This window comes from Apodemus sylvaticus, chromosome 5, assembly GCF_947179515.1.
Source record: "Apodemus sylvaticus chromosome 5, mApoSyl1.1, whole genome shotgun sequence".
Taxonomy (NCBI): domain Eukaryota; kingdom Metazoa; phylum Chordata; class Mammalia; order Rodentia; family Muridae; genus Apodemus; species Apodemus sylvaticus.
Genome location: NC_067476.1, coordinates 160,324,925 through 160,466,905, shown reverse-complemented (window position 1 = coordinate 160,466,905; position 141,981 = coordinate 160,324,925). Strand labels below are relative to the sequence as shown.

Genomic DNA, 141,981 nt, shown 5'->3' with positions numbered 1-141,981 from the left:
GAGCCCAAACCATCCAACAGGAAAGCGTTGATAGTCATGCAAGCATGAAGCTCTCAAAGTCGTTAGCCGTTGTTTCTGATCTCACCCAAGGACGTCAAACTCGAAGCAATGAAAATTAACCGAGGATTGCGGTTGGAGGAGAATCACTGGTCTGAGAAGGACAGGCAGGCAAAGGCGGCAGGAGATAATCTGTTCCCAAGCTTGGCAGCCAAAATCAGACAGGAAAGGATTCAGCTACACAGCTGATATACCTGCAAAAAAGCCCAGTCCAGAGCTGACTTGGAAGCAGAGATGGATTATTGACTCCCAGACATACTTTATTTTTTTAAGGGTAGACTTTGATCCTCTAAGGTATGTTGAGAATACATAAGTTGATTTTCCAGCGTGGAACCTGACTTTGGAAAAAGAGAAACTGGTTTGTTTTGTTTTGTTGTTTTGTTTTTATTATTGACTGATTTGTACCGCAAGTGCTCTGGAAATTGATGACAGCTACTTACAGGTACGTGATATGTAGATGTCCCCAGTTGCCACACAACCCCATATGGGAATCACAGTTATCTCATTGTGGAGAACTGATATAGCACCCTCTCTCTCGAGAGCTCCAGGCAGTATCCAAATTATATTTAAACACCAAATTAAAAATTTAACTGTAAAAAATAAGGGCATAAACGAGAGAGAATTCTATTACAATATTATATTAGTTTAGAAAAAAACATGTCTGGGAGAAGAAGGAAGTGGATTTTCCATATTGTCATTTTGCAAAATATAACATTCTTTCTATTAGAGCCTCGAGAAGCATATGGTCACTTAGTGCCATCTCCATTGGTGCCCCGTGGCTTGCAAACATCTACTACGGACTTCAAGACACCAGTTCTTTCCAAGTGTGGTCACTAGAGATGAGGGTCATACAAGTTTTCCTACCAGTGACTAATACACACTCTAGTTTCTTACTTTCCAAAAGATATTTTCAATGAGCAGAGGAAAGGGAACCTGGCCACCCTGAGAACAGGCTCACCATTGAGTTAGCTCGTTGCATTCATCCAGATGTTTTGGCTCATGAGACCTAAGCCTTGTTGGACAGTTGTACTGGGCAGGAGTTTCTTTTCCACTCTCTGGGACCTCTGCTCCTCCTCAGAGGCAGAGACCACAGAACTGTTTCAAGCCTTTGAAGCCATGTTGGAACTGCCTGAAGGACGCATTTAAGGAAGAATTTGGAGTCAGGGATGATTTATGTAAAATAATAAATGGTGCCACTTGGCTGTTTATAGAGGTAGAGATAAAATTAGATTCCAGACAGTCCCTCCTTGTGCACAGGGCCCAGCTCTGACGGATCGCTGCCTTCGTGGGACATAGGATCACATCGTGTACGGACATTTACAAGGCCCTCCTTGAAAGCACACTTCCGGCCACATTCAGCCAGTCTTCGGATGGGTAGTTCAGGTTCCAAGAATGATTGAAATTAAATCTGGGACTAAGACCTGGGAAGAGTTGTGTGATGAGAGGCGCCATGAGAATGAAGACTTTAAAACATTGGGCTCTGATTTCTAGCTACCACACTCCCACCCGACCACCCATTTGAACAACAAGTAGGGAACAGTCCCCGGGGGAAAGTCTTAGAAAGATGAATGCTTTATCCACTGGACACACAGTGAAGGGTTTATATTTTAGAAAGAATTGCTGTTGCCTTGGGAGGCTCCCCCTTTTTATGAGCTGTTTGAAGTCAGACAGAACTGCCTGTCAGGATCTGCCTGGGTGTCAGTCTCTCCAGGACCCCAGGTAAGCCATTCTAGGGCAGCAGGCAGCTGGGTGGCCTTGGCTGTTTTATGAAACACAACCTTTAAGACAGCTTGTAAATGGTGCAAGCTAGTGCTGGAGCTTCCAATGGGTCACAGGAACAGCAGGGCTTGGAGCGGCCTATAAAACATGGCACTGTGATCTCTGAGGAAGACATAGAGGAAGACAGTAGTAGGGGGTGGGGAGCTCAGCTCAGGCCTAGAGGAAGAGCAGGCCACCAAGAAGACTCCTGGTCTGTAGAGTAGGGAGGACTGCTGAAGAAGTTAAGTGTAAAAGTGAAGTTTCTAGACTGTGAGGTGGAGAAGAAGACGGGGTGAGCAAGACAGAGAATCAAGGAGTTAATAGGGTGTCTTTCCCCCAATCACCTAGAGAAGCCTAGCAATGTGACAACGTCCCCACATGTACAAGCTGGAGAAAAACACCCACTACCGTGCAGAAGTAGGATCAAAGTGACTCCGACTGGGAACAGAGCAGAGTCCCTCCAGACTGCTGGGTCGAGGTAGACCATAGTCCAGACCAGAGGGGAGGCAACTGGCGAGGTTCTAGACAGGATTAAGAGTAGAATCCCACAGCTTGGATAGGAGAGGCCTGGTCTTGAGAGATGGTGGGTGTTCTAGGCCAGCACCGAAGTTTCTCCACCGTAACAGATGAGTTTAAAAACATACAAGTTTTTAAACTGTGCAGAAGAGTGCACAGCTAGTCAAGGGCTCTCTACCTTTACCCTTCTAGTGCGCCTTGTCCCTGAGGACAAATGACAAACAGACAGAACGGCAACTGAGGTCACAGGTACCTCGTCAGGCATAGCTGGAGCCCTAGAAGCCACCACCCCACTGACACCGTGCATCATGTTGAGAGAAATGCTGGAGGTCAAAGGGCACGGCCTCCATCTGAGGGCAGCATAGTTGAAGAAAGCTCTCCTTGGGAGAAGGTGGTAGACATGGCCATGTCTAAGTCCACAGTCTGTGGCCTTGGAGGGAGATCTCATGGGGACGTGACAGTTACTCTGTGTATCCTCGGGTCTCATCCTCAAACCTCCTTCACCTCTTTGCTTCTTCCAGAAACTGGTTGGACCTCTATAGCCTGGCAGTTGAAGTTCCTGGCCTTTGTTTCTGAGACCAGGCCAAAAGGCCTTCACCACAAACGGAATTTGTTACTTTAAGTTTGTTCTTAAAAATATAATCTAAGGGCGAGTCAATCTCATTGAGCCAGCTCATTATACTCACTATATTCTATATACCATTTAAATTATTAACACAAATTCTTTATATGCATATTAGACTGTAAGAAGCTGGTGCATCGCTTACACTAAAACATGCCTTGTGAACTAATGATACACAAAGTGCACAGTAGCAGCAGTGTGGCTGGGACATACCAGACAGAACCGCTCTAGGCTGCCGGGCACCAGTGTTCATTGTGTCCTATGTGTGACTGTAGCTAATCCACCCTGAGCACTGCTTGTCCACCCCCAACCCAGATGAGCACCTTGGGTGCTGTCAGATAGGCTGTGACCCAGCTGCTGAGTGGACACATCGCCTCCAGTGCTGACTGAACTGTTGAATACATTGTGTCCGGTGGCTATTCACCTCTGGGAGTGGTCACATAACTAACTGGAGAATTGTATACAGAGTATCAAAAGAGCAGGCCTGGGCAAACGCTCTATGGATTCTTACTTTCTCTTACTGTTTCATAAAAATGGAGGTGGGGTGGACCTGGAGAGATCAGAGATCAACATAGAATGTCTTCCTCAATTGCTCCCCAGCTCTATTTTTGAGGTAAGACTCTTGCTGAACATGTCTTCCCAGTAGGCTAGTCAGCATGGCCACTGAGCCCGTGGATCAGGTGTTCCCACAATCCCAGAAATAGCGTCATGACTTGCACCACCAGGCTTGGCTTTTCATGTGAGTGTCGGGACCCCTCATGCTTGTGTGACTTTACCCACTAAGCCAGTTTCTTCGGAGGACAGTGTGTCTACTGCATTTCCAATCTCTACTTCCAGATGACTCCGTCAGGTGGAAATCAAAACAGTCTTCTGAGAGGCACAGGGAAGCAATCCCCAGGAAGCGAGGAGCTCAAGACTCTGGCTTCATCCAAAGCCTGTGTTGACTTTGGAGCTCCGAATCACTCTATGCACATCATCTGCCTTTCCAACCAAGGATCAAACACCCCGAGCGTGGCAGAGTTCAGCATCTGGCCAAGAGCACCTGTCTAGAATCCAAGGCACTGCGGGAATAGAGTGGGAAATGCAGCAAGTGGCCCTGCACTCGTGTCTACACTTTACAATGAAAGGAAGGCACCAGAACTCAGAGGAGGGGAAGGACCAGATAGAGGGGTGGATGAAAGATGAAATTTTCCTCCGACTGCTGTGTCCTCATGCCCTGCCCTCTGTGGTCTCTCGTCCGCAGCTGGTCCATGAGCAGGTCTCATAATCTTAGGGTTGACAACTGTATTAGCCTTTTATTTGGAGATCATTTGGACTTACACAAAAGCTAAAAGAATATTGCAGAGTCTTCAGTACCCTTTTACATAAATGCACCGATCACATGAATTTTACCACACTTGTTTTTATCCCAAACGCTCTCTGCCTGAGCCATTTGAGAGCGAATTTAGTACATCACGTCCTTTTATTCCTAAATACCTCCATATCCATCTCCTAGGGAAAGAAGGCTGTCTTTGATGTAATCACAATACACTTATCAAATTCAAGAGCTTTTGCATTGATATAAGCCTCCTACCTACGTGAGAACCAGGGAAAGAATAAGAGGATGGAAGGCTGTGAGAACAATGTGGGTGGAGTCCTCTCCAGTCGCTACCTCTGCCAAATGGGCCCCAGTGTCCTTGAACACAATGCTTTCCTACCTAGGATCCAACCCAGTACTTGAGTTTAATTTGTCCAAAACTATTGAATCTCTCCTTTATCAACCTGAACATTTGGGGCTTCAGCACTAAGTACTACCTTACCTTGAAAAAAGAAAACACAATGAATGTAAATCCTAAGAGGCAGATAAATGAACTGTAAAGAGGGGGACGGGGCTCAGCTGGTAGAGTGCTCACCTGGCAGATGGAAGACCTGTGTTCAATCCTCCTTGTCGCCACATAAACACACTGTGGCATCGCCTGCTAGAAGGTGGAGCACTAGGAGGTGGAGGCAGAAGAGTCAAAAGTTCAAGGTCATTGGTGGCTTCTCTGCATAGGCAAGACCAGTCTGGACTATATGAAGACACTATGTCAAATATATAAATAATAAATAAGTAAATAAACAAACAAAATGACAGACAGGACTGAAGATATTTCTGTCAGTTGAATGCTTGATTAACGTATAGAAAGCCCTGGGTTCTGTTACCAGCAACCCACAAATGCAGCCTGGCGGTGCACACTTATAATCCCAGTACTCCAGAGTATGAGCAAGAAGATCAGAATTTCAATATTACCCTTGGCTTCAGAGAAAGTTCAGGACAAGTCTGGCCTATACGATATCCAGTGTAAAAATTAAAATAAAATGAGAGCGAGAGAGAGGGAGAGAGACAGACAGAGACAGAGAGACAGAGAGAGACAGAGAGAGACAGAGAGAGAGTTGAGAGCACACAGACACCTGACGACCTTGTGTTTCCAAACCATCCTGATCTTGAGTGCGGAAACTGATGCACCTGGATCGTTGGACACACATGACGAGTGACCCCTTCTGTTTAGACATCACAGGGACATTATGGAAACAAGGACGTGAAGATTGGACAAGGCTCTGAGGCCATGTCTAGTGCAGACAACAAACACACCGACACATTGTGTCAATGTTGTGAGGTAAACCCTGAGAGCTGTGAGCCTGTGACTCACAGCAATCTGCCAACCTGTTCTCTTCCCCACACTCAGACGGAGGGGTGTTTGGCCGGAGCCTAGAGGTATCATTTCCATGGGTTATTTTGCCAATACAGATCGCCATTCTCATCATAGGACTTAGAGGGCAACCTGCTGCCAGCAACCCAGTGTGTGTCCTAGTAACCATGTACCAACTCCTTCTGCAGGCCTTTGCTATGGTTTGAGACTATCCCCTGGTTTTATGTGCTCAAGGGTCCCAGAGAGGTGCGGTCGCTGAGTGGCTGGTTCACGGACTCCATCTGTGAGACAGTGAGTTAATACAGAAAGAGCGTTGGATGAGCTGTGCTCTGGCAGTCACGTGACATCCCCCACTATGGTCTGACACAGCATAAGGCCCTCACCGGAACCAGGAAGGGCTGATCTCCTCAGGCCCTAGACTTGTAAGCCAAGACAAACTTCTTTTGTTTGTAATTGACCCAGTTTTAAATATTGGGTCACAAAAGCAAAATACAGATTGTATAGGTTTTACAGATTTAAGTCCTGTATTTGCTCAACCCTCCTCACGTAAAGGGTCCAAATATTGGTTGAAGCCCGGAGACAGGGGAGTCACAGGAAGCAAAACAACCCCTTGGAAGGGTACTTCTGAGGTAAGGGCAGGCATCCACAAGCAGATGGGTCACTAGAGGAGGCAGTCACGTGTATACGTTTGTTTCTTTTAAATAATAACAATAATAATAATAATGATAATAACTTCCTTTGTTCTTGAGAGATCAAGAGATAAACCAGTAGTCCTATTTTCTCTTGCTTTTAGAGAACAAAGAGCCTTGTTAAATTAATATTTCAGCCCATATCTGTCATTTATTTATTTGTTTGTTTGTTTGCTCTCTGTATGTGTGTATGTGTGCATGTCTGTGTGTGTGTGGTATGTGTGTATGTGTGTGTGGTATGTGTGTATGTGTGTGCCTGACTGTGTTCCTGTGTGTGTGTGCGTGTATGTATGTGTGTATGGTGTGCATATGGGTGGGTGTTGGGGTATGTATGCATGTGTGCTGGTGTGTGTGTGTGTGTGTGTGTGTGTGTGTGTGTGTGTGTAGGTCAGAGAACCACTAACAGAGAATCAGTTCTCTCCTCTGTTTTCATCACATGGGACCCAGGAATGAAATCCAGGCCCTCAGGTTGGCGGCACCTTTAGCCTCAGGTTGGCGGCACCTTTAGCCTCTGAGTCACATCATCAGCTTGACATTCTCTCCGTCTCTCCTTAAACTGCTTGCAGGAGACCGGAAGTGGAAAATTTGGTGCACTGCGGTCGCCTCTGCAGAGCTACCAGCCCAGGACTGCCTGACATTCCCCAGTCTTCCTGCAGGGACAGCAGAGTCCACGTCTGAAGCAAGCTCACCTTCACAGCTGAATCTGGGAAGGAGAAATTGCTAACAGAAAATATTGACAATGCAGGCTGAGCGGCTTCTGCGCCCACGATAGAAATCCCTTCCCCCAACTCTCAGTGCTCAGCTGGTGCAGAGTAGTTATTACTTTACAATAAAACTGTACTGTGATGGCCACCCTGGACATACAATAGGCACTGAGAAAACCAGAATGCTCTCGGGTTGAGGAGGATGCCTGACTGTTTAGTACACACAAGATTCTCAGTTCAGTCCTCAGCCCTGTGTGTGTGCCTTCCGAGCTGTTGGTATGGTGGCATGCCTTTGCTGAGGGTCACAGCAGTGCCCTCAGAGGAGACAACCTTGTTAGGCAGTTACATGCACTTCCGTGAGCCTGACTTCTGCTAAAGGACAAAGGTGACTAGAATGAGGAGGTCGCAGAAGGAGGTGGTAAACGGTGTAAACTGTGTCTGAAGGGGCAGAGTCTCCTGAATACACAATAAACTGTTATAATTCAACAGCAGAAAGGACTGCTTCAAAACAGGCACAAACCAGCATGTTTGGAAAGTTGAACATAGAACTGTGTTGTGATGGAACATCCAAGGCCTCTGCGCTCTAATAATTGAAAACAGGTTTTTAAGCAAAATGTCCTCTTCGCAATAGCTGCAAGGTAGAAGCATGCCAAAGTCCTTCAACTTCGGTGAGCAAACAAACAGTGATGTGCACGGTGAGATAGCCTCAGCCCATGAACAGTGATGTGTGCGCACAGTGAGATAGCCTCAGCCCATAAACAGGAACCAAGTTCTGGCAGGTGCTTGGTGGACACTGGGCTCAGAAAAGAGGGCAGGACTTGCCGTGTGATATCCCACTCTGTGGATGTGACCCATGCTCAGAAGGACAATCCAGACGCACTGAGGGTGGATGGGCAGGGACAACCTGGAGATCTGATGGGCCAAGTAGCACACTCTGTAAGGAAAATGTAGATCCAGGTGGGAGTGGAGGTCACAGCAGGCGGTGACTACAGGACATCTCGATACGCAGAATGCCAGCTGATTGTTCACTTTATGATGATTACTTTTATGTTCTGTTGGGGTTATTCCAACAATAAAGCTATTGCTTCGCCCTTATGCATGTGTGGGAGAGAATACCTATACCATGGAGGGAAACCACTGTGCAAGTGTGAGGACCAGAGGAGGTGCTGAGCGCTGTGTCACTCCCAACTAAGTCCCTTGAGATGGGGTTTCTCATTGAACCTGGAACTGAGGTGGAAGTCAGTAAGCTCAGTGATCTGTGTCTCTCAGCACCTCCACCATTAGGACTTGGGGGTTGCCAGGGGCCACACCCAGCTCTTTATGTACTTGCTGGAGACTTAAGTCAAGGTTCTCCTACTTGCACTGCAAGAGCTCACACACACAGAGGCACCTCTCGGCACCATAAAACTTTATTTTATATATTTATGTTTCCTTACTTAACTGTATGTGAGTATAGATAAGTGTGTGTGGGGGGGGGGGCGGGTATTACTGCTTGTCCCTGAGCATTAACAGAAATATGGAGAGGGCATTGTACCCCTCAGAGATGGAGTTATAGATGTTCTGGGGTCACCTAGCTTGTCCTGTAGTGCTGGGATCCAAACTGCTGTCCTTCTGATCCCACAGCAAGCAAAACAATTTTACAGCCCCCAGTAAAGTTGGTTTTTAAAGGTGGGAAATGAAGGTGTTGATAGAGTCTTTACAAAATGCGAGATGCACACAATACTGCTCCCAACTCCCTCTCCTGTAGAGTTGGGTCAGTGCCACATGAAATGACACACACAGAGACACAGAGGATCTCTTGGAACCCAACGGGAGAGCCAGAGGCCTTGAGAAGAGTAGACTCCAGAGGCAGAGTCACAAAGACCCTATGACATCACCAATAACAACTGAAGTCATGGCCTTAGTACGCCAAGGGTCTGGGGACCTGGGGAAATTAGAGTCCCTCGAGACAGTGCTTAATCAACATATCACCATCAACCAAGAGGGGTGCACCTGTGACACCCTCAACCCCATGGGGACCTGAGTATCAAATGAGATAAAAATCTAAGACATGGCTTACACGAGGCTAAGAACACAGCCTCAACTTTTCAAGGAATCCATCAAGACTCTCAGGTCTTTGAAGTCCATCAGACTTCAAAATGAAGGCATGACAGCAGCTCCATAGATACATGAAGTACCAGACCCTGAACAGGCGCTCCCTCAGCTGTTCTTCCTAACAGCCCCTCAAATGGAACGCCTAGGAACTCTGATGGCCACAGACATGAGGCACTTATCCCAAAGCGACTTGTTGGTTCAAGGTGACTTGTTATCAGTGAATGCCAAGGGGGTCCCAGTCCCCAGAACTTGAAACTATATCTCCACAAATCGATCTTTCTAGGGCAAATCTAGCTCCAAGCTAGACTCAATCTGACTAGGCTGCAAAGAAGTTATGGATTGAAGGCCATGTGAATTAAAATCCAAGCTCCCCAATATAGGAGACATAGACATTCTACTGTGTGCTATGGATCCATTGGGCCAAGGAGTCTCGGAGTCCGGTCAATCCATCCCAGTCTCTGGGAAGAGTTTCAGGTACCTTAAAAATACTAGGACCAACCACTAGGGAAATCTTAGAATCAAGATGCCCCCTGGTGATGTTCTTGATGAGGGTCTGATGCCCATTTCAGAATATTCTGCCAACCTAGAGATGTGTTTCTATAAGAAATTTAATCCCACTTATCAGTGAGTGCATACCATGTGTGTTATTTTATGATTGGGTCACCTCACTCAGGATGACATTCTCTAGTTCCACCCATTTGCCTAAGAAATTCATGTATTAGTTGTTTTTAATAGCTGAGCAGTATTCCATAGTGTAAATATTAGCCCAGAAGCTTGGAATATGCAGGAAACAATTCACATAGCAAATGATGCCCAAGAAGAAGGAAGGAGAGGCCCCTGGTCCTGGAAAAGCTCAGTGCAGCAGTGTAGGAGAATACCAGGATAGGGAAGCAGGAAGGGGTTGATTGGGGAACAGGAGGAGGGAAGATGGCTTATGGGACTTTCGGGGAGGGGGGATCCTGGAAAGGAAAAATCATTTGAAATGTAAATAAAGAATGTATCGAATAAAAAATAAATTTAATCCCTATTTTTAAAGGTGACCCATGCCTTGCATTCCAGCACTCCAGAGGCAGAGGCAGGTCGATCCCGATGAATTCAAAACCAGCCTGGTCTACGTAGCAAGTTCCAGACCAACCAAGGCTTCAGAGTGAGAATCTTGTCTTAAACAAAACAAAAAATTATGCTTGGGGGCAGGGTGATGACTCAGTGGGTGAAGTTCTTGTTGAACAAGCTTGATGGCTTACCTGAGTTCGAATCCCAGCACCCACATAAAAGTCAGTCATGTCTTTAACCTCAGAACTGGGAGGCGGGGAGAGGTGGAGCCCAGAGTCTTGCAGGCAGGCAGTCCAGTGGACTCCTGGTTCAGTGAATAAGGTGTGTAGTGCTAGAGGAGGGCACTGAGCATTCATCTCTGGCTTCCACGAGCATCCACACAGGAAAACATGCACATGACACTTTGATTACTGGATTTCTTTTTGTCAACCTTGCCCTTGCCACCAAGGGCAAACAGTGGATGAATGCAGGCTTTCCTCCTACTGATTGAATAGTCTTCCTTTTTTTCCTTCCCCTTTTTTAAATTTTATTTTCTATATTCTTTGTTTACATTCCAAATGATTTTCCCTTTTCTGGTCCCCCCCCCCATAAGCCCTCCTTCTTCTCTGTCCTGGTACTCCCCTACAATGTTGGATCAACCCTTTCCAGAACCAGGGACCCCTCTTTCCTTCTTCATGGGAATCATTTGATATGCGAATTTTGTCTTGGGTATTCAGAGCTTTTGGGCTAATATTCACTTATCAGTGACTGCATTCCATGTGTGTTCTTTTGTGATTGGGTTACCTCACTTAGGATAATATTTTCCAGTTCCAACCATTTGCCTAATAACATGAATTCATTGTTTTTAATTTCTGGGTAGTATTTGATTGTGTAAATATACCACATTTTCTGTACCCATTCCTCCACTGAGGGACATCTGGGTTCTTTCCAGCTTCTGGCTATTATAAATAAGGCTGCTATGAACATAGTGGAGCATGTGTCCTTATTGCATGCAGGGGAATCCTCTGGATATATGTCCAGGAGTGGTATAGCAGGGTCCTCCAGAAGTGTCATGTCCAGTTTCTGAGGAACCACCAGAATGATTTCCAGAGTGATTGTACCAACTTGCATTCCCACCAGCAGTGAAGGAGTGTTCCTCTTTCTCCACATCCTCGCCAACATCTGGTGTCTCCTGAGTTTTTAATCTTAGCCATTCTGACTGGTGTGAGGTAAAACCTCAGGGTTGTTTTGATTTGCATTTCCACTGGATGATTTTAGCTCCTTTGTCAAAGATCAAGTGACCATAGGTGTGTGGGTTCATTTCTGGTTCTTCAATTCTATTCCATTGATCTACCTGCCTGTCACTGTACCAATACCATGCAGTTTTTAACACTATTGCTCTGTAGTACTGCTTGAGGTCTGGGATACTGATTCCCCCTGAAGTTCCTTTGCTGTTGAGAATAGTTTTAGCTATCCTGGGTTTTTTGTTATTCCAGATGAATTTGAAAATTGCTCTTTCTAACTCTATGAAGAACTGAGTTGGGATTTTGATGGGGATTGCATTGAATCTGTATATTGCTTTAGGCAAGATGGCCATTTTTACTATATTAATGCTGCCAATCCACAAGCATGGAAGATTTTTCTATTTTCTGAGGTCTTCTTTGATTCCCTTCTTCAGAGACCTGAAGTTCTTGTCATACAGATCTTTCACTTTTTTGGTTAGAGTCACACCAAGATACTTTATATTGTTTGTGGCTATTGTGAAAGGTGTCATTTAGCTAATTTCTTTCTCAGCCTGTTTATCCTTTGAGTATAGGAAAGCTACTGATTTGCTTGAGTTGATTTTATACCTGGCCACTTTGCTAAAGTTGTTTATCAGCTGTAGGAGTTCTCTGGTGGAGTTTTTTGGGGGTCGCTTAAGTATACTACCATATCATCTGCAAATAGTGATAGTTTGATTTCTTCCTTTCCAATTTGTAACCCTTTGATCTCCTTATCTTGTCTAATTGATCTAGATAAAACTTCAAGTACTATATTGAAAAGATATGTAAAGAGGGGCAGCCTTGTCTAGTTCCTGATTTTGGTTGGATTGCTTCAAGTTTCTCTCCAGTTAGTTTGATGTTGGCTACCAGTTTGCTGTATATTCCTTTTACTATGTTTGGGTATGGGCCTTGAATTCCTGTTCTTTCCAAAACTTTTAGCATGAAAGGATGCTGAATTTTGTCGAATGCTTTGTTAGCATCTAATGAAGTGGCCATGTGTTTTTTTCTTTGATTTGTTTATGTAGTGGATTGCACTGATGGATTTCCATATATTGAAACATCCCTGCATTCCTGGGATAAAGCCTACTTGATCATGGTGAATGGTCATTTTGATGTGTTCTTGGATTCGATTGGCAAGAATTTTATTGAGTATTTTTGCATCAATATTCATAAGGGATATTGGCCTGTAGTTCTCCTTCTTTGTCGGATCTTTGTATGGTTTTGGTATCAGCATAATTGTGGCTTCGTAGAATGAGTTTGGAGGCTGAACAACACTCTACTCAATGACACCTTGGCCAAAGAAGAAAGAAAGAAAGAAATCAAAGACTTTTTAGAATTTAGTGAAAATGAAGGCACAACATACCCAAATCTATGGGATACAATGAAAGCAGTGCTAAGAGGAAAACTCATAGCCCTGAGTGCCTCTAAAAAGAAACTGGAGAGAGCATACACTAGCAGCTTAATGACAAACCTGAAAGCCCTGGAACAAAAAGAAGCTAATTCACCCAGGAGGAGTAGAAGACAGGAAATCATCAAACTCAGGGCTGAAATCAACCAAGCAGAAACAAAGAGAACCGTACAAAGAATCAACGAATCCAGGAGCTGGTTCTTTGAGAAAATCAACAAGATAGATAAACCCTTAGCCAGACTGACCAAAGGGCACAGAGACCGTATCCAAATTAACAAAATTAAAAATGAAAAGGGAGATAAACAACTGAATCTGAGGAAATTAAAAAAAATAATCAGATCCTACTACAAAAGCCTATACACAACACAACTGGAAAATCTGGAGGAAATGGACAATTTTCTAGACAGATACCAAATACCAAAATTAAATCAGGATCAAATAGATCATCTAAACAGTCCCCTAACCTCTAAAGAAATAGAAGGGGTCATAGAAAGTCTTCCAACAAAAAAAAAGCACAGGACCAGATGGTGTTAGTGCAGAATTCTATCAGACCTTCAAAGAAGACCTAACACCAATACTCTTCAAATTCTTCCACACACTGAATGTTCTTCCTAGAGCCCTGGCCCCCTGATGAAACATCTGCAGAAGCAGGGAGAGAGGGTTGGGGTTTGAGTGAAGGCACTTCTTCCTGTGACTATCGCTCACCTAGCACCCTGAGGGCAGTCAGTCTTTAGCTCTGAATTGGTATCTCATTATTTATACAGATGGTACGTTGTGTTTAACCCTCTGCCTCGATTTTTTCAGAAAACAAACCTTGCAGCATATTTAGTTCTGGATGCTGACTTGGCTTTTTTTTCCTTAGCATTGACGAGCCATGAATTCTAGAACATATACATAATTCATTCGGGCAATACAGAAGCAAACAGGGCAAAACGGGTTGTCAGCCGACACACGCACCCACAGAGCATTGCTGTTTGGGATGAAAGTAGAAGGCAGGAGTCAGTGCACTTTCTAGTCGATGTCCAGAGAGGAAATCTCTTAGACTTTTCAACAACCAAATGGGTTCTGCGACCATGGCTGTCCTTGCCTCTGAAGCACAAAATCAGATACAGGCCTTATGTCTGTTGGCTAGTGTAGTCTGGTGCCAATAAAACTTTATTAATAAAACCTGCTTACAGGTCACACCTTTAGTTGAACAGCCTTTCTCCAACAGCATCTTCGATATTGGAGAACACTCCAGAAATATGCATGTTAAAAGTATAGCCACAGCCAGATCCAGGCATGTGTAACTGTAGTCCCAACAGGGAAGTAGAAACAGAAGTGTCAGGACTTCAAAGCCAACCTTGGCTACATAGTGAGTTCAAGGCCAGCCTGGACTACAGGCGGTCTCATCTCAAAAAAAAAAAAGACTATAGTGATATGAGTTTTATAATTTTATTTTTACTGTGCTAGCATTTGTTTTTCTTGATTATTTACTAACAAATATAATAAATTAAATATTTTAATTGTATTTGATCACTTTTGAATAAGGCACAAAGTTGCATCTTTTCTTATGGTCCATAAATCGCCCTTACAATTGAGTGTAAAACTTTTATCAGCTCATTTGTTTAAATGGCCACTTAGCTCACTCTAACACACACACACACTACACACACACACATACCACACACACATACACACATGCACATACACACACACACAAACATATACACACCACACACACACACACACACACACACACACACACACACACACACACGCCACATGGGAGCAAGCTAATACAGCCTTCACCCCTTGCTAGAGTTGCACTCCCTCTCAGGCAAGCAGTCTCCTTGTTCTTTCAAAGTTCAAAACAGGTACACATTTGTTATATTTCTAACCTACTATCTGTCTTGTTCTATGTAAAACCTTCTAAAGGAGTGCAGATTTCATCTGAAGCTGTACGAACTTTCTAGCTGATTTGTGTTTTCATTGTTTGCATGCAGTTAAATTAGAGGTCTGAAGGAAGTACTATGAATCCAGCCCGCATAATCATTGTTTCCTGTCTGTTTAGAGGAACCAAGAATCAAAATATATATCTTTGAAACTAGAGTGTACAGCAGCTGGGTTCTGCATTTTAAAAATCAGCCAAAGGGGCTGAGGAGATGGCGCCGAAGATGACGTGCCTGTCATCCAAATGTAAGGACCTGGGCGTGGATCCCAAACCCACAGAAAAGCCAGGCATAGAAGTATACTGACATAATCCCAGCACTAGGGAGACGGAGACAGATGAATCTGGAGAACTCGCTGGCCATTTAGCCACATAAGTGAGCTCCAAGGTCAGTAAGAGCCCCCATCTCAGAGACAGAGAGAGAGAGAGAGAGAGAGAGAGAGAGAGAGAGAGAGAGAGAGAGAGAGAGAGAGAGAGAATGCATGTAGAGACCAAAGGTTAATGTCACTTGTCATTCCTCAGGTACCATCCACCTAAGCTTCTTTTGTTGATGTTTCTTTGTTCTTTCTTTTGAAACAGTGTCTCTCTTTGGTTTACTACTTTCCAAACAGGCTAGGCTGACTGCCTGGCAAGCCCCTGGAATCTCGCTGCCTCTGCCTCTCCAGCTGTGGGTATATGGACACATATTTCTATGCCTGGTGTTTTTACACGGATCCAAACGCAATTTTCATGTTTGCTCAGTAAATGTTTAGTCAGTCGACTATGAGTTACTGTCTCTCTCTCTCTCTTTCCAGGAGCCCCTGAAGTATGGGTAACCTTTCTACTTACAAAACAGCAGCATGTAGCCATAAGGGATGGCAGGAGTTTCAGGCAGCCCAGATGTTTATTCCCACTAAGCTCTCTACCAAAGCCAACTGAAACCCAACATGGTCAATTGACTCTCAGGGTCAGAGTGGACTTTGTGGTCCCACCAAGACCATTTTTAGCACAAGGAGTAAATAACTCAGTGAGGCTCTATATGCTGTATATGAATAGACACACCTATATTTCATACATGTACATAGTACCCTTTGGCCTCTTCCCCATGCACACCTGACTTCCACCTTCTCTCCTGTCCCCCTCACACTGGCCTCTTTGCTCAAGAGTCTCACTGTCTACAAAGTGCCTGGTTCCTGGCGCAGTGGGCTGTGTACCACTTGAGCACATAAGATACTCAGTGTCCTACCCAGACCTCTAATGACATTCTAAATAATCATCTGCAGGAGGCACTATCCAGTCCACATGTACAGCCCTTGGTCCTGGAAGACAATCAAATACGTGTCCAGTCCCACTGAGATTCCAACTGCTAAGACCAGTGTTCAGTTCACATTGATCTACTATAGACACAGATAGCTCTGCCCATGACCCGACATGGTGCCTGGGACACCTTACCTAGAACACCATGGGCACACTCAAATTCTCAGACCAGGAATAGCCACCAGGCACAGGAACAGGAGAGCAGAGACTCTTCACAGTAAGGCCCAAACACATACCTAGGGACAAGACAGAGTCTGAAAAGGTCAGTCTTAGGATCTTTCCTGTTTTCTAAGTTTTTGGTCTGATCCGTTTTCCCCATGACAGGAAAATACCTGCATCTTTCACTTGGGGAGCTGCCTCTGAACAGCAATCTGTGTGAGGAACTAATAAATCGCATGTGCTATTTTACTTCATCCCGGTTGAATTCATCATATTTTTGATTGACTCGGTGCATAAAAGATTGAGATTGTATTAACGATTTTAAGCAAATTACAGTTCATTAAAGGAGTATTTAAATGCACTATGTGGGTTTATTTTCTTGACATGATATTTCTTATAAGTATATTTGAGTGCATTTGAAAGTCATGTAACTTAATTGTGCGACTGTAATTGCCTCCGTATTATTTGAAATAAGAGGTTTAAGTCTTTGAGCAGAAGCTCCGTGGAGCCTCTTTGGAGAGACGGCTTGTTTGTTCAGCGTGATACATCCTGCTCTTCACCTTGTGAGAAACATGGGACTCTGCTAAAAGCTGCCCCTGGGAATCCTGATGCTGTGGCTCTCTGTGAATTGAGAGACATAATCCCCACTTTATATTCCTATTTTTATTGGATCACTTATGCAACTTCTTAGTACAAAACATTCTATGCTCACCATGAGATATTCAAACTTAGATGAAGAGAGAGTTAAGTCCTTCTTAAGAATAAGAATAATCCCAACCAGGCAGCAGACACCAGCTGAGATGAGGCCCCCAACACACATACAGCAGAGGACTGCCAGGTCTGGTTCTGTCAGAGATGATGCACCTAGCCCTCAAGAGACTGGAGACCCCAGGAAGTTTAGAGGTCTGGTAGAGTGGGAGATGGGGGACATCCCCGTGGAGGCAGGGGTGCAGAGAGGAGGTATGGGATGTGGAACAGTGGTCAGAGAGTGGACCTGGAGGGGAATAAAATCTGGAGAGTAAAAAAGTAAAAGATTAAATGAAAAGAAGGAATTAAAAAAAGAAGAATCCCATCACAAAATCATCTTTCTCAGGATGATCTCTGATAGATTTTTATTGTTGTTGTTTAAAAAGCAATTGTAATAAGCCAGGCAATGGTGGCGCACGCCTGTAATCCCAGCACTTGGGAGGCAGAGGCAGGCACATTTCTGAGTTCGAGGCCCACCTGGCCTACAGAGTGAGTTCCAGGACAGCCAAGGCTATACAAAGAAACCCTGTCTCAAAACAAAACAAAACAAAACAAAACAAAACAAAACAAAAATAATAATTGTAATAAAGCCTGGGAGCAGTGGTTTAAGAGTTAAGAGCACTTGTCTATTCTGGAAGACCAGAGTTTGGATCACATTTGGAGGTTCACAACCTCCAAAGTTCCAATGTTCTCCTCCATGGGTACCATGAGGATGAGTGCATGTGCACCTGTATGTGTGTGCATGTGTATACACACACACACAGGCTCAAGCATGCATGTTCACACACATGAATATACATGCACACATGCACACATGCATATACATGCACACACACACATACTCACATGCACACACACGTACACATGCACATGCACACACATGCACACACATGCACACATGCACACATACACTCACACACATGCACACATACCCACATGCAGTCAAACTTTTAAATTTTATGAAGCCTGCTATTTAATCTATAATTGATCCACACATACAAGTACAGTGATGATTTCCTAGGCTCAGTTTTATTTGCTTGTCCTTCCATTTTCCTGCACCAAATATTCACCAAACATCAACATCTACCCTTATGACATATTCTTCTCCATTCTCCTTTACAGAGCTTTGTGAGTCCTGTAGATCAGACTGCAGTGGATAGGCATGGTGGCAAGTGCGTTTACCCTGAGCCCACTGTCAACCCTGACTTCATTCTTTGTAATTGCCCAAATTACTATGTTCTTAACAAGGGTTAAAGTCCAGTATGATTGTGGTCACCTGACAAGAGGCATATAGATTCTGCCCTTGCCCTGAGGAACAGCCATGGTCATTTTTCAAGAGCCTGTCTGATCCTACAAGTAGGTAGTCCAGTTTGGAATTTATTTATTTATTTATTTATTTATTTATTTATTTATGCGCCTCGAACTCCTGGTCCTCCTGCCTCCACCGACCAAAGGCAGGCATCTTAGGTGTGCGTTCTCTGAGATAATTCTAAGGTATGATCTTAGTTGGGTGACTGAGGCTGACGTCTCCTGGAGTATATGCCAAACATGTACAAGGCACTGGCTCCAAGAAAGATAGCAGGATCTGGGGAAGGGGGAATTAGAGAGAGTATCAGCTCTATGGTAAAAATCCACAGCCGGCAGAGATTTGCATAAATGTACCTTATAAACTTATTCATTTGTCTATTTAGTTAGTTGTCTGTTAGTGTGTAGACACTCGTGTGCACAAGTGCAGGTTAGAGAGCAGTTTGTGAGAGTTAGTTCTTTCTTTCTCTGTACATCCTGAGACTCGAACCCAGACTGTCCAGCTTGGCTGTAAGCGCCTTCACCCACTGAGCCCTCTCTCCAACCCTTCCAGAAGGGCTTAAAGTTGGTGGAGACTTTTGCTATAGATTTGGGAGTGGAGGAGAATCAGTGAGTTAGAAAAAGAAGATCAAGTGTATAGGGAAGGCAAGTGTTGGGGTACACAGGGGTCACTCAGAAGTGGTATGCTTACCTGGTATGTGAGAGGCCCTGGGTTTGACCCTCCATACTGAAAAATACAAAAAAACCAACAAAACAAAACCCCAAATCTAACCAAATGAGAACCAGGGAAATGGGTCAGCTAGTCGTAGTTTACCTTGTCACAACAAGTCAACTTCCGGGGCACATTGTCATCCTTGCTCAGAGCTAGTGGGGTGTTAGCCTCCAAGACACTTCCTTTTGTAGGTGCCAAACTCTATGACTGTCAAGTACTTTACCCATAGTTCCACTTTGTATAGACAGGGGAATGTACTCCTGTAGGTTTAAAAAAAACCAACAATCCAAATAGCTTACTCTTTTTTTTTAATGACACAGTTTTACAGCACAAACCAGTTAAATATTGGAAAATGACTACCCTACCCCCAAATCCCCGCATGATATGACACAATGATCATTTATTGAGTGTCTTTAATATGCACTTAAATTCATATAAGGAACTATCATTACCTTTGTTTACACATCAGAAACCAAGGCAAGGATTTTAGCTCAAGAAATACAGCTGATCAAATATAACACCCGGTGCCAGAGTCCAGGCAGCACAAATCCTGGGCATCACCTCTTAACTGATACCTTCTGGCTTAAGTAATTCTACTCAATAGGAACTATTATGTATACACACACAGGTACATACGGAAGTAGATTTGCTTGTTGAGGCCTTGCTCATCATCACAAACCCAAGGCCCTGTGGGCTGTGGTGGGGATGATAACTCTTCCCTTATATAAGTTCTAAGTCCCACAAAACCTGGATCTAACTAGATCTCCCCTTGGCAATTGAAAGCAACGTAAATGTTCATCCCTCCCATAAACCTGAAGCAGGTGGCTTGAGATACTTGTTGGAACACAGAGACTATGCAGAGAGCTGTGTGAATTTAGTCAGGGACAATGGGAGCCAAGAGCCCAGACATGCCGAGGACACATGCATTTCCCTCCAAGCCTCCCCAGTCTGCGGCTGGTTGAGCTGTGCCTGCATAGCCCGTGGAGTTTCAGAATGCTCTCACCTGAAGGCTGAGTGCAAATGAAAAACAAAATATCAAATGGATATAAGGATTATGAGAAGAGATTCAGCACAGCACTGCAAAGAGAGGCAAATATTACTTACTTAGCTGTTCACAATCAGAATAGTCAGCCTTCGAATGATGCATCCCCAGAGACATACTAGGTTGGCATTAAGAAGGAAGCTGGAGGAAACATGCATGTTAAAAAAAAAACATGGTGGGGGATGGGAAGATGGTTCAATGGATAAAACACTGGTTGTGCAAGCATGAAGACCTGAGTTCAGATCCCAAGCACCCACATAAATGATGGGTGGGTATTAGCAGCCTGCCTGGGACAGGGAGGAGGAGATGGGATCCCCAAAATAAGATGACTAGTTAGACTAGTGATATCAGTGTGCTCTGGATTCCATTGAGATACTCTTATCTCAATGGATAAGGCAGAAAGAGTGATTGAGGGAGACTCCTGGTGCCACCATTAGGTTCTACATACTACATAACATGTGAACACAGTTGTGAACATGTATACCCACCATCATGCATGCTACACACATACACATGCAAAAATTTACCAAAAAATAAAACAAATAACCCACATTGATATATCATTAAACACACTGGAGGTGGGTCACCATACAAAAAGCCAAAAAGTAGAAATTTTGTTGAAAAGTGGAGAAAGAGAACTCTTACATGTTGTCAGTGGAAATTCAAAATAATTCAGAAGCATTGTCAATTCCTTAATAATCAAACATAAAATGAACCCACAGCTCTCTGCTCTACTCCAGGGATCCAATTAAACCCAGAGACCAGAATGAATGGTCAGAGCAGCTGTGCTCCTGGAAGCCAAAAAGGGAAGTGAGTGAAGCCCTGTGGGGTGTGTGCACTGCAGAGGGCTGTGTACTGTGCACTGTGGAGTGTGTGCACTGCTGGGTGCTGTGTACTGTGCACTGTGGGGTGTGTGCACTGCAGGGCACTGTGTACTGTGCACTGTGGGGTGTGTGCACTGGAGGGTGCTGTGTACTGTGCACTGAGGGGTGTGTGCACTGCAGGGCGCTGTGTACTGTGCACTGAGGGGTGTGTGCACTGCAGGGCGCTGTGTACTGTGCACTGTGGGGTGTGTGCACTGGAGGGTGCTGTGTACTGTGCACTGTGGAGTGTGTGCACTGCTGGGTGCTGTGTACTGTGCACTGTGGGGTGTGTGCGCTGCAGGGTGCTGTGTACTGTTCACTGTGGGGTGTGTGCACTGCAGGGCGCTGTGTACTGTGCACTGTGGGGTGTGTGCACTGGAGGGTGCTGTGTGCTGTGCACTGTGGGGTGTGTGCACTGCAGGGTGCTGTGTACTGTGCACTGTGGGGTGTGTGCACTGCAGGGGGCTGTGTATTGTGCACTGTGGGGTGTGTGCGCTGCAGGGCGCTGTGTGCTGTGCACTGTGGGGTGTGTGCATGATGCACTAGAACATTCTTCAGTTAAAAAGCTGTGAAACTCAGACACATTCTGCAATGAGGATGAATAGGAAAACACAAAGCTAAGTGAAAGAGGCCAGGAAAAGGGGTCATGTCTGATGACCCTGCCTGAACCACATATTCAAACAAAGTCACCTTCATAGGGACATAAACTGATTGACATTTCCACAGTGTAGTGGTTTGAAAGAAAATGGCCCCATAGGGAGTGCCCTTTTAGGAAATGTGACCTTGTTGGAGAAATATGTCACTGTGAGGTGAGTTTTGAGGTCTCATATGCTTAAGTAACGCCCACTGTGGCACTCTCAGCTCCTTCTCCAGTACCATATCTTCCTGTACTCTGCCATGCTTCCTGTCATAACTAATAGACGAAGCCTCTGAAACTGTGAGCCAACCCCATTTAAATGATTTTCTTTATAGGAATTGCCATAGTCACAGTGTTTCTTCACAGGTATGAAAGAAACCCTAATACATACAGAAAGTTGAGAATGGAGAAGAATACTTTATAAGGGAAAACACTGTTGTAAACCAAATATTTGGTGAAGAAAAATGGAAGAGCAAGCAAATAGTAGTGAGTCAAGGAAACATCACTGTACTTGTATGTGTGGAACAATTATAGAATAAATAGCAGATGCTTTCATAAAACTTAGTACAGTTAAAAAATCTAGCCGGGTGTGGTGGCGCACGCCTGTAATCCCAGCACTTGGGAGGCAGAGGCAGGTGGATTTCTGAGTTCGAGGCCAGCCTGGTCTACAGAGTGAGTTACAGGACAGCCAGGGCTACACAGAGAAACCCTGTCTCAAAAACAAACAAACAAAAAATCTAAAAGTGTGTGTGCGAGTGTGTGCATGAGAGACATACTCTCTCTCTCTCTCTCTCTCTCTCTCTCTCTCACACACACACACACACACACACACACACACACACAGAGAGAGAGAGAGAGAGAGAGAGAGAGAGAGAGAGAGAGAGAGAGAGAGAGAGGTGGGTACACAGGTGGCATTCTTGAATGACTGGTTCCCTTCTTCCAACATGCGGATCCCAAGCATCAAATTCAGGCCAGCAGACATGGTGACACCTTGACCTGCTGAGCCATCTTGTTGGTCCCAAGCCTTTACCTTTAAAATAAAGGGTTATTTATTTATTTACACCCAACCAAGAAATACATAATTGTCTGGTCCATCTGGAAGCATCCAAGTGGCTGACTCTCAGGAGGCTGAATCTACAAGGTTATAAGTTTGTAGCCAGCTTCAGCCACTTAGGAAGGCTCTGTCTCAAAATAAAATATTTCGAAAAGGACATGAGTGTGTCTCAGTGATGCATGGTTTACTGCTTGTCAAGGCCCTGGGTTCAAACCTTAGCAGCACAAAAAATGAAATAAAATTAATATCTTTTGAAAACTACAAGAAAAATGGGAAATATTTCAGGAGAAACGTCCAGCTAGATGCATCATTTAGACAAGCGTCGTAGCAAGAATAGAGAAATCATGGCTGTCTGCTGACTTGGATTAGGCAAACAAGGAGTTTTTGAATTCCCACTTTTGGGTGTGATCATACATGGAGGCAAGATTTCCTCCGGGCAGAGCTAGTCTCGATCTTAGGATGTGCAGGGTGGAGACACCATCTAGAAATGGTGCAACAATAAAACTGACATCATCTGCCTCAGTCAAAGGGGGCCTAGCTAATCATAGTCTGTTAATAGCTAATTTCCTGTCCTGATTCTGAAACAGTCTCATCACTATTAAAGGAAAGAACACTTTCGTCCTTGCATGTGAGGGTTTTGTAGTGTTTGAAGTTTCTAGTATTTTGTGTTGTGTTTCATGCAGTTTTCCATTTGCTTGCATAACTACTTAAGATGCTATCATTCATATAAAGCCGATAGGTTTCAAGCTTTATGAACAGCCAAAATGTGAACATGACATTCCACAAGCTCCACAGGCAGGGCTGACCCACCGCCACCTCTTCAAACCATGATTCCCTCAGCCCCAACACATCTTTCCTCCGGTAAATTGCTCCTGGCAGGTTTTCTGTCACAAAGAAACAAAGTAACTAATGCAGGCTCCAAGGGAAAAGATGCACTGAAACATTGTTCACCACAATGACAAGAGAGGCAGGAGTCCGTATGCTAACAGCAGGTGCACAGACAGGCAGGAGCCCCGGTGATGGACCCAGCTCTACACTGGGGTCCACGTTTTCTGTTCCTGCAGCCTTTGCCCACTTCAAAGGACAGTATTGGAACACTTTTGGTGGGTCTGTGACTGGTTGGTTCCTGTTTCAGTTCATCAGATCTCCTTTCTGTTGTCAATTTGCTTAACTCTCAATTGACAGGTATATACCTTGGCTTAAAGTTGAAATATAAAATTATCAGTCTGTGGCTGACTGTGTCTACTGATGGAGAATAAATTTGAAATTTAGATTTAGCAAACATTTGGGACTGCTGCTTAAAACTAAGTTACCATGAAGCTCTAAGACAGGCTGTTGGAGTTAACTTGTCTCCCGTGGACCACAGTTCAGTGAAGACAAGCTCAGGGGAAGCCAAGCTCAGAGGAAGGCCTCGGAGGCACGACTCACATCTGACACCACCACTGACCTGTGGAAACGATACTCTGACTGAACAGAACAAACTCTGTGGGCAAAATGTGCCTTGAGTGGCCATACTACCCTAGACTGCTAGTCTAGGAGAGTGATCTGCTGAGAGCTACATCCTTTGAGTGTTGGGAGAGCCATTCAGAAGCTGGAGTGGTAAGTCAGTTAGTAACCTACCTCCCACATAAGCAGGAGAGCCTCAGCTCCATCCCAAACCCACAGAGCAAAGCCAGGCCTGCTGGTAGGAGCTCAGTTGCTGAATTTGCCCTGTCAGTGCTGAGCAGGCAGAGGCCTCTGGAGCTAGCTGGTGAGCCAGCCTATCTCAATCACGAGTTCCTGGCCAATGAGGTAGACATTGTTTCAAAAAACAAACAGCTAGGAGTGGGAGCTTTGCCTGAGAAGCAAGGCTGGAAGCTGTCTTCCACGTTCGCACATGCGCATTTACATTCAAGAACACACAAGAATAAATGAGGGGCTTGGCCCCAACTTCCTGATCTTACTCAGAAGTCCCTAGGAACACCCAATGGCCCTCACTGTCCCACCCCACTGCTTCTCCTAGAAGCCCTAGCTCCAAGTTCCAGATTTCATTTAAAATAAATAAATGTGGCTGTTGTGGCGGCCCATGCCTGCCATCCCAGCAGCAAGAGAGGCTGAGGCAGGAGGATAACAAGCGTGAGCTACCCACAGTCAATCTCTTCAGGAAGGATAATAGCATTCAACAACAGCAGACCGTCCACAGGGCTCTGTGGGTACCACTCTTCACATTCACAGTGACTCTGGGATATCCATTCAGCATTTGCCCTCACTTGGGGCTTAAAGAGCAACAGGACACATTGAGACTGCCTTTGACATTTAGCATAGCTGAGAAAATCAGACATCTAATTAAAGAGAAAGCAGGGAGACGCGCCCTCTTTCCCTCCACTTGTGACCCCCCCGCCGTTCGCTCTAGCTCAGTGTAGGTGTTGTGTGGAAGCTCTGTGTAAATGTTCAAGTTGTATACTGCCCCCCCTAAAAGAGTGACATTCACATTATAAACTAACTTACAGAACACACAAGCAACAAAAAGATTTGAGGCCTCCCAGAGTAGTTCTGGGTACCCCGCGCCTGTGAACACAGCCTCTCAATATGCTCAGGATAACATGTTATGCACACACTCTGAGACACACAGTAGTCTTTTCGTCATCACTGCCTTGAGTTCATATCTTCACCAGACTCTGAACCCAACTTCATCCCCCAACTTCAGGAGAAGGGAACATAGGGGGCTAGTAGAGGCACATAGACAATATTTTCTGCCTCTGTAGATGCCAGTCGTTCCTTCTCCTGAGAGATTCTTGCTGCTCAACACAGGTGAGATCCCTCCTCCCTTTACATCCTCAGCAGATGGACCACCTAGGTAAGAATACCACTGTGCTCAGTGCATACCTCCCTCTCTCCCTCTCCCTCTCCCTCCCCTTCTCCCTCTCCCTCCCCCTCCTCTTTCCCCTCTCCTACTCCCTCTCCCCCCTCCCTCCACCTCTCTCCCATTCAGTCTAGCCAGGGCTTTAAGGATAAAGACTCTGCCTTTCCTACTGGAAGAAGCTCACAGGGCCGCATGCCATTTTTCACCATGTTCAGTAATCTTGTAGCACACAGTAGGGACTCAGGATGTACCAGTCAAGAGAACAGAGGGTTGGTTATATAAGAACCCTCAGTGGCTCTAAAACAGCCTGTTCAGAGGAGACTCTTGCTTCCTTCTGGAAATTTCCTGATCCCTGAACTGACATTTTCTCAGAGAAAACCTGTCTGTGAGTACAACGGATACATCAGCGTCTCTCTTTTTCTTTAATGTCTCCCTTTGAAGTTCTTTGGCCAAAAACAGCATCCACCTTCCAGGTCAGAATAGGACATAGAAATAAACCCACAAGGTCTGACTTTCTCCAAGGTGTCACAAGTTAGCAAGTAGAATATTGTTGCAAGTTGGTAAGTGTGAATCAGCCTTAATTATTTAGGACTCTATTTTTCTGTTGGTTGAATAGATAGACAAGTAGAAGCTCATTGTGTGGTCTCCCAGGCTCTGAAGGGACAGGAAATGAAACGAATAGAGGAATCTGGGCTTTTCAGCGCGAGACCTTCACCTTCTGCGCCTCCGGCAGATTTAAAAAACATGGTATCTTAAGCCATCCAAAATGCTGAACATGTTCTCAGAACTGAAATGAAGCCATTTCCAAAATTACAGATGAAAAAAGATCCCCACTTTTTCATTAGGACTTGACAATAGCTGCTGCATTTAAAACCATCTTAAAGGAAGGCAGAGTGCTCCATTATCACCATGGGGGTGTGGTGGGGGGGCACGAAGTACATCATCTGGTAACACTGTTGCTTATTTCAATGCTGCATAGCCAAGCCTGGCATGTGATGGTCAAGATAACTCGGGTCAAGTCTTGTTAGAATAAGAAAGTCTTGAAGCCTCAGCTTGGCGGGTGAGTCAGCCAGGTTGGAGTTTTTAGCTCAACAAGTACCATGAGTCACTGGAAATTATGTATCACACTCACAAGCACAAAACTTCTGAAATTCTGTTGTATCCCACCTACCTGTGACATTTTGAATCTCTATAGAGTGGGGAAAAAACAGTATACATTGTAATTTGGTGTCTATTTTTCAGGTAATTGACTTAATAAGTTGAAATTAGATCATGTGCCACCCAGTTTGCATAAGAGATGGAAGTGCTGAGCAGAAACTTTCTGGAACATTGGGGAAGCTCACTGTGGTTATTCTGAAAACTGGCTTTGTTGCTTCTTTTTTTTTTTTCTTTTCTTCTTTCTTTTTTTTCTCCCCCCCCCCCCTTGGTACAGAACAGGTTGTTGGGAAACTTGCGGTTTTTCTCTGAAACACCACTCAGCTGCTCAGGATAACTTATATATCATACATAATTTGGAATTTTAATAAAACTATAATGCCGTGCGATTCAGCTTCAACAAGATGAATATGGAATATGGTATGGGTGCTTCTGTGGAACAATGGGGAAAATGGTGTTGTGTGTGTGTGTGTGTGTGTGTGAGAGAGAGAGAGAGAGAGAGAGAGAGAGAGAGCTTGTTCAGGTGGGGGGGTGGGGGGCATGTGTAGGCTTTTGCTTGTGCAGGCCAGAGGTCAGTATTCGGAGTCTTTGTCTTTGAAAACTCTTGACCTTTATATTTCAAGACAGAGCCTTCCCTCATTGAGCTTGAAGTCACCCATTAGGCTAGCCTGCCCAGCAACAAGCCCCAAGGATGCTCCATCGCCACCTCTCAGAGCCAGGCTTACAAAAGTTTCTCACTTTGTCCAGTTTGGGGTTCCAAAATCAGGTCGTGATGCTTGAGCAACAAACATTTTATTTTACCCTTTGAGGCACCGCCCAACCCTAGCCCCACGCCAAACACACAAAGACTCTAGCTCTACAAACTTCCCAACCCAACTTGTTGCCCTGCTATTGCACTAAGACCTGGCTGGGTTCTATTCTTGTTTTTAAAGGAATTTGCAAGAGTAATTTAGGATTCCAGGATAAACACTAAGAGATGCAAGGGACTATTCAGCAGAGCTAGTGGGGCAAGAATCTGTCTCCTTTGGTGACATGAGGCAGGCCTGATCTCAGTTGCTCTTCCTCTGTGAAGGGAGTAGGACTCAGGTCAGACTGCACTTCATCCCGGCTGCCTGGCGCCCACTGAGTCCACCCGCTGTGAGTCCACCCACTGCCCACATCTGAGATGTCCCTACTGTCCTCTGGGCATCTTGAGCTCAGCTCCCCAAGCCTTGTCTCTCCCTCTCACCTCCCTCCAATAAAAGGTTGATAAACCCACGGCAACCTCATGCACTGCGAAATGGCTGTGAAATACAGTCTCTGCCTTCCTTTCCTCAGAGGGAGCAACACCGTGAAGAGAAGCAGACAGCAAGCCTACATTGACTGAGGAACTGGTCCCAAGGTGTTTAGTTTGCAAGAAGCCACTAAACTACTCTCCACTCAGTCCAAGGACAGCCGTGAAGGAACACTGCACGAAAACTGAGTGAAGCCACACAGACCTGACAGCATTGGGCCCAGGCTTGTCTATGACAGGTGCTGTCCACTAACCTGAGTCTTTTTTGTTCAAAGGGCTGCAGATGGCTTCTGAGCATGGAACAGCCTCCTCCCGGCTGGCAGAGCTGGGCTAGTAGGACCCATATTTCTTAAGATTTGTTTATATGAGTACACTGTAGCTGTCTTCAGACACACACCAGAAGAATGCATCGGACCCCATTACAGATAGTTGTGAGCCGCCATGTGGTTGTTGGGAATTGAACTCAGGACCTCTGGAAGAGCAGTCAGTGCTCTTAACCACTAAGCCATCTCTCCAACCCAACCCATATCTCTTGTGATGACTTTGGGCTTTGCCAGGCTCTCACTACTTTGTGAGATTTTCTTCCTTCTCTCTCTCTCTTCCTGAGAGAATAAGGGGAGTGTTCCCACAGTGTGTGCTCTTAAAGGTTCTCACCAGGACCATTTTTAAGAATCTTGATCTGTGGCCTCACATCATAAGTCCTTGCAGGGCTAGAGAGATGGTTTAGTGGTTAAGAACACTGACTGTTCTTTCAGAGGTCCTGAGTTCAATTCCCAGCAACCACATGGTAGCTCATAACCATATGTAATGAAATCCGATGTCCTCTTCTGGTATGGCTGAAGACAGTTTCAGTATATTCATGTAAATACTTTATTTTAAGTGTTTGCTGTGGTAGTGCTGGGCCTCCTGCCTTCTGGGTCATCACAGGTATCTAACTTACCTCAACAAGCTTCTAGACTTAGCCCTCCACAGGAAGCTGGTTGCTTGTTACAGAAATGTTTTCTATAAGAAGTGAATTCTGACTTCAGAATCTCCATTGGTGGCTGTGTCTCCTCTAGCATTGATTCAACCAGCTAGCAGTAGGGGGTCCCATCCAAGGTGTCAGAAACAAAACAAGAAGGGGAAGCCTCTCCACAGCTAGGAACTTGAGAGTTGGCATTCCCAGTATTGTAGGCTCTGGGCACCCACATGGGAACCCCGAAAACCTTTGTTTGCCCCCTCTTATCTCTCCCTTCAAGGTACATCCCAGTCCGTGTGCCACTGTAGTTTCCTGACACTGAAGTCTGCTCAGCGTATTAATCGTAGTTCCTGGTTTCCATCCTGAGAGCCTTTAACTATAAATTTTTCTTTCTTTCTTTCTTTCTTTTTTTTTTTTTTTTTTTTTTTTTTTTTTTTTTTTTTTTTTTTGGTTTTTCGAGACAGGGTTTCTCTGTGTTGACTTGGCTGTCCTGTAGCTCACTCTGGAGACCAGGCTGGCCTCAAACTCAGATATCTGCCTGCCTCTGCCTCCCAAGAGCTGGGATTAAAGGTGTGCGCCACCACTGCCTGGTTCCCTGTAAGTTTTTCTAATCTTCACCAGCAGGGTGAGAACGGACTCCACAAACACGCTAATGTCGGAGTGCATGTCTCTACGACTCATTTGGTCTCATAGCACCAGTGTTGGAACTGGGCATCACAGTAAATCTCTGTAATTAATAGAGGGTTTGTTTACTGTAATAAGTATATTCTAGAATAGTTTATGAACACCAGACATTTATTATAAACCCAGTTATTCACAAAAGAGTCTCAAAGCCCTCTCATTAATATGAATAATCACACCTTATATTATGTCTTAGAAACCTCCAGGCTTTCGTGTTGGAACGACTTTGTCAAGTGAGTTGGCCTATTTAGGGGCTGTAAATGATTAGTGACTTTGTTTGTAACAGTGGTAATTTCCTTTCACTAATATTGTTAAGTAAAATCAGTGCGCAGCGGCTCAAGCCTGCAATGCCAGGATCGGGCACTCTGGCCCTTCAGTCTCCACTGCACGGCAAGTCTGGGGCCAACCTGGGCTATATACATTAAACTGAGTCCTGTTCTGAAAGTATGTTTGGTTGCTCCAAAGGTCTACAGGTTCTTCCAAGGACCCAGGCCGCTTCCTTTCCTCTGGGAATCTTAAAATGGGAAGCTGAAAGCTCCTCTCAGCCTGGGCCTTACACTGGGCACAGCGATGGCGTGTGGTTTTTTGAAAACAGCGGTAGAGAAAGAGCCAGATGCACCTACCCTTGTCTTACCCTTCACAAAGAGCCTCTCCAAGAAGATGGCTCAGGTGGGAGTTGAACTGACAGCTTTTGATTCGTTTGTTACTGAGGAAAACAAGGCGCTCATCACTTGGGAGTTCCACAATGTTCCGAGGGAGTACAGCCTCCCCTCAAGCACCCACCTGGGCACCTCCCAGTGGCTTTTCCACCGTGGTGACAAAAAGACATTGAGGAAGTGTCTGTGTTCGTTGTTGGCATCAGATCTTCTTAAGGCCCAGTGAGCCGTGAGGGGTTTGGATGCTACTCCTAGAATGGGTGTCATGGTACAGATATGGGCGAGAACCTCGGTTTGCTTAGTTTCCATAACAAGGTGCCACAGTTGGACATAAATGGTTCATGCTTAGCACCTCACAGGACTGCTTCAGGTGCCATGGGGCTGCTTCCTTCAGGGGCAAGGAAGGAAGCGCCATCCCAGCCTTCTAGTAGCTTCTGCGGTTATATGTTATTTGTGAGTCTAAACTTCCCTTTTGTATAAAAGCATAATGGTAGCAGCCCCCTATATTTTTTGATATGGGTTTGATCCTTCAAGTCCAGCTCTCAAGTATCCCAGGTTGACCTTGAACTCACAATCAAACCAAAGATGACCTTGACCCTCTGATCCCCCAGGGGTTAGGGAGCTGCAGATGACAGTGTGGCCACTTCCTGTTCAGGCAGTGCTGAGGATACAGTGCAGGGCCTCATGCATGTCAGGAACTCACTCTTCAGACAGAGTCCCTTTCCCAGCCTGGGTTAGGACTTCAGTGATGTCACCTCAGCTGCATCTGCAAAGTCCTTCTCCCAACGTGGTCAAATCTGCAGTGACTAGATGGTTAGAACAACACCATCTTTGAGAAGAGACAGATTAATCTGTAATGGTGAACAAATTAGGGCCTGCAGGCCCAAAGGTCACCAGAGAAAGTGACTGCAGGCCCAAAGGTCACCTCTCCATGGTGGGGCAGAAGCCACCACAGTCAGCATGGGTGAGTGTGAATATTCAACATTGCCCTGACTATTTGTGAAATGTGAGCGCTATGTGCATTTTCATATCACAAAGCAGGATTCAGAAGTTATCGGAAGCATCCTTAGCTCATAGGCCAGGCAATGCCCAGATACAGCCCTGACGATATCAGCCCCTCTGGAGCCTCAGAGCACACCCATTCCTCCCCAGGTTTGTGTACATGCAGGAAGCCAGGCAGAGTCAGAATCATGTCTACCATGAGTTCACAAGACAACTTGTAAGAAGCCTATAGACCCCTGAAAATCTCCTTCCAGAGACCCAAGCAGTGGTATTTGTTGAGCCTCCAAAGATGGTATAAAAAAAAAAAAGGAAAAGAAAAGAAAAGAGAAAAAATTATACATCTGGCTCCAAATGAAAAATTAAGCATTAAGCTTCACTGCACGGAGCTGAATATGTTTGCTGAGACACGCATGGCCTCTTCCATTTGAGAACTGCTCCCCGACAGCAGGGTCTGGAAAGAACTGGAAATTGAAATGAGCGAATTGGACATCAAAAACCTCTGATGTGGAAAAAAAAAAAAAAAGAAATGTTTTGGTGCATTTGATAGACTGTGTTAGAGTCTCTACTGAGAACCGTAAATGGAGAACCGCACTGCTTCTCAGCTACCAGGGTGAGAGAACAGGGCATGGCCCTGTCTGGGTTTGGAGACATGTTTACCACCTTCTTCCCAGCTGAGGCGGATGGAGAGAGGCAGGGAGGGAGTCAAGCCCTGGCAGCCGACACCCTCAGCTCCCCATTTTCCATCATAGCTTCTGAGCAATGTCTGACAGACATAAATCCCAGACACTCGGCAGGGAACCATCTAGGAAGCTGGCTAATATCTAACCTCCATCAATTCTGGCGTCATGGCCAGCCCAGACATCCCTGCTCAAACTGAAGAATAACAATAGTCCAGTTAAGCTATATTGACTGCAATAGTTTATCAGTTTTGACATCCTCAAAGAACTGTATTCTTGCCTTCTTTCATATTATTATCATTTTATGTTGTTTTACATATATGGGTGCTTTGCCTATGTGTGTTTCTGTGCACCACTTGTGTGTCTGGTACCTGCAGAGGCCAGAAAGGGTCTTTGGATGCCGTGGAACCTGAGTTACAAATGATAGTAAAACCACCATGTAGGTGTTGGGAATGGAACCCAGAGCCTCTGCAGAAACAACAGTTCCCTTAACTGCTGGGCCATCACCCCAGCCCCTCAGTTTTCTTTGTAGCTGATGTCCATAGTAATTTAAGGAGCCCATCAAAATCCTGAAACTGCATTTCTTGGTAGCTGATAGGCGATTGCAATGGAACACTTTACTAATATTCAAACTAAAAGACAGAACTATTCAACCTGCAAATAAAACATTTCCTGAGGTTTTTCATACATGTTTAAAATTAAAATATAATTACATCATTTCTCCTTCCCTTTCATCCCGTCAACCTCTCCCATGTTCCCTCTCTAGCTCAGATTGGTAGATGGCCTTTTATTCTCATGCACGCAAGAGAGAGAGGAGAGAGAGAGAGAGAGAGAGAGAGAGAGAGAGAGAGAGAGAGAGAGTGTCGTGTTCACCCCTTATCAAAGAAGCCTCTCTTTGTAGTAGACAAAGACATAGAGCCATAGCTAGTCACAATGCAAAGAACACTAGGTCCTTGTGGAAACCCAACTCAAAACAGTATCTAAGTTTGCTTGATTGATTGTCTGGTAGATAGTAAAAGGATCTTACAAGCTAGTAAAGTTTTGTAACCCTTGGCACTCAGGAGGCTAAAGCAGGAGGATCACAAGCTTAAAGCCTGTCTGGACCACAGAGAATTCAAGGCTAGTCTAGGAAATTTAACAATACCCTATTTCAAAATGAGAGTTAGAAAAAGGCTGAGAATATACTTCAGTGATAGAATAGTTTCCACAGACACACACGCACACATGCACAATGGACAGATGTGAAAACTACAGTTACAAGAAACCATTCAGAATATCATCCCTGAAGCTATCAGCAAACCATGATGACCACCTATTCTCAGTGTATTAGAGATCATTACCAGAAGTATGAGATATTTGTTATCTTCTAACAAATGTGTTAGAAGATTTGAACACATTTGAACAAATATGTTCAAATACTCCATACTGTTGGTTTGGGGGATGACTCAGTTGGTAAAGTGCTTGCCACCCGAGCATGATGACCTGAATGTGGACCCCCAGCACCCATAAAAGCTTAAGAGGAATTGCAAGCACCTTTAGCCCCAGGAGGATCCTTGGGACTCACTGGCCAGGCAAGCAAGGCCAATCAGGGAGATCCAAGTTCAGAGAGAGTCTGTTCCAAAACCTGAGGTGGAAGAAGACACCCGACCAACCTCTGGCCCCAGATGTGCATGCTCTAAAGTTCTTTCCTGCTAACTCCTGTTTCTGCAAATTCTATCAGCTTCTACTGATTCTGGTCTTCCTGATTATGGTTCATAATTCTTTCTTATTATGCCAGGTACTTTTTTTTTATTTTATGCCAGACATTGTGGATAATACATTGAGTTCCTGAGTTCTATTCTTTATAAAATGCGCTTTTAAAAATACTTCCTATTAATATTTTATAACCACAAAGGTAAGAGTATTACAGACTAGATGCTTTTTATTTCTTTTGAGCCAAAGTGACATCTTTAGCAATGAGAAAGGCTGAAAGATTTCATCTGACACATAGACTCCATTGTTCAGAAGAACTTCACAAAGATTCAAGGCTGCTCTAAGATGATTCCCTTCCTTAGACCATTCTAAATTGTCAAAACCCCAAATTGCTTCTATCCAATCGCCACCTCTTTGTCATAAATTTGTTCTGTGCTTCCGCAGGTTCCAGAAGAAAAGGGCACTGCCTGTCTCTCCCAGCGCGTGACACAGAACGTGGCTTACCCCCACAGGAATCACGAGTCTTCTCTTGAAGAGACAATTATCCCCCCCCCATCCTGCTGCTCCTGCAGATATTAACTCGATGGTAATTAGAGAATTAAAATCATAGCTTCTAGTTACCCAGTTGGATTCTCTACTTTTCCTGATATTCCCCATAATTTTCTTTAAAATGTTTAACGAAACCTGAAGTGTTTTGTTTTCCATTTCTCTGGTCCTGCAAAATCCCTTCTTGCCTCCCCTTCCTGCACCATAAAGCTGCCTCCTCTCCCAGGCAACAGTGTTACTGTGACTTTTGATGCAACCTCTCAGGATGAGCTATCCATGCTGCAAGCCCTCCTTTGAAGACATTGAAAGGGAGATTGACACAAGCTTGCCTTCTTCCCGTGCTGTTTGGGATTTAGTTCTACAATGTCAGATACTATGTCAGAGAACCAAACACACTTGAAATGGAGCTAGGGACATGATTTGTGGAGATGGCTCACTGGGTAAAGGAGTTGCTGCCAAACCTGGGTGCTGAGTTGATCCCCAGGGTGTACAGACTGGAAGGAGAAAACCCCACAAATTGCCCTCTGACCCTCACTCAGGCACAGTAGTATGTGAGCACAATGAAAACATATGCAATACATAAATAAATGAATATCTCAAAACCAAGGCCATCTTAAAATCTGCAATAATTGCTTAATGCATTATATATGTGTGTGGATAATACATACATAGGTATGAATATGAACAAAACAGAAGATAAAATTTAAAATCCCAGCCTCCTAGGGTTTTTTTTTATTTATAATAATGGAAAATAGAGCTAATTAATTTGAAAAGACCAAAATTTTAAGCCAACCTTTAAAGAAGCTGCCATGTTTGATTACTGGCTTTGTGAGGCTTTTATAAATAGAAAATTTTGGTTCTGCAGGTAAATCCTATCTTGACATTTATCGCCATCGACTTGTGAATCACTAGATGACGCAGACGCCCCATTCCCACAGGTGATTGTTTTTAAAGTGCAAAATTGATTTTGCACTTAAAACTACAGATGTGCGCCAACTACTTATTTGGTATTTATTAAATGTCAGCCATGTGTCCAGCTTTGGGGACTGTTTAAATATTATTTTTGTGATTAGATGCTTGCGTGGGTTTAACTCGCTGGAGAACTTAACCATTTCCTGCACAGAATGCACTCACAAAGACTTTCTTGTCAGAGGGGGAGAGATATTTTAGAAGCGTTAACTAATATCTATTTTCCATCAAGAGAAGAAAACCAATTAAATTAATTAAAGTAGCTACTGCTGAAGTCAAGCCAAATATGCCTTGCTGGACTCTCGTGGGTAAACAGCCCAGCTCTGGAAGCTGAGTGTGGCATGCCAGCCACAGAGCACACAGACCCTCCCTCTTCTTGTTGGGGTTAGTGGGAACAGCTTCCATGGTGAATGCTGTTTTCCATACATTCTGATGTGTGGCCGTAGATTATTCCCAGAAGGGCCCCACAAGAGGCAGAGGATGCTGTACCAAGGCAGAAGCCAGCCCCACCTGCCAAGGTGGCTGCAGTGCCGTGGAAGGAGCTGAGGGTCACATGCTGTGCATTGGCCTCTAGAACTTTCCTTAGGTTTCTGTAAGTTAGGTGGCAAGTCCATTCCAAGTGCTTTGTGGAGTTTCTGAACACTTAAAGTGCTTCCGAATCTAGTTTGACTGGTAACTTTGACCGCCTTGAGGTCAAGTATAAATTACTTTTTCTTCTGCAGAGCAATATAACCTCCTGCCATCGATTCTGTTTTCTCCCCGTGGGGTCATCTTGATTCATGGATGAGTCTTCACTATTTTTAAAGACCGGCTTCGGGCTGACGTCAAGATGCCCGACCTGCGTCTGTCTCCTGAGGTGCCAGAGCCCTTGTCATCTGCACCCTCCTCCACAATGTCCCCTAAATTGTGGTGAGTCACTGTGCTGTCCTGTGCATTCATCCCACGCCCACGCAGATGTGGGGCCTTGCTCGGTCCGGCGTGAAGTTCTGTGCCTGTCTCCAGTCTCTGGAGAGGCAAGACCCGCCAAAGCAATTTAACAGGTCACAGAGAGAGAGAAAGATAAGACAGCTGAACCACACTCCAGATAAATTACCAGCCGCAAAGAAAACAGGGAAATTATACAAGGCGTCAGTGTTTGGGGCTTGGGATTTAGAGAGGCCGTGAGAGGAATGAACAAATACATATTCACATTTTGGAAGAAAATGAAGCAAACAATATGTGCAGGCGAGGATGGGTGATTAGAAGAGCAGACCTCCTGATTCTCAGGGGCTTCTGAAACATTCCTGCCTATCTTGACTTCAACAAGACCCAGGCCCCATAAGATTTTCCCATGAGACTTCATTTCTCTTTACCAAGGAAAGCTGAGATTGTGGACATGATGTTGGAGCATCAGACTCGTAGTTCCATCTGGTATATGCAGCCATTCCAAAGTAGTCTTTCTCCGGTTGCACCTTTTAGTAGGGGGAGGAGGGGACCTGCAGACTTTGTGAGCCTGGGGTGGGGGGAGTGGGGAATCTGTCAACTTCTGAACACCACTTAAAAGCAGCTCTCTGTAGCTTTCTACCCCCAAACATTTCACCGCATCTGAAGCTGCACAGCTGTATCTTTTGGAAACTAACACTGTTTGCTAATTGGATGTCAGTTTCCACAGTAGCTACCCAAGCCACTCTCACTAGTTCAAATTAGGCAATTTTTTTTATCTTTTACAAATTTGTCTGTATGGGTATTCATATTTCAATTTCTCGCTCTTGTCCACCCTCATACTGTGTGTGTGTGTGTGTGTGTGTGTGTGTGTGTGTGTGTGTGTGTGTATGAGAGAGAGAGAGACAGAGACAGAGACAGAGACAGAGACAGACAGAGGGGGGAGTGCAGTTGCCTTTGGAAGCCAGAAGAAGACACAGAATCCCCTGGAACTGGAGCTACGGGTGATTGGGAGCCTCCTGAAAGGGGTGCTGGGAACCTAACTCAGGTCTTCTGCAAAAGCAGTCTATGCTCTTAACTGCTAAGCAGTTTCTCCAGTCTTAAAGTGGGCATGTTTTTAAGGTCTTGCCTCTGGACCTTAACCTAGGTGTGGGTTATGCAGGTGTGCACTGCCTCTGACAGGATCGAGTAAGGGCACAGCAGTCTGTATGTGTAATGAAACAGCATTGCCCATTTTCCTCCCTGCATAACAGCCATTGGTAGCTATGACCCAGCACTAACACCGTGTCTCCAAGCAGTTACAGGGACTGTTAGAATTCACCCAGCATCCCTTGCCTGTAATAGAAGTACTTGTGTGCACTGTTTAGGATTCTGCCTTTGTTCCCAGCAAAATGTCATATCAGATATTTGTCTGTTTGACATGTTCTCCTAATTTCCCATCATCATGGCTGTGAGCTCGCTTGTCTGCGGAATGATTGGAGAGTCATTTACCCCCTCACTCTTCCTGTATTGGACACTCAGGTGACCAGATTCTTCATTAAAACAAATTACCCTCTCGTAAACATTTATGCAAGCATTCATTAATGCATCCGTGGGAGGGAATATTAATTCGAGCCTGTGTTCTATAGAAGGATGTTTCATAAAATGGATGCAGATGTAGGGTCTCCTTTGAGGAGCTCTGGGTGGGCTCAGGACGGCATGGTCAAAACACCAGCTAATTAGCGTACTTTATGTCTGCGGAGGCCTGAGGCATGGCTCCATATGCCAGGCTGTCCCTGGGCTCCAAGCTTCCGGCTGCCTGAATTTGCCTTGCTTGTACAGAGCAGGCCAACTCCCAGATCCGTGCCCATGATTATTACGACCACAACATGAATAAAGAATGTTTGTCTTTAAATATCCCAAAAGGCCCAGGAGACTAGAACTGCTGTCCTGTGTAACAGATGAATGTCAACCGAGACCCAGTCCGGTCCAAACCCAAATGTCACTTCAGGCCCTCAGCTGAGCCCCGTGAGGGAGGTCCGGCAACCTCAGCTTTAGGCAAGAGGGTGCCAGACACGGTTGAAAGCAGTCTCCCTAACATAGCAGAATTGGAATCAGAATCTAGAATGCCCACCCCCAAGCTCCGAGCTCCCTACAGGGCCCCATTTCTCCTCAGACATAGGATTGTGGTGCAGGAAGCAGAAATGCTTTTGCGATCCCGTTTTTTACATTGCTAACATAATTTATTACTTTTTGTAGGGAGGAAGGGATTATTTTAGGGTTCCATTGTGGGAAAGCCATGGTGACTGGAGTGTGAGGCGGTTTTCCCCACATGCACCCACAGTTAGGAAACACAGAGAGATGAATGCTGGTACCCAGGTGGTTTCTCATTTGTTTTTTTCCTTTTTATTTAGCTGGAGACTGAAGGCCATGGAAAGGTGAGGTGCTACCTGTAACCAGGGTGCATCTTCTCTCCTCAATAAAATTCTCTGAGAACACATAGATATGAGCCTTTTGTTTCTGTTTGGAAGAGCATCACCCGTGCGAGGTGTGTGCCAGAGGCAGACTAGCAAAAGCAATCTTTTCTTTCGTGTTTTGAGACAGGGTACCATATAACGCAGGCTGGCCTCCAACCTATATAATCAGGGATAGCTTTCAACTTCTAATTCTCCTGCCTCCATCTCCTGAAGGCTGAGCTCGTAGGTTTGTGCCACCACCTTTGTTTTATGTAGTCCTGGTGATGAATGCCAGCCTTTGTACTTACTAGGCAAGCACTGTACCAACGGAGTCCCAGGACCCATTGATAGATTTGGCAGGGTGGGGTGGGGTGGGGCAGGGCGGGGACGGGGTGGGAAGGTGTCTCACTGTATAGGCCTGGCTGGTTTAGAACTCTTTTCATAGACTGGGTTATCATCTCAAAGGTCTGCCACAGAGAATTGCCTGCCTCTGCTTTTCAGGAGTGCCAGGATTCAGCCCTGGTAGGTGTCTTTCTAAGTGTTTCGCGCCTGTCCATAGTTTCTGCCCAATGTCCCAGTGCTTATGTGTACTGGCCTCTGCATACCTGCTACGTATTGAGAAGGTTCCCTAAAATGCCAACCCTTTGCCATATCAGAGTCCTTTAAGGTTTTCATTTTATAAAGAACGGCAGACATGGAGATAGCTCATCCAGTAGAATCATTGCCACCAAGATTAGCAGATTGACTTTGGTCCCAGGACCCACACGGTGGAAAGAGAAAACAGACTTTTGCAAGCTCTCCTCTGGCCTCCACCCACATGCCCAGTCACGTGTGCAATAAATAAATATTCTTAAATGACATATAAAATAGACAGGAAAGCACAGATGTGTAATCCTGGCACTCAAGAGCCTGAGGCAGGAGGGTAGCAAGTTTGAGGCCAGTCTGAGGAATAGAGTAGCTTTGTGGACAGCTGGAGCTCTAAAGACCTACTTATTTTTAAATGTTGAGCAAGTCTAATGACCAATAGGGCTGCTTTAGTTTTTGAAATGGAATATTATTTGGCAATAAAAGGCAAATTGAATCCTGCCATTTGCAAGCAAACACATAGTTATAAGCAGAGAGCTTTGTGCTCGGAGCAATCAGCCAGCCCCAGAAGACAGGCACGCCATGATCTCACTGGTGTCAGAATACGTTTTAAAAAAGAAAAATATTTCATTGAAGTTGAGAGTTGAACGGAAGATTTGTCAGGGGAAACTGAGTCACAATCAGATAGCATCAGGAGGGCCAGGCTTTTTCTCCTGGGCAGCTGCGGGCACCGCCAATGTGCCACTGGCTTCAGAACGCTAGAGAGGGTTTTGATTTTTTTCCCCAGTGGCAACTTTGAGGGTTTGGGTGCAGCTCCATGGCGGAGTGACTGCCTTGTAATTGCAGGGCTTTGGGCTTATTCCTAAGTAATGAGGAAAAGCAATAGCACTAAACTCTTGAGGCAATAAAAACATTTAACATTATGCACTGCACTGTGTGTGGAAATGGTAAACATTAGCCCATTCATATATATATATATATATATATATATATATATGCGCACGCGCGCGTGTATGTGTGTATGTGTATATATATATATATGCACAATTTTATGTGATTTTCAATTTTATTTGTGTGTATATGTGCTTGTGTGCCTGTGTGTGTTTGTGTGTATGTGTTTGTGTGTGTGTGTGTGTGTGAGAGAGAGAGAGAGAGAGAGAGAGAGAGAGAGATGCATAAAAGGCATACATATGGCCAGACAGTAATCCCAGCACTTGGGAGGCAGAGGCAGGCAGATTTTTTAGTTCGAGTTCAGCCTGGTCTACAAAGTGAGTTCCAGAGTTCCAGGACAGCCAGGGCTACACAGAAAAACCCTGTCTCAAAAAACAAACAAAATAAAACAAAACAAAACAAAACAAAACAAAACATGGAAGCCAGGCAAGGGCATCAGATCTCTGGGAACTGAAGTTACAGATTACAGACAGCGTGTGGGCACTTGGAACCCCTCATCCCATTGAAAAGCAGCGAGAACTCTTAAGTCCCAAGGCATCTGTCAGGTTCATTTGTTTGTGTGTGTGTGTGTGTGTGTGTGTGTGTGTGTGAGAGAGAGAGAGAGAGAGAGAGAGAGAGAGAGAGAGAGAGAGAGAGCGTGCACATGTGGATATATCAGCATGTACATGTCCTGTACAGGAATCTGTTTTCCTCCTCCACCGTGTGGGTCATAGCGATCAAATTCGGGTCTTGGGGAATGGTGGTGAACAACTTTGCAAGCTGGAACATCTTGACCTCCCACAGTCATCAATATATAAATTTAATTTTAAAAAATAAAATATTTAAAACGGTGTCTATTTTCTTGCTTCCATCTTTGGTAGCACCGAGGCCTGCTTCTCTGTGAAGCCTTACACTGAATGCAGTCACTGCCTGGAGTTAAGCACTGGACAGACCCTGGGCCACAGCCATCTCCACTTTCTGTTTGGCCGGGGCTGGTAGCTAGCCAGGCCCAGGGGGTGGGCAGGAGCTGGGAGGGGGGAAAAGGGAGGATCAACAGCTTGTAGGGTGAGCAGGAGCTCGGAGATGAGGGCATAAGCAGCAGCATGTAGGGTGACCGCTTCCTGGCCGACCCCCTATGCGAAGGTGCTGAGATCTTATCTGCTGCTATCATTTTTATAACCACCTCGGTTAGATTCACTAAAGTCTACTAATAATCTGTCCTACCTTCATAGTTTGTAATTGTTTGGTATGAGTAGGAGCAGCTTTGTTTGAACTCATGGCCAATAAGGAATGGCAGTATTAGAAGGTGTGGCCTTGTTGGGGGAAATGTGTCGCTGTGGGGGCAGGCTTGCTTTGAGGTCTCCTCTGCTGGAGCTATGCCCAGTGTGCCTGTGGATCAAGGTGTAGAACTCTCTGCTCCTCCAGCACCATGTCTGCCTGCACGCTGCCATGCTTCCCACCATGACGATAATGAACTAAACCTCTGAAACTCTAAGCTAGTCCCAGTTAAATGTTTGCCTTTGTAAGAGTTGCTGTGGTCATGGTGTCTCTTCATAGCAATGGAAGCTATGACTAGGATGCTTTCTTATGTCATTAAATCTTTACATCATTTTATTTTCTTGTGGCTTTTATATTCCGCTATTTCTTTATGTTCTGTTGGTCTCTCTGGTGTTTGTTTCTTTGTTTTTTATCATTTGAACATATGATTTTTTATTTCTCCTAATTTTTATAAATAAGGTTCTTACAAAATAAATTTTGCAAATATCCTACATTTTATGGTATTTCAGTCTACCCATTTTAAAATGCTTTTTAAAAATATCCAGACTTCCTTTACTGATCTGTTTAGTTGTTTTTGTTTTTCTAACAAACCTAAGCATTTCAGGCTTCTGATGGGAGGAAGCACAGTAGAACTGAGCAGCTTCTGGGAGTGGGGGCTGCTCCGTTCCTTCTCTAGTCTGAAGGCAAGGACAAGGAGGCACCGTGGATTTGCCCGCCATGTCTAAGACCTCCTCACTGTCATGTCTTTCTTCTCGGAGGGGGGGGGGGTCTCTCTGTTTTAACTTTGATGCTTTTTTTCCCCCAGTGTTGGGCAGTGGGCAGAAACTTAGGTAATCTTTGAATTATTGGGATTTGTGAGATAAGTTGTGTTGAGGTGTGATCTCACTGTGGGGTCCTCAGGCTCCACCTGCCTCAGTCTCCCAAGTGTGAGATCACAGGCATACACCCACACACTCTGCCATATGCAATTTTATATCTTGCCTGTAGACTTGCAGCTTTAAGACTGGCTCATGAGGAAGGTATACATAGTTTTGTAAAGTTTAGAAAGCCAAGTAACCTGGAGACTGTGTGGCCAGAGTTCTGCCAGGTGATGGAGGATTGACATCGATGTCCTAGAGCCAAGCTTTGTGAGCATCCTGGGTGCCCAGCTCTGCCCCTTGGTTCACCTCTGTTTAACGAGATACTTTAGATTTCAATAAAGCCATTCTTTTCCAAAGTATCTTCTGTTGATTTGCTGCAACTATTTTGTTTGTTAGTTTATTGTCTTCCAGGCAATTTACTCGGACTTAAAGAACTGCCATCCCAGGGTAAGGGCCAAAGCTCAGAGGTGTGCACTCACCTAGCAGGTGTGAGGCCCAGCCCTTGATCCCTACAACCAACATTCGGCATTCATAGGAAGAGGGGCCACCAGGAAGGGATGAGGGGAGATGTGTGAGCAAGCCACGCTGACATGTATGCGTGAAAGTGTGATGAGTCCATTATTCTGTGTGCCAACCAAAGCACATTTTAAAAGCCAAGGGAAAGAAAAAGGGTGGGGGATAAAGTTTCCCTAGCAGAGAGCAGCACGGCTCACAGTCAAAGCCTCTTCCGGACGTTTCCAGTACATCTTCACATGCGTGTGGCTTGGGAAACTTGTTTGTAAGGATTTGTTGGCCTTTCAGGTACTGTTTAGTGAGCGCTGCTGCTGGTGTGTGGAGGACACTCCTGGGCTGTCTGCTTCCACAGATTGGCTCCTTTCTTAGCCTTAATACAGACTCCCTGTCACCTGGGCACAGACGCTCTGTCCTGTCTCTGTGAGCCTACTCTGTATTCTTTCCATGTCTTTTTTTTTAAGATTTATTTATTTATTATATGTAAATACATGGTAGCTGTCTTCAGATACCCCAGAAAAGAGCATCAGATCTTATTACAGAGGTTTTTGAGCCACCATGTGTTTACTGGGATTTGAACTCGGTACCTTTGAAAGAGCAGTCAGTGCTCTAACCACTCAGCCATCTTCCCCTCCCTCTTCTCCATATCTTAACTGCCCCACAACCACATTAAGTAAATCTGAACTGTCATTTTACCCTTCTTATAAAGAAATACCTCTATAATTGTTTACTGGATATAATTTTATTTTATTTTATTTAGAATTAATGTAGTAGTTTAATTTAAAAAAAAAAGAAGTAACATGTTAAGAAACTGGGCTCATGGTCCTATCTCACAAAATGCAGTTGAATTTTGTCATGTTACTTTTCAAAAATCTAGGGAGACCATCACCTTTGGTCATATATTATATTATTAGTTCTGTGGTTGAACCATCCTTGAATTCCAGGAATTTTGTTTTTTCTGTAACACAGTATGCTTTGGGTGGTTTTGCCCTTTGTATTCCTGGCTTCCTCCGTGCCTGCCAGGGCCTCCCCTCAACTGTACTGCATCTGCTCTGTCTGCCAGGGATGCTTCCTGAAGGAAACATTCCAGAACATTCCATGTAGAGTCCTTTATTTGAAATGTAATAGTTCCCTGATGAGTTTCTGAATTTGTTATCTCTCTTTCCGGTCTGCAAAGGCACCCTTCATCTTGAACCAAATTTAAGGATTTTACTTTGGCATAGAGAGACACATTTCTTGGAGAATTACCAATGACGTAGCCTATTTACACATACGTCATATAACTTCAGTGTCCAGTCTAACTCCTCCTTTTCATGTGTTGGAATTTTCTACGGATTTGTCAGAACTTTATCTGGGTTGACGCTTCAGGAAACTCACTTTCAATTTCCTTAGCTTTGCTTTTTTGCTTCCTAGTCATGGCCTCGGATTTTGCTTCTGAGTGTTCTTCTCTTCTCTATGGTGTTTACTGAGCGACGAATATTCCTTCTCTTTTTCATTTTAAAGACAGAAACATTACACACTTTCATTGGCATTGTCTGGAAATCTTGGTCTTGATACAATTTGATGTGCATTTTTATTATTATTTTCTAAACGTCTTTTATCAGGTTCTTGATTTCCTCATTGTCCCAGTTGGGTTTTAGAAGACTTCTGCTTTGGATTAGTTTGGTTTGGTTTGGTTTGGTTTGGTTTGGTTTGGTTTGGTTTGGTTTGGTTTGGTTTGAATTGGTTTGATTTGATTTGGTTTGGTTTGGTTTGGTTTGGTTTGGTTTGGTTTGGTTTGGTTTGGTTTGGTTTGGTTTGATTTGGTCTGGTTTGTTCTGCTTGTTTTGTTTTTTTGAGACAGGGTTTCTCTGTGTAACAACCCTGGCTGTCCTAGAACCTGCTCTGTAGATCAGGCTGATCTTGAACTCATAGAAATAACCTGCCTCTGTTTCCAGAGTAGTGGGATTAAAAACATGAGCCACCATGCACATCCATAGACTATTTTAGATATCACCATAAATTGTAAATCTGTTGAATGTGCCTGCCTCTTTTAAAAAATTTATTGATTTTTATTTTGTATTGATGTATATGTGTGTTCCTGTGTGAGTTTATGTGTACAGTGTGTGTGAGAGAGCATACAAAGACCAGAGGAGGGCATAGAATTTTCTGGAACTGGAGTTACAGATGACTGAGAGCTACCATGTGGGTGCTTGGAACTGAACCCAGGTCCTCTACAAGAGCAGACTGCACTCTTAACCACTGAGCCACTTCTCCAATCCCTGCCTAAGGCTTTTAATATAAAAGTTTAGCCAGATATAAATCATCAAGAAATAAGATGAGTGAATGTTTTTTGAAAAATTTTAAAAAGAAGTATGTCTTGTTTCATCCCTAGGTTCCAGACTCCTGTCTGGGGTAACATTTTAACACTCCAGACTCCTGTCTGGGGTAACATTTTAACACTCCAGACAGAAGTCTGGAGTAACATTTTAACACTCCAGACAGAAGTCTGGAGTAACATTTTAACACTCCAGACTTCTGTCTGGAGTAACATTTTAACACTTCTTTCCAGCTGAAGTTTGTTACTTTCTAATGAAAGTTCTGGAATCCTTTTCTTGGAGGAACTTTTTGGTTGGGTTTTTTCGCTGTTGTTTTTTGCTATGTTTTTGTGTGTCCGTGTTTGTAGAACTGTCGATTTCTTTCACTGTGTGATTTCTCTTGAATTACTGCCACCTTTGCTTTTTTGACATTATCACAGCTGTATATCTATTGTATTTTCTAATTTTAGGTTACTTTTTTAAAAAAAAATATATGTTCTCATGAGCTGCATACTGTTGAAATGTTTTTTAAAAGATTAGGCTGAACACTTTGCTTTCTGATGGGTGTTCCAACAATGGTATTTTTATTTGGTGTTCACGTTCTTTTTTCTCTCTCTCTCTTACATAAAGCTTTTAGATTTTTGACTCAATTCAAGTCACACAAGTGGCCATTTACATAGCTTATATTTTTCTGTCTTAAGACAGCTGGTAAGTGTTTTTAAGGGACTGAAGGAAAGAGATTTCCTGCCACCCACTATTTGGCCATGTCACACGAGCCTCGTGAGCTAATGAAATGTAGGGGCCTCTCAGCTTCCATGCTTCACCCTGACAAACATGGCTACTGCTCTGCTTTGTTGGAGCTTTCTTCATGTCTATGCCTGTTTGTCTCTCTTCTGAAGTGCTTATTCTTCTCATGTGGTTGAGCCTAGAGATTATTTGATCCTTCTGTTACGATATTGTTGCCTATATCAAATCCTAAATATACCATACAAATGCCTTTCTGTACCCAAAATGCTACAGATCTGCCTCACTTTATTGTCTTCTCTGATCCCCTACACAACTCCTTAAAATTTAATAAATGTGGCATTTCATTAATTACACTTCATGAAGAAATTTGAAAAGAAGAAAGTTTCGACAGCTAAGTCCTTCTCTTTAATGAACGCCTCATGCAATGTCCTTTATGTAAAAGGTCATCATTAGTCTTGATTAACATGCATGGGAATTGTTGAAAGTTCACGTCAATTTCCTTCTAGTACTTTCTCAACTTCACAATAGAGAACTTGTCATGAGAAAAAGATGATAACATAACAACATAACTTGTTCTCTTCATAATATCAGCTTCTCAAACTCACCACACTTTTAATAATGACATCAATAGCAACCCTCAATTAACTCTTATTAAGACAGCTCTATCCCTGACAGTGTGCACAGCACTGAGAGTTGAGAACGGTAGTGAGTCCTGAGTGGGGACACAGATAGTCACCAAGACAGAGGACCTAACACTCCCGAGCAAGTGCTACTCTTGGTTAATGTTGGCTTTCCCAGCATCAGGGCACCCCCTACTGACTAAAGCCCAAATGAAACTGCATGAACACCATCTCATGACTGCCATGAGACATCACCAAACCCTGTGAAGAACCCCGGCCGACTGAGGAGCTTGACTGAGGAGGGTCCTCAAGGACTGTGTGGTGACAGCTCAACCCTGTCACAAGGCACTCAATACCATTCAGTGTCTGAAAGAACTGTTTTCCCAGGTTTCCCACCAAACATTCAGTCTACACCAATGAAAAGAATGAATCAAAGACTACCAACAGAGTCCTCACCCTCCAAACCCTTCTGAGGGTTTGCTGCAAGACCTTGCTGCAAAATCCTCCGAGCTTGTCTTCTGATATTGTGAACCACATGCCACAACGACAGAGTGCCCAACTGTCCCCAACTCCCTTCAGCACCCTTTCCTGTGCCTTCCCGACCCCTGGGTCCTTCTTTCTCTCTAGAACCCCACAAGATACTTCTTTTCCTTTGTGAGCCAACTAATGAATTGTGTTTTGACCTCCAGAGAGTGGTTTGGTTTGTTGGTTGTTTGTTTCGATTTTACTTTACTACAAATAATTGTGTGGTCTGCATGATTTTGTTCAACTCTCTGAATACTCAGTTCCAAAATTTTCCATCAGTAGGAATCACCAGGACCAAAAGGAACTTTTGAGACTTTTCCCAGCTATCCACCCTCCAGAGAGATCATGTCGGTCCATCAGTACTTTGTGTAGAACTATATAGAAATCTCCATTTCAACTCATAGGTACCAGTTCTGAACAGGGTGTGGTTTGATTTGGTAAATTCAGAAGCCCTAAACTGGTAAGCTCTTTTAATTTGCATCTAATGGCTCCCTCTGGGTGGTATGCCACCTCTCAGCATCTGCCATGCACCCCTCTTCGGTCATGATGGTCTACTACTCATAGTTTTTCTTTTCCAAAAAACTTTAGTAGACCTGAGTGGTTACTGTCAATTTAAAAGTAAAACAAAACAAAACTAATTTTCTTCTGTTTGTTTTTCAAGACAATGTTCCTCTGCGTGTAGCCCTGGCCGTCCTGGAACTCACTCTGTAGAAAAGGCTGCCCAGAGATCTACCTACTTCTGCCTCGGGAGCGCCTGGATTAAAGGCAGGCGACCCTGCCCCCCAGCCAGAAAAAGAAATTCTTAATGCTTTGTATGTGCTGTTTCCGTGTCCTCATTCCCTTTTTGTTTGTTTGTTTGTTTGTTTGTTTGTTTGTTGTTTGTTTGGTTTTGGTTTTTGGTTTTTTTCAAGACAGGGTTTCTCTGTGTAGCCCTGGCTGTCCTGGAACTCACTCTGTAGACCAGGCTGGCCTTGAACTCAGAAATTCACCTGCCTCTGCCTCCCAAGTGCTGGGATTAAGGGCATGTGCCACCACCGCCTGGCCCTCTTTCCCTTTTATTATTGCTTTTTCGTACTTTCCTATGTTTCTGATTATATATTTGTCCTAAACATTCACTTGGGTCTTTACAGACCATTTGGTTTTTAGTGTTTTCTCTCTGTTTGATGTGGGTTGATTTTGACACACCACCTGGCGTGATCCAAAATGCCCCTCCCCCAGTTTCTTCCATGCCTATCCCAGCATTCCATTCACTGCTCCCTCCTCTCCCTCTGGACTCAAAGGCTGATGTAAACTACCTCTACACCATGCCACACGGGCAAGGCTAGGTTGAAAGCTGCTCGTTTCTTTCTGTCCATTACTTTAACCCAGTATCACAGTGTTTTCAAAGCTAATACAACACTCCACAGTGTTACATCTGCTGGGGCAGGACCTTTTCTGAGTCTTTTCAGAGACATTCTGGAGATTGTCCATGAGGAAGCCTCCGGATGAGGGTTAAAATTGCTCTGCCGGGTTCCTAGCATGTCCTGTGGAGATTCATTTAGGAATAATTAACAAGATGGAAATGTTCTCTTTCTGCCCAGTAGCCTGGTATGCCTTCTTGTAGTCAAGTGTTTTCTTACATTCTTTTGAAAATGTTTCTGGGGTTGGAGAGATGGCTCCATGGTCAAGAGCACTTGCTATTCTTGTAGACCAGTGTTCTGTTCCCAGCACCCACATTGGGAGGCACAGAGCAACAGACAGAGAGAAGAGAAGGTGGAGCAAGAGAATAAAAATAATTTTTTTAAAAAATAAATTGCTTCTGATTTCTTTGATTTAGATCCCAAATGCCTCTTGCTAAGATTTTTTCCCCCAAAAAAATACACACTTTGAACAGAATTTTTGTATCTGATGTTTATAAGTGATCACTGCTAGTATGAACTGAATTTGTCAAGTTTGAAGTTTTTCAATTAATTTTTAATAAAACATAAGACAGAATCTCACTCTGTAAGACCTGGCCTCAAACTCACAGAAATCCACCTACCTGCCTCTGCCTCCCAAGTACCAGGATTGAAAACGTGCACCACCATGCCTGGCTATAAAAGACATTTTATTAAGCTTTCAAAGAAAACTTGGTTACCCAACTGTAAATTTTAGTGGACCCTAACACAAATAATGCTATAGTTGTGGTGAAAAGGCAGACACTTGAATGCAGTCACAGTGAAGGAACCGATTAGCTGCTGTCGGTAACTGACACTCCATGAGGCCCCGTCTTAGTCCAATCTACATTCAATACTGCTCTAATAGTTTCGTGTTGTTGCAGCAACAAGACACCTAACAAAGGCAACTTAAGGAAAAGAGATTTTATTTCACCTCATGTTCCAGTAATGGAGTCTGTCAAGTCAGGGAATGCATGGCAGCAGGAGCTGGGTTCACATCCCATCCACAGACAGGAAACAGAAGATGTGATGGTTGGTGCTCAACTTATTCTCCTTTCTATCCTCGTGGGCTCACAGCCCACGAAATGGTTCTGACTGCCTTTAGACACAGTCTCTCCACACCAGTTAACCTAATCCAGGGGCTACGATCTCTCAGAGACAAATATCTCAGACATTTGTTTCCATGTGGATTCTAAATACCATCAGGTTAGTGACCATCATGAACTATCACAGATGTCATCTGAAGACAAGAAAACACACTGCTTCCCTGCATTCCCTCCTGGGAACCAAGAAACGATAAAGGGAAATGACTAAGTGTTGACTGTGGTCTTTGTCCTTCTCCATATTCCAAAGACCCTCAACACATGGGTATCCGTGCCTGTTTTCCTATCTGCCAGCTTCCATTGTGTGTGGTTAGAACAAAGGTCTGTGTAGGTTTAAGGTACCATTTTGGAGTGGGAGAGGTAAATCATTCACTAAAGTGCTTGCCTTACAAGCATGAGGTCATGAGTTCAATCCCAGAACCCACATAAAATGCTGGGGAAAACAGCGCACACCTATAGTTCCAACACTGAGGAAACAGGGACGGAAGCATCCTGGGGGTTACTGGCCAGTCAGCCTGATTTAATCAGTAAGCTCCAATCCAATAAGAAACCCTGTCTCAAAGAAAGCGAGTGACATCTTTCAGAAAGACACTTAAGGTTGTCATGTGACTTTCCGACATGTGCATACATATGAATGCACACATGCATCATCATTGTCATGGTCATTGTCATTGTTACCTTCATCATCAACGTCATCATCACAGTCATCATTATCTTTATCATTGTTGTCATCACCATTGTCATCGTCATTGTTATCATCATTATCATTGTCATCGTCATCTTTATCACCATTATGATCATTGCTATCATCATCATTATTGTTATTGTCATCATCATCATCATTGTTGTCATCGTCATCATTGCCATTGGCAGCAGCAGCAGCAGTGTCACATCATCATCGTCATCATTGTCATCATCATCATCATTATTGTCATCATTGTCATCATCATCACTGTCATCGCCATCCACATCATAGTCCTCCTCGTTGTCATCATTGTCATCATCGTCATTGTTGTCGTTTTCATTGTCATGGTCTGTTGGGAGCCCTCAGCCAGGATGTGCTGTGGTTCTTCCTCATTGTTAATGTAGCAACACATCAAACCTAACAATCTGTGAAAGGGGCTTTTCCAGTTGGATTTGTGTTTCATTTTGAGTCACACCTCTTCAGAACATGTTTTACCCGTTATTCCCCCCAGCAGAAACAATAAAGCTGTTTGTCAAATATTTCCTTGATGAAAAATGGAAACAGAAGGAGCTGGGTACATGTTGGTGCAACTGAACATTGAACCACCCTTCAGCGGTGTGGCCATGCTCTAGAGTTGGCTGGGGACCCACCAATTGATCATCGGACATTTCTAATCAGGACACAAGTTGGCTTACCAAGAACATATGGATCAGCAACTTTTTTTTCTCTTGGACCTGGACACAACAGCTGTTCTCTGACCTGGAGGCCATTTGGGCATGGGCACAAGCCTCTGCATGTGCCTACTCTGTGCACAACTGGACCGCGCCCCTACAGCTCTCAGCTCTGGTCTCCTTAGACATGCTCTGGGGCCCAAGGGAGCTGGTGAGGCCGCTGGGCAGATCTACATACCTGCCGGTCCTCTGCCTGTAACTGTGTGTTCTGTCTGGTTTGGGGATCTTTGTAGAATGCTTTATGAGTTTTGTTAATTAGTTAGGTCCATTAGCTGTTTACACTGCTGAGCCCCATCGCCAAGTGCGACCGGGTATGCTCAAATGCTATGGCTTGGCTGACTCCATGTTAGGTCTCATTTATTCAACAATAGCTCACTGAGCAGAGGTTGCATGCCTGGCACTGCGCTAGGAACTTGTAAGGATGCACGTGCAAATGACAGAGATCACCTTTGCACGTGGTACAGCCTGGTGTTCTCTTCTCACACCAGGCCTGAGAAGACCCTAGACTCCTGCAGACCTCTGGATCGCTCGAGCAGGTTCAGTTTGTTTTGTTGTCTGGATGCTATTGATTGATATTTTATTTTTAAAAAGTCCTCTTGGTGCATTTCTGGAGTGCTGTTGGGGCAGCTATATGGACAAGTGATGACAGAGTGACAGAATGACAAGTGGGTTTACAGCTGGGAGGGGTGTGGTCTTGGTTCTGTTTGCCTTGGGCTTGGTTTGCTTTGAGAGGAAGTGTGAGAACAGAGAACACACAACTGGTATGGTGGTTTAAATAAAAATGGCCCCCGTAGGCTCATATATTTGAATGCTCAGTCTCCAGAGAGTGGCACTATTTGAAAGGGTTAGGGTTAGAAGGTAAGGCCTTGTTGGAGGAAGTCTGTCACTGGGGATGGGCTCTGAGGTTTCAAAGACCCATGCCAGGCCCAGTCTCTCTTTTCTCCCCCTCTCCCTCGCCCTCTCCCTCTCTCCCTCCTCTTCTCTCCTTCTCTGCCTGTGGGTGAGGTTGTATTCTCAGCTACGGCTCCAGCCACCATGTCTGCTTGCGTGCCGCCATGCTCCTGCCATGATGATAATGGACAAACTCTGAACCTCTAAGAAAGCCCGCAGTTAAATGCTTTCTTTTATAAGAGTTGCTTTGGCCTTGGTGTCTCTTCACAGCCATGGATCTGGGATTAAGCAGTGGGAGTGGCAAAGAATGTCCTCACACTGTTGCATCCCTCCTGCTGTCCCAGGTGACACTTGGGTATTCAAAGCTCATGCCAGCCCACTGGTAGAACTGCCAGCCACAGTCTGCTTTCTGTGCTGGGTATCAGTAATCCAACAGAGTCTTTTCCATGGCTCATCATAAATGTCAGCTCAACCAAGTTTGCAATCACTTGGGAGCCATGTCTGTGGGCATGTCTGTAGTGGTGTTTCTAGAGAGATTTAACTGAGATGACACACCCTTAATATGAAGATCACAATCCCATGGGCTGGAGTCCTAACAGAACCAAAAGAAGACAGTGAGCTGGCCTTGTCCCTCTCTCTTTTCTCTCTGACTCTCTTCTCCCCTCTCTTCCTATCTCTACCCCTCCTCCCCTCTCTCTCCCCTGCTCCCTAACCTTCCCCCTCTCTCTGCTTGTTGACTTGACTGTGGACACATGACCGACACCTCAGCTCCAGCTCCACAATTTCCCCATCATGATGATCTGTATAGCAGACATGAGTCAAGGTAAAATAAACTTTACCTCTTGGTGCTTCTGCAAATGGTTTCAGCATGGCACTGAGACATCCAGTCCTGTTCCTCACCGTGGAAGTGACATGTAGCCTGTGCTATCACTCTGCCCCTTACTTGACTAGATATACTACTCAGCAGGGCCCTAGGCAGCCTGCTGAGCTCAAGGGTATGTTGATCCCCACGGCCTTGAAAAAGAACTATCTCTGAGGGCCTCATTCAAGAACCTTCGACCTACAAGGTACCACATGTCAGGCTGCCCTTCTGCTCTGGGGCTCTGTCTGTAGGATGCTAAGTTATGTTTTAAGGTACTGACCAGTCCTTACTAGATGATTAATGGCAGACAACTGACTTTCTTTCTATACTTCCTCCTTTTTATGTGACTGCTTTGGTTTAATCTTTGTTGATTTTATTATTACTATCATCATCATTATTACTATAACTGTTTTAGGCTCACATAGCCCAGACCAGCCTGAAACTTGCTACATACATCAAGATAACATTAGAATTGATGATCTTCTTGCATCCACCTCCCAAGTGCAGGAACACCACATTATGCCACCCTGACCAGTTTTTATGGTGCCGGAAACCAAACCCATAGCCTGGTTGTATGTAAGGACTGGATTCTTCCAACTGACCTCCACCCTCAAGTCTTTGAAACACAGTTTCTAAAACATACAGGGAACGTTTCTTCCAAAGGGTCTCAGGAAACCCACGGTGTTTCCTGTATGAATGCAAAACACCAGCAGTACCTGTGTCTTACTCAGGGTTGTTATTCCTGCACAAACATCATGACCAAGAAGCAAGTTGGGGAGGAAAGGGTTTATTCAGCTTACACTTCCACGCTGCTGTTCATAACCAAAGGAAGTCAGGACTGGAACTCAAGCAGGTCAGGAAGCAGGAGCTGATGTAGAGGCCATGGAGTGATGTTCCTTACTGGCTTGCTTCCCCTGCCTTTCTCAGCTTGCTCTCTTATAGAACCCAAGACTACCAGCCCAGGGATGGCACCACCCACAATGGCCCCTCCCACCTTGATCACTAATTGAGAAAATGCCTTACAGCTGGATCTCATGGAGGCATTTCCTCAAGGGAGGCTCCTTTCTCTGTGATAACTCTAGCTTATGTCAAGTTGACCCAAAACCAGCCAGTACAGCACCCTTTTGTTTTGTACATTTTTTATAAATTATATTTATGTATTTATTCATATATGGGGGAGAAATGTGCCTGTGGATGGGGACAAGGGCATAACATGAAGGTATTGGTTCTCACCTTCCACCATGTGGGATCTGGGATCAAACTGAGATCATCACACTTGCCATCAAACTTTTTCCCACTGAGTCACCTCACTGGCCCTCTATCTCCAATTCTCACTAGAACCTGCCCAGTATTTGTGACGCTTCCAGTAGTGTTCAAAGCATCGCATGGCGTGGACCATCTTACCCAGTAATGAGTAAGGGATACTCAGCAGGTCACGCTGTCAGCAGTTATCCTTGGCTATTGCTGGCCTAGCCCTCAGAATGTGAAGGGGTGGCGCATTACCCAAGTAATGTATTTGTGTTGTAGTTAAGTCACACCTTGGTCACAACAACAACCCAGTGATAAGAGGGTCTGACCAAGAATCAATCAGAAGTCACCCAGCATCCCTTTGCCTCTGCTTCTTAGCTCTGATGTAGGAATAATTGTCCTGCTCCTCATTGTCACAAGATCCCATCCCAGGCCACTGAGTGAAGAGATCAGTTCACTGTAGAGAGAGACAAGACACCAACTGATGGTTCCCAGGCGCTCACTAGGGAAAGGACTTGGGCCACAGCTATGAGGGTCGTGGCAGTTTGATCCTTTGAAAGCTTGGGCAGCTGAACCCCTCTCGGCAAAAGGATCGTGGCTGTACATACTCCAACTGTCTCCAGTCATCCCACTGGACACTGGTATGGTAGATCTCACAGCCCACCAAGAAAAACATCAGCCAGAATGGGCCAAACAGAAAGAAGCCTGAGCTCATCCCCAGCCAACTCAGAGCACTAATGTTCCCATTTCCAGGGTCCCCTGTGGAGGCCTAAGACTTACTTGGTCTGCTCCATTCTCCTCCAGCGTGGCTCGAGAACTAATTTGCCTTCACTCAGAGTGAGAGAACTGCCAAGTTCCACAGAAGAGCTCTGCTCTGTCCCCTTTAGCAAACCTAATTACGTTCTCACAAAGGAAATGAATCCTGACTCACCGACTGCACACTCGTCCCCTTGGAACCATCAAAGACCTGCAGCCATGGGGGTCATGGCCACCAAACAGCAGGCCATCCTTTGACTGACTTCTAACCATTCAAACAAGAAACAAGAAAAGAAGCAACTCCGTGCATGCCCCTCCCTGTGCTCCCTGAGCCTCCTTAGGTGTTCCAGAACCTAATGGCTACCTTTGGACCTCTTCCTGTCTCTGCGTGTTTCTGGTGAGATAATGACCAAACAACACCAATTAGAGAATAACAGAGACAAAGGAGTAGGGGAACAGTCCCTTCAGGACACACACACACGGTGTGACACTCTAGCTTCTGGTAAGGGTTTTTAGTCAAAATTACATACCCCTGAATAAAAGAGTCTTTTCTGGGAAAATGCTTTTAGCATAGAAAGAGAGGGAGGTGATTTTGGTAGAGCCCACCTTCCGATGCTGGATGCCTATAATGAGGCGAGCTGGATTAGCTTTTAAAATATTACCCTTTGTGAGTGAGGTAAGTAGCTCAGTGGGCAGATGGCTTGTTTGTCTCACAAACACAAAAATCTGAGCTTACTCCTGAGAACTCGTGTTGAAGGAGAAAAAAGATATGGAAGCAACTGCTTTCCTGTCCTTGACCAAGGGACATAAGAACGAACACGACAGTCCATGAGCCCCACTGACCAGCCAGCAGAGGCTGTCTGAGCAGTCCCAAGCCAGAGAGAAACCTTCTCAAAAACCAAAGTGAACAGAACCTGAGAAATAATAATCTAGGTTGTCATTGAACCTGCACACTGCACACATGTGCACACACACACACACACCACAATATACACCAACACACAAAAGAAGTTCCGCTATGTTTCTCAGGATGAAGGATTGCTGGAATTGCTAAGAGGCAGGAATGTAGGGATAACTTGCTTAAGGGCATGAGAAACAGAAGACAGATGCAAAGTCCCATCTAGACAGAAAATTCCAGAAGGTCGACTGAACTATGAGTGCACTGGAGGGAACCAGGTTGAGTTTGACTATGGTTTCTTAAAAAAAAAAAAAAAGAACTAGTTATCTATGTATTGATTGGTTGATTGATTGATGATTGGTTGATTGAGAATGTGTTGGTCTTAGGGATCAAACTCAGATCATCAGGCTTGGCAGCAAGTCCTTTACCTGTTGAGTCATCTCATAAGTCCCCAACTACCGTAGTCCTATTAAACCAAAGGAACTTGAAAGTCTTGCAGACGGCAGGTCTCCTAGGCAAAGGCCTTGTGGCCTCAATACAGGTCTGGAAGGACACAAGCCTCTGTCTAAGCTTCTCACTTCGCTCATTCCTTCTGGCTGCTTGCACACTTCAAGCACCACCAGAGAGCCGTTGTGCTCTCTGCCTGTATTCTGCTGGTCACCTCTGGGACTCACTTGGCAGACAGAGGGATTCTGGCAGCATTGCACTGAGTCACTTGGACCAGGAAGTCAAAAAAAGAGAGACCCTGAGTTTTGCCAGGGAAGCTTCCTAAATCTGCCTGCCCTCTCACCCCTTCCTTCCAGCTCAGCCCTCCAAGTCCCTACACCAAGCACTGCTACATCTCTCTTCCAACTGTTCCTCCAAGTGTCCCATGTTGGGGGTTGTCCTAGTCAGGGTCACTAGCGCTGTGATAAAACACCATAACCAACAGCAACTTGGGGAGAAAAGGGTTTCTTTCACTCATAGCTCTATGAAACAGTTCATTACTGAAAGCAGTGAGGGCAGGAACTCAAGCAGGACAGGAACCCGGAGGCAGGAGCTGATGCTGAGGCCATGGAGGAGCTGACTGATTTGCTCTGCGTGGCTTGCTCAGCCTGTTTTCTTATAGAAGCCAAGACCACCAGCCCAGGGATGGCCCCACCCACAATAGGCTAGGCCCTCTCCCATCAATCACGAATTGAGAAAATCCCTCACAGCCAGATCTCATGGCGGGCCTTCTCAATTGAGGTTTCCTCCTTTCAACCAACTCTAGTTTGCAGCAAGTTGACACAAAACTAACCAGCACAGAGGTTTTCTTAAACACTTTTTTTAAATTGCAATACAATGACATCATCCCCACCCCCACCCCCAGTCTCCCCCACTCCTTTACTCCCCCTACTCCCTGGCTCTGCCTTTCTTCCTCTAAACCTTCCAATGGACCTTTCCATACTTGTTTTCAAATTCATGGCTTCTTTTTTCTTTGTTATTACAGTAGGCATGCTTGTGTGTGTGTGTGTGTGTGTGTGTGTGTGTGTGTGTGTGTGTTCAGTCTGCATAATGTTACTGTATATGTATGTTTTCAAAGCTGGTCATTTGGTGTCAGAGTGCCAACTGGTGTGCTCTTCTGCTGACAAACGGATAATGAAAAAGTGGGGTACACATGCACAGTGAGAATACTATTCCACTGCAGAGAAAAAGGAAACCTTCAGGTAAATGGGGGGGAATCAGAAAAGCTTTCACTGAGTGAGGTAACCCATACACAAGAAGACTGGTGTCATATGCTTTCTCTCATATAAGGCTCCGAGCTTCAAATCTTCAGATGTGACTGTGTAACCTGGAGTAATAGCAAGAAGTCAAGGAAGAGAAGGGAGCCAGTGTCCAGAAGTGAAGAAGTGAGGAAGTGAGGAAGTGAGGAAGTGAGGAAGGGTAGCAATAGATGGGGGAAGGAATACCAGGGTCCAGGTGATTTGATAACGAAAATGGGAAACAGGGCTGGGGGCTGTAATTAGGGAGGGAGATGAATATAGAAGAGGAGAGGAGTGTGGGATAGCAGAGAGGATGCCTCAACGGCTCGAATGATACTATTAACTACCTAAAGGTGTCTGTAAGACACGGAAGTCAGGGGATATAAAAGGAGGGGCTGGCCACAAGGCTTTGTTCAGCTGTGAAGAGTGAAGTTATGTCATCTCCGTGTGTGAAACCAGAAAGCACCATAGCCAGAGAAGCCAGCCAGACTCAACAAGATAGACACCATGTTTTCTACCACTCCTGAACTCTGGATTTGCATATATAGATACACATAGCATGTATGATATTGTACACATGTATATAACATGAAGGGAAGGGATGGTCTAAATGGAGGAACAAGAGAGGACAATGCGTGGAGGGACAGTGGAACCAATGGAAAGAGTATATATGGGATTTATTAGAGTGGTTTACAGGCTGTGGTGTGACAGTCCAGCAACGGCCTTCTCCTGATGGACAGACGAGAGTCTGTTTTTCTTCGTTCATCCCAGGAGGCTGATATCTCAGCAGGACTTCATTCTACATCTTTAAATCCTGAAGAAGTAGGTTCTAATGCCCTAAGGAATGCCTCAGCAGCAAGGTAGATGAACTTGCCAGTGAGAGTGAGGGCAAGCAGGCAAACACCAGAATCTTCCTTCTCCCTTGTTCTTTTACGTGGGCCGCCACCAGAAGGTGTGGCCCAGTGTAAGGGTGGGTCTTCTCACCTCAAATGATCCAGTCAAGAGAATCCCTCACAGGTGTGCCCAGCCACTCAGGTTTTAGTTGACTCTGGATGTGGTCAAATTGACAATCAAGGTCAGTCATCACTGAGGGGAAGGATAAAACATCATCACATGTTCTGCTGCACGCAGAGTCCAGATTCAATGTCCATTCTTGGTTGTTACCTTAACTACATCTGGAATTAATTAAAACCCCAAGCATCTGGATACATATGTGTGGGTGAGGAGGGTTCTCTTAATTAAATTATTTGAAGTGGGGTAATCGATTTTAATCCAGATTTTTTTTGAAGTGGGGAGATACACCTCAAATCTAGGCCACACCTTCTGCAGCTTGTATAAAGGACATAGAAGAAGGAAGCTTGCTCTTTGTCTGCTAGCAAGCACTCTTGTTAGAAAATCCACTCCTTCACTGGCATTAGAGGCTACTTGTTTAGGATTCTGGTGTGTACTTAACACCAGCTAAGACACCAGCCATGTTGTTCGAACAACTACTGGATTCTTAGACCTTCTGCTGGGAGACAGTCTTGTTGAACTAGCCGTTCTACAGCCCAAAGCCATCCTAATAAATGTTCTATGTGATTCTATAGATTCATTCTATAGAGTCTGTTCCTCTAGAGTGGCAGTTCTCAACCTGTGGGGCATGATCCATTTGGGGGGTTTGAACAACTATTTCACAAGGGGTTGCCCTAAGACCATTGGAAAATACATATGTTTACATTACAAGTCATAACCATAGCAACATTACAGTTGTGAAGTAGCAACGGAAATAGTTTTAGGCTTGAAGGGGTCACCAGAACTTGAAGAATCATACTAAAGGGTCGCAGCGTTAGGAAGGTGGAGAACCACTGCTCTTGGCAAATTTACCTATAGAGGTACACATGCACAGCCCAAAAGCAGAATGCAGACTCTGCTTAGGGAAGCACAATGGGGAAGAGCCTGGAGGATGAGTGGGAAGTAGGCACAGAGATGTGCATGCAGAAAGATGTCATGATGAAGATTTATTCGCTGGGAGGCTGGCTTTAAACTTAATTTTGTTGCCAAACATAGTGGTATACACTCCAATTCCTTCAACTAGGAAGCTGAGACAGGCAGATCCCTATGACTTTGAGGCCAGCCTGGTCTACACAGTGAGACCTGGTTTCAAAAACAAGCAATGAAAATGATTAATTTCTGTTTTATTTTAAAGTCCTAGCTGAGACCTTAACACTCGAAAAGAATGATGTATAAAATTATGGTAGTATATTTCCACATGTACAATACCTACATGTAGTGCTACAAACATATAGTATAATATATATGTACATATATGTGTATATGTGTATATGTATGAGACCTATAAACAATCAAAACTCATAATTGAAGCTTTGCATATTTGCATTACAAGAATGAGTCCGGCACTAATTCTGCCATAATCTGCCCCTCCCCCAGCACTGCAAAGTTGTACCATCTATCCACTGACATTTCACAGGCCAATCACCATCATGGATGTGTTTGTGGAAACGTCCAAAGACTTGATTCTCTTCCGTGAAGATCAAGCCCGTTTCAAGTCACTGCTTCATAACACACCAGTCTTGTGCCCTGTAGGGGTGGGATGGGATGAGGTAACCCTGTTTTCCTCTTTAAGTGATACTGCCAGCTTGGTGTAGGACAATGGAACTCTGGAACAGATTATGAACTTGAGATCTAGAATCGCTGAGAAACTGGCCTCTGGGCATGCCTGTTGAGGGGTTCTTTCCCTTAGGTTAATTGAAGTGGAAAGGCTTGCCCACTGTGAGTGGAACCACTCATCCCGGACTGCATGAAAAGGAGAAAGTGGGCTGAACACAGCGCTCATTGCTCTCTGCTATGTATGTATGTATACATGTATGTATGTATGTGTGTGTTTGTATATATGTATGTGATTCTACCAGTGTGTGCACATGTGCCTGCATGTGTGTTACACACACCATAGTGCTCATCTGGTGGTCAGAGGACAACCCTCTGGAGTAGATGCTCTCTCTCACTCTTAATCTAGCTGAGGCAGGGTCTCATGTTTCTGCTCTGGACTTCAGGCTAAGTTAGCTAACCCACAAGTTTCTGGGCAATTCTCCTGTCTCCACTTCCAATCTTGCCATTGGAATGCTGGGATTACAGATTCAAGCCACCGAATCTGGCTTTTCCCCATCAGTTCCAGGCTTTAAACTCAGGTTGCCAGGCTTCCCAAACAAAGGCTTTTACCTGCTGAGCCCTTCTTCGTTTTTGTTCAGTTCTTGACTGTGATACAATGTGATACAATGTGATTCAATGTGATACAATGTAACCAGCTGCCTCACACTTCTGCAGTTGTGACTTGCTACCATATGAACTACAACCTGGAAACTTAATCTAAGCCCCCTCCCCTACCCCCAGCCCACACCCCTGTACTTTGTTTCTTGTAAGTTATTTTATCACAGCAGTGAGAAAAGTAAGTCGGTACAAGCTGGTAATTGTTTGGTAGTGAGTGAATATTTGCATGTCAGAATGATCCTATTTCCTGCTGGAGGCTTGAGACAGGGACTCAAAGATGAAGAGAGGGTAAGAAGGACTTCCATATCTCTGACAGGGATGTCTTCAGCTTGTCCTTTAAGCTGTGGCTGTGGACAGTTTGATCCTTGTGTAATGATACCCAGTGTACGAGCCAAGTGGGCTTCACACAGAGTTCCCTGAAAGGCACCTCCAGGACACCTTTAAGGAGTGGAGTATTTGAACAGAACTTCAAAAAGGTAAGATTGTGGAGGGTAAATACAGGGAGAGTACATTCAGGAAGCAAAAAGCCCAGGCTCGAAGTCCAAGGGTGTGAAAGGATATGGTCACAGGTGTCAGACTGCTTGTGCAGTAATAAAGTACAGCAAGGCTGGGAAGTGGGGGTGGGGACAGAAGGTCCACACTAGCCAGGTAAGTGGACCATGTCACCAGAGCCTGCCTGTCAGCCACACACCAGGATTCCCACCCTGGGACCTCACTGACACTGGCGCTACATTCTTTTTGTTGTAGGATACCTATCACCATCCTGTGCTTGGGAGCTACTGAGCTGCCCTCCCAGTCTCTGCCCACTGGGTGCCAAGAGCAATCGCACCGCTAACAGAGGCAGCCAACCATGTCTCCAAACTGGCCAGTGCCTCATAGGGAAGCTGCTCAAAGCAAGAACAGTTATGGGGGGGGGGGGATGTGAGGAGGAGAGCTGTGACCTCTAGTAGAGGTCATCAGAAGCTATGACTGTAGTGAACAGACAGGAAGCAAAAAATAACAGACTGAAAGGGAGAAACAGGAGGCCGAGTCAAGTAGCTGAAGAAGGCTTGGTTAATAAAGTTTCTACTGTAGAAGCTTGAAGACCCCAGTACACTAGGGAACCCCCATGTAAAAATGTCAGGCATGAAGCTAACAACCAGCAGGGCCAGTTAGTAAGGGTCAGGCTCAGTGAGAGACAACACCTCCAAAGAGGTGTGTGGAACGATAGCAGAAGACATCTGTCATAGTCAGGGTTTTACTGCTAAGAACAGACACCATGACCAAGGCAACTCTTATAAGGACAGCATTTAATTAGGGCTGGCTTACAGGTTCAGAGGGTCAGTTCATTATCATCAAGGTGGGAGCACAGCAGCTGAGAGTTATACATCTTCATCTGAAAGCTTCTAGGAGAAAACTGGCCTCCAGGTAGCTAGGAAGAAAGTCCTTAAGCCCAAGCCCCCAGTGACACACCTACTCCAACCAGGCCACACCTACTCCAATGAAGCCACACCTTCTAATAGTGACACTCCCTGGGCCAAGCAAATACAAACTATCACATCTGACACTGACCTTTAACTTCTGTACAAAAGCACACACACAAACGTACACATACACACATGTACACATATGCACATGTGTATGTGCGCGCGCGCGCGCGCGCGCGCACACACACACACACACACACACACAGAAATTTTTTTAAAAGCAGTTAGGATGAAAGAAAACAGGTAAATGTTAAAGTGGAAGGGAGGAAGTCCAACCTTTTGTGGCATTGCCGGAAGGGCCAGGTGATATCAGACGAGAATCTAAAGAATAGGTGGAGGAAGGCACCAGGCTGTCCCAAAGTGAATGACACTTTGAGAGCATGTGGCATGCCATCAATGGACCTGTGGGCCTTGCTTCCTTCTAAGAGTTTTATATTTAGCCCACACTGGAGCGGAGGACACTGGCTGTCTATTGAAACAGAGTAGTCATGCAAGTAGCTGGTTCTGAGCTGCTTCTTACTGGTCTCTCCATATAAGTACACTAGTGTGAGAGGAGAGGAAACACATATGCACAGTTCCCAGAGCACACTCTACTTAGAAACTGAATCTGCCCCACAAGCTAAGCACATAGTCCCTCAAGACTGCCCCTACCTCTGCCATCTTTGGACATCTGATCTCAACTTCCACCTGGTCACCTGCACTCCTGAGTGACCAGCTATAAACTATGTCTCTGTGTACACCCTCCATTTTTATGACTTGCTAGGAAGTCTCAAAAGGCCCCAGGGAAAAAAAACCTTCGTTTTATCATTATAATAGGGGATAGTGACGAATTTGATGGAGAAGTACATTGGGCGGGGTTCACAAGGTTCCAGTATACAGGAGCTTCTGCTCTCATAGAGTGGGTACAATGCCTTCTGGCCTGTGATCGTATTCACTATCCACAACCCCATCAGATCTCCTTGTCCATGATGCTTTGTAGAGCTCAATCTCTGGCTGTGGTCACCCTGATAGGAGCACAGATGAAGGTTCTAGTTCTCTAATCAGTCTTTCCCGTGTCTGGCTCCATCCCAAAGCTAGTCTGGTTCCATTTACATGTTATCACCATCCTTACTGTGAACTGAGACAGCTGAAGGAACTCACTGTGACTCAGGAGGCCTGTGCCGGAAACCGGGGACTGTAGCAAATATGTATATCATTACGATAGTGGCTTCTTCTTCTCTGGGATGTGTTTGAAGACCCCCGGTGAATTCCTAGAGCCATAGATAAGGAGTGTATACAGCAGACACCCTGGGGAGCGATGCTCTGTATTGGTGGGTGTTGTACACAGCACAGCCACCCTGGAGAGGGATGGTTTACCTTGGTGGGTAGTGTACCCAGCATAGACACTCTGCAAGGCACATAACAGGGAAGAATGAGTTGCAACAGGACTTCATCACACCACTCAGAATAGTATACAACTTTAATTTTGTGGATTACTTACTTCTGCAGTTTTTCATTTAGTATATAGAGTAGATCATGGATGGTTGAAGAATTATGGAAAGCAAACCTAAGGATAAAAGTGGATTATTGTGTAGCGCACTGATCTAAAAAAACTTAAGTAACTTAGATAAATTTAAATTTTATCAGATGAAATAATGACACAAAATATGACAAGTGGAGGGTGAATGAGCCAAGCTTCGAAATCAAAGGAGCGGAGGCCCAGTAAGAGTCAGCCAGGGCTTGTCCTTGAGGCCCCCTCCCACGCCTGCAGGTGCCTCTTCACAAGCCGACACCTGGGGTGAGCCCGAGCCCCACCTTTGTGGTTGTCCCATTTGCAATCTCAGTGAGGTGTGAGGCTGCTCCTTACAGTCCATGGTCTCCCCCACACAGGGCCTTCTCTCTGGACACCTTCTGGTTTTCTCTTGACTTGTTGTCTGTTCCTCACCTGTTGTGAAGTTCCTGGCGGCGCCATCCCTGGGCCAGGCCCACAAGATCCGTCGCCTCATTCCAAATCAAGTCAATGGTCTAATGGCTTCTCTCTCAGTAAAAGGAAGCATCACTAACGTGACTCTTAAGGGTCTACAAACCGTGCTTTGTGTCCTCACTGAGCCTCTTAGTGTGTCCCTAGGAGGCAGTGATACAAGTCCTTGCTCTCCAAACCCAAAAGAGTTATCAGCATTTTTAGTTCAGGGAGACACAGAAAAGACCCCTGGACCCCAGATCTCCATCCACCCATTGCTCCATCCGCATCACTCCAGAAGAAGGAAGAAAAATCAGTAGATTGGTAGGGTGGTGTTTTGGAGATCAATGAAAAAGTAAATTTTCTGGTATGACTGACAAAAATCTTGAACTAGGGGGCAAAGAAAGAGAAGAGAGAAGAGGAAGAGGGGGGGGAGAAGAAGAGGAGGGGGAGGCTGGGCAGCTAGCTGGTCAGCAGCTTGATAAAGCTCTAGGGCAGCAAAGACTGACCGTTCTGTAGCTCTGGAGCCAGGAATACACAGCAACTCTAACTTCACATCTTAACAAAGGCTGGGGCTCTCTCAGCAGCCCTTAAAGCCTCCCCAAGAAATCACTCAAAGTATATATATACACATATTCCAAGTACTCCAAGGTACCACAAACTGCACTTAGCAGCTACCAATTGTATTATTTCCTTCCTGTCTAATATACTTTTTCTATCTTTTAAAATATAAATTGCTTTGGCTATTTAAAAGAAAGAAAGAATGATCCACCCTCCTAAATTAACGTGGCTTTGTTTTTAACAATTGAACAAACTAGGGACAAATGGTGATTTGAAGTAGCTCTTTAAGTACTGGGTTGCAAAGATTTTTCCTCCAACTGTCATTTCAAATGGCAAATTGTTCTGTCGGGAGGCACAGGATGTGGGGAACGGGGTGCGCAGAGGTGGGAAGCTACACCTGAAAGCCATGCCAAGCAGTCCGTCCATCTTACCCGGCACATCTCTGAATAGAACCACATGCCATCCGCTCCTCCCCCTCACTTCTTAGTCATTCTCTCATGAATGTCATCTGTAATTATTAGGTACAGGAAGGAAATCACTGAACAAGCCTAGCAGGAGCCTCGCCCTCACGTGCCTACAGACTAGAAGTCAAGCAGATAAACTAGATGGCTTAATTAATTCATTCCTCAAATAACTATTCCATTCTCAATGACCTTTGAACCCTTGCTATCCAGAGGCGCTGAGTGCCATCATGGAGACAGGTCAGGGCTGGCATTCTGGAGGAACGACTTACAATGGGAGCTAAGAGATAAACAAGATGACTCCAGAGTGGTAATTGCTGAAGAATATGCAACAGGAAGTTGTGATGGAGGCACTGGAGGGCGTGGGCATCAGAAATGGTGAGGAAGATGACCGATGACTGCAGAGCTGTCTAGTCACCACCCCTGGGCTGGCAAGAAGGGCACAGCGCTGATTGTGACCACCTCCCTCCCTCCCCAAAACCTCCCCACTGCTTAGACTGAAAAGGTGGAACTAACTTTCTAAGAAAACATCACGAAACTGTGCTCTGGCAAACGCCGCCAGGCTCAGCCAAGTCCAATGAGGACTTTAGAAACCTTTCAGCAACCCGCCAAACAAGCCAAAAAGTCCCGCCGCCGAGGCCCGCGCATGCGCGGTACGGCGCCAGCCCACCGGCTGCCGCGCTACTCGGCTCTGCGCCGGCGCACTGAGCCCACATGAGGGCGGGACTTAGTTGCTCCGAGCATGTGGGGCGGAGCTTAGTTGCGCTGCGCCAAGAAGACTGGCCCTGACTGCGCCGCGGGGCGGGGCCAACCCCGGTTCGGATAGGCCGCCGGACGGCACTTCCGGGCGTCCTAGCGCCAGGTCCGACGGCGCCTGCGCGCTGCGAAGCCGGCCGGCCGGGACGGGGCGGGGCCGCCAAACTTCTGTGCCTCACTGTCCCCGGACACCGAGGGACACCCGGCAGGCGGCAGGCACCATGAAGATCTGGACTTCGGAGCACGTCTTTGAGTGAGTGTGGGTACGGCGACCGCCTCCGGCGCCCTCGGGGAACTTCCTGGCGTCGGGTGTAGCGCGACAAGCAGAGCTGAGCTCGGGACTCGGGGGACCGCCAAGGTCACGACCCCAACCAAAGCTAGGGTTCTGTGACCCCGGGCCAGGGAATCCCTCCCACCCCGCTGACGGAAGACAAGAGCCGGCCGTCGAGCCTAACCCGGAAGTGACTCCAGGAGGGTCACAGCACTAGGCCCGACGGCTTCACGGTGATTTGGGGTGTCCTGAGCACCGATGGCCTCAGGGTATCCTGAAGTTTGCCTTTTGATACCCGACAGACTCACGGAGACCAGAGTGAACTCCGACGGGCTCATGGTGGCTGGAGTGCCCAGACTGAGCCCTGATGGGGTCACAGTGTCTTGGGGTGCTCTGATTGAAATCCTCCTTGTTATAGACACACACACATACACACACATACACACACACACGAACATCCATGACAGTGTCCTGGGGTGTTCTGATTGAGATCCCCCTTGTTATAGATACACACACACACACTCACACACACACTCACACATTCACACACACGGACATCCCGGAAGCTGGCCACGCAGGTGGAGTTTCTTCCTGGTGGTCTCAGCTCATGCCACCATGATAGCAAACATTGATGACAGTCAATCTGGGGAGCAGAGTAAGAGCTCTGGAGACCAGGGCCTGCCCTTCCATGTAATTTGTGACCCTAGTTTCCTATCCCTTTGAGCCGTGACAGCTGACCAGATAACCAGTGTTTGCTATCACATCCAGTCACAGCATTATGGTTCTCTGAACTTACAATGGGAAACAGAGTCAGAGTCAGTGGGCTGTTGGGAACTGTACCACCCAGGTTCACAGTGCCACACACAAGGACGACAGAACTTTCTACCTAAATAACCGGTTAATGCCTTGCTCCAGCCTTCCTTTCTGACTGACTTATTGTTCTCTATTATACAATGTCACCTTGTCATAATCATTGTTGACTTACGTTCAAATCCACTTGCAGATGATCTGAGCCCCTCCACTCACTCACTGTGCCCTGTTTGCCACACTGTTTTACTAGTATAGCTTTATGGTGCCTTTTAATCTACGCATGCCAGTTCTAATTACTGAGAGTGACTGTAAAAGAAGTTTTAAATCTTCTTCGTAGTAGATCAGACACATCTGAGTGCCTCCTGTGTCCCAGAAAGGACAAAGTACTGGAACTAGAAGGGCTCCTCAACACGTGGGACACTCCTGGGACTGAGGGGCTGCGGTCCTTAGGGTGCTCGTTAACATGCTTTAGTGCTCTATTTCAGAGCAAGGGATTCTGGGCTGCAGTCCTCTTCTGCACCTGAATGCTTTGTTCTTCAGAGTTGTTGCAACAGGTCCCATTCCCAGAACTCGTTCCTCCCTTTTGGTCCTCTACAGTCTTTCCTCAGCTTGCCTCCCCCTCCTCCCACCCCTCTATCTTGGACCCATCCCTCCCCTTTCCTAACAGGGTGTGCTGTGTGTTCAGTGAGAGGTGGTCGTCGGCCTCCCTGTCTTACTCGTCATTCATGATCCTAGTCATTTTTTTGCCACAGACCTCTGGAGTGGAGGAAGGCTCCAGGACCTGTCGTCTGGAAGATAGATAGACAAATGCTTCCTGGGAGGAGCCCAGTGGTGCCTTCTGTCCAGACAGCCTGAGCCACCCAGTCAAAGTCCCAGCCTACATTCACGTTGGCACCAGGATCTGTGTGTCAGCTAGGGTGGTGCCGAATGCCCATAACCCTAACAGTTGGGATCCTGAGACAGGAGAATTGCCATGAATTTCAGGCTAGCCTGAACATAAAGGTACATAGTGTGTGCTGGGCAGCCAGGACAGCATAGCAAGATGGCACCTCAAAACAGTAACAGAGACAGAGCCCACTGAACTTCCGCCCTCGCCTCCTGAATTGCAGTCTTGATGCCTCGCTTCCGTGTCCAGGGTTCCATCCTGAGAACGCTGTTCTCTCTCAAGCAGGACCCCAGGTCATTCCTCATCTAACCTGTCTTAGATTGGGTTAACCAATCAGTACCAAAGCTGCATGGTGGATCTGTAGTCTCACCCCACCGACTTCCGTACTGTCTGTCCTTGCTTTCTAAGGATGGATTTCAAGCTCTGGATGTTGTATAACTGAGCCTTACTTTGTGTTTAATCTCAAGCCCTATTCCACAGTCAATGCAGGACTGTGAGTAGACGCTTCATAAATCTAAACAGTCCCCAGATGACAGCGACAGAGGCCAAGGCCGCCTCTTGTCGCTATGGCAACTATCTGAAATGAAAATCAGAGGTGGCCCTTCTTGGTCCCTCATCCAGTCAGGAAGCATGGTTAGCTACCTTCCATGCGCTTATCTCTTCCCCCTCCCCCACTTCTGAAAATTAATAAATGGCCTGGGGCCGCTGTGCTTTATTGTGATTTTCCATATCTCCTCTCTTCAGGCCAAGAGGAAAACATCACTGTTGACCTAGCTCAAACTTCTATAAGGGCACATACATGATAGCTAGTGTCCCAGCAATTAGTTTTAGCTTAATTGATATAGCCTAACTGTGTGAAGAATATGAAGAAAACCCTGGCAGACTTTTATAGAGCACCAAAGTGGAGTTGGGGGACCCTGGCCACAGCTGACTGGCCTGTCCAGCGTCATTCCTGTGAATGGGAACTCTGGTAGCTGACAGAGATGGCAGCAGTTATCTCGGTCAGAGCAGTACTTGGGACATACTGTACCTCAGCTGCTGGGGGGACTCAAAAGTGCCTGCACACTTGAGTACCAGTCATGTGCCGTGTCTCAGAAGTCCCTGAAAAATCCAAGATGGGTTGGATGAAGAATCACAGTTTGCTCCCAGAGGGCAGACTCTCATGCTACAGGAGATCATTAGGGCCTCTACATTTCCTATTGAGCAACCTTTGCAGAGCAGAAAGCAGACATGGAAAAGACAGTGGGTAATGACCGAAGGAGCTCATGTTATTTCCCATATTGATAAGGAAAATGCTGATTGTAAATTGGTGGTGAGACCTTCCTAATTCTTATCACAGGTCCTGGACTCTTCTAACTGTATAGTTGTAGTCAGATGCAGGAATAACTAGTAGGCTGGCATCTTCCCACTTGTTTCTATGAACGTGATTTCTTTAATGCATTCTCATGGGCTGTTTCTTCTTCCCTCCTGTGGAAGTGGACAGTGTAAAGATTGAGAGAGGCCTGTCATGACGTGAGCCTCTGTAAAGTGCTTTGCTTCATGAATGTCAGATGTGCCATACAGTCTATGTTCTGGGAAACACTAAAGTCTGTTCACATTTAAAATCGTCATTACTCAGGGTCTTCAAAAGTTATTTCCCCACAAAAACCTATTGCTGTCATGAGGTATGACCTACCGCTGTGGTAGAAGAATACGTTACCTCATCCGCAGTTTTACACACTCAGTTTTTGGTTTGTCTACAGCCATCCATGGGAAACAGTTACTACAGCTGCAATGCAGAAATACCCAAACCCCATGAACCCCAGCGTGGTTGGTGTGGATGTGCTGGACAGACATGTCGATCCCTCTGGAAAGTTGCACAGCCACAGATTGCTCAGCACAGAGTGGGGCCTGCCTTCCATCGTGAAGTCTGTAAGTGCGCTAGCGTGTGCTCCATGTTTCCATTCAAATACTATGTGTGGTTTTTTGCACAGGTTGGAATTACATTCTAAAAAAGCAGTTAGGAGCATGTGATAAACTAGAAATACTATTCATTCTTGCTGAAGGTACCGTGGCTGCAGGAAGCTGGCCCTGGAGCAGGAGTCGCATCTTACCCTGTTTTTGCTGCAGCCTGAGGTCTATGATGAGATTCACAGTGGTCGAGTCCTGGCTGTTGGGTGACAGTGGGCTCTTGTAGGTTGTGTACATTAAGTGACAAGAATTCTGTTTGCAGTGCTTTTTTCACATTTAGGCCATGGTGTCTACACTGACAAGTAGCTCTGTTTCTATGACAAATGATCACGCTTTAGTTAGCTGATAGAGACAGCGAGAAATTAGAGTGCCAGTCAGTGCCAATACAACCGATGTGGTGCTTAAATCCAGGTTTCTGCTTTGTCTCTGGCTCTATTCAGAATAGAGAGGAGGGTGGCCTCTGGGACACACTCAGGGAGGGGTACTGGCTATGGATGTACCCCTACTTCAGCTGTGATTCCCGCTTTCTTATGTAGATTATGGGGGTCTGGGGCTTCCCTCTGGGCTGGTTGAGACACTGAGTGGTCTGGTGAGTGTTCCTGGACTCTACTAGACACTGTGCTTGCCCAGGTCTTATGACTTCCAGACGTCCTTTTCCCTGCCCCACTGTCACACCTCTGTAAGTGTAGTGTCACATCATGGCAAGTACAGTGTTCCACCATCAGTGAGCTGCTTCCTGGTGGCCTCTGGGGAAAGTTCTCCAGTAGGGCTTATGGCCTTGGGGGCCTCTGGGTGAGCCCCTGTTGCCTCCAGTAGGTCTCAGTTCAGTGTAATTAACACATTGTACCTTCAAGGGAAAGATTGACACACTTGGCTGGAAACTAATTGCCAACTGTAATGTTGCTCATAGCTTATTGGTGCAGCAAGAACGAAAACATATGTGCAGGAGCATTCTGTAGTTGATCCGGTAAAGAGGACAATGGAGCTCAAGTCCACCAACGTGAGTCCTGCCTTCTTTGTTTTATTCTTAACATTTCTTTTCTTACAGTAAAATGTGTGTGACTATATGAGCTGTCGCAGGCAGTGCCTGGCTGGCCATAGTGGCCTATCCCTGTAATCCTAGCTGCTTTAGAGGCTCAGGCAGAAGGATCACAAAGACACCATAGGACAGACAGATTACATTCAACGCTGGTTGGGACAGCATGGAGGGGGCTCTCTTCCTTTTCCTGTTTTTCTTTCTTTCTTTAAAGGCTAGGGGTATAACAGAGCACCTGCCCAGCATACCACAAAGTTAAAAAATAAATAATAAAACTTAGGAAAGGTGTGAATGCTCTGTGGTCTCCCTCCTCACCCTGTGCAGCTCCTTGCTGCAAGGCCCTGCCTCTAGGTGCCAACACTCGGAACCCAGAGCACAGCACCCTGCATGATGGTCACAGACATCTCCTAAATTCATATCTCTCTCTCTCTCTCTCTCTCTCTCTCTCTCTCTCTCTCTCTCTCTCTCTCTCTCTCTCTCTCTCTCTGTGTGTGTGTGTGTGTGTGTGTGTGTCTGTCTGTCTGTCTGTCTCTCTCCCTTCCTTCCTTCCTTTCTTTCTTCCTTTCTTTGCTCCCTTCTTCCTTCCTTTTTCCATTCTTTCTTTTTACATTTAGAGTATAGGGGAGGGGTATGCTTAGGAAACCATGTAAAGGCGATCAGAAGACAGCTTGCTGTGCAAGTTGGTTCTCTCCTTCCCAGCATTTGTGGGGATAGAACTCAGATCAGCAGGGGTCTTATTTAGGGTTTCATTGTTGTGAAGAGACACCACGACCAAGGCAAACATTTAATTGGGGCTGGCTTACAGTTTTCAGAGGCTCAGTCCGTTGTCATAGCAGGAAGCATGGCAGCATGCAGGCAACCAGACCTGGTACTGGAGGAGGAGCTGAGAGTTCTGCATCTTTATTCAAAGGCCTCCAGAGAGACTGTCCTCCAGGCAGCTAGGAGGAGCGTCTCAAAGCCCACCTCACAGTGACACACTTCCTCCAGCAAGGCCACACCTCCTACTAGTGCCACTTTCCATAGGCCAAGCATGTTCAAACCACCACAGTAGGCTTAGAAGAAACATTTCTTTACCCACAGACCCACCGCTCTTTCCAAATAAAAGCTTGGTGAAATTTAAATTTAAATATGAAAACTAGTTACCTAGAAATGCCAAGATGGTTTATTTTTAAGTTTTTTTTTTTTTTGTTTATTTAGCAAATAAGATTTAGGGTTGTATTGGTTTTGGAAATCTTTCTAATCTTTTCCAAAATGGCTTGACTTTTTCCCCAACCTGTAGATCTCATTTACAAATATGGTCTCAGTAGATGAGAGGCTCACATACAAGCCACATCCACAGGACCCAGAGAAGTAAGTAAGACCAGGCAGCGACCTGACTCCTTGAGAGCTTTCGTTTCTTGGTAGATTGCTCTTTGCAAACCAAACATGAGTCATCTGAAGCTATGGTTGTTTTGGCAGAACTGTCCTGACCCAGGAGGCCCTCATCACTGTGAAAGGGGTCAGCCTCAGCAGCTACCTTGAAGGGCTCATGGCAAACACCATCTCTTCCAACGCTAACAAAGTAAGTGGGCCAGTCTCCGTGTGGGGACTCAACACCCGAGTTCAGTCCCCTTATGGGGACTCAGCACCCGGTTCACTCCCGACAGAGGCCTGTGCCGAGTGTGACTATCCCTAAGTTGACACAGAGCACGGTGTTTTCTCAGCACATTTCACCAAGTCACTCCATTGAGGTGTCAGGCAGCAAAACCAATGTGCGCTGCTCTCGGGGCTCACGGAGGCAGCAGTAATCCTATTCTGTAGGAAAGGAGAAGTAAAGGCAGGCCTGAGTGTTTAATGAAGGCTTGCTAGTTGATGTTTTTGCCAAGTGTTGAGAGAGAAGGACTTGGTGCAAGCAATATCCAGGAAGAACATTCGAGTGGGGGTTGCTGCGCGTGCAAAGGCCCTTCAGCACAAAGCCTGAAGTGCTCCTTCATTCTTCAAGAACTGTTGAGCCACAGGAAGGAAGAGGGCGAGGGGCTGGGGGGCCTGGGGAAGGTGTTATGGTCCAGATCCCAAAGTGTATGTATGATTGATTCACAGTGTTGATGTAAAAAGACAAGGTCTTGCCATGCTGACTGGTCAGTCAGCAGGACACCCTGCCACTCAGTTGTACGTGATTCTGAGAACATCTTCTGCATACAAAATAAAATCGGTTTCTGGAGCAAGCCAATTGCTCAACCCACTTGTTGTTTGGTAAATAGTAACTGAAAAGAGAAAGGCAGCAAGGACAAGAGATCTGTCCCTGTGGTTCAGTTAGCTTAAACACACACACACACAGGCACATGCACACAGGCACGTGCATACACACACACACACCTTCGCTGTTGGTAACACTGTTGCATTGCACTTTTTAAGGGCCGAGAAGCGATGGAGTGGGTGATCCACAAACTGAACGCTGAGATTGAGGAACTGGCAGCCTCAGCAAGAGGAAGCATCAGGACACCAATGGCGGCGGCGGCGGCGCTGGTGGACAAATGACAGTGGAAACCAGTGTGCAGCATCAGGGCCCCAGGACTCGCAAGCTGGCATCATGTTATTTGTTATTTAAAAGACACAGTTATTTTAGGTAGATTTTTTTTTTTAACAAGCTGGGGTAAGGCTATGACTTTTGATCAAAGCAAAAGATCCAGAACTTGAAAATCAAAGGGATCATCTGAGGTTAGGATGTAAGACTGGGAGAGGCTGCGTTCATGTGAACAATTAACGGGTTTGGTTGTTGTTGTTGTTGTTGTTGTTTAAGTACTTAGAAGAAATTGGTGTTGATCTGGAGTCTGTTAAAGCTCCAGGTACTGGAGCCCTGCCTGGCTGCGGACCAACCAGAGCCCAGCCCAGCCCAGCCCAGCCCAGCTGCCCGGCCTTCCTGTCCGTGCAGCCTCAGCCGCAGTCGCCCGCTGCTATGACCAGAACCGCCTGCATGAGGAACTCACTATACAGAGAGAAACTGTAAAATTTAAATGACATTAATTTGTATAAAATAACCTGCCCTGCTGGAAACCAGTGTTTGAATTTGGTACTTAAATGATATTTTTGGAGTGAAAATTAGCACTAAAGTGATATATGACTCCAGCAAAAACAGTATTTTATTGTATTAACGGGTACTATATTGATTTGCCAAATTTTGTAACTTAGTAAAGGCATTCCTTTCCTTGAATTTGTACTTTGTGATTTTGCATGCTGTACTGTGAGCTGGTGATGTTTGTTAACTGAAAAAATAAAGTCATTACCTGAGGTCACATCGCTCTTAAACAGAACGCTGAGACAGAAAAGCAGCTCTTCCCATCTCTGAACATTTCACGTTGACTTCACTTACAAATTGCCACATGTCCGAATCATGGTTTTGTAATTGCTAAGACATGGTGTGTCAGGTTATCGGAATATGATTACTTCTTGAGGCAATTATGACCACAAAACATCTTATTTATATGAAGAGCTGTCCATCCTTTGAGACAACGCATGTCACCTACAACCCCGGTTCTCTCACCTTAACTCAGGGCGTTGGATGAGAAGAGCCAGGGAGGAACACTATGGTCTGAGGGGAGTCCTAGGAGATTGTGCCCCGTGGGGACTCAGGATGGCTGCAAAACAGCCACAGAGATTGTCTTAAGTGGTGTCTGCTTTGATGTATACAGTATTGCCTTTTGCCTTGTGTGGGGTGGGGTTTCCTGTAGAGACCAGTTAGCATGCATACAAAAAACTACAACTTCAAATTCCTGGCTTCCTACTTTAAAAAGTTGCTCAGTTTAAGAATTCTTTGGACTTTTTTAAGAACAGACTTTAAAAAAGAAAAGAAAACGTAGTTTTGAGAAGTGGAATGCTAATTTCCAGCTAAACAGAACACTACTAAGCATTGTTGGACAAAGTGTCAGGTATGGTGTCCAAGAATTACTCCTGCTCCGGAAAGGGTCTGATGCCCCCATGACTTTGTTTTAAGAATATACATTTCCACTTTGCAATGTGGTTCTGTCGAGAATACTGCCTGAGTACAAATGGAATCCTGAGCATGGGTCCATGCAGATAGGAACATTAGCTGTCACTCAGAGCAGGTTCGAGGAAGCCCCGCCCTCTGCCGCAGCACCTGGGAAGGTGACCGGGATGCAGCCGCCTCACTTTCCCAGGAGTCCCTACGACCGCAGTTTCCGGTAGCCGCTCGGCCAATGGACGAGGCGCGACCGGCGCTCCTATTGGCTCCTGGCTGGCAAGGGCGGGGTGAGGCACTGACTGGCAGGTCCGCATACCCCACCCCTTCCGCTACTCAAGCCCGACCTTCCTGCCGCCGGGCCGGGCTGAGGCTACTCTGAAGCGACCCCGCGGTAGTACCCGACACGCCCCTCTCGAGACACCATGGTGGCGTACTGGCGACAGGCTGGACTCAGGTACGCCCGGGAAGCGTTGGGAAGGCCTGTCGGGCGATCGCTAGGCCGTGCGAGACGGCCAAGCCACGCGGCCACCCTCCAAGATGGCGTCGCCGTGGACAAGGCACGCCGCGGGGTCACGGGGTCACGGACCCCAAACAGAGGTGTCTGCCCCTCGCCGCCACACGTAGCCTGCAGTACCCGCATGGTCGCTGTGGTGGCCAAGTGCACAGCACCCTTGGGCTGGCCATGCTGACCCTGGCCTTCCTCACTGCACAGAGGGAGGGAGGCGCCAGCTCATTTTCAAGCGTGACCTCAGTGACCTTTTCCCAGTTGTGAAGAGAGGTGAAAACTCTCTAAACTGTGGAGAACTCTGCAGGAGGCCATGTGAGCACTCACCCTGTGATGGGTGGGAGCTGTGGGCATGGTTTCCTCAGGACACCTTCCTGAGTGTCACGCTGAAGGTCCAGCCAGTGCCCTGACACAGTTGAAGCAAAGTTGTGTAGAACAGAGAAGGACGGCAGACTCACTACAGATGCCACTTATTAAGCTGTCTCCTACCGCATCCATCACCTCATTTTCCTCATTTCCTCTTGCTGGGCAGCTATTAGTTTTACTGTGCATAAGGAACAGAAAAGTTAAACCCTTTGCTCCTGAGCTCCCCAAACAAATTTAAAGCAGGAGAAAGAGACATCCACTACCCTGTCTGGTTTCAAAAAGTGTGAAAAGTGACATCTTTGGGGATAATAAAGGGTTGACGGGTGAATCCATCTACCTAACAGCAAGTTTCCTGTGAGCCCTGTTTGCTTCTGGTGATGTTCTCTGAGAACTTCCAGTTGAGTTTGGAAACCTTGGTTAGGAAGTGTTTTCACTGACAGACAAGAGGCAAAAATCCAGTGTATTCATTAGCACATTTAAATAATTGACCATAAAAAGCACTATTTTAATTCAAAGTTGCCTTCCTAACTATCTGTATATATGTTGTTGGAATAATACAATTAAAACAACTCAAATACAGAAATGAGCTGGGGTACCTTCATTTTAAGTAACAGTGTCCTAAAAGATACAAGAAGAATTGTGGTGTCCCAGCCAAGCACCAGCTATTATGGGGACACATTTCCGATTATTTCCTTTGAATAGATTCTATTTGATATTGTCCAGTTTTCAGTTCAATTTTACCTAAAATTAAGAGTCTGGAAAGAAAACCAGGGTATCCCACCTCATGATACCATTATCTAGCTGCTGGTAACCAGCCTCATACCCTCTCTCACTTTGCCAGCTACATCCGGTTCTCCCAGATCTGTGCAAAAGCAGTGAGGGATGCCCTCAAGACCGAGTTCAAAGCCAACGCTGAGAAGACTTCTGGCAGCAGCATAAAAATTGTGAAAGTGAAGAAGGAGTAGCTGGTGAGTCGCTGGTTTCCTCAGGAGTTGCCTCTTCAAGTTTTTAAAGGGCCTTAAAACCAAAACTCAAAACCTTTAGTTTGAGTGTCTGCCTCTCAGCGGGTGGACTTGGCTGCCGGCTACTGGGGGAGGGGGGGCATTCCAAGAGTGCAGGTTGTAGACTCTCCTGGCATGAGGGAGGGGCACCCTGTACAGCCCTGACAAACAGAATAATTGGCACATTGATTTTTCAGTGCAGTTAGCAATCCTGATATAGAAAGCCATCTTATTTTAATTAAACCTGGTTCATTTATCTGCACAAAATCAAGTAACTGGGAGGCTAGTCCCCCCATAATTACTATTGGGTTGTGTAACAGTCTGGGGCATGAGACACGGATGGCACCTCGAGTGTTCCTCCTCCCTAGCTGCTAGTGTCCTCACGTATCCCTTCTCCCCCAACGTCCGGGCAGGAAGGGCTGATAACCCCTGGTGAGTCCTGTTCTGCTGAGTTCCCTGTGTGGTCAGGGAGGCTGGCTCAGTTTGACTGTGCAGAGGTGCTGGGGTTTAAGAAGTTGCTGGGACAGGGTGGTTCAATGAATTCAGACCACAGTTCTCCAGACTGATTCAAGCTCCCAGCTATTCTACAGTTTATCTTTATGAAGATAAGTACCTCAAGTTATCAGAGATGTTCCTCAGATTTCATTTTCTGTACTTTTGAAAAGTGTCAGCTCTACAGTAGGCACAGTCTGTGACACCTGTGCTCTGAGCCTGACTGAAACTCTCTCCTGAGTGCTTTTCATCTTCATCTCCAATGAATGACATCTTACTCTCAGCCAGGAGATGCAGGGGTTTGAATAGAGCCCCTTTCCTGGGGTCTGTCCAATCTCAGAATTTGGACCAGTAGAACCTGACCAGTAGAACAGATGGGCTGTTCACTCTCCGTAGGGAGCAGAGTGAGGCCATCTCCTTGCTGCCTGCATTCATGCCCTGCTAGTCTGGGGCTTACTCCTGTGACTTTGTCAGAGCCTTGGGGTTGGCAATGCATCTCTACAACAGTAAGAACCCCAGCCTGTTGGGAAGGGGGAGGAGGGTCATAGTATCTTGAAGACAAAGCCTTTTCTGTCACAGTAGAAGTGATTGACTCAAGGATGTGCCTATTGCAGGCCGTGTGCCCACAGGCGTCCCAGGCTCTGGTCTCCCCTGTGGGTTGATGCCGCAGGCAGATGCAAGTACCTTCTCTTGTTCATGGTGGATATGAAGAAGGTGTGGCAAGCTAGCAACTGTTGTGTTTTCTCTTCCTAGAACCTGCCTGAAGTGCTAAGTCTTCAAGGTGAACCATGTGGGCTCCTGTTCCGGCAGATGGAAATCACCACATCTCTACAGACAGACTACCCAGCTTGCTGATAAATCTACTATGCCAATAAATTAACATGGTTCACTCTCTGCTGGGTTTTGTTTGTGTTCTACTTTGATTTTTTTTTAATGGGAATTTTCCACATAGTAATATTGATATGGCCATAGGAACCAGGAGTTTTTAAAAGGAGGGAAGGACTTAGTATCTACCGACCATGGACTACAGGGACTGCTGCTTACACGTGTCAGAGTGAAAGTTCCGTTTGTCATGGCAGTAATTGGTGAAAGTCTGGCACTGTCATGGAGGTTGTGCTGCATCAGGACACAGGAGAAGCTAATGATAGCAGTGATCTTCCTGAGATGAGTCCTGCAAGGCCCAGGAGAAATCCATTTTGGGAAAGATTCCTGCTAGCTGTTAGCTTCTCCTGTGATGTCTAATGGCTGCCGCCAGTGTTGTTCCTCCTCTCTGAGTGGCAGTCACGTCAGAGCACTGGCTCTAGGTGGTTTCGATTGGGCGGTAAATGAGGAGTAAACAGCACACATTAGAGAGACAGATTGTATAACTCATCTTCACGAACCTGTAGGAACCATTAACGTCAGAGTTTGTCTAGACACAATACTTTCTGCCTTCATTAATCTGTATTTTCTGGGTGCATTTCTCACTGGGAATGAGGCAGAACCGGTCGATACCTTGTGTCCTGTGACGAAGGCAGAACCACCATTTAAACCTGTGACTCGTAATGACCAGTCTAGGCACAGTGATTGGGACAGTCAGATGATGTTTGGTCAGCCATTCGTCCACTAAGTGTTTAGGAATTAAGTATTCCGTTCTTGCCTTTCTTAGAAACATGGCCTGAGCAGAGCCACTGAGAAGTTCCTAACAGAGAAAGGACTAGAACAGGCCCTGCTCAACCGGCCGGTCAGCTGAGGCTGAAGACCGGGGAGAAACCTCTTCATTTTCAACCCCTAGGGCTGGCTTCCGGTCCACATTACGCTTCACATCTGGGTCTTGCTGGATTCTCAGCTCAGGGCCGATCAGCAGATTGAAAGATGAGGAGCCCTGGTGTCTGCCCAGGAGCTGAAGTCCTCTGATGGACTTGTAGTACTCTATACCACCTTCCCTGGGTTAAGGTTCCCGAAAGCATCTCCCAAGACCGGGGAGGAGGGCGGTGGTCTCCTAAGCCTTCTCAACTAACCAGGTTAACTAATAAGCAAAGGGCTAAGTGACTCCCAACTTAGGGAGTCAGTTATTAGGGGAGTCAGAGTGGGGTGGCTAGAGGTGGACTCAGGGATATGGATTAAAGTAATAAATACAACCAAAATTCAGTGTCCATCAAAGATTCTGAGACTACGGCTGATCCAACAAAAGTATTGAATTAACACCAGGATCAAATAGACTCTGGTCCAGCCCCTCAGGGTGACACAGGACAGCTTGCCAAGGACAAGGCTAACCCTGCCACTTATCAGCATGTGACTAACTAGTGGTATCAGAGGCAGAAATGTGTCCTCGTGTGCAAAACAAAGGAATCCGGGGAGCTTTGAAACTAACTCCTGTTGATCTGAGTTGCATCAACGTCACCATGGCAACCATACAACTGAAGGGACCCGTCGTCCCTGGGCATTTAGTCAGTGGTGATTTAATCTACCTGTATAGAATGGGAGGTGAGATGCTTCAGTCTGAGTGGTTGGGTTCCAAAAAAAAAAGGAGTTTGTTGAGTCTGAGATAAAATGAAGTGGAATTTATTTGCATTTTAGTGGTTATTTGTGAACAAACAGAAGTCTTCACAATCTTATAAAGCCAAAAAAATTTTTTTTCAAAAGAATTAAGGTCTGGTTTTTGCATGTATGTAATTGCCTTTTGAGGCTTACAGTGAAAGCGTCCAGGTTAAGTGTGCAGCTGATTCCCACAGAGTTGTGGACTGTAAGCCTTGTTGGCATCTAAAGAAGTTTTTCCAGCTAATCTTGGAGAGGTGCATATCTCACTTAAGCCGGTGTTTCTTAGTCCACACTAAAGTGGAAGATATTTAAAAGACTTGGTGCTTTTTTTCAATCACATAAACAGGAGCTTGACAAGTCTTATCAACAATAGGGCCTGATTTTCTCTAGTTATGAATCTTATGTATTTCCTTACAGTACACAAACGAAGAGAGTGCCATCCACCTGCTGCTTTATCATTGATGATTATAAACTGGGGCCCAAAGGAATAGCTGGTGACAGAGGACTTGCCTAGCACATCCCAAGGCCTTGGGTTCTACCCCACCCCCCATCCTAGGGGCAAACCAAGAATCCAGTATCATGCAAATAACTCCCTTTTGGAGAGGTCAAACAGGAGAGCTGGATAATTCCAGCAAACTACCAAGACCACAGGCACCTCAGACCTAGGTAAATGGTAAAAGGCTCCTGCGTGCTCAGTCCTGTTATAATGTGAGATTACAACTGCATGATGCTTAAAGCTGTGTCATCCAGCTGATGTCTATGGCAACTTCTGCAAATTAATCTGAACTATAAAAGTTCCCTAATGAGACCATGTCCTCCCTCTGTCACCAAGGAGGATGCTGCTGTGGCATCGCGGCTACGTGCCCTTTCCAGCGAGCGGGCGGGCAGGCAAGCAGGAGAGGCTGTGCAGCCGCTTCAGAGGCAATGAGTAAGTGAGAATAAAAGAGCATCCTCAGCCTTTAAGAGGAAAACCAAGGCCGATCATTAGCGAACTACTGGCATCTCGTTCTAATAAGAAAACACAGAGAAATAGCTTGGAGGCTGGTTACTGGGAAACAAAGGCCCAGGGACTGGAACGCTTTGCTCTCAATGGTCTTTTGGACGGTGGGAGCCGAGAGGAGAGGCGAGGTTTCTCTCGCCTCCTTTTGTCTTTTTCCAGTCGGCCTGTGGAATGGTACATAAGGTCCCCACGCTTGACCACGGAGGCAGACTCATCCTTCCGTTGGCCCTGGGCCTCCCACACGCTCTTCAGACACCCATCTCTGCTGGCTTTGTGAAGGAGGACTCTGAAACATCCTGGCTGCCCTGTGCACTGGGTACCCAGCAACACTGCTAAAGGGCTCCTGGCAAACTTGCTCACTTTGTCTGCATGTCTATCCTACAACTGGTAAAAGATAACTAGGGCTCACTACAGTAAACTCACTTGCTATTTAAAAAGGAAAAAGGAAAAGCGTGCATTGGTTATCAAGCCTGTCTAGTAACTGTGCAAAGGCCTAGCTGTTCTCATTGCTATTCCAAGGTAGGGGACTAGGGCCCCTAAAGGCTTCGGGACAGCCACAACTTTTGGGGGGGGTTGTTTTGGTTTTTTTGGTTTTTTGTTTTTTTGTTTGTTTTGGGGGGTTGTTTGTTTGTTTTTTTGAGGCGGGGTTTCCCTGTATAGCCCTGGCTGTCCTGGAACTCAGGCTGTAGACCAGGCTGGCCTCGAACTCAGAAATCCGCCTGCCTCTGCCTCCCAAGTGCTGGGATTAAAGGCGTGTGCCACCCCTGCCCGAATGACAGCCTCGAATCTCTGGAGACACTTCTGAACGTGGCTGCCCTGTAGCTTCTCTTCTAGCTAATGGTCTTTGTCTCCTGCCTCCATCTCTGCCTCTGCCTCCTCCTCGCCACCCTCTTCACTGTCCTCTAGCCCTGCTCTGACATCTTGAAATTGTTGGTACTCGGACACCAGGTCATGGATGTCTCTCTCGGCTTCCCCAAACTCACTTACGTCCATGCCCTCACTGGTGTACCAGTGCACAAACGCTCTCCTTCTGAACATAGCTGAGAAGTGCTCAGAGACCCTGGTGAAGAGCTCCTGGATGGCTGTATTGTTGCCCAGGAAGGTAGCGGCCATGTTCAGCCCCCGGGGCGGGATGTCACACACGGCTACCTTGACATTGTTGGGAATCCATTCCACAAAGCAGTTGCTGTTCCTTGTCTGAATGGACAGCAACTGTTGGTCCACTTCCTTGGTGGACATCTTACCCCGGAAAATACAAGCCACGGTCAGGTAGCGGCCGCGGCGAGGGTCACAGGCAGCCATGATGTTGCGGGCATCGAACATCTGTTGGGTGAGCTCCGCTACAGAGAGTGCTCGGTACTGCTGGCTACCCTGGGCTGTGAGTGGCGCGAAGCCAGGCATGAAGAAGTGAAGGCGAGGGAAGGGCACCATATTCACGGCCAGCTTGCGCAGATCTGCATTGAGCTGGCCGGGAAAGCGCAGTGAGGTCGTGATCCCACTCATGGTCAAGGACACCAGGTGGTTGAGATCCCCGTAGGTGGGTGTGGTCAGCCTCAGGGTGCGGAAACAAATGTCGTAGAGTGCTTCGTTGTCTATGCAGAAGCAGGCGTCTGTGTTCTCTATCAGCTGGTGGATGGAGAGCACGGCATTATAGGGCTCTACCACCGTGTCCGATACCTTGGGGGAGGGCATGACGCTGAAGGAGTTCAGGATCCGATCTGGGTACTCCTCCCTGATCTTGTTCATGAGCAGGGTGCCCATGCCGGAGCCGGTGCCTCCGCCCAGAGAGTGCACGAGCTGGAAACCCTGTAGGCAGTCGCAGCTCTCACTCTCCCTCCTCACCACGTCCACTACGTTCTCGATCAGCTCCGCTCCCTCTGTGTAGTGGCCCTTGGCCCAGTTGTTGCCAGCACCAGAGTTACCTATGACCAGAAGTGTGAGGGGGGAAAGGTAAGGTGAGCAGAGAACCCCTGGAAGACATTCAGCCCTTTCTGGTAGAAACTTCTGGAAGAAAAAAAAAGCCTACCATGAACAAAACTGTCAGGCTGAAAGAGAACTCCCAATCGGCTGGATCGGATGCTGTCCATTGTCCCGGGCTCCAGGTCCACAAGGACAGCTCGGGGCACGTACTTCTTACCTGTGTGGATTAGTCGGAACAAGTCAGCAGGTGGCTGTTTTTCTAAAAGTTAATGTTTCATTGAAATGGATCCTGGGGATGCTGGTCCAAAATCCATGAGTGTTCTCAAGAGAGGCCTTTGGTAAGGAGACATTTTCTTGTTTCTCTCTCTTTTTTTCTTTTTTTTAGCATAGAATAGAGTTTATTTAGGGAATGGGGAGGGGAGTTGAGAGAGTAGTAGAGACAGAGAAAGGGGAAAGAGAGAGGGGGAGAGAGGGAGGAGAGAGAGAAGAGAAGAGAAGAGAAGAGAAGAGAAGGAGGAAGAGGAGGAGAGGCTGACCATGAGCACATGGAGAGAGATTGGGGAGTGGAATGGGGAGAGAAGGGACAGAGCAGGAAGGGGAGGTCAAGGGAAGAGGGTAAGTAGACAGTTTAATTTCTACGATCATATCTGACCCAGCCCACCATGACACGAATCTGTAAAAACACTTAAAAACTCTGCTTCTCTCTTTACTGGGTGTCTGGCTCATCATCTCACCAGGAACATGGATTCTCCCCCTTGCTGTGGGGAATGACTGGCTGAGGTGGCCAAACACATCTCATCCTGCCCCTTGCAGCAGGAGAGGAGCCACTCACCATCCAGACTCTGAAACCCTGTGTGCCTGCCCGTTCTGTGCTGGGACTTTGTCTTTCACACTAGGGTCAACTCTGCCCATGCTGCCCAGACGGCAGGCCCGCTCAGCCAGCAGGCAGCCCTACCGTAGGCTTCGTTGTAGTAAACGCTGATCCTCTCCAGCTGGAGGGCCGAAGCCCCACAGTAGCTTCCAGTGCAGTCGATTCCATGTTCTTCCCCGATCACCTCCCAGAACTGTAGGCAGGAAGAGTAAAGTCAGTCCACAGACCGGGGGGGGGGGGGGTGCGGAGAAGAGCTGTCAGCTCAGCCAGGGAAGGTGCTTGCCTGAGTCTGGTCCCTCTGACCCCACGTGGAGGAAGGAGAGAGCCAACTACCCCCCAAATTGTCCTCTGACCACCACACTTACACCACAGCATGTGCACACACTCTTGCACATGCACGCACAGTCATACACACAAATAAATGAATAGATAGATAATAGATAGATAGATAGATAGATAGATAGATAGATAGATAGATAGATAGAAGGATGGATAGATAGATACATAGATAGATAGATAGATAGATAGATAGATAGATAGATAGATAGATAGATGGACAGATGGATAGAAAGGTGGATGGATAGATAGATAGATAGATAGATAGATAGATAGATAGATAGATAGATAGATAGATGGGTGGATGTATGTATGGATAGATAGATGATAGGTAGATAGATAGGTAGGTAGGTAGGTAGGTAGGTAGATAGATAGATGGATAGATAGATAGAAGGATAGATAGATAGATATATAGATAGATAGATAGATATAGATAGATAGATAGATAGATAGATAGATAGATAGATAGATAGATAGATAGATGTAGTAAGAAGAAAAGTAATTGAAAGGGCGACTTGGCCACTGTGAGTAGGAGCCCTGGGGGCTGCCTGCCCCTGCCCCACAGTCCTCCTCCCCCTTCTCTTTTTGCCTGCACTGTGTCTGTGTCTGAGAAGTTTGCACTAAAGCCATCTGAACTCCCGGAGTACAGTGTCAGACATATAAGGCATTACACTGGATTTTGCTGTATCAGCCCCGGTTCGTCACAGCCAGTCCTTCTAGAGTCTCACTTCAGATGAGGGAGCTCAAAGTTCACCTTCCCTCGGTCTGAGCTGGAGAAATGCTGAGCCCAGGAAATGAGAACGAACCAGATTCTTAGCGTCTCACAGTGGTATCTCCTTTTTGCTTTGGGAATTTTTTCTTCATGAAATTCATTTCAAAAGTCTAATTCCAAGTCCCTGCACAATTTGATGTAATATGTTTTGACCATCCAACATAATCCCAACTCAGAATTATGTAAGTATAGCCTTTGTCTTATAACTGTTTGGAATATTCTATGTTTCCAATCATGCATACAGCTTTTTTTTTTTTTTGAGACAGACTCTTACTGTGTAGTCCTGGCTGGCCTGCAAGTTGCCATGTAGACCAGGCTGGTCTCAAACTCACAGAGTGTGCCTCCCGAGTGCTGACTAGGGGCGTGCCGTCATACTCCACTGAGTAAAGCCTTTATTATTTTTGTTTATTCATTCATTCACTTTTTCATGTGTGTTTGCTAATGTGTACAGAAAGAATCAGTGGTAGTGAGTCCTCTCTCTACCATGCAGGTCCCCAGGATGGAACTCAGGTCATTAGGCTTGGTGGCAAGCACCTTTACCAGTTGAACCATCTTGCCAGCCCACAGCACCTATTAACACAGGAAACTACTGGAATGGTCTCATTAGGCCATTCAGAAAAGTTCTCCTATTAAAGCGTAATAAAAATACATTCCCTTGAGTCAAAAATCTCCAAGGGCATTTCCCCAAGCCCACTCCATAAGCAGCGCCTCTGCTCCAGGGGCACTCTTAATAAGAACGCGCTGTGCTAGAACGGGCTTTGAAGAGCAGGGGAGGAAGTTCGAGGAAGTTACGAGATGGTAGCGATGAAATGTGTCTTAGTCTCGTATGTGTGTGTTCACGATCATGTGCACGCTGGCCTGCCGGCGCACATACGCCTGCTTGGAGGTGCGTGGGAAGGTCAGAGGTCGAGGTCCGGTGGTTTCCAGTTCATATCCTTACCTTTAGAGACGGGGTTACTCACTGAACAGGAGCTCATTCATTTTGATCCAAGCCTATGACTGCTTACCTGCCTCTCGATATGGGTGTTTGGGATCTAAACTCCGCTCTTCACGCTTCTGTGGCAAGAGCTTTTCCAGTTAAGCCTAGAATGTTTCTTGACATTCTTCTAGGCCCGACAAGAAGTCATGGCTGGGACTCCAGCCACCAGATGGCACAATCCCGAAGGCATCAAGAGCTGATGAACCCCTCTCTTTCCACTCATTTCTGTCCCAAGGCCTCTCTCCACCTTATCACCTAAGGTCAGAGCAGTCCCGGGAGCCTTCCCCTCCCCCACTTCTCTGGTGATTGTGAAGGTTTGATCGGACTCCTGTGCCGCATAAGGGTGACTGACACTTTTCAGGCAGCCCAAGGGCTCTAGAGTCCACAGCTCAAGGCAGCCCAGCTCTGACTCTCCCAAGTGCTCACTCTCCCAAAGGCCCCCAGGTGAACACAGCTCAGAGACACCTGCACATCCATGTAGACTGTGCACCATTCCTCAAAGCTAAGAAATGGAACTAACGGCAGTCCCTAAGAAGAGTATTGGATAGGAAGTACGACCACACACAGAGGGATTTTCTACAGTCCCAAAGAACCAAGTTTTGTCATTTGTTAGAAAATGGTTGAAACTGGAGATTAAGAGGACCGAGCCAAAAGACAAATATCATTTGTGTTTATATCATCATATAAAATAATGTGTGCACACACAAGATAAAAGTGAAGGAATAAAAGGGTAATAGGGATTTGGTGTGGAGGGACATACTCAAGATACAACACAGATCTGAATAAAGATATAAAAGTAGACAAGTACAATTAGACTTGTAAAGGCCCTCGGGTTTTCCCAGTAGCGCTCCCTACAGTAGAGGAGGCCAGCGTCCATCCCTGGGTCAAACACTACACGGTCCGTGGTCCACATACACTTTGAGATACTGCCCAACAAATGGGGGTGAGGGGGGGACCACATGGATCCACTCAAGGTGCCTGGAAGGGCAGCTATGCACAAAGGCCTGAGGCGGAATGGCAGCTGTCAGGGAAGACAGCGAGAGACAATGGAGTCGTTTGAGGAGGGCACAGTTTGCAGTCTATAAATTGAAAGGTATTTCAATGGGGCTGGGGTGTTATGCATCATACTCAATACTACTGAATTTGTATGGGGAAGAGACAAGGAAAACTTTATACAACATACATTTTAGTATTCCCCAAAAGCTTTTAATTTTATCTTTCCTTTTAAGGCTGGGTAATGTTTTATTGGATTAATAATAACTAGAACACACTGTGTTTATATAGTGTACATTGGGTGAATACCTGTAGGCATTTGGGGTTTCCCTACCTTTAAGAAGTGTTTTATGCATTTATCGATATACTTATTTTGTGGGCAGAGAGCACACGAGTGGAAGTCAGAGTGTAGCTTGTAGGAATCAGTTCTCTTTTACCATATGGGTCTTGAGGGTCACACTCAGGTCATGAGATTTGGCAGCAAGTGTCTTTACCCACTGAGCCACCTCTCTGGCCCCTGGTCCTACCTTTAGACTGTTGTTAGTGATGCCACTATGAAGAAACAAAGGTCTTTAATGGTGGTGTTTTAAAACACATAATTCACACATGCAAAAAATAATTTTCAATTAGCACAATGAGTTCTCTCCATAGGTGTTACACATCTGCTGTTGATCTTAAAATTAGGAGCAGAGATCCTGGCTTCCAGCCCCTGCCTTCCTGGCTTTGCCCAGGGGAAGGAATCAAGAGCCTCCCTCAGAATTGTAGCAAAAAAAGGTAGGGTAGAGAAGAGAAGTCATGTATATACCAGAGGGTTTTAATTATCGGAGAAAGGTAGGGTAGAGAGAAGAACTCATGTATTCAGCGGAGTGTTTTTAATTACTATTTCTGTATTTGTCTCTAATTTTCTATTGTACACTCACTTTCTTTGTACCATAAGTATGGACTCCACCCCACCCACCAAGGCTCACCGGACATCCAGGAAGAAGGGCCAGAAAGAAAGCAAGAGGCAGAGGATGGGGAGGGACTGTTGGGGGACGGCCTCCTGATGTGGGCTCGCCTCCTGATGTGGGCTCGCCTCCTGATGTGGGCTCGCCTCCTGATATGGGCTCGCCATGGCACTCACTAACTCACAGAATCTGTGGCTGTCTGTACTGGCCCAAGCCAAGATTCATCAGTAGTCCAGCAGATAGCACTGAGGGGACTCAGTGGGTTGTGTGTGTGTGTGTGTGTGTGTGTGTGTGAGAGAGAGAGAGAGAGAGAGAGAGAGAGACAGACAGACAGACAGACAGACAGACAGACACAAGGCAGAGAGAGATAGAGGGAGAGGGAGGAGGAAGAGGAGGAAAAGGAAATGTATTAGAGAATATCCAGGGAAAGCGGTGGCAGATAAGTGGCACGGCGCCTCATCAATACACGCATGGATAAAATTGCCAAAGAATCAGTTTTTAAAGAAAAATTTGGAAGTGAAGACAATACAGTGATATCGCATTAAAAGAAAACAAACAAACAAACAAACAAACAAACAGAAAAACCTTCCAGTAAGGCTGGCAAGAGGGCTCAGCAGGGTAAAGGAGTTTGCCACCAAGCTTAGTGACTTGAGTTCAGTCCTAGATAACGGAAAGAGAGGGACGCAGCTCCAGCAGGCTGTGCACTGATCATCGTAAGTCCAGCCTACACCCACCCTCCCAAAAAATAATGCAAATTAGGGAAAATGTTTTAAAGCCCTGCTTTTCAGATGATTCACAAGGTAAAGAAGCTTGCTGTCAAAGCTAATGAGCTGCCTTGGATTTCAGGGACCCACGGTGGAAGGGAAGGGTCAACTGGCAAAATTGTCCTCTGACTTCCAAATGCATGATGGGATACCATACCACACACACACACACACACACACACACACACACACACGCGCACCTGCACAATCTCGCCACCACCACCACAAACATACATAGGCACACACACACAATTATAATAAACACAATTTAAATTAAGAAAATTTCCCAAAATGCCTCAGAAAACTCTTGAAACAAATTACTGGTTTTAGATGTGGAAGGCTTCATTTCTAAAACACTAAAAGCAAAATGGCTCCTGCACCCATTTACATGTTTAATTACAGGCAAAATTAACATTAATTAACACTCTGACTCTAATGGTTTTGCTAAAAGACCTTCTTTAATAAGCCTAGCATTTAGCAAGGATTTTCAAACCCTAGAGGCCCAGCCCACCCAGGAACCTGAGCATGCGCCCTAGGTTGGTTTGGCACCGAGCTGTTTTGCCCTGCTCTTACTCACCTTGGCCCCGATCTGGTTGCCGCACTGGCCGATCTGAATGTGCACAATTTCCCTCATCCTCGCCTCGAACCCAAGGGTCAGTTAGGTCGCAGAGTCTGGAAGAGCCTGGGTCACCAGAGTGAGCGGGGTGCAGTTTCATGGTCTTGGTGGGACCAGCCCACCCAGCTGCTCTTCCAATTGGCCCAAGGGCTTGTCTGGCTGAGGGCCCCACCCCAGTCAGGGTAAGAGGGGGTGCTTTCCTCTCCTGAGCTGTGCTCAGTCATTTCCTAGATATGAGTCCCACTGAGGCTTCCTCCGAGTGGCAGGAACCCAGAGCTGCCCCACCCCCACCCCCACCACCCCTCCCCCACCACCCCTCCACCCCTGCCCACGGACCTGCTCTCAACAGCCTCTGGGCTACGGTGGTGTCACTGACATCCATGAGTTTGGGGTAACATCCACGAATTATGGGTGACATCCATGGCTTGTGGCTGAATGGAGCAGCTGGAACACACCCCAAAAGGGATCGCTATCCAAGTCACCATTTTTCCTACCCATGGCTTGTCTTGCTGTCTTCAGCCACGTTGCCTACAGAGCAATTTGGGAGCCTCAGGAATGTGGCTGGACAGTTTTTCTTCTTAAATGACAAATTTTAATAGTAAAAAACAAGTACTGGCTTGACCAGATGGTTCATCAGGCAAAGGCACCTGCCACCAAACCCAATAATCTGAGTCCAGTTCCTGAAACTCACATAGTGGAGAGAACAGACTCCTCCAAGGTCTTCTGATCTCCACACATGTGCTTGTGAGGCACACACACACACACACACACACACACTCGATAAAATAAAATAAAAATTAAAAATAGCTGTTAGCATTTTGTCTAGGCTCCGCCCCACAGTTACCTGGCAACAGGCAGGTGTGTCTGACTCACTATAAAGGGGCTGCTCGCCCCCTCCTCACTCTCTTGCCCTCTTCTCCTTCTGCTTCTGCCCCTCCTCTTCCCTCCCCACCCCCACCCTGCTCTCTGCCACACATGCTTATGACCAGCTTCTGCTCTTCTCTCTCTCTCTCTCTCCTTCCCTCTCTCTTCCTCTCTCCCTCCCTTTCTCCCTCCCATGCTCTAAATAAACTATTCTATACTGTTCCTCAGGGGGAAGGGATGCATGGATGGGCCTGCAGAGGCACCCCCTTCCCCAACACCATAACCACCTCCACCAAATATATTCCTTCCTTCCTTCCTTCCTTTTTTTTTTTAAATATAACACAACAATAGCTAGTGCTTATAACAGTAAAATGGTCATAAAATAAAGCTTTCTTTTAAACCTGACCAAAGTTGAGAAGGTGACACGAATGTCTTGAGCGCTCAAGAAATTGCTATTTCCTGGCTAGGAGAAGGCTCCACCATTAAGGGTGAGTCCTGCTCCTCATGAGGACCAGAGTTTGGCTTGAAGCACTCAGGTCAGGCAGCTCACAAGCAACTGTCACTCTAGTTCCAGGGAATGCAACCTCTTCAGACTCTGAAGGCTCCTGGACTCATAGGTGCCCAGACCCCTCCCAGACACATATACGGATACATAATTAAAAATAGAATAAATCTTTTGAAAGGAAATAGATCACCATTAAGAGAGAAAATACGGGGCTGGAGATATGGACCAGTTCGGTAGAGTGCCTGCTGGCCTGGTACGCATACAGCCCATGAAGCTGGGTTGGATTCCCAGCACTGCATGAAACAGACATTGTGGTGTGTGTCTGTAACCTTAGCACATGGAGGCGGAGGCAGGAGGATCAGAAGTTCAAGACTGTCCTCAGGTATATAGTGAATTCAAGGCCAGTCTGGGCTACCTAGTCTCAAATTCTCCTCCTTTTCCAGAGTTTGATCTGAGAAACCTGAGGTTGTACCAGGCTGGAGAAGCCATCGCATGGGATGTAGACTAAAGGGAACACCATGCTAGACCAAAGGCTAGAAGGTCATGCCCCAGCTGCCTGCCCACACAGGCAGTTCCTACACGGATGGAACAAACAAACCCTCATACTTTTATTTTCCCAGGGCCTGTGCAAGGGGCTGTATCCAAGGAACTTTCCTGAGGCTCAGGGGGGCCCCCAAGGGCACAGGGAGGTGACTAAGGAGGCAGAGACAGGAGAATAGCCTCTCCCTGCACGGGGCTTGAATCAGGCTGTGGGAAGGCCTTGGATCCGAACCTAAGAGAAGCCCTGGAAAAGACCTTGTCTCCAGAGGGCCGGGTTAACCACATTCTGAGCAGGGTGCCCATTTTCCAGACCCCAATCCCAGCAGGGTCCCACAGCAGGAGACAGAGATGCTGTAATGGGTGAACTTGGCATTAGTGACAAATCCAAATGCAGACTGAATACTGAATGGACTATCACATCTGCACTCGGTCTTAGCTTTGTCTTTTGGTGGCGCGGTCCATGAGTGGCAGGAGATATCCCACTGGAGAGCACTATGAGGCTAACCACTGGCTATCTAATGCATCTACAGAAGTGACAACGCTCAACGGGCAATGAACAAATTTGTCAAGATGCCACCAAAGAGGGGCCTCTCCTCAAAATCAGCGTGGGGCTCCATTTCTAAAGCTTTGGAACCTACTTCAGAGGTCTGAATGACCACATGATTCTCAAATGTCCTTGTCCCAACCACCAACAGCAAGGATGAGGAGAACGTGTAGCTCAGGAGGTAGCTAAGCAGTCGGAGAGCTGTGTACACAGAGGACCAGAGTTCAGAGTTCAGAATTCACGGAAAGGGCCAGGTGGGGATGAAAATCCACTTGTAATTCCAACCTTGGAAAGAAGATGGGGGATTTCCCCAGAGCACGCTGGCTTAGCAAGAGTAGCCTGACTGCTAAACTTTGGGTTTGGTTGAGAGATCCTGACTCAGAGAATAAGGTGAAAGAATAGATAAAGATTCCTGATATTAAAATCAGATAGCCACGGGCACAAACACACATGTACAATCACACACAGGAAACCAGACATACACCTCACAGGCACATATATCCCCATATGTATACACACGGAAAGGGAAGGAAAGAAAGAAAGAAAAGATACACACAAGTTTGATGTGTTGGTGTACACCTGTCATCCAGTCCATCCTCTTGCGAAGCTGGGACAGGAGGATTTCCACAAGTTAAAGCTGACCATCATGGGCTACATAGTGAGGTTCTGTCTCAAAAGTATTAGATAAGAGCCAGGAAGATGGACGAGCACGCAAAGGTGCCTTCCGTCAAGCTTGTCTGCCTGAACTCCGCCCCCAGGGCTTCCCGTGGTAGGAGAGAACAGCTCCCTCAGACTGTCCTCCGACTTCTGCAGGCGCTGTGGAGCGTGCGTCCCGCGATTTACAAAATCAACCTGTGAAATATAATTAATCTAATAAGTGTGTGTGGCATCCACTCAGAAACCAGCACATTCTCTCGCCTCCCCCTTACTTCACTCTTGATGGCTTTTGGGAACCTTGGAGGCCCTCAAAGCCTCTCACATCCTCAGGATTAGAGGACAGAAGTGTGCAGCGGCCGCCACCCACAGCAGAGTAGCTGTTTGCTAATTGCTCCGATGTATGCTCCCGCCTCCTGGCCAGCGAGGGACTGCTGGGTCTCACATCAGCTTTGAGACCCTGGAGTGCCCAATATACAACAGGGTCCCAGCAGTGTCTGCTAAGAACTCGCCTGCAGCTGGGCGAGTTTGTGTAGCTCCGACTCAGAGCCCACGTTTGTTTCCTTCAAGCCCATAATGGGTTCTTTCACGAGAGTGCCCTTGCGATGGTGGGTAGGGACGCCCATGCTCGAGGACGCCTTCCTCCACCCACCGAGAGGTGGTCTAAGTTGAAAGTAGAAAGTGTTCCAGGAAACTTGGCCATCAGGCTCACCTGGGAGGGGAACAGCCACAGTGAGCTATTGTGGGAAGCCATGTTGGCAGTAGCGCCCGGCCTCTGAGCAGAAGCCTTGAAAGGGGCCCGTGTGGCTGCATGCTGCCTTGCTGTGCGGACTTCAGAACTGGCTCCAACGATCCTTTTTGATCTCCCTGTGTTCGTTCATTCTTCACAGTATGACCAGGACCCAGTCTGCCTGGGTCCCCCCAGAGCGGCCCTCACTTGAGCACATTCCTCCTGGTCACCTCAGTTTGCTTAGGGAGGGAAAGCCTGCCTTCCAGATGGGCCCTTAAAAGGCTTTTCTGTTAATGGGGCAGTTGGCAAAAAGAGAGGCCTTGTTTGCTTTGATTCCTGTATCATCAACAGTGTTTACTCAGTCTCGGCCTGGTGCTCAGCTTTGGATGGTGGCTGCAGGAAGGCTGGGGTGGAGGTAGATGCTGGGCAGGAGAGGGCTGGCAGGCCCCCAGGGCTGCCCCTGCGAGGGGCCCATCGTCGCCCTGGCTGAGAATTTCTTCGTCTGCAAAACGGACTAACAGGCTCAAAATCACAAGTCTCTTTGGAGAAGTTAGCAGTATGACCGTGCCCTGCCTCCCCCACACACACCTCAAAAGGTGTCTCACATTCTATGGAGGACTAGATACAGCTGTCAGCATGGATACCACATGCAGATAGAGCCTCCTGGTCATCCCTGATTCTCAGGTGCACGGAGTGCTGAGTTAGACTGGCAAGGACAGGAATGCACTCATAGAACTTAGGAAATGGTCATTGTCTCCCAGCTCCTGGCTTATGAGAATATCTGTTCTCTCAGGGAAAGAACCTGTGACTGCCAGTCAACTGAGGAACGCAGGGCAACTTCTCAGACCGTGGAGGCGCCCTGCTCAAGATGCAGGTGAGCAGCGTCCCCAGAGAGCACTGCATTGCTCCCAGCTCTGATCTCTTGCCAGTCCGAAAGTGACCCCTTCGCCCTGAACTGTGGCGAGTGAGGAAAAGTGGCCCTTAGTGATGAATGACAAAGCAGTTCTCTGGCCCCCTGGGAATGGATATGTCGAGGGCAGGTTAGCAAATGACTGAGTTCAGGTACAAAGTTTCACCTGATGCTGCTCTGGGGGCACGGAGGGCAGGAGAGGTGGCTCTGTTTAGCATTCAAGGTGGGACTCGAAGCAGAGACTCTGAGATTCCTAAACAGGAACAGGCAGCCCTTCCCTGGCAACACCTTCCTTGAAGGCTTTCAATCATCTGGCCACAAGAAGATGGCCGCAGCAAGCCTTTTCCGGGATGACTCTGAGGTCCGTTACAGGAATGGAGCCCCGAAGATAAGAAAAGAGCAGCGTCACACAAAGTCCCCAATCAGCCACGTCCAGATGTCCCCCCAGGAGCTGCTCCCGGGGGTCACTCAAGACTCCCTGACTCCCACTTGGCAAACGAAATTTATATCTAATTCTCAGAAGACTCATGATTTCACCTGCCCCTGGTCGGATGCATTGATGTTCCTTGATTAACTGGAGAAGATTGCTGAATTACAGTGCTTGTGACTCAGGAGCAGAAAATTTTCCTAATGTCTTAGCAGGAAAATGACATCCGAGAGGCCATGGTGACTCAACAGGTGTGGGCAGCCCCTCTGACTGAGCTGAGCTCCACTCTCCTGCACCATGCCTACTGGAGTGTCTCTAAGTCAAAAAGAAAGTTCCAGGAGGAAAAAGTCCCTTCAGAGAGGGGCTGGAAGATGTGGATGTTTTCCTAGCTCTACAAAGGAGCCTGCCATCTTGTTCTCCTGAAGTGAAATGAGTGCAAGGGTCATACGGTGCTGGGCTCCTCCTCATGTGGCCTGCAGCCCCAGAAAGACCATGAAGAAAGCTGGCCCCCTCTCAGGTATATTGACCGCAGCCTCGTGAGCCAAGGTTTCTCTTACTAAAGACAGAAATCTGAGTACTTCTGCTACACACACACACACACACACACACACACACACACACTCACACCCACAGGCACGCACACATGCACACTCACACACACACACCCACATGCACACTCATACACTCACACGCACATGCACACTCACACGCACACTCACACGTTCACACGCACACTCACGCGCACACTCACATGCACATGCACTGCTGTGATTCTGAAGGTGATGGGTCTTGAGATTTTTCAATTGTACTTTCAGTGCCCAAGCTGTGCCACTGATGATAAGCAGTGATCCATGGTGGGGACAGAGATAAACTCATAGCCGTCAGCACCTGAAGCCCAAACCAAACAAAATAATTTCTTGAGTTCTTCAAGCCTGGGGTTTATGTGAGAGAGCTGCCACATGAATCTCAGAAATGATCTATTTATCCAGCAAATATTATCTGAGGGGCCTTAGAGAAGATCCTGCCCTCCAAAGATTTGAGGCACATATTGGAGCACAGACTGTCTCTCTCTGCTGTGAACCAGAAGTCAGGGCTTGGAGAAGAAACTGACTCGCCACAACTTCAGAATAGCTTGGCGTGTCTTCAGACCCCTCCAGCCAAGGGTTCAGTCCAAGGTGTCTATTGAGAGGGCTTCCAGTCAGACATCCTGGTACTGAGAGTGCTCACAGTATGCTAACCTCCCCGCTTCTGCATACCTCTCTCCAAGTAAGACTCTTCATCCACTGCCAGCGGCCTCCTGTACAGGACATTCCGATTAACCCCAGTGGACTGGACCCTTCCTCATCACCTACCCAGTCCCCCTAGGCATCCTCCTGAAATCGGTGACAACCAGGTTTCTCTTGCTGTGATAAACACCGTGACCAAACTAACTTTGGGAAGAAAAGGGTTTACTTCATTTTATAGATGACAGCCTATCCAAGGCAGAAACTTGAGACTGAAACCGAGAAAGAATGTTGCTTTCTAACTTGCTCCCAGGCTCAAGTTCACCTCTCTTTTCCAAGCAGTTCAAGGCCACCCTGCTATGGACGGTGCTGCCTGTGGCGGGTGAGTTGCAGCTTTCTAGGTTAATTAGCAATCGAGCAAAGGCTCCATACACAGGCCGACAGGCCAATGTGATGGCGGCAATTCCCCAACTGAGGCTCACTCTTCCCAGGTCTGTCAAGTAGACAGTGAAGATTAGCCACCATATGAGGTAGGTCGACCCTTGCATTGCTGTTGTGAGAGACACAGGAAGTCCTCTGAGTGGGTAAATGTGGAAAGGGACGGAAGACTCCAGGAGTGGATTCACATGTCAGCTATACATACATGAGGTGCCAGCTACAGGCACTGTGTTCTGGAAACAATGGCCCTGAAACCAACCTCATGAGTGTGACTACAGGAAACGGCTTTCGCGGCGAGCACGTGCTGATGGCAGGTCAGGATGTGAAGCAAGATAGTCCTTTGGCAACGGCAGGGTCCACGGCGCAGCTGATCCACCCAGTCTGAAGGCCTTCTCTGCCTGTACGTCTGTAAGTTAGCACAGGTTTTTGGCTATTGATCACAGGGATAGAGAGGAGGGCCTGTGGCTGGTGAGGGGCACCATGATGCCCTGTGAAACCAGCCTGCTTCTGGAGAACTGTCAGTAGTCATCAAAACAAACGCTGTCTCCAGGATGTGGCCCCACTCAGGAATGTGCAATAATAGGAAATGTCTGCAGCTTGCCAGGGTCGAGGCCAGACAATACCGCACAAAGGAAGAAGGGAGGACAGATCTTGAGGCCACTCCACCACGCACCAACTCCAGTCCACCCTCCCATTGGGTTAGGAAGGTGGGCTGACCCTGGCCTAAATCAAAAATACGCACGTTGTTCTTTATTGAGAACAACGAGACGAGGGGGGAAAATCAACCTTATTTTTAGTAATGAATAATCTTTTGTGTCTGTGGCCTTGGATCGTGTGTTTGCCAGGAGACTTTATGGAATATTAAAAAAAAATTAAAAAAATAAGAAGCCCTCACACTCAGATCTGCATCCGGAGCCTCACATTAAGTTCTGGCTTCCTAGAAGCACCATCTTCCCACGTTTGAAGTGGGGAGTAACACTATCTACCCCTTCTCAGCCAGAACAGGAGGAGGAATCGAGGCAGGACTACACTACCTGCTCCAGCAACCTGCCAAACTGGGGATGATTCACGTTATCTCTGGGAGCAACCCAGGGCACAGTGCCAGTTAGTTACTCGGGCAGAGAACTGTAGAGTAGTTTCCGGAAACACGCACAACTCATGAACATGGGCCGGACTGCCCCAGGCCTGGGTGGCAGCGGCACACGACTGCTCATAAAACACCTGCTAGAAGCGACATGTGTATGAGCAGAGCCTGCGAGGCAGGAAGGTGCGGGCCCTGCCCTGAGTCTCTCTCCTTCCAGGCCCAGAGTAGGAGATGAGTCACTGTGCCCAAAATGACCTCCCTGACACCTGCGGTGATGTCAAAAGGGAACACACACCTTTCGGGCTGTAGCTCCATGCTGCCAGGCCTTTGAGTCTGCTGAGGGGGGTGGAGAGAGAGAGAGAGAGAGAGAGAGAGAGAGAGAGAGAGAGAGAGAGAGAGAGAGAGAGATGAATTCAGCCTTCTGCATACATGGGACAGTCCTAGCAACCATCTTCCTTTACCCATGTGCCCTTCAGAGAAGCCCTTAGGACCGAGGACCTTTAAGAACAGCAACAGTAAATATTGGAATTTTCAGCAGGACACACACACACACACACACACATCAAAGAAAAGACAAGTGGGAAGGGTCCCCCTTTAGCATGGACTTAGAAAATTATAAAGTAGGGTAGCAGGGCCGGGGGTGTCTCTAAAGCAGGGTGGTTAAATATTACTCCAGCATCGATAAACTTCAAGGCGAAGAGCCCTTGGCAGCTCGGCTACTCTGCCTTCACAGGGGGCTGAAATAACACACAGTCCCCGTTTCTTTCTTCACTTGAAAATCTTGGTCTCCCTTCCCTTCTCTCTAACCGACCTCTCTTGTCATCACCTCCCATGAGAGGGGAACACCCACAGCTTCAGCTCGTCCGTCTTGGACAATGTATGCCTCACCAGCCTATAATATTGTAACCCCCTTCCCCCACTCCTTGAAGCAGCATTTGGTGAGATTCATCAGACAAATGCTTCCTCGTGACAGAACTTACAGAGCAAGACTACGGGTGCCTATTAGCCTCCATGATTCCTGCAGGCCACGTGGGTGACATTAAAGTCATTGCATCTGCTATACAATTTTCTGGGCCCAGGGGGGAAGTGACGCCTCCTGATGCTCGTGGACCTACATGAGTGGGGGGTGGGGGTGTCACATGTCCTCATGGCAGGCCCGTCATGTCTAAATAGCTTCTGAGTGTTTGCCGTGATGATGCCGTGCTCCCTGCACCCCGGGGCTGCACCACATGGGCAGGTGAAGAAGAGCTCGTAAGCTCTTCATGCAGCATCGTGATGCTTGTAAACCACTGGGAAGCGTGGGTGCTCTCAGTCCAGGGTCTGCCTCCCTGCTGACCCCAGGCAGATCGGAAGGCCTTGGGATGTGTGAATGGACTTTGCACCAGCAAGAAGACCCTGGCTGGCTTCCAGAGGGTGGGGGCAACTCTGTTACTCACAAAGTGTTTTCAACCCTTCCTTCCTTCCTTCTTTCCTTCCTTCCTTCCCTCCATTCAGTTGAGCACACAGACTGCCCTTCCAGAGGCCACAGCTGGGTTCTCAGCACCCACATCCGTTGGCTCGCCACAGCTCATAACTGCAGTTCCACGGTGCTGGGCGTGCTCTTCGGGCCTCCGAGGACACCCAGATTCACACACACACACACACACAACACATAGACACACATAGACACAATATTTTGGTTCTTTTTGTTTTGTTTTGTTTTTGTTTTTGGATTTGGTTTTTTGAGACAGGGTTTCTCTGTATAGCCTTGACTGTCCTAGAACTCACTCGGTAGACCAGGCTGGTCTTGAACTCAGAAATCCGCCTGCTTCTGCCTCCTAGAGTGCTGGGATTGCAGATGTGCGCCACCACCGCCTGGCTGACACAACATTTAAAATGTATATTTTGTTAAATTTAAAAATCTGCTTATTCATTTACTCATTATCTGCGCCAGGGATTGAACTTGGGACCGTGAGCAAGCTGAGTTCATCCTCTCCTGATGAACATTGCCAGCCTATTGTTTTCCTCACTAGACCTTGCCTGTATGAGGCCATAGAATCACCAAGACCGACAGTTCCCAGTCCTGTGAGAGAGAGCCCGTACAGAACCCATGTGGGAGATGGCACTTCCTCCTCCCTCCCCCCAGAGTGGCTCGAAGGACTCTAAGGTCAATGCATGGTCACCACTGGGGAGCCGTAGCTCAGGGAGCTCAGACTGGAGAATCTCTGCCTGGGCCCTCGGTGGCCCTCATTCCTACCATCCTGCTTACCACCCAGCAGAAGAGAGAGGTTGCCATGACTCCCCAAGATGAAAGATTTCAACAGACGGATGCAGGTGTTCATTTACCTCGTGACCACTTTATAGCAACAGGGACTGGAACTCTTGCATTGTTAAGGGTAGCCCCAAATTTGCGTCTGAGGTATTGTTTGGCTCTCAGGAGGTATCCAGCAGACTTTCGAATCCTCTTGGAATCCTGGGTGATCTGGAAAGGCAGGCAGCAAGACAGCCACTGTGATTTCTGACTGCCCCTATGCACAGGGGGAGCAGTGGGGGCAGCCCAGCTGGCCATTGTGCATGGGTAATCTCACACCCACCGCCTGGACAGGGCCTGAGATAAAACCCTAGGGAACTTTTGTTTCTTACAAAAGAAGAGATAGCTTTGTGGCCTGGGACTGCTGACTGTAACTCACGGGGCACGGGAGGAAGGGGGAAATTCTTAACCTAGACTGGCCAGGACCCACTTCTTTCTCAGTTCCTCATCTTGGAGGAGTCTGGTTAAAAGGGACCCTTTCCAGAACTCCAGGGACTCACGAGATATGTGCCAAGTGAAACTTTCCTTAAAGAGTAATCCTGGAAGGATCTTCTCTGAAGGAGGGCTGTCTCTTCAGGGAAAGCCTGGGTCTTTGGGGGGACGGGGTTCAGAAAGCCAGGCTAGAGTCCAATGCTGGATGTAAGCCACACCATCCTCCAGCCTCAGGATCTCTCTGTGCGCTCCTAGGGGAGACCTAACCTAATGGGGCACTGCAGCACCCTCCGGAGCAGAAAGACAGGTGGACCATGGAAGCCTGCAGAGCCCTGCCCTGCTCCAGGATGCCTGCGTCTCTGGATAGTAAACTTAAGTTGTGCTGTCAGTTCGTATTATCACAGTAGCTGGTGGCACTGTCAGGTCTGGGGTCCGTTTGTGTGACCCCCAGGTTCTGCTGATCCGGCTGATCCCTAGAGAGGCAGATTACCTCCTGGGGGCTGACAGGCGGGCGGGGCGGGGGCAGGAGCAGCGGGGGAAGGCCCCGCCCTCGGGGTGTGTCCAACTTGGGCGCCTCCTAAAGGACCGGGCGGGGCGTCCGGAGCGCGTGGGCCTGCGGGTCGGGTCAAGAGGTCGAAGGTGCTGCGCGTGATCCAGGATCCGAGTTGGCCGGGAGCAGGAGCATGGCGTCGTCGGGGTCGGTGCAGCAGCTGCGCCTGGTGCTGCTGATGTTGCTGCTGGCTAGTGCGGCACGGGCCAAACTCTACTTCCGCTCGGGCCAGACCTGCTACCGTCCCCTTCGCGGGGACCAGCTGGCTCTACTGGGGCGCAGGTGGGCGCGGGGCTGTGCCTAGGGAGGAAAAGGGTCAACTTCCAGGCCAGGCGCGCGCCGCCTCACACTTGGGACCCTGCCTCTCTGTGGGCCTCCCTCTGTGGGTAACCCTCATTAGGCCTGAGAAGCACAAATCCCATCCCTTCCTTTTGGGATGACTTTCACATCCGGGGAGCTTTGGGCTTTGCTGGTTTGGGCAGTTCGTGCCTCTCCTGCGTTTGTTGGCGAGCATTAGGGTATTTCGGAGATGCTCTGTCACAGTCAGCTTCCAGTAGTCCTGGGTTCTGCTGGTGGCTCTTCTGGGTCAAGCCCGAAACGTCCACATTTTGGGAAAGGGAAGAGGGAGGGGCCACAGGAGGAATGACTGGATCTGTGGCCCTGGTGGGGGGAGGGGAGGCCCCATGTGATCCAGTGTTGGTTTCCGTTGCCATGACCTCTTCCCAGGACCTATCCTCGGCCGCACGAGTACCTGTCACCGGAGGATATCCCCAAGAAGTGGGACTGGAGAAACGTGAATGGCGTCAACTATGCCAGCGTCAACAGGAACCAGCACATCCCGCAGTACTGTGGTTCCTGCTGGGCCCACGGCAGCACCAGTGCCCTGGCAGGTGGGTGGCCTGGAACTCCATGCTAAGCCTAGGGCAGGGACAGTACCTTGGCCAGGCGGGCGGCCGCACTCCACCATCCATGCTGCCTTTGGGTGAGCTCTGAAGCCATAGCCCAGGGCCACAGGGGCTGTGACCCTGAACCAGGATTCACGTTTGGTTTCCCCCTCAGCCAGAGTGAGGCGACTGTGTCATTCTGGAATTCTCTCCTGTGGACGTACTAGAGCCTCAGTGGGACAGGCTTGGACTGGGATCTGGTGACAAGTGGTTCCCAGGAACCTTCCCTTCCCCAGAGCTTGTGACTTAAGCCATTGAGAACCATGGAAGCGGTGTTGCACAATCACTGAGCTCACAGTTGGTTTGTGGGGCAAGGAAGTGAAACTGCTTCTCAGCAGTAGTTGGCATTTGGGGTGAACATCTTCCCCAATTTGAAATGCACCCCAGCTCTCTTCTCCGAACCTCAGCCTGTCCGCCAAAGGGACATAGAAGGCTCAGTAGGAAGAGAGAGGCCCGCTGAGGTCCACACCATCCAGAGGACTGCTCTGCCCCTCCTTGGTAGAGGAAGCAGGAGCCAGGGAGTTCTGGTCGACCTGTGGCACTGAGATTCAGCTTTTCCATCTCCAATAGCGGGTCCTGGAAACAAGTGGGGAAGGGTGTGTCCTGCCCAGGAGCGGACCCAGGCAGTGTCCTCTCCTGGTTGGTTATCTTTTTGGCCAGGTGTGCTGTAGGTGGAGTCTGGGTTGAGGATTAATAAAATGAAGTTTCATTAGCAGCATGGCAGTGATCTTGCCTGCAGGGCTTGCGTAGGCCTTGCCTGCCAGTTGCCTCTCAGTCCCCAACCTAGGAAGCCTCTTCTCAGGTTGGGAGACTGCCTTGTGAGGGGGGTGACAGCTGCAGCTCAGCCCATCAGCCTGGACTCTCTTTGTGGTGAGGGGTTCCTGTCTGAGGGCAGTCTGTACCCCAGAACTAGCCAGGAGCAGGTGTAGCTGTGGCCCCTTGTAGCGTCGCCTCTGAGGGCTGGGGCATACTGCTGTCCTTTCAGAAAGAGGAAGAAAGAAAGAAAGTGGGCTGACAAGAGGTGCTTATCAAGCAGGCAGGGGGTGGGGGGGGCAGCCATAGCAGAGGGTTAGAGCAAAGGCCAGGGCGCTTAGGAATGGTGTGGCCGGACTGGTGCTGGGGAAGTGAAAGGCCCTTCTCAGCAGAGCATGGCATGGGGTGAGTGTGACGGGGAGTGGGAAAGAACCGTGGGTCTGTGGATCGAGGTAACTGAGGAGGGTGTGGAACATTGCAGGATCTGGAGAGATAGCCGGAGGTTGTTGGGCCTCCCCGCCCTTGGGTGGGCACTAGGCCCTTCTGAGGTTGTATCTCCCAGTTGCTAGAGGGCAGCATCCTTGGGGCAAATGGCTGCTTCATTCTTTCTTCTCCGACATCTTCATCAGTAGTAGCCAAGGCCTTGCTTCCTCTTTCGATGAGCAGACATCAGAGGGGACTTCTGTGGGGCCCTGGCCCTTTGCCAAGACCAGAACGGGAACCCAGTTTACCTTTTCTCCTCTCTGGGCTAAGGTGTGTGAGGGTTCTTTGATGAAGAGTTTTATTGCGTCTGCGGATGGTTGAAGTGGTTAAACATCCAAGCGGCCTGTCCTTGCCCAGTCACTTCCGGTAGGTGACCAAGAGACCCTTGGTCCCACCCATCTCTCACAGTAGGTTGCTCGCCCGCCCCTGTTGGGTCATCTGGAGCCAGCCCCTCCCCCGCCACTTGCTCTTCTCTGTCCTCATGTTTTGGAGTCAGGCTGCCCAGGCCTCCTAACATCCTGACGATGGGGCGAAGTGTACCACACCCGGCTCTGCCTCCCTCCTAGGTCCTTTGCTTCACCAGGTCCCTCACTCCTGAGTTCTATATTCCCGCCCGTGACCCTTTCCTAACTTTCCTGTCTGTCTGCTGCTGCCCTTTGACCTCCATCGCAGCGGCCTTCGGCCTCAGACGTTCAGGTCATCTTACTGTCTTACTCATCAGGCCTGTCCTGCCCCTGAGGACACTTAGAGGCTATCGGACTCACCTTATGTTCCTCCTGCACACTGGTCACAGGGCCTTTAGATGTCCCACTAGTCCCTAGTGATGGCACTACGTGGTATCTTTCCCAGCGCCTTGGCTCCTGTTTGGTCTCAGACAAGAGATTCCTACAGTATGCCTGCTGAACCTGAGTCCCATCCTATTTCTTTATTTGATACCATCTCAGGATTCCTGACCAAAGGACCACAGACAGGTCCTTCTCTGACCTCCAGAGCCTGCACGGTCGGGCTCGGTCAGGCTCCTCCTTGTTCTCACATCAGCAGGGGAGGGATAGTCACCTTCTTTCACAAGTGGCTCCTCTCTCTCCTAACGTCCTCTCTCTCCTCTCTCCCTGGATGGCGTCTCGGCTATTGCTCTGTTGCTGCAACGAGACACCACAACCAAGGCAAAGTTCAAAAGACAGCACGTCATTGGGGCCTTGCTTACGACCAACATGATGGGAAGCCCAGTTGCAGGCGTGGTGCTGGAACAGTAGCTGAGGACTTAAATCGGTTCGTGGCCCTGGGGTAGAGAGGTGTGGACTTTTTAAACCTCAAAGCCCAACCCCAGTGGCACACCTCCTCCAACAAGGCCACACCTCCTAAATCTTCCCCAACTGGTCCACCAACTAGAGACCAGGCATTCAAATGCGTGAGACTATGGGGAACATTCTCATTCAAACCACCCCGGATGGACATCTCCCAGGCTGCGCTGTATACATGATAACTTAGCCTCGAGATGGTCCGCATAACATCTCCTTGCAGAGTGCAGTTGTGCAGACGGGCCATCTCAAGCCTGGGAAGCTGGGGCTGGTTGGTTGGTCAGGTTGAAACTGGACATTAAGTCAGGTCTAGAAGATGCCAGGCCTGAGGTTACCCAGACAGCCCCTGACACCGGATCTTAGCTGAGGTCACTAGAGGGAGAGACCTGAGAAGAGGAAAGGGTTCTCAGCAAGTCTCGAGAAATACACTGCTGGGACCAAGTGCAGAAGAGACATCCCAGGCGCTTCAGAAGGCAGGGGCGGCCCCTCTGCCGACCGTTCTCCGGAAGAGGCTGTCGAGTGGGGATGGAGAAGGGGGTTGGATGGATGGGTGGTGTAGAGATTGGGACACTGACAAGAGTAGCTTCAAAGGCCAAAGAGAGATGTGCAAGCAGTGGTAGATCCCTCGCTCCCAGTGCTAAGAGGGAAGGCGTGGAGCCATTGGACTCTGGGGAAGAGGTCTGTGCTCTAAGGTGCCCCCTCCTTGAAAGGTGACCTGTTGCTGGGGGATGCAGAGGGGAAAGGGCGAGTGGAGCTTGGGAGAAGGAGACAGGTCCGTCTGCCTTGGGCAGCTGGGACCCGCTTGCCTTTGGCACAGAAAGCCGTGCCAGGCACAGAAACAGGTCTAAATGGTGCGAGACGAGGCCTGCTTCTGCCTTGTTCAGCCCTCTGAGGTGATGGAGTGTGAGGGGGCATGTGAGGTATGGTTGTAGAAGGGTCTGGACTGGTTAGACGGCAGCCAATGGAGCAGGAGCTGAGTGGGTGAGTATGGGAGATGGCTCGGAGCTGAAGGCGGAGCGATGGAGGGAAAGCAGAGGTAAGCTTTTGCTTTCGGGGAGGAGTGACTGAGGCTGTGGGAGAAACGGCCTGTGGTGCCTGGCTGCTTGGTCCTGTGTAGAGCTTGAGAGTGAAGAGCAAGATGGCGGAGGTCAGCCCTCCCCTGGTGGATCCTAGCTAGCTCTTGGTGTTTGGGGGCAGCACGTGAGCTCCGAGTGCTGGTGTCCGGTCCCTCACGGAGACTCATTTGGCTCACCTAGGCTGCCCTCGACCCTGGAGATGCCCACCCCGGCCTTCTCCGTATGTTGTGTCTGGTCTCTAGCTTCCTCACACAAATGGTTTCGTTGCCATCCTGTAGTGATGAACTTTACAAGTTCTTGGGACCTCTAGATCCAGCCCCGCCTTGGCACTTGTGGACAGACGTGCAGACGTCACGGTGCCTGGGGAAGACCAAGAAGGTCTCTGAAGCCAGAGCTGAGCCGAGGCCTCCACAACTAGAAGAACCCTGGGCTCGAGCCCTGGGGCATCTGCTGGGGGAATCTTGGTGCTGGGGGATGTGGGTGCTGACTAGAGCGCTGCCTGTTACAGACCGCATCAACATCAAGAGGAAAGGCGCATGGCCCTCCACCCTGCTGTCAGTGCAGAATGTCATCGACTGCGGCGATGCTGGTTCTTGTGAAGGGGGCAATGACCTTCAGGTGTGGGAATATGCACACAAGCATGGCATCCCTGATGAGACCTGCAACAACTACCAGGCCAAGGACCAAGGTAGGCCCTGCCTGTGTCCCCACATTGCTGTACACCTGTCTCGTTCCAAGGGAGAGTGGCTGAGAGCCCACAGTTAGCCCGTGTCTGTCACGCTGTGTGGCTGGGATGCTGCAGAGGGTTGGGACGGAGACTGCAGCCCCCATGCCGAGCTGGATGGTTCCTGGTGCTGGCTCAAGGCTTACCTGGTGGTCCTTGTTGAGTTCGGTATGGAGAGAGAGATACCAGGAAAACAAGTCCAGACTGGGGATTTAGCTCAATGGTAGAGTGCTGGCCTGCCTGCCATTCCTGAGGCCCTAGACCCAATCTTAAATCTTAAACATAAATAAATAAATAAATACATAGCAGAGCACCGCATGATTGGACGAGGCATTTGGATGGCCGTATGAGCCTTTTATAAGGGGCGGAATCAGTAGGCAGCTGGTGGAAGTGCCCTTTTCTCAGAATCTGGAGCACAGAGCAGGTTCTGTGGCTGCTTGCTGGGCTACAAGTTATCCAGTGCAGCTGAAATGTCCCACCTACCTGGTTCCTGCCCCAGCAGTCCTCAACAGATCACTAGTGGGCAGAGCAGCCTGCCCCAGAAACCCATGGTTAGCACTTTTGTTTTGGACTAATTTCTTTGGAAAGCAAAGGAAAACAAACAAACAAACAAAACGTCCCAAACCAAAACCATCCTAGTGACTTTAAGCTTTGATCCTTAGACTTCCCTCACTGGAGCAGGGTGCTCTGAGGGACTCAGAAGATACCTAGAGGCCATTTGGTGACTCTGTAACACCCCTACAGCTGGCGCCTGCTGCCCGCCTCAGGGCCTTACTCACAGAGAAAGAATTCTCTGGTATAATTTGGTGTGTCCTTTGTTCTGGATGGGCTAGCCCAGCAGGGAGAGAGACCCCACCTGGGGGAAGAGGGTGGAGGGAAGGCAGCAGAGCTGCTTTGTGGAATGTCCCAAGGGCTTTATCCCTTTTCCTCATTCCCAAACCGGTGTCATCCAGCTGAGGCTAGGTCCCTTTGACCCTCCCTCATGGTTAGGGTCATCAGAACCACTGGCCAGTTTCCTCTTCCCAGAGGCACCATGGTGCAACTCACATGGGACTGTGTCTGGGGGACTAGTTCAGGTGATGATGCAATCGTCAAGTGTGCTGACCCAGGGAAGGATCTCGGCAGATGGATAGTTACAGTGCAGGTCAGCCTTGGCGTCTTCCTTAGTCTTTTTACACCTTGTTCTCTCTGGAGTGCACCCATTTTGCTAGTCTGGCTGGCCAGCAGACTTCAGAGACCCACAAGACTTCACCACCCAGGGCTGAGACCACGGACAGGTGGCATCGTGCTGCCTTTCTGTGGGTGCTGAGGAACTGAACTCTGGTCTTGGAACAGCCTTTATTGCCTGACTGATTTCCCCAGCCTGTCAACCTAATTCTTTCTTTCTTCATTTTTTTCTAAAAACAAAGTACATTTATTCAACAACGGTAATACATTGTATTATAACATACAGTGTAAACAGTAGGTTTCTGAGCATCTCCAAATTCCCAACATGCTAAGCTTTGAGATTTGGGTACAATAAAATCTCTATTTTATCTTAGAATTCCCAGGAATTCTGAAAAATTCCAGAATTAGGATTACTCCCAGCATACTTATAGCAAACTTCACATTCTGTTATTTAGACAGTTATAATTTTTGTTTAACAAGTACAAGTTTAGTAATTTTTAAAAGAGCTATGCCCTGCAGTAGTATTCAATATAAAACATATTTTACAATTCAGATCTCCCCAAGGAGGCAATGGCCCCACGTGAAATCACTGCCCATTAGGGGTGCATTCTGTATTAAGAATGTGTGATTCCTCCTTGAAAGAACAAAGAACTTACACAAAATATCCTAGCTGTGTGATATCCCTAGTAAGCATTTTTCCATTTTTTATTATCCTTTCGTGTTCTCTCCAAATGTTACACTGCACACACATGAGCATTTGTTTTCTTACATGCACATATTATGGGATAGGATCTCCATATAAAGGTGAACAGGGTTTCCTGGGTTTGGGTCACTTTGCTTAATCTTATACATGCTAAAATCCATTATTTCTGCAAATTTTGTGATTTCATTTTTCCTTGGAATAGTATCATTTTATATGTATCAGGTCTTAGTCATCCATTCTCCTGTTGATGGGCAGCTAGTTCCATTCTACTCTCTGCCTTAGTGAATAAAGCAGCAGTAAACCTGGATATGCAGAGCACTCCCCAGGAGGGTTTGGGGTCAGGGTATGTGTGTGGAAGTAGAACAGCTGGATCCGATGGGGTTCTCAGGGTATGTGCCCAGGGTTGGAACAGCTGGGTCATATGGTAGTTTTTTATTTTTAATTTTTTGAGGAATTCCCAAACTGATTTCCATAATGGCTGTATTAATTTGCATCCCCATCAGCAATGAATAAGGGCTCCTTTTCTCCAAAACATCCTCTCTAACATTTGTGGTCAGATTTCTCGATGACAGTCATTGTGACAGGATGAGGTAGTTTCTCAAAGTAGTTTCAATTTGCATTTCCGTGATGACTGCATGACTAGGGATATTGAATTTTTTTCCTTCTTCTTCTTGAGACAGGATCTCACTGTGTAGCCTTGGCCCTCCTGGAACTCGCTATGTAGGACAGGCCTCAAACTCACAGAGATCCTCCTGCCTTTATCTCCCAAGTGCTGGGATTAAGGATGTCAACCACCATTCCCAGGCCTACTTTCAAATATACTTCTGGCCATTTGTGTTTCTTCTTTTAAAAACTATTTATTCGATACATGGGGCTATTTGTTGAGTGGCTGTTTTACTTCCTTGCTGTTTGATGTTTGAAGTGCTTAGTAATTCTGGATGTTTATAGTGTAGCTGGTAAAGACGTTCTCCTACTCTGCGGGTTCTGTGCTCTGCCGAGTGTATTCTTAGCTGTACGGAAATATTTATTTTCAGGTGGTCTCATTTGCTATGTTGGGCTAATCCCTGTGCTACTGATACTCTATTTAGAAAGTCCCAGCCTACCCGTGTATCTTAAGGGGGATTTCATATATCTTTGTCTGGAAGTTTGTGTTTTGGGTTTTAAGTTGAGGCCTTTGATTCCATTTGAATTGATCTTTATATGGGATAAAAGGTACAAATCTAACTTTATTTTTCTTAGGTGCTTATGTGGTTTTCCCAGCACCATTGGTTGACTGGGCTTTTTTTAACCCCCTGTGTATGTTTTTGCCTCCTTTGTCAAGAATTAAGGGGCATAATGTTGTCAGGTCTGTCCAGCTGTCTCTGTCATTATGTCAGCGCTAGTTTTTATCACTATAGCTCTGTAGTGTACGCTGAGGCCAGGCACTGTGCCACCTCTAGCAATGCTCGAAACCTTCGAGGTTGCTTTGGCTGTTTCTGTAAACCAAATTCTGATGCTTCTCAAGCCAAGTAAGAAGGGGATGCAGTCTTTGAATCGGGTGCACTGGCCTGCTCAATCACCAGCCCGCACAGCAATCGCCTCCTTCAATTGTAATAAGCTGATTGCATTCACTTCTCAATTCCAACCTGCTGTGAGGTCCTCCTGGCCTTTAAAGGGGAAGAGAAGGGCAACTGTAGAGGGCCCTGCTGCCTGCTTACTAAGCTGCTGTGTTCTTTCTGTTCTGCCAAGACCAGGAGGGTGGGGGAGGTGAGGGCATGGGGGGGGGGGCGTCTCCCCTCTGCAGCTGAGAGAAGCACATAATTACGCAGCACCTGAGAGCTGATGGCTTCCGCCATCAGCTAATGAATGGCAGGCTAAATTGGAAAAGTGGAGAGGATGGGGCGGGCTTCGTTAGCGGGCTAATGAGGAGGTAGTGTCACGCTGACTTCTTGTGTTGTAGAATGTGACAAGTTTAACCAGTGTGGGACCTGCACTGAATTCAAAGAGTGCCACACCATCCAGAATTATACCCTCTGGAAAGTGGGTGACTACGGCTCCCTGTCTGGGAGGGAGAAGATGATGGCCGAGATCTACGCCAATGGTCCCATCAGGTAAAGGAGAGGTCTCTTCAGGTAGTGGCAAAGCCACGGCTAGGTCCGTGCACATGCAGGTAGCTTGTTCACCCTTCCAACCTGGCCAGTGTGACCCCCTAGTTTGAGCACCACAAGATCTTCTCGGCCTGTAAAGATGCTGGCTTTCTCAGACGTAAACAGGAGCCATTGGCCAGTCTGCCCCCGGGGAACTTCTATGGAAGCTAGAAGCCCCTGGCTGTGGTGAATCTGGCTGTTGGTGGGACCACTGGGGCAGGATTGGCCTACTGTAGCCTGAGTCACACAAGCACCGTGTGCTGCTTTTCACAGCTGTGGGATAATGGCAACAGAGATGATGTCTAACTACACCGGCGGCATCTATGCTGAGCACCAGGACCAGGCCATCATCAACCACATCGTCTCTGTAGCCGGCTGGGGTGTCAGCGACGAGGGCATCGAGTATTGGATTGTCCGCAACTCGTGGGGCGAACCCTGGGTAAGATGGTTTCCCTGAGTCCACACCCGTCCTCAGGTTTGTGTAGGGCTGGCTACAGCTGTGTCATCAGGGCACAGGCAACGTCAGGGGTCTGACCTCAGGACTGCAGGACTGCTGCTGCCCTGTGCACCGCTGGGTGTTAGAGGCCCCTGAGACCCAGCGGCTCCTCCCCAGCCCCGCCCTCTGAGAAGCAGGCACGGCTGGGGTCAGGTGGTCCCAATGGCGGCGCTGACTGGGTGCTCCTCGAGGACCAGCTCCTCCTTGCTCCTGCCATGTTTCTCAGGAACCCGTGAGAGCTGGGTCAGAAGTCCAGGGAGAAAAGTGCTGGGTTTGTCTTTTAGGACACAGTGCTAACAGTTAATTGTTTCAGACACAGGAATACCCTGAGAGAGCCAACGGGGGATGATAAAATGTCAGCCATGTTTACTGAATGGCCACAGGGGGGTATTAGCAAGGAGGCAGTCACATTTTCTTGCATTATTTAGCTGCCTGCATAGTGCCTTCTGGTTAAACATTGACTGAGAGGACCGTATCACAGAGCTGTGTGCTTATGTGGGGCCGAGGGAGCCTGTCTGGATTCTCAGATCCTACAGGGCTAGGTTAGGATGGTGGCCGAGGGCAGGGCCTGGGTCTGTAGTCCTGAGGCACTAATGCCGAGTTCTTGCTCCTTACAGGGTGAGAGGGGCTGGATGCGGATTGTGACCAGCACCTACAAGGGAGGAACAGGCACCAGCTACAACCTCGCCATTGAGGAGTCCTGCACATTTGGGGACCCCATTGTTTAGGGAGATGTCTCCGGAAGCAACACTGTGAACCATGAGGGGGAGGGGGTGATTACTGACACTGGAAATGTCCAGACACCTAAAAACAGCACCTGTGGACATGAGGACCAGAGTGTGGACTGCAACCTGGGAGGAGATGGTAAAGGACGAACCACAACTGCACTGAGGCCCTCCACCGTGCCCTCCAGGCCTGCCACCTCCGCCACAGAGCCCTCCAGGGCTGCCCTTCGCTATGCAGGCCTGCCTCCTCTTCTACCGTGCTTGCCCTCAGCTCAGCTTATCACCAGTTCTAGTGTTCCCCTGGAATCCCTGGGAGGGGAACAAGTCCAGCTGCCTAAGAGATGAGTAAAGTATCAGGCTTCGCCACGCTTGTGTACTTTATTTACATGAGAATAGCATACAAGGGCACCTGCACACACACACACACACACATACAGCCCAACATTACTCTTGGGAATTTAAACAACAAAATAACCAACCATCTGGGTCATAGGAAGGAAACTTACATAAACCGTTGATGGAAGCTTCCCAGCTGCTGGGTTCCCACTACCCAGAGGCCCGTGGGTTCCTCTCCAGAGGTGGCACACACCTCACTGGCATGTGATGTGTAGACTAGAGCCACATTGCATACAGAGGGGCTGCCTAACTCAGATGCTACCTTTGAGAAAAGCTACCTGCTCCTTCCCAGCAGATCCTGCTTCCAGGAGGCTGTGCCTCTTCACAGAGCAGCTTTCTGAGCCAATCCTCACCCCCCACACCCCCTAAACCGCCACCACACCCCCACAGCAGGCAGGGAAGGTCTGGCTTCAGTTATAGATGCTCTAGTTCACCACGATGAAGTTGGACTTGCAGTGAGCTGTATGGAAACACAGGTGCTGCATTAGGACAGGTGAGGAGTCAGGGGGACCACCATGGCACTGTGTATGTCCAGGCCTTACCAATGAACTCCGTCACGGGGTCATGCTCGCCCTCTGCCTTGATGGTGCCCGCGATGCTGTCATTTTCCAAGATGGGGAGGAAAAGTTGCACAAAGTCTGAGGTGTATGGAGGGGCGATGACATCCAGTACCTAGTGGAGAGACCTCAGGGTTACTGCACCTGCTGGTGTGGGGCATAGCACTCCATAATAGTCAGGGAGGTGTGAGAGGCCCTGCTGGCCCTGGGGCTTTCTCAGAGACACCCCAGCCTCTACCTCTAAGGCAGAGGACACAGCTGAAAACACAGCAGAGGTCCCATAGATGAGATGTACACAATTACCAAAACCATAGAGTTAGGGATCCCACACACACCACCTAGCCCACGACCCCCTGGTGCGCTCACTGCTGACCTCAGTGACAAAGTAGCGGATGAGTGAGATGTCGGTGTCCAGCTTCTCCAGACATTTGCGAATATAACTGACCACAGGAAGGACGTAGCCACGGCTCAGCAGGTGCACCATCCTGTCCAGCAGGGTCTTTTTCAACTCAAGCTGTGGAAGGTCAGGGACCAGGAGTGGGTCAGGGCTACGTCTCCCCCAGCATCGAGAGACTCTGGGGTGTGGCTCACCTGCTCCATCACATCGAGCTGGGAGTGCTCAGTCTCGAAGAGCTTGACAAGCAGCTGCAGAACCTGGGGGTGCAGGAGCTGGTGGCAGGTGCTGATCTGTGGGCGTCCAGAAGAGTGTCACCGAGGCGCCTGCCGGCTCTCTGTGCTCACCAGCAGGACACAGGTGTATACAGAGTTGTCACACCCACCCAATGGGGACACCACTTGTCAGCTTCTAGGCCTTCCTTCCCCTAACACTCAATAGAAACACATCTACAGTCAAGTGGAACTAGGTCCTTAAGGAAAAGCTGGCAGGACACAACTGCCTCAACGCAAAGGTCTGAGACTCGGATCTCTATGGTTACGAGTGGTCCATCCGACCTCTTACCTCATCCAACAAGGCCAGGTGAACCGGAGTGTGATCAGTCTGTAGCTGGAAGTACCTTGGTTCCGACACGGTCCAATCGACCCACTTGAGCACGCCCATCGCCACCACTGGAAACCTATGGGCAGAGTGGGGAAACTGAGGCCAAAATATGCCAGAGCAGCAAACAGTTGGGAATCAGAAAAGGCAGTGTCTGCGGACACAGTGGCTCCCCTTCACTCTGCCCTGAGGTAGTGGCTTGTGATAGAAGTGGTTTGATGGGGTCCTCTCAGAAGGGATGTGATTCTCAGCTCCTTCAAAACACCACAGCAATCACAAAGGAAGTGCGTGCAGAGTGCAGTGCCCAGACCCTTCCTTAGTGCCCAGGAAAGGGGGAGAGGCAAGCGCCCAAGTGGGTGCCGTCCCTAGAGCACACTTACGCACTCAGTCACATGTCATTCCTGTCCAGGCAATGCTTGCTGGCTTACTTACCAGTGTGATTACAGATGAGCCCAGCTCCTCTAACCCTGCATGCCCTTTCTCTAGTCTACTCTATGAAGGTCTGCTGGGCAGATCTCTGCCCAATGAGCCCTCATGATGCTGCAGCTGCTAAGTGCCCCATGTGTGCTTAAAAAACGAGAAACCCAAGTTCCTCTTGCTTTCTCAGTGCCAGAGTCCATGCTCTAACATGGAGCATGAGCACTTGGAGCAGGCCACACTCACCTGATGCACTGATAGAGCGTGCTCAGCTCGGCCACCAGCTCAGAGGCCCCCTTGTTCTCATTGCAGCACAGATTGTGGACGGTTTCCACAGCCTTTGACGTGGACTTGAGCTCGTCCTTGCCAATGCTGACCCGCTTGTTCTGAAAGGATACAAGCTGGTGAGGGATGGTGGGCGTGCGGCCTTGGCCTTGTGGTGGGGCTGGTGAGGGATGGCGGGTGTGAGGCCTTGTGGTGGGGCTGGTGAGGGATGGCGGGTGTGAGGCCTTGTGGTGGGGCTGGTGAGGGATGGTGGGCATGAGGCCTTGCGGTGGGGCTGGTGAGGGATGGCGGGTGCGGCCTTGGCCTTGCGGTGGGGCTGGTGAGGGATGGCGGGTGCGGCCTTGGCCTTGCGGTGGGGCTGGTGAGGGATGGCGGGTGCGGCCTTGGCCTTGTGGTGGGGTATCCCAGCATGGCCTCTTTTCTCCCCATGTCCCGTTCCCTGTTTCCACAGTCAAAAATCTGCTCAACTGTCAACTACACAGTCACAGAGCCCACAGGAACCAATCAGAGGCTGCTGACCGGGTGGGCCAGGGAAGTCCTAGTGTAAGAGCCCCACGCAATTCCTGCAAGCACTGGGTCTCACTATCTTGTGCACAATGGTAAAGATATTTCCAATGGAAGGTAGACTGGAGATTTCTTGCTGTCCAAATCCCCACACAGTACCAGATCTGGGGAGGCCACCAGTCTGAGAGCCCTGACAGTACCTTCTTCCAGGTCTCAACCACACTAGCAGCATAGGCCAGGATGTGGATGTACTTGTGCTTGTGATCCTGGTTGATCTTGGCCCCCGGCTTGAAGAGTGACTGCATGAACAGGTCCAGGAAAGCTGGCACCCGGATCTACGGAGAGACACACTGGGAGTGGGCTAGAAGGGCGGCTCTGACTGAGGGGAAGGACAGAAACTGACCATTTAATGGCACAGGATAGACTCGTGTGTACCATCTACTACAATGTGACAGGCCCTGACTTCAACTGCAGTAGTGCCAGAAAGAAAGGTTGGAGGAGGGTTTATGCTAGATGTAGTCATGCTTGTAACCCCGGCACTCAGAGAGGCTAGGGCAGGACTGTTGGCTCTGTTTGAGACCAGCCTGGGCCACAGACTGAGACCTTGTGCCTAACAATATCGATAAAAACTACTTCAACAGGGATCACCATGCGTGGCCTTCAGAGAATGAGGGGAGCTTGGAGGCCCCCCAGTGAGCCCCCCCACCTGACACCTGGTGCCCCCCCCAGCCACCTGACACCTGGTGTGGGGACCTGGCCTCACTGAAGCACAGGCAGCTTACGAGTTCCACAGGAGGAGGGTCCATGCTGGTGAACATCTTGAACAAGACTGTGATGTCTGCAGGATTCAGGGCTCCCCTGGACAGCATGGCGCCAAGCGCTTGGCAGGCACGGGGGTAGGAGGCAGCTGTGCCCAAGGCCAGCGTGATCTGACTGGCATCATGGCCTCTGGTTGGAAAACCACACACCATCACTAACGGCTTTCTCTTTTCTCTCACTTTTGAGCATCCAGGCCTGAGCTGGGAGGACCTGCACTGTTCCACAGCTCTGTAAGTCACCCCTTCAACAAACTGACCCCTAGAAGCAACAGTCACAGTGAGCTGCGGAAGACCCTGATGTAGCCACAGCCTCCGTGAGGGGGTCACACACCCTCCATGTGCCAGCAGAGGAGCCTTAGCAGCAGACAGAAACCTGGAGGCCCAAGCTGAACTGTTTTCATGTCAATTTGTCCTACCACATGTGTGCACAAGTGCACACCGTCAAAATGGCCACCACCAAGCCCAGCAAGGCCTAGAGACTAGAAGTTACACTGAGTTCAGCTCCACAGGTAAACAAAAATGACCTAGGATTGATGGAGCTGGAAACTCGCCTGTGGACCTAGGACTAGGGTCTGAGGAAAGGGAGGCAGGAGCGGGGCAGGCAGATGGCTCACTTCTCCTGGGCGAAGCGCTGGACTTCTTGAGCGACCCTGCGCACTGCAGAACCACCCTGTTCCTCCTGGGCCAGCACGGACATCATGGCCTGTGCAAACAGGTACGTGTGCTCCCCATGGCATACCATCTTCTAGAAAATTCCAGGGAGACAGAGTTCAGGTCACAGTGTAAGTGCAGATAAAGGAGTCTCTGGCCAGGGGCTTTCTGATCCAGAGAACCTTTACAGAGTGAGGACATCTCATGCTCAGAAGACTGACCTCAGCTAGGCCCCTGTAGCCTGAGATTCAGAGGGACTTACTGCAAACTCGGGGAGATTTTTCTCAAGGTTTTCTTCTCCTCCATCCAAGATTGTGGCTAGAGAGGTCCGAAGCACTCTGGAGAACACTTCCAACTGCTGGCAGGCTGTGGACACGCTGGTGATCTCCCCTTGGTACCCCGCGTCAGAAATGAGCTGCCACACAACCCAAGGCCAAGGGTCAGCACCTGGGGCCCCACCTTTCAGAGCAGCGAACCAGTCAACTCTGTGTAGGGACTGAGCTAAGCAAGAACTGCTCTCGATCCCCAACGTCTCCTATGCCTCACGCTGTGCCACCATCTAGGTGCTTGCTTGCCCAGACTCACAGGTCTCCTGGGCCTTGGTGTCTGAGAAAAGGCAGCCAGGTCAGGTCTGCCTGAGGCCTGTCGGCACATAGACGCAATCCAAGCTCTGGTGCGTCCCACACTGACATAGTCCGTGCTGCCCTAAGCGCAGACACAGTCTCTGCTCCTCGAATTCCCGAGAGGACCACAGAGCCGACCTGCTTCCGGTCTTTCCTGGACTCCAGGGTTCTCCCTACCTTCACGGTGAAGTTGAGCATCAAACAGTCAGGATGGGCCTCAGCCAACTTATAAAACAGGTCTCTCCATGTTGTGTGTGCGATCATCTGCTCAAGCCAGGCTGGGGTCTGCCAAAGACAAGGCGCAAGGCGAAGACCTCACCTTAGACTCGGAAGTCTGTGCTGCACAAGCGGTCGTTCCAACCGGAAGAGACCGGTGGACAGCCCCAGCTCTGGGAGGAGTGGGGTTCGCCTTGTACACTCAATTTAGCTCAACGGTGAACTTCCTGGATGCCCGTTCACAACTTTGGAGAGAGGTGCCTAACTGGAGAGGGTACAGAGCACGCGTGCGCGCTTCCTGGGGGACAGATGAAAAGCCAAGGAAGCGCGCATCCCTTGGGGCCCCATCACGTACAGCGCATGCTTACCAAGCCCTTTGCCTTTGGCCAGAGAGAGAACGGCATCCCCGCCACCGCCCCAGCTCCATGGGGCTCGCAAAGCAGAGTCACCTGGGACCACTGGCTGGCCCTGAAGGAAGGCCTGAAGCGCAGCGGTCTGTGGCCTCTCTCGTACCTTCCTTCCCTCCCACCCACCCCGCTTTTGTCCACCAGGGGCTGAGCCACAGCCCAGATCCCCGGGATCGGTACATGCATGCTCTGTAAAAGATTTGCCCCATGGCTTCCTGGGTACCTAATATTCCTCAGTGCTTGCGTCTTGGAGGACGCCTGCAGCCCTCAAGCCAGACCTGCCCGCGGTCTTTGGGGGGAGGCAATGAGCGCTCCTGGCCTCAGCACTGGGACCTCCCACACAAGCACCTCACTCCTCAGGGTGCAGAGAGGAAGCTGGCAGAGGCTGTGGCGTGCTGGGGCAAGGACAGCGTCCCTCACCTCTCCTTCTTCAGTGAAAATGGAATCTGCTTTCCGAGGGTCAAAGTGCTTGATCAGTAAACTCTTCAAGTGGTTTTCCACAGTCTCCTGCACCTGCACAGGCTCCACACCTGGGAGAAAATGGAAGCGTTGCCTGAAGCAGCACCCCACCCCACCCCCTAAACAGCATGGCCTGTCTACTGGGGTCACAGAGCTCTATGACCACAACTGAAACTGCGGGGAAGATTCTGGACCCTGTAGAGATAGTTTCTAAGTCTATTCAGTGGTAACACCCCAAAAGAAACACAGTATGGATTCATGAGACCACGAGACATCTGCCCTTTCTGTATGGTCAAGAATGACATCTTCAAACTCCCACTCATCAGAGAAAGCGGGCCAGGTGAGGAGCTGAAAGTACACTCTGGCCCTGTGGAGATGGCAGGTGCAGTCGAGAGCCACACTAGGATCCAGTCACTCTGACAGCCAGGAGGCAGCTGGTTTCCGGACAGTGCTTGAATGACGTCAGTGTGCCCAATTCAGTGGATTTACAGTAAGGCTCTGTTCTGATCACATTAGCTAAAAGCCATCATCAGAGCCAGTCCTAAATTATCCATCATTTAGCGGTGGCTGTAACGGGCCTCTTGAAAGGAGACACTGAACACACACCATGTAACCCTGTAATTCGATGGCTGGGGAAGCAACTCAGTGAGACTCAGTTCATAGGCTACCTGCAAACCCAGCGACTGAATCACAGCTCAGAGCTGAGCACGCAAAGGGGGCACTCAGTCCTTCAGCCCTGGAATCTGGGAAACCAGGAATGCTTGAAAGGCTAATTTATCAGCACCATAAAGACCCAAAGGTCTCTTAAAGGAGATGAGCAGAAGCTGGCTAGATGGCTCAGTGGTTAAAGTGCTTCTCATACAAACATGGGGACCAAAATTTGGATGTCTAGAACCCATGCAGAAATACCAGGTGGGCGCGGGGGTCAACTTGTAACCCAGCACTCAGCAAGAAAGACAGGGAGGGCATCCGCAGCAAGCTGGCTAGGAAGAGTAGCCATCTCAGCAGGCCCTGGGTTTGACTGATACCCCACGATAATGTGTAAGGTAATAAAGCAATCTAAGAAGACCCCACACTCAACCTTGGAGCCCCAAATGCACATATGCATACCACACCCACATGTACACATATGCTGTGCACTCACACACCCATGTGTATACACACACACACACACACACACACACACACACGTAAATGGAGAAAAAAACAGGAGGGATAAGTAGCCAGGACAGGGACTACTGTCCCAAGCACCTGTCTGGATGAGCCACTCGGCCAGGAGGTTCACAGTCTGGGCCACTGCCGTATAGTTCTCAGACAAGAGCTGGATGACATTTTCTGGAGACCCTCCTGCTTGGAAGTACCTGTGAAGAGCAACAGGTCAGCGTTTCCACGGAGTGGACACAGAGGAGCTGGGGGAGACGGGTGGGCAGGGCAGGTAGTGGGACTTCAGGTTCTTCTGGGGGGTCAAAGGGCTGGTAGTGGGACTTCAGGTTCTTCTGGGGGGTCAAAGGGCTGGTAGTGGGACTTCAGGTTCTTCTGGGGGGTCAAAGGCTCTAGCCATCTTCCCTGCCAAGATCACATTCTTTGCGCCACAGAACTCTCCCCGCGCGCCCGAGTGTGCACACTGCTCTCATGCACCTCTTCAGAGTGTTGAAGATGGAGGGCTCCATGATGTAGTCCCGGGTGGAAAACTTATGCAGACACTCCTGCTGCACCTCAGCATCGTCCTCTCCTTCTCCGGAATCATCCTCCTGGTGCTGGGAAGGGCGAGAGTCCGGAGGGGCTTCCTTAATATATAGATGCCCTGCCATCTTGCTTTAGAGATCTCAAAGACCATTTTCAAAGTGTCACATGTATGATTTCATCTGACCCTATGACAACCTCGCCATGTGAGCTAGGCAAGTGGCAGCTTCAAAGGGGTCAGGAGACACACCAAGCAGGCTGCCTGGCCAGTCCCCAGCGGTGAGTCCTGTACAAAAACATTGCAGACTCCATTCCGGTCAGGACTGGAGCCTATGGAGGAGTGGTCCTCCCTGGGCTGGAGGGACAGCTGACATTCAGCTCAACAGTTGGCCTCCACTACAATTCCACATGCGCTACCCGATGCTCTCCAACAGAGACTAACCAAGTGGTTCTGTCAGAAGAGCCACCAACTAACACTTACTATCGCCAGTCCTCTAATTCTAGCCAGAGGCCACCCATGCAGGCTGTCTGACCTGCTAGCAAATACGTGGTATGGTGGACTAAGTGACCTCAGGTCTGTCTGGCTGCAAAGCTGTCGTCATAACAGCAAGCAGAGGCTCTGTAACAGTGACTGCACCGAGTCTGGGAACCTAAAAAAATTACAAGACATGGCGTTTCCATGGAAGGAGCTCACAAAGCAGGAGGCCTACCCCCAGGCAAATGACGCAAGGAGGAAAGAGCCAGGCCAGGAACCAGCAGAAGAGCCAAATCAACCTCTTCCTGTTCTTGTAAATAAAACTTTATTGGAACATGATTATATCCACTCTTGTGCTTTATTATCTGTGACTACTTCCCTTAACCTGGTGGTTAAGCAGCTATGAAACGGCCCCACGCCACCTAAGACACATACAATGTGGCTCTTCGCGAGAACTTTGCCCCAGGGGTCTGGACTCTCTGAAAGCAATGTGCTAGGAGCAGACAGAGTCCACCACCTTCACTCCGGCGACTGGGGTGTCTTCTCTTGGACGGCATTTGTAAGCGGTGCTTGCAGAAGGCTGCACTTCACCCTGAGAGCCACCCACATATTGTCAGAATTACCAGGCATCTACCCTGTCCCCCACCCCGACAAGATTTCTCCGACACACCAGGCCATGAGGCCGCTCCCATGTCTACAGCTTCACCTGGCTGGACCACTTCAGATCCAAGCATGTAATGCTCTTCTTCCCATTCCACACCCCAGCAGGACTCCGAACTCTGGAAGTTCAACTGATCCTGTCTTTGCCTAGAAACAGATCAGCTATACTATACTTCAATACTATACTTCACATCTAGACTTCAATAAATGACCCCTCTAATCATCTCCATACCACCCAGAATCCTTGGATGTGTCTTCAGTTTCTCTTCCTCTCTTTTCCCTCCTACTTCCTGCCAGCAAGCCCCATCCCCCGCATTCCGCCTCCCAGTCGAGGGTCCAGGTTGGTACTTCCTTTTCCTTCCTTCTTGTATGCTTCCCGCAGCAACACCTCCACACACCTCAACCTGTCACCCCCCAGAATCACCTTTCACACCGATGCTACCCTCATTAAGTCACAAATCTGACCTAGCTGCTTAGTTTCCTGTTTCCCTCTGCAGGGAAAAGAATCCCAAGCTCTAGTCTAACTCTGTCCTGCTTACCTGTGCAGTCTCAGCTACAGTCATTCCTGCGTAGATCCTGTGGCCAACTCATCTACGTGTCTATAAGTCAATGGCTCTGAGCTTCCGTCATCCAGACTCAACAGCACTGTAGGCTCTCTACCCCTCATCCGATCCCCAAACCAGGGAAGAAGGAACCAGCTCAAGCCTCCATCCTCCATCCTCCATCCCTCTGGACTTTCGCCCCTTCAAGTACAGTCAGAGAACAGAGATGACGCAAGTGTACAAATGCGGGTGTGTGTGTGTGCGGTGTTTTACACTGTAACATTCCATCTACAGATGTGCTGAACCACACTCAGTTACTCAGGACACCTAAGTCGCAGGTTTGACACTCTGCTAGCTCATCGCTCTCATGGGGAGAGCACATTAGGAAGACTGAAATTCAGAAGGGCGGTGGTGGCGCACACCTGCAATCCCAGCACTCTGGGAGGCAGAGGCAGGCAGATTTCTGAGTTTGAGGCCAGCCTGGTCTACAGAGTGAGTTCCAGGACAGCCAGGGCTACACAGAGAAACCCTGTCTCAAAAAAAAAAACAAATCCAAAAAACCGAAAAAAAAAAAAAAGATTGAAATTCAGTGGACTCTAGGCCAGGCCCTGCCACACCTAACCCTCAACAGATACAGAACATGGAAAACTACCAAGCTAAGCCACAGAGTACTTTCTCATGTCCATGTGGTCTCCTGATGTGTTCCTGTGTGTACATTGTCTGTGTGTAGATGTTAGAGATCAAGGTTGGCTGTCTTCTCCAGTCACTCTCCACACCCCTTTCTGAAGATCTCTCACTAGCAAGGTTCACCTGGCCGGCCAGGGAGCTCCGGGAATCCATCCCCCAGTGCTGGGTTACAGAGAGGAGCTGCTGGGCATGGCTTTTTATGTGGGTGCCAGTTTCTGAGCCCAGGACCTAGTGCTTGTGTGGCAAGCACAGCCCTTGCTGACCCATTCCCCATATTTATCGGAGTCTGGACCACCTCGGTGACTGTGTCACTTAAGTGGCAACAGACACAAAGGACTTCACTCTGAGTCTTCCTTCCTTCCTTCCTTCCTTCCTTCCTTCCTTCCTTCCTTCCTTCCTTCCTTCCGCCCAGGGCAGATTGCTGAGTCTTTTTGCCTTACTTAGGAATAATACAAGCCGGGCGGTGGTGGCACACGCCTTTAATCCTGGCACTTGGGAGGCAGAGGCAGGCAGATTTCTGAGTTTGAGGCCAGCCTGGTCTACAGAGTGAGATCCAGGACAGCCAGGGCTACACAGAGAAACCCTGTCTCAAAAAAAAAAAAACAAATCCAAAAAACCGGAAAAAAAAAAAAAGATTGAAATTCAGTGGACTCTAGGCCAGGCCCTGCCACACCTAACCCTCAACAGACACAGAACATGGAAAACTACCAAGCTAAGCCACAGAGTACTTTCTCATGTCTCTGTGGTCTCCTGATGTGTTCCTGTGTGTACATTGTCTGTGTGTAGATGTTAGAGATCAAGGTTGGCTGTCTTCTCCAGTCACTCTCTCCACCCCTTTCTGAAGATCTCTCACTAGCAAGGTTCACCTGGCCGGCCAGGGAGCTCCGGGAATTCATCCCCCAGTGCTGGGTTACAGAGAGGAGCTGCTGGGCATGGCTTTTTATGTGGGTGCCAGTTTCTGAGCCCAGGACCTAGTGCTTGTGTGGCAAGCACAGCCCTTGCTGACCCATTCCCCATATTTATCGAGTCTGGACCACCTCGGTGACTGTGTCACTTAAGTGGCAACAGACACAAAGGACTTTACTCTGAGTCTTCCTTCCTTCCTTCCTTCCGCCCAGGGCAGATTGCTGAGTCTTTTTGCCTTACTTAGGAATAATACAAGCCGGGGTGGTGGCACACGCCTTTAATCCTGGCACTTGGGAGGCAGAGGCAGGCAGATTTCTGAGTTTGAGGCCAGCCTGGTCTACAGAGTGAGATCCAGGACAGCCAGGGCTACACAGAGAAACCCTGTCTCGGAAAAATCCAAAAACAAAACAAAACAAAAAGGAATAACACTCAATTCAAACTCTAGAGCAGTGGTTCTCAAAACTCCTAAGGCTGCAACCCTTCAACACAGTTCCTCATGTTGTGGTGACCTCCACCCATAAAATTACTTTTGTTGCTACTTCATAACTGTAACTTGCTACTGTTATGAATTATAGTGTAAATATGCAGGATAACTGATATGCAACCAGTGGACCTCCAGAAGGGTTATGGCCCACAGGTTGAGAACTCCTGCTCCAGAGCATAGACTGAGATATCACACAAAAGCACTCAGCCCAACATCCAAATTAACCAAATCCGACTCGATATATCCGCCACTGAGTTCCCAAGTGACGTAATATGCTCTAGCATACAAACAGATGCCCAGAGTCTTAAGTCCTACTAGTCAGCAGCTCTATAGGACCCCTGGAAGCTATGACTGATGATGGACAGCTCCAACCAACCAACTACTGAGGACTTCCCTGAGTTCCAGACACCCCTCACCTTACCTCCACCTTCCTCTCTGCACCACAGACCACTCCATTAGTATACTTCCCTGCATCCTATATTCATTCAAAGCTCATCTTGCTTCATGTAGAAAAGGCCAATTCTCAGGGTCCCCGCACATTCTCCAGAAGAATACGGGAGGCTTAAGTAAGTCATACACCTGGATGGGCTTCTGAGTCCCTAACTCTGGTATTTTTGGGGACACTGGTGCCAGTTCCCCATCTCTCACCCAAACCTTGCACAGTCGGGACTACGAGATCTTTCCTGCTCTGTACTCTAAGGATGAATTAAATCACCCAAAAGTGAAAAAAAGTTTGGTTTGTCCAGCCCCAGAGAGTGTTTCCCCAACCCCGGGATGCTGCTGGAGTTTGGAGTTAGTTTGTTCGCTGTTATTACTTTGGTCCTCCTCTCCCTTGGAGTCTGTCCTGCCCCCTTGGGCCAGGAGGCACCATGGCTCACGCCTGGCAGAGAGGTCAGCCCCACTTGTCACTGGGAATAAGAGTGCATGGGAAACTGAGGTCCCTAATGGGACAGGACCGGCCCGGAGCCCCGAGTGCAGTTCCTGGACCCGCTAGGCTAGGGGCCGGGGTCGGAGGTCAGGGAGTCAAGGGTCACCGGCCCCGTACCCGGGTCTGGCCGGAGCAGGCGCCTCGAGGACAAGGCACAGACCCGGCTTCCTGGCGGAACGCCTACTGTCCTCTCACCTGGCCGCTGTCCGCCTCCTCGCCCCACTCTGATGCATTCCCGAAGTAGTCTTCTCCCACAATTGTACCCGGCGCCGGACCCGCCATATTTGCCGCGACTCCTCACTGCGCGTGCGCGGGACACATCAAATCGTAGGGCGCGTGCGCGGTTCCGGTCCTCAGGCAAGGCTAGAGAGGTGGGGTTGGTGGGGGCGTGGTCACACAGGGGGCGTGGCCTTGCTTTGGCCTGCTGGGCGGGGCAATCTCTGAAGAGCAAGACTACTTGAGTCTCAGCTTTATCTCTGCACAGAAAACTTCCAAGTTACCTTTTTGCCTTTTTAAGACAGGGTTTCACTCGGAAGTTCAAGCTAGCTTCAAGCTGCTATAAAAACCTCGAACTTTCAGTCAGCTTAGCTTTGCCTATCCAGTGCAGTCGCCAACCGAGAGGAGGTATCCATTGAGGATAGTGTCTCGGCCTCCCAGCAATGTTCTGATATCTTTTACTATGGGCAGAAAAAAAAAAACTCAGTGCATTGCAGAGCGAGATGTAAAACGTATTTCCAGTGGAGGAGGCCCTACAGCCTACAAAAGCTGTGACTGGGCGCTGGGAAGGAGGACCCACTGAACACATATCCTGAAGATAACTCGTTTCCTGGCAGGTGGCCTCAAATGTCAGTGAGGTTAATCCCATGGGCTCTGGATGCAGACAGTGAGGAGAGGCTAGAGAAAAGTCATGTAGCACAGTCCTCAGGCATGTCTGCAGAGGTTTTGAGATGCTATTTTACTCCTTCCTTCCTTCTATCACTCGACAAGTGTTTGTTGGATAACTCCTAAGTGTCGGGATCATTGATAACACCTGGAGCTCAATGACGTACTCATGGCCGAGAGATCTTCACAACAGCGCAACCTGCGATCCAAGGGGGCTAGCCTGCAAAGGGGAGACGTGGTAATGGATAACCAAAGCAAATACTCTGTAATGATAAAAGAGACTTTCCAAAGGTGCTCAGGGTGGGTCTTCCAATTTCAAACAACCTATTGAAGAAAGCCTCCCTCCGGAGCTTGTGGCATCTTGCATTTTAGTTGATGCCAGAGCCGCCCAAGTTGACAACCACTTGCAGGGATTTAGTCCAATGGTGCATTGAAGCATTAGACCCAGAGTTAGCAGGTAGTCGGTGGGAATTAGTTATTATAAAAGTTCATCTGGATTTTTGTTTGTTTAAGGAAAGTGATGGAACAGATATGTCTGGAATTTCTAGCTATTTGCTACCCCCACGAAGGACTAAGAGAGAAGATGGAGGAGACCAGAGTTGCAGGGCGTGATGGGGAAGTCTGCACACTCACAGGAGGCCCAGCAGGAGGTAGGTCTCTGCCTGGTGCACTGGAGGCAACCCTGAAAGGCTCTTTGCGGATGGTGGAGGGCCACTTTGCATACCTCTGCTTGGTGGGTCTAGACCTAGCTCACATGAGGAAGGGGTTTCAAGTTCCGGGGTGCCCAGCTTTGGATTTGTTTCAGGCTCATTTTTATTTGTTTTCTGAAAATGTTGGGAATAATGAATGTCTATTAAATTCCAACTACGGCTCTTAGATGAAAGGAAAATACTGTCTGAGTGGAAAGCAGGCAGATTCGTATATGAATAATTAATGGCACATACAGAAGCAGGGGTTGTCTAACTCGCCTCTCCCTTAACCAATGAAACCAACTATGAAACCGGTTAACAAGTCTAACAGCGTTGCGTCCAGCCTATGTCACTGTGGCTGGAATACCTGATCTCTAGCCTGTGTCTCCTGAGATTCTACTGTTTTTCTGGAAAGACTCATCCAGCATGAGTTCATTACCCGAGGATAATCCTCTGAAGTTATTTGTTCCCTTGGTTAAGAGCTCTGGCAGAGGTCCACAGGAGTGAGAAGCTGTGCTCTGATCCATTAAAGAACTGTTCAGTGAGCCGGGCGGTGGTGGCACACACCTTTAATCCCAGCACTTGGGAGGCAGAGGCAGGCGGATTTCTGAGTTCGAGGCCAGCCTGGTCTACAGAGTGAGTTCCAGAACAGCCAGGGCTATACAGAGAAACCCTGTCCACCCCCCTCCTTCCCCCCCAAAAAAAGAAAAAGAAAGAAAAAAGAACTGTTCAGTGAGTGCCTCCCGGGTAGCCTGGGCTAAGACCTACCTGAGCTAGGCATACAGCCTATCTGTCAATCACTAGGAAAAAGAAGAGAGAAAAGAGAAGCTGTCACAGATGGGAGGGAGGGCTGAAGCCTAAAGCAGGGGTCATCCGGAAGCGTTCCAGGGAAATATTGAGTCTTAAGTCCTGAAGCGGAAGGATTGAGGAAAGAGGAGAGAGGACAGCAGAGTCACTGAGGAGTCTCAGCGGGTAAAGCACTGGCCCCCAGCCACTCACTCCATGGTGGAAGGAGAGAACCAACCCCCTCACTTTGTCCCCTCCCCCCCTCCCCCAGTGAGCACATTTTATTTAAAGATTTACGTTTACAGTAGAAAGTATAAAGTCAGAGGGGAGGAGCCGGGAGATGGCGTCTGTAGCACCGGTCTCCATGGGTCATCTCATAAACTGTTCCATTGCCTTGGTCTGTCAGCCTTGGGCCCTGACACTTGGACATAGATTTTTCTCCTACTTCCTCATGCTAGGAAATCTTGCCCAGCCCTTATCTTCCAAACCACTCTGTGCTGGGAACCCTCATCTGCGTTGTCAGCTCCCATGCCTTCTCAAGTGTCTGGTCTTGAGTATTTAACCAACAAGCTGCCCGTTAGCTTCATTGTTAGAGATCCTAAGGGCACTGCAGCGTCTCCATGAGAAACCCAAACTTAGTTCTTCCCCTTTTGGGTGGCCACCTCCATAGACACATGCAAGTCACCTCTCATTTGTGCTCCCTTCCGCGCCTGTACAGTGGGTGAGACATGTCGTATCTTTCCATAGGTCTCCATCTTCACTGCCACCACCTCAGTTCAGGGTCGTACCAGCTCTCACCTGAGTGACTACTATAGCTCAAACTGGTCTGGGGCAAAGTCCCCAGCTGTCACTTCTTCTCACCAGAGTAGATCTTACTTGACCCTGAGTACAGCCGTACATAGAATAGGGATGCAAGTCAGTTACCAATAGTAAATCATAGATTTATCTTAAAACAATTCTTTTTTAAAAAAAAAGATGTAACTATTTTATGTATATGAATACACTGTTGCTCTCTCCAGACACACCAGAAGAGGACACCGGATCCCATTACAGATGGTTGTGAGCCACCATGTCGTTGCTGGGAATTGAACTCAGGACCTCTGGAAAGGCAGCCTGTGCTCTTACCTACTGAGCCATTTCTCTAGCCCCTTAAAACAATTCTTTAGGGTGCAGAAATGTAGTTCAGTTGGAAGACTGGTTACTTGCCCTCCGCCCCTGAAGGCCCCTGATTCAAGTCCCAGCACATACATTGGATGTAATGACACACACCTGTAATCCCAGCACTTGGAGGGTGGAGGCAGAGGAGTAAAAGGCTCAAGGTCACCCTTACTGAGCTGGGAGCTCAAACCCAGCCTGGATGATGTGAGACTCTGCCTCAAAAACAAATAATTCTTTGGTATACATGTACTTTCAGCATTCATTAAAGACGAAAACAAATTTGCATGCTAACAAGACCTCTGTGCTTATTAATCATTGCATAAGAAATTAAATTTTGGCTAAAGATTTGATCCTACAGGATGTAGAGATTTTTTAAGTGTTTCCAGAGTTGATTGATATTTTGATTTTATAATTATCAATGCCAAGAACACCACTTTACATAAATGCACAGTACAAAGAGGCAAAAGTATGTTCAGGACCATTTCAGGAGTTGAAGAAAATTCTGTTGTAATCCTAACTGGAAAAACATTTTTCTAGAGTGGGTGACTGTGTGTATGTGTCTATGTTTGTGTGTTTAAGTGTGTATATCTGTGTGTGTCTCTGTGTGTATATATATCTGTGTATGTCTGTGTGGTATCTGTGTGTGTCTATGTGTCTATGTATGTATAGATTTGTATGTCTCATCTGTGTGTGTATGTACATGTACGTGTACGTGTGTGTGTGTGTGTGTGTGTGTGTGTGTGTGTATATATCTGTGTATGTCTGTGTGGTATCTGTGTGTGTCTATGTGTCTATGTATGTATAGATTTGTATGTCTCATCTGTGTGTGTATGTACATGTATGTGTGTGTGTGTATATATGTGTGTGTGTGTGTGTGCATGAGAGACAGACTCATATCAGCAGCTTCCGCATCAATTCTTAAAATCAAATACTAACCCCCAGATATGCTAATCTGATACATGCTGAGGAATGTTCAGAGAAAACTATTATCCTTGTTTTCTTTAACTAAATCATTATATTTCTCTAAGTAGGTAGTGAAAACATGACAGCTCATATCACAATAGTCTAAAACTGGAGTGTACTAGTTCAGGCTGCTTTTGTCTGTGCAGTAAAAGATGTAAAGGCTCCCAAGGTGCACAATTTGTGTTCAGAACCAAGCCCAGAGGGAGGAGGCAGGCTGCAATATGGGTGAGTTCTCAATATGGGAAATGTCTCAGATTCATTAGAAATTAGATTTTCTTTTTGGTTTTTGTGGTCATCATACACTCAGAAACCTTTTGTTGTTGCTTTATTTTGCATGTTGCCCATATTCAGTTATGTGAACTTCTTGACAGAGCATGATCAAATACAGATAAAGAAACTAAGTCCCCAGTCCCAACAGATACATCTATAAAACAACTCCACACCTAAGGCTTGGGGAGCCTATCAGAAGGGGGATGGCAAGAGCTGGAGGCTCAGAGAGTTTGCTGTGGTTGTGACTCCTATTAATGTTGGTCTACACCCATAAAGTCTCACCAAATGACTGTCTAAACATGAGCTGGACAAGGACAGCAAGGGACATGGCAGAATGGACAGGAGAGCCCTCAGCACCCCCACAAGGAAGTACAGGCAACTAAGGAGCACAGACAGGAGAACTGGTCTACCCAGGAAGTATGCACCAGCTGTTTATCTAGTACCAAACAGTCAGTCCTGAAAACATACAGATGATAACATTATACAGACCAAACAAGGTGTATTTATGGATTTAGAAATACATATGTATATACATGCACATACATGTAGGTCTTAACAAGTACTGAAAAACAGATAAAAGAGAGCAAGGAGAGTTAGGAGGGAGGGAGGGAAGGGAAAATGATGTCATTAAATTGCAATCTAAGAAATAAAGGAAATAGTTAAAAAGAAGCTGGGCTCTACTGCATCTACCCTCCTAACAGCAGCATGATGATTTATAACATAGATCCATGAGAATCCTTACCCATTTTGTTCAAGAGGTGGAGCTTAATCTCAGCCACCTTTGCCTGGGTTGGGCTCTGAAATTCTCTCTTTTGGAATAGAATAAGGAAAAGCCTTGGAAGGCTTGAGGCCTGGAACTCTTGGAGACATGTGACCTCCATCTTGGCCCCTGTCTCTTGGACTATTCACTTCAGAGGAGGCCAGGTGCAATCGTGAAAGGCCAGACTGAGAAACTTCCAGAAAGTGTATTCTCCTGCTCCTAAGTATGCGTGAGGTGAGTCTGCACACTCAGTCCAGGCTTGGCTGACATCTTGCCTACAGAGTCATAACCCTTAAGACAAACCATCCAGTTAGGTCGCTTGCAAATTCCTGGCTCACAGAAATAATGTTATAAAATGTTCATTGTTTCAGCAGATACGTTTAGGGATAATTTCTTATCCATTGATAATTTACTCCTGAGAGTATCTGTAGTGTTGGGTTAGAACATAAACACAAGCCAGGCAAGGTGACTCAGACTTGTAGTCCCAGCATTTGGAAGTCTGAGCGGGGAGAATTACTGTGAGCTCAAGGCCAGAATGGACTATATTTGCTGAAAGCTGTCTCAAAGCAAACCAGAGAGCTGGTAAGACGGCTCAGTGGTTAAAGGACCTGCTGCCAAGCCTGATGGCATGAATTAGGTCCAGGGAACCCACCATAGAAGGAGAGAACTGACTCCTAAGGGTCGTCCTTGGTGATGGCTTTTCTTGGTTGTCACCTGACTACATCTGGAATTAACCAAAGCTCCAAAGACTGGGCACACCTGCCAGGGATTTTTTCTTAATGAAATCATTGAAGTGTAAAGACCCATTTTTTTTTCTTCTTTTGGTTTCTTGAGACAGTTTCTCTGTGTAACAGAGCCCTGGCTGTCCTAGACTTGCTTTGTAGACCTGGCTTGCCTTGAACTCACAGAGATCCTCCTGCCTCTCAAGTACTGAGATTAAAGGAGTGCACCACTACACCCAGCCAAGGGAAGACCCAATCTTAATCTGAATCTTTGAGGTAGAAAGATAAACCTTTAATGCTGATCTTTTGAGGTGTGAAGATTCACCTTTAATCTCAGCCACATAGGCAGCCTATGTGAAGGGCAAGAAAAAAGGAAGCTCTCTCTCTCTCTCTCTCTCTCTCTCTCTCTCTCTCTCTCTCTCTCTTTCTGATAGACTGGACAACCACTGGATTTTTGGACCTTCTATTCACTGGTAGCCATTGTTGGATTATCTGAACCACAGCCTGCCTGTAAGTCATTCAAATGAATCCCCTTTATCTATATCTATATATCTCTATCTCAGAGAGAAAGAGAGACAGAGAGAGATAGAGAGACAAAGACAGATTCATTATATAAGTTCTGTTACTTTAGAGAACCTTAATATATTTTCTGACCTCCATTCAGGCTTTGTGGCATGTATGTGTCCCCCCACACACATATTATGTATGCACAATACAATAATAATGATAAATAAAATGTTAAATAGACCATAAACTGAGGGCTGAGGCTTTAGCTCAGATATAGAGCACTTGCCTAACACACATAGGCCCATACATTTATCCTCAGTCCAGCCAACAGAGAAACAAAAACCTACCAAGGAGTTTTTTGTCCCGTGTGCTAAGTTCATCCCAATGACCCCTGTTTCACTTGGAAGAAACAAACCATTTCTCTGCATGGCAGAGTGTCAATCAGGTTGACAAAATTCACCACCCAAAGGCAGCAATAATAAGTACTGGGGAAAACCTTTCAAAACTTGACATTTTGGACCTCTAGGGACGGACCAGAGCATCTCATACACCGAGAAGCAGTAATTCATCAAAGTCACTAAAGGTCAAGCAAGAAAATGTGAGATGGGTCAGTGAGATAGCTCAGTTGGTGAAGATGTTTGCAGACCAGGCCTGGTGGCCCAAGTTTGATCCCTGGGTCCCAGGTAAGTGCAGGAGGATAGAGCAGACCCCTCAAAGTTTTTCTCTGACCTTCATACATGTGCTGTGGAGCCACCTTCTCCCCCAAATAAAATTCAGGACAGTGCAGCTTGGAGACCTTGTCTCCGACATCGGCTCCTGCTCTTGAAGGCATAGTGGAGAGAAGGATCAGAAAGTGGTGCTCACCGGAAGCGGTGGAGGCCGAAAGCAGAAGAATGCATCCAATCACACTCTGGGTGAGGGTGTGCCTCTTCCAGACACAACCCCAGCAGATATCAAATCAGAAGGCAGGGGAGATAAATCTGAGATGAACAAAGACAGAGGCAAGGCATTGTCTTCCTTACAAGGAAGACAAGGCAATTCTTCAAGCTCTAACTTCTATTTACAAGAAGTTGAAGAATACTGGAAATGGATAATGTCGGACACAGCAGCAGAGCTAGCTCTGGCATCAAGTGCAGGACAAAATGAAGGATATGAAGGAAAAGTTCCTTTATCGCACCGAGATGAATCTAACAATGTTTTGAAGGAGCTCACACTGAGTCAAGGTGTGGGTTGGAATCCCTAGAGGAGTCATTAATGGGAAGGCTGAAGTGATAACTAAAACTCAACAATTACTTCAACTGGTTCATGAAAACATTTAGCATGAATTAAAGCAAAACGGGGACAAACGAGACACATGGACTGAAAGCAAAGACACAGATGGCAGCATATCAGGAATCTGACTAAAAGTGAGTAGAGTGGATACCCCCAAATGCAAAGATCCGACAGGATGAAAACCTGGGAAATTCAAAGACACAAGGTGCCAACTGAGATACGGTCATGGTAAAGAGAGATTCATCCTGAGTGTCTCACAAGGTAGACTTGAAGATTTAGCAACAGATCCCAATGATAAACAGGCTCCGCCTGAGGGAGACATGGTGGGTGTTAGTGTATATGAATTCACCAGCCTCTGTTGAAGTCAAAGAGTGTGAGACAAGATAGACGCAGTTGGGTCCGTCCATTTCACACACTGAGTGACACGGTACAGGCCTGTGACATCAGCATGCGTCCATTTTATTTGGGGGAATTCGCTTTTTAAATGGCAGAGTTTAAAAAATCATATATCCCTAAGCAAGGCTTTTTGGTTTTGTTTTTCTGTAACCATATACTCGCTTTGCAAACATTTTTCTAAAAGCCCACAATACCCTCTTCTCTTTGTTGAACTGCCACTCTCAAGAAATATGACAAGATGATGAAGTCTGACCTTTCCAGGTCATTTGCTCTGTGTCATGCCTGTCTCAAAGCTTATAAATACAGAGTTTCTCCTACAGCTTCTGGGACTTTTGTAAAACTTTGAGTCTTGTGATTCTGTGATCAATTTGAGTTAGTTTTTCATGAGGCATAAGATGTGGCTCAGGTCTCATAGTTCTTCATAAGATATCTAATTATTCTGGCATCATTTGTAGAGAGGTAATCATGTCTCAATCGAATTTCCATTTTGTCTGTGTCAAAAATGAATTGGCAATCTCTGTGTAATCTTCTCCCACTAGCCTCCACCCATCCTTCTACCCAGGCACCCATTCACCTATCCACCTACCCACCCATCCACCCACCCACCCACCACCCACCCATCCATCCACCCCTCTATCCATCCATCCATCCATCCACCCATCCATCTACACACCCACTCATCCACCCACTCATCCATTCACCCTACCAACAACCAACAAAACAGCTACCCACCCCCATCCATCCACCTACCCATTTATCCATCCATCCACCCCTTTATCCATCCATCCACACATCCACCCATTCATCCATCCATCCACCCATCCATCTACACACCCACTCATCCACCCACTCATCCATTCACCCTACCAACAACCAACAAACTAACTACCCACCCACCCATCCATCCACCTACCCATTTATCCATCCATCCATCCATCCATCCATCCATCCATCCATCCATCCATCCTTACATCAGGAGCTGGTAATTAGAGCTTGAAAGTAACTTTTGAGGCCAAAGAGTTGAGTTCCCTAGCTGTTCTGCTTTAGAATGATTTGGGCATTTCTAAATCCTTGGCATTGACATATCAGTTTTAGAATCAGCTTATTTGATTCTGCAGAATCTTTTCTAGGGTGTTGATTGACATTACACTAAACTAACATATCAGTTTTGAGAGAATGTGCAGCAATTTTGAACATTCAAACCCACAAATACAATCTCTTCCATGATCACAGACTGAATCTTTGTGACCACAAGTTAGGAAAAATTGTCTAAGCTAAAATACCAAGAAAGTAATCCCAAAAAAAGGGAGCATATGCAAGACATGGTGACAGTGCACTTCCTCAATCCCAGCACTGGAAATCAGGCAGGTGGATCTCTGTGAGTTCGAGGACAGCCTGGTCTACAGAGTGAGTTTCAGACCACCAGGGATATATAGTAAGAACCTGTCTTTTAAAAAAAAAAAAAGTGAAGCTAGATCTCTTTGAAGAAAAGAACACTACCAATATTTATAACCCACTATATTGAGTTTATCAGTATTTAATAGTTTCCAATTTTTAGATTTTTGACTGTATATTTCCTTATTTCTAGAGTTGTTGGAAATGGGACTTCAGATCTTTTTGTTTTCTAGTTATTCATTGTCACTGAATAGAAATTCACCTAATGGGAGTTCCTTTGCATAATGTGACCTTGCTAAATGCAGGCACTAGTTCTAGAAACTTATAAATGGAAGCTTCTTGGTGATTTTTAATGTAAACAGTCCTGTTATCTATAATTGAAGGGTTTTACTGATCACCAGTCTATATGGCAAATGTGCTATTTATCATTATAAATTCAAGCGCTTGTAAAGATAGTGTTTTGTTATTTCCGCTTTCTTTCATCTGACTAAGGTCTCCAGCACCACATTTAACACACGCAGGAAAGCTGAATACCAGAGAGGAGAAAGACATTGTCTTCACATTTTTTAACTCGTGCTGGAGATGGAACCAACCTGAAGACCTGGCCCAGTGAGCTATGTTCCAAGGCTCCTTATATTATTCTTGATTTTAGAAAAAATTTTTTTTTTACCAAAATGGTTTTTATTTTTTTATTCGATATATTCTTTATTTACATTTCAAGTGATTTTCCCTTTCCTGGATTCCCCCCTCCCTGAAAGTCCCATAAGCCCTCTTCCCTCCCCCTGTTCCCCAATCCACCCCTTCCCACTTCCCTGTCCTGGTATTCCCCTACACTGCTGCACTGAGCATTTCCAGGACCAGGGGCCACTCCTTCCTTCTTCTTGGGCATCATTTGATATGTGGATTGTGTCTTGGGTATTCCAAACTTCTAGGCTAATATCTGTTTATTAGTGAGTGCATACCATGAGTGTTCTTTTGAGACTGGGTTACCTCTCTTAGGATGATGTTCTCCAGCTCCATCCATTTGTCTAAGAAAGAAAAAAATTCTTAATTGTTATTTTAAATAGAAAATATGAGGGTTTGTAATTGGCCCCCTTTTATGCAAAGCACTTTTATAAAAATATTTATAATGGATTTATGTTTACTTTCCCCAAATTGTCTCTCATTTTTTCTGTTGAGATGGACTCCTTTCCTTTCCTCATTTCTATTAAATTAAATTGCATTGGTTGATTCTTGAATATTAAGCCAGTTTTGCATTCCTAACATCACTGCCTGCACTTTGACATGGTATTTAATACTTTAAAATTGTCTGCATTTATGTAAGTGTATGTGTGTGTGTGTGTGGTGTATGTATGTGGTGTGTGGTGTGTGTATCTCTCTCTCTCTATATATATATATATGTGTGTGTGTGTGTGTGTGTGTGTGTACATACATGAGTGCCAGAGTGCATATGTAGAAGTCAAAGAAAAACCATGGGGAGTCAGGTTCTATACTTTCAGTGTTCAGGTCCCAGGGAGAGCACTAGGCATCGGCCTTAGTAGCAAGCCCCTCCACCTACTCTCCCATCTCACCTGCCCTAGACTTTATCTTTTTTAATGGTTGATGACTTTAATTTAATTTATTTCATTGAGCTGTTTTGTGTTTGTGTTCATGAAGGATAATGATATGAAAGAATCATCTAGTGTTTACATTTGGTCTGACATTTGTGTAATAGCCTCATAAAATAAGTCATTGGGCACTTTGTTCCCTTTGGTTTTCTGGAAGAATTTATAAGAGCATTGATCTACTATCTAATATTCTTATAAGAAGAATTTATAATGTCCTAATACATATTTAATGTGACCAGTTTTCCACTAAGCATTTCTTTTTCTGAATCCAACTTCCAGTAAGTTGTGTGCTTTTTCTAACTTAATTCAAAAAATGTTTTTTTAAATTAAATGTATTTATTTAATGTATGTGTGTGTGTGTGTGTGTGTGTCAGTGTATGTAGGCATACACAAACTAGAGGACATATGTAGAGGTCAGAAGAGAACCCTGAAATTAGTTCTTTCTATCCACCATGGTGTCCATTGGTTCACACACGGGTTATCGGGCTTCAGCAACAGGCTTTAACCACTTAGCCATGATACATTTAAAATCTGTGTTCTTCAGACCACATGAATCTCAAGAAGGAGAAAGACCAAAGTGTGGATACTTTGATCCTTATTGGAAAGTGGATCAAAATACCCATGGCTCACAGTCAACCAATAGAATGAACATAGGGTCCCCAATGGAGCAGCTAGAGAGAGGACAAAAGGAGCTGAAGAGAGTTGCAGAACTGCATAAGGAAAAATAATATGAACCAGCCAGTACCCCCAGTGCTCCCAGGGACTAAACCCCAACCAAAGAGTACACATGGAGGGACCCATGGCTCCAGCTACATGTGTAGCAGAAGATGACCATTTCATACATCAATGAGAGGAGAGGCCATTGGTGCTGTGAGTTCCCAGAATAAGGGAATGCAAGTCAAGAAATTGGTAGTGGGGATGAGCAGGGGGAGGGGGATGAGATAGGGGATTTTTGGGGTGGTAATGAGGAAAGGGGGTACCATTTGAAATGTAATTAAAGCAAATATCTAAAAAAAAATAAAAATCTGTGTTCTTTGTTCCCTCTGTGTTTAGTAGGATTGTCACAGTAGCCAGCAAGGCCTAGGGGAGTTTTTGTTGTTACTGGGACTTTAAAAACTAACACATTGAGTTCCTTCACCATACATAAATAGGACTACTTAGATTATCTATTTTCTCTTAAGGAGCTGGGCAAGTCCATGGATTTCCATAAACTGTCCCATCTCCTGAAATAGGTCAGATATTGCTGCAAATATTCCCTGAACCTTTGGTACCTGGGATCTCAGGTGCAAGGATTTTCATTTACTGATGTTCCTTACAGCCCTGTTTTCTCTGGTCTCGATAAACCATGCCGAGAGTTTATAGACTTTATCAGTCTTTCCAAGGAACAAGTTGTATGTTTGATGGACTTTCTGTGTTTTTTCCCTATTGTCAATTTTCTTGAATTCCACTCTTTTTCTCTCTGATAACTTTGTGTTTAATTTGCTGTCTTTGTAGTTTTGAACGTTTACAGCTAAGGTCATTGGTTAGATATCTTTCTAACATAATTTAATACTCTCAACTTTTCTGAAGTAAAAATTTCATACTTCTTATGAGAGGATGAGGCAGAGAGGGCAGGACGCATGTCATAGCACATGTACGTCCATGTGAAGGTAAGAAGACAGCTTTAAGAAATGGGTTCTCGGGATGAACTCAGGTCATCAAGACAGAGGAGCCAAGCACCTTGAGCGACTAAGCCGTCTCTTCAGTCCTGAGCTTTGAATCTAAACTTTGAATGAAACCTTGAAGTGGACTTCTAATTCTTTGGAAACTTAATTATGCCAATTTTTTTCTGGGGCACAGTATTTGCTGGTTTCATATGTCAGCTTGACACAGGTTGGAGTTATCACAGAGAAAGGAGCTTCAGGTGAGGAAATGCCTCCATGAGATCTGGCTGTGGGGCATTTTCTCAATTAGTGATCAACTGAGGAGGTCCTCTTGTGGGTGCTGACATCCTTGGGCTGGTAGTCTTGGGTTCTATGAGAGCAGGCTGAGCAAGCCAGTAACATCCCTCCATGGCCTCTGCATCAGCTCCTGCTTTCTGACCTGCTTGAGTTCCAGTCCTGACTTCCTTTGATGATGAACAGCAATGTGGAAAGTGTAAGCTGAATATACCCTTTCCTCCCCAACTTGCTTCTTGGTCATGAAGTTGTGTGCAGGAATAGAAACCGTGACTAAGACAGGTACACAGGTGAAAGGATGTCTTGCTAAAGCAGACACAAGAAAGACATTTCTTGAAGCAGACACGGGTGAAAGGATATTCGGATATAGCAAACACGTGAAAAGACTCTTGATGAAGGAGCAGAAATATGATCCCACAGACAGTGGGAAACGAGACCTGAGCTTTGGCTTGGTTTGCTCTACCATGTTGTTCTTCGCTAAAATCATGCATATATTGGTTCGCCATGGTTGAGTTCAACTTGTGATAATGCCACCATTGAGAGAAACTCACCCAAGAACTGCTCATGAGGTTGCTGGTTCCTGCCTAATGTCTGCTTGCTAAAAGGTCTGCATTGTAGCTGCTGATTCATGCCCGGTGTCTGCCTGCCTAGAGGATTGGTCTGCAGCTGCTAAATTGTATTAGGTGTTTGCTACAGGACTGAACTGCTGCCCAAGAAGATCAAGCTCCCCACAACCACCATCACCAAAGAACTATTGCTGAACAGGTCCACTTCCCCTATCTCCTATCATGTTTTCTCTTCTACTACCATCTAGCTGGGCTAGAGGAGAGATTGAACCCTTATTAAAAGTAGGTTGCAAACAGTTTATGCCCACAGAACCCTGTAACTATAGACAGCTTATATATTCATTTTAACTATTTGAAACTTGTGGGTTAGGTAGAAATGTGCTAATTTACAAATAGATACTTATACTTTACAAAGCATATCATTGCAAATATTCTGACTGTCTCTTGCTTAACTTCCGTCTGCTGTGTATTGTATACAACTGAACTGCTTTTAAATTTGTTGGTGTTTATTTTGTTTCCACGAATTTGAAAAATTAGGGTGGATTTTGCTCTTTTTTTGTTGTTTCTGCTTTGTTTGTGAGACTGGGCCTTGTCAATTCCAAGCTAATTCAATCTCACTACTTAGCTTAGGATGACCTTGGCCTCCTGGTTACCTGATTTCTTCTTGGTGTCCTAGGATGACAGGTGTGCAAGACTCCACTCCTGACTGCTATATTCTTGTTGCACAGAGTATTTGATAAAAACAGCCAACCAAACAAAACCCACCTTTGCCTATGCCCTTCATTTAAAATGTTCCTATCGATGGAACTCACCAGTCAGTTCCACCCTCTGGGGAGAGCAAGAGGAGCTCCAGCCAAACCAACGAGATGCCCCGGGCTGGTTGCCTTGGACTTCCAAGGTTTGCCTTCAGACATGGCCTTATAATCCTGACGTGTTTGACGTCAAAAACTCCCCACAAGTACTCCTTCCCCATGCTCCAATCTTCCTTTTCCAAGGGAAAACATTGTCAAGTTGCATCGAGCAGTAGTCCCGCCCCATGCTGAGTGCAGCTCAACTACCCTGCTCATGGTAGAATACTGTGCCTCCTGGATCTGCGGCCAAGCTGTGTGTGTCGCACGCTGACCTGCAGAACCAGTGGGATGTCCCAACAACCACCAAACACAATCATTCCAGCTCTCGGATGTTCACAATCCATATTTTCCTCAGAGATACCTTATTTCTTTTGTACACTATTTGGGGGGTGGAGGGACCAGGGGGGTTCCAGGCTCCTCTTAGCAGTGACTGCAATAGTCCTACCTACTCCATATCTTAGCAGAGCAATGAAGGCACTGTCTCTGACACAAAGGCCAGCTGTTGACATCTGAAGAAAAGAATAAGCCTGGGAATGGGCCTGCTCTTGGCAGTCTTGAACCACTCATGTCAGAGCTGCATACAACTCTCTGAATGGCAGAATATGGTGGCATCAGGACTCCTCAGATTCCAACAGCTGTAGTAACTTGGGCCTAGGACTCAGGAGACCTAAGGCCAGAGCATCCCCATCTCCCGGAGCATGTGTCTCTATGGAGAAATAGGAGGAAGAAGAACTATAGCCTGCGCTGGGCAGAGGGCTCAGTGGTTAAAATGCTCATCCTGTAAGCGTGAGCACTTGAGCTCAGATCTCTAGAACCTATACAAGTCTAGCATACTAGAACCTGTGCAACTGTAGCGGTCCTACAGGGAGATGTGAGGTGGATACAGGAGAATATAGGCTAGCAGCGATGAGCAAGAGAGACAGTGCCTCAAACAAGGTGAAAGGTAAAGACCTACGTTCAAGTTTGTCCTCTGACCTACACATACACACACACACACACACACACACATGCATGTACACACACACATATATACATATACATGCTCCTGAGCACACAGACACACAGAGAGATACACACATACATGAACATGGACACACACACAGGCATGCACATGCACAGATATACACACACACAATAATACATACAGACATGCATGCACACACACATATACATATACACATTCCTGAACACACAGACACACACAGAGAGAGATGCACACATACATGCACATGCACACAGACATGCAGACACAGAGATACACATACACACATGCACACAAACAGACATGCATGCATACACATATATACATATACACACCCCTGAGCACACAGACACACACAGAGAGAGATGCACACATACATGCACATGCACACACACAGACATGCACATGAACGCGTGCGCACACGTGCACACACACATGCATACACCGCTGTTTCCCTTTATCTTCATGTGAATGTCAAGATTCCCTGACACCCACTGACACTGAAGAGACACTGAAGGAACCCATCCTATGGGATTAAACAATAGGTTCTGGCTTCCTTGTGGTTTGAATTTCTCAATCCAAGGCTCATTTCCGTTGATATTTCCATTGATCTGCACTTTTTTTATGGTCAGAGATTAGTTGGACCACCCCCTGGCTTTGATTCCTGGGAACTCTCTAATTAATTAAGCATGGTGAAAGCTCTCTGGGAATTGTACCATTTCGTAAAACCAAGTCAGTTTGCCTACCCAGTTGCCAATCGTGATGAGTAAGTCTACTTTGCTTCTGGCACATGACAAGGGCCTCCTTGGCCAAGTGACCCACTGTGTACACCTCCACGGAAGTCAGGGATGTGATCTCCAGTGTCCCTGTGAGAGCCCACTTCACAACATACCATCTTCCTGCCAATGTAGTCCTCAAGGCAAAAGGACAGACAACCCCAGGCTGGCTGGGAGACATGGTACAGTGGGGGTAGTGGAATGAGTGGGAACCACAGGGCAGCGCCGGTTTGGCGTTCTTGTGTTCTGACATCTTTGGATTCTTTTCTTGATCTTGTGCCAAAGCTTGTCTCTCACCCTCAGCTGTTCCATCTTGTCAAGGACTTTCTTCTCCAGCCATGGCTCTGAAGAATGAACTGCATTAATGGCCGTTCAAAGGGCAGAACTCAAGGTCACCATGTGAGTGGACTGAGCTGCATTCAGAGAGACAAACACTGTAGACTTTCTCTTAAATGTGAAATCTAGAAGGCGGGTCCACCATACTCCACACAGACTTACCTTGGAGAGTAAGTTTGGGAGGGTTCAGTTTTTAGTCATCTGAAGTCTACTTGCTTTCCACTAGAGAGGACTTTTCTCTTAAGTGTTTTCTTTAACATACATACATGCATATAATAACATACATACATACATGCATATAATAAGCTTGGATCCAGTCTCCTTTCCTCTCTCACCTTTAATCTTCCCCTGTGCCAGCTCTCTCCTCCAGACTTCACATATCCCACAAACTGAATTTCTCACTGAGTCCCCGTGATGTGGAGCCACCTCCTGTCCCTGTGGTGCTGTGTGTGCATGGTGTGGAGCACCTCCTGGAGCACAGACAGCATCTCAGGCCCACACTCCTGAAGAAAACTGACTGTCCGGGCAGCCATGACTTGCCAGTGGCTCATCTGATAGGGATGGGAATTTATAATGCCCCGGTCCTGCTGGTATTTTGGCTGATTTGCTCTTATGCTCATAGGAATAGCTGATGTGACTATTGCAGTCATAAGAACCCAATGACACTTTCAAAAAATGATCAGGTATCCTTTGTGCTACAACAAGAAAAGGCCGAAGTAGAATCTGCTGTGCTCGTAGAGTGTAACCAGTATGGCTTACATGATTATGGGATTGCATGGAGATGTATGGCGCTTCTTCTGCAATGATGTAATAGCTAAACAAGTGGAGAGTGGAGACATTAGCGCTGCAGACCACATCATTGCGAGATTTCTTCACAAAAAAAATTAAAACGAGGACTGAGGACATAGCTCAGTGAGTAGAGAGCTAACAGCTCAAGTGTGTGGACTTAGGTTCAAATCCCCAGAACCCAGTAAGACCTGAGTGTGGCAGCACATGCCTGAAACACTAGCACTGGGGTAGAGCAAAGATAGGCAGATCTGGGGGAGACTCATAGGCCAGTCAGGCTCACAGAAACAGCTAACTCCAGATTCAGTGTGCAAGATGCCTCAAGAAATAAGGTAGAGAAGAGACAGAAGAAGAGATCCTAATGTCCACCTCTGGTTTCCACATGCACACCTACTGGCAAGTGCCCCTGCACATAGTTGCATATATGAACATGCACACATACCACACACTTAGATGCATAGCATACACACATATGCATATCACACACATAAGCCCTGCGCACATATACACACATGCACATACCACACACACATGCATATCATATGCATACACATATCACATGCATATGATATGCATATCACAGGCATATGATAACATACATGTATTTCCATACACAGCATATATACCATAAATGTACATAAACATGCATACCACACATGCACATACACAACAAGCACACACACATGTATACCCCACACATATGCACATTCTATATACATATGCATACCACAAACACATGTACATCACATGGCAACACACATCATACAGAAACACACATACATGCACATCATACAGAAACACACAAAAATGACAAAATCCCCCTATCAGAATGAGTTCACAAGCATTATTTGCCAGCCAAGAAAGAAGGCTATTGATATACTTGAGTTCATGGAAAAATATCTAATTGCAACAGCCAAATAAATATGTCGGGGGTGGGAGGGGACCTTGTTTGAAAACATTGGCACACATTGAGAATGGTGACGAGTCCTTTCAAATGAGGCCTGCTTTGATGCCCAGCTGTTCTCTTGGAGGTCTGAGCTGACCGTGGCGTACAGGCTGACAAATCTGCCTCCATGAATAGTTTGTCTGGGACAACAACAGGTGAGGGTATTTTTAAAGAAGCAGAAGAGGGGCCGGGGTTGGGGCTCCGTTGGCGAAGGACTTGCTTGGCATGTGGGAAGCAGCTGCCCTTTCCCGGAACAGAGACTTGGAGACCTGGCATGCTGCTGTTGGAAGAGCTAAAGAATGAGAACACCTCAAGTCAACAGTTTCATACAAACCTGAACAACTTAGCAAAGACCCTGATTCAAGATGGAGAGGAAGAGAAGGACTGAGAAAAAGATTAAGTAGTTGAAAGTGGACTCTCCTAGGATGCGTGACAGCTGGTGACAACAGAACAGGCTTAGCTGAGACAGCACATGCTGTCTCCAGAAATGTAAGGACCTTAAGCCTAAGGGAACTTGTATCACTTATCAGTAGTTATTTTCGGGAAAG

The 141,981-nt window shown here is 47.2% G+C and overlaps 6 protein-coding genes and 1 long non-coding RNA gene across 7 annotated transcripts; 3 read left to right on the top strand and 4 right to left on the bottom strand.

The window, feature by feature from the left end:
* Positions 1–61,579: 61,579 nt before the first annotated feature.
* LOC127684727 (uncharacterized) lies at positions 61,580–64,149 on the bottom strand. Its single transcript, XR_007977773.1, has 3 exons — positions 63,553–64,149; positions 63,239–63,304; positions 61,580–63,145 (listed from the first exon to the last, which is right to left on the bottom strand). It is a non-coding gene; the product is annotated as an uncharacterized LOC127684727 (long non-coding RNA).
* Positions 64,150–65,555: 1,406 nt separating this feature from the next.
* Prelid3b (PRELI domain containing 3B) lies at positions 65,556–73,700 on the top strand. The gene is made up of 6 exons (XM_052184478.1): positions 65,556–65,728; positions 69,185–69,353; positions 70,303–70,392; positions 71,708–71,778; positions 71,887–71,989; positions 72,823–73,700. Exons 1-6 carry the CDS (start codon positions 65,697–65,699, stop codon positions 72,943–72,945), a joined length of 588 nt encoding a protein of 195 aa, XP_052040438.1. The 5' UTR covers positions 65,556–65,696; the 3' UTR covers positions 72,946–73,700.
* Positions 73,701–74,705: 1,005 nt separating this feature from the next.
* On the top strand, positions 74,706–77,644 carry Atp5f1e (ATP synthase F1 subunit epsilon). The gene is made up of 3 exons (XM_052184477.1): positions 74,706–74,840; positions 76,099–76,225; positions 77,504–77,644. Exons 1-2 carry the CDS (start codon positions 74,809–74,811, stop codon positions 76,220–76,222), a joined length of 156 nt encoding a protein of 51 aa, XP_052040437.1. The 5' UTR covers positions 74,706–74,808; the 3' UTR covers positions 76,223–76,225; positions 77,504–77,644.
* Positions 77,645–79,278: 1,634 nt separating this feature from the next.
* Positions 79,279–88,625, bottom strand: Tubb1 (tubulin beta 1 class VI). The gene is made up of 4 exons (XM_052184476.1): positions 88,430–88,625; positions 83,146–83,254; positions 82,297–82,407; positions 79,279–82,192 (listed from the first exon to the last, which is right to left on the bottom strand). Exons 1-4 carry the CDS (start codon positions 88,484–88,486, stop codon positions 81,105–81,107), a joined length of 1,365 nt encoding a protein of 454 aa, XP_052040436.1. The 5' UTR covers positions 88,487–88,625; the 3' UTR covers positions 79,279–81,104.
* Positions 88,626–89,698: 1,073 nt separating this feature from the next.
* On the bottom strand, positions 89,699–99,033 carry LOC127686344 (uncharacterized). The gene is made up of 4 exons (XM_052184474.1): positions 98,713–99,033; positions 96,683–96,723; positions 95,563–95,709; positions 89,699–91,773 (listed from the first exon to the last, which is right to left on the bottom strand). Exons 1-4 carry the CDS (start codon positions 98,933–98,935, stop codon positions 91,573–91,575), a joined length of 612 nt encoding a protein of 203 aa, XP_052040434.1. The 5' UTR covers positions 98,936–99,033; the 3' UTR covers positions 89,699–91,572.
* Positions 99,034–99,687: 654 nt separating this feature from the next.
* On the top strand, positions 99,688–110,520 carry Ctsz (cathepsin Z). The gene is made up of 6 exons (XM_052184473.1): positions 99,688–99,941; positions 100,386–100,549; positions 104,722–104,901; positions 108,747–108,897; positions 109,207–109,372; positions 110,047–110,520. The coding sequence occupies exons 1-6, from the start codon at positions 99,793–99,795 to the stop codon at positions 110,155–110,157; spliced, it is 921 nt and encodes a 306-aa protein (XP_052040433.1). The 5' UTR covers positions 99,688–99,792; the 3' UTR covers positions 110,158–110,520.
* On the bottom strand, positions 110,514–123,168 carry Nelfcd (negative elongation factor complex member C/D). Its single transcript, XM_052184472.1, has 15 exons — positions 123,042–123,168; positions 118,120–118,238; positions 117,733–117,842; positions 116,443–116,552; positions 115,577–115,684; positions 115,039–115,191; positions 114,740–114,870; positions 114,090–114,255; positions 113,508–113,642; positions 112,765–112,904; positions 112,066–112,180; positions 111,699–111,794; positions 111,481–111,621; positions 111,093–111,222; positions 110,514–111,010 (listed from the first exon to the last, which is right to left on the bottom strand). Exons 1-15 carry the CDS (start codon positions 123,126–123,128, stop codon positions 110,976–110,978), a joined length of 1,776 nt encoding a protein of 591 aa, XP_052040432.1. The 5' UTR covers positions 123,129–123,168; the 3' UTR covers positions 110,514–110,975.
* Between the last annotated feature and the right edge of the window lie 18,813 nt (positions 123,169–141,981).

Coding starts and splice junctions, on each gene's coding strand:
- Prelid3b (XM_052184478.1), top strand. CDS start 65,697: ATGAAGATCTGGACTTCGGAGCACGTCTTTGA. Junction 71,779..71,886: donor CATCCACAGGACCCAGAGAA/GTAAGTAAGACC, acceptor TTGTTTTGGCAG/AACTGTCCTGACCCAGGAGG. Junction 71,990..72,822: donor TCTCTTCCAACGCTAACAAA/GTAAGTGGGCCA, acceptor GCACTTTTTAAG/GGCCGAGAAGCGATGGAGTG.
- Atp5f1e (XM_052184477.1), top strand. CDS start 74,809: ATGGTGGCGTACTGGCGACAGGCTGGACTCAG. Junction 74,841..76,098: donor TGGCGACAGGCTGGACTCAG/GTACGCCCGGGA, acceptor TCACTTTGCCAG/CTACATCCGGTTCTCCCAGA.
- Tubb1 (XM_052184476.1), bottom strand. CDS start 88,486: ATGAGGGAAATTGTGCACATTCAGATCGGCCAGTGCGGCAACCAGATC. Junction 83,255..88,429: donor GCAACCAGATCGGGGCCAAG/GTGAGTAAGAGC, acceptor TCCTGCCTACAG/TTCTGGGAGGTGATCGGGGA. Junction 82,408..83,145: donor TTACTACAACGAAGCCTACG/GTAGGGCTGCCT, acceptor TAATCCACACAG/GTAAGAAGTACGTGCCCCGA.
- LOC127686344 (XM_052184474.1), bottom strand. CDS start 98,935: ATGGCCAGCTGGGCTGCCCCCACTGCTCCCCCTGTGCATAGGGGCAGT. Junction 96,724..98,712: donor TGCTATAAAGTGGTCACGAG/GTAAATGAACAC, acceptor CACCCCCCTCAG/CAGACTCAAAGGCCTGGCAG. Junction 95,710..96,682: donor ATGGAGCTACAGCCCGAAAG/GTGTGTGTTCCC, acceptor GCTAACTTACAG/ACGTACAGGCAGAGAAGGCC.
- Ctsz (XM_052184473.1), top strand. CDS start 99,793: ATGGCGTCGTCGGGGTCGGTGCAGCAGCTGCGCCTGGTGCTGCTGATG. Junction 104,902..108,746: donor CTACCAGGCCAAGGACCAAG/GTAGGCCCTGCC, acceptor CTTGTGTTGTAG/AATGTGACAAGTTTAACCAG. Junction 108,898..109,206: donor TACGCCAATGGTCCCATCAG/GTAAAGGAGAGG, acceptor TGCTTTTCACAG/CTGTGGGATAATGGCAACAG.
- Nelfcd (XM_052184472.1), bottom strand. CDS start 123,128: ATGGCGGGTCCGGCGCCGGGTACAATTGTGGGAGAAGACTACTTCGGG. Junction 112,181..112,764: donor ACGCTCTATCAGTGCATCAG/GTGAGTGTGGCC, acceptor CTCTGCCCATAG/GTTTCCAGTGGTGGCGATGG. Junction 111,011..111,092: donor CCCCGTGACGGAGTTCATTG/GTAAGGCCTGGA, acceptor GTTTCCATACAG/CTCACTGCAAGTCCAACTTC.